Here is a 144,179-nt window from a genome sequence, read left to right as displayed (position 1 = left end):
GTTCGTTTATGTCCTCATAAGTAAGCATCTCAGTTTCTTCGGACAGCATGGATTTTGACCAAACAGATTTAATTGCAAAAAAGGAAGGTAGGCAGGTAGGTCAGCCAGAGAGATTGGTGTGTAGTCCCAAATATCAGGCGGCACAAATACTCCAGTACGGTCTCATACAAACACAAGGATCAGTACAACATCAATAAATTAATTATCTAGGCTAAACTCAAATTAGAGACTAAAGTTAAACCCTTAACTTGTGTAACATGTACTTCTCTCCGTGTTGCTTATATTTCATTGACTTTGTCCTTTATAAAATTTTACATAATTCCCTTTGGAATACCTTTGTACGGATGAGAGAAGTACTTACACTATATAAATGCTAGTATTAAATTAGTATTAAAACACTAACATATACATATGGGAATGATTCCCAATAAAATACTGTTCTTAAACTTAAACCTTAATTTGATAATCCCAATTAATTACTTTAATAGAATTGGAATGCTGAATTCTGTCAAAAATGTTGTGGACCCCGATAAAAATTTTTTTAAAACTGAAACCTTTTATAGATCCCAATGTCCAAAAAGCCACCAGTTCTGTATGTGTGTGATCATGTTTAATACTGTACAGTTATCCCACTTCTGACACCAATTTGCTGGGGATAAAATCAGCCCGGGCCCTTTGTGGATGATGGATACAATACTGCCTGCCAAAGGCTTTCCTCCAACCCAAGGAGTAATAAAGTCTACCAAAGATATTATGCAGTGAAAATCCCCTTTAAAAAAAAATGTTTTTCTTCTTTTTAAATATGCAAAGTGTGGAGAATGAGAAAAGGAAAAGAAAAGGTGTCTGAAAGACACCACTCCTTACCTTCCATCTCCAATTGCACCCAAACTTCTGACACCAATTGCACCCAAACTTCTGACACCATTCAGAGCTCTGGAAATTGGAAATGAATAGCAGAGATGTGTTCAATAACCAATTCCAATTCCTTTATTACGCAAGTTATATTTATACCCCATTTTCATAGCAGGATGGGAGGGGGAAAAATTAGCATATGGGCGTGACAATGATGACAATGACATTGTTTTTCACAAGTTATGAGCAGCTGTTTCTAGTTATAATTCTACGTTATATAACGCATGCATATTTGATAAAAAATCAGATGTTTACAAATACCGAAATCTTGGACAATTAACAAGAACATTTCGAAATCAGTACTTTTCCCGTAACTAGGATTTTAGATAAATTGGATCTCCGAGAATCGGGGATACAATTCCAAATTTATTCTTTGTTCAAATTAACCCTTTTATGAACAGCTAGTATAGATAGTAAAATGGATATTATTATCCTACAAGCAGTTTCTCTGAAACTGCTATGTTTATAGAAAAAAGGGTTAATCCTTAAGCTGAAGTGGTCTGGGTCCCTATAGTGGTCCTTTAATTTTCCAAATGTGATAAAACTGCAAGACAGAAACAAACAATTCCAAATGTCATAGAAACAAGAGGTGAGGGCCCTTTATGAATGAGCTTACAATCCAGAGATGGGATTCTAGAACATCCTTTGTTTAAGAACGGCACTTCTAGAGTTCAGACAGCTAGTTGAAGGCAGAGAATTGGGTTTTAATGCAGCCCTGTCTGTATATTGTGCTAAGAATAAACACGGATTATTAATAGTGATGTACCGAACTGTTCGCCAGCGAATAGTTCCTGGCGAACATAGCGTGTTCGCGTTCGCCACGGCGGGCGAACACATGCGCGGTTCGAACCACCCCCTATTCGTCATCATTGACTAAACTTTGACCCTGTGCCTCACAGTCAGCAGACACATTCCAGCCAATCAGCAGCAGACCCTCCCTTCCAGACCCTCCCACCTCCTGTACAGCATCCATTTTAGATTCATTCTGAAGCTGCATTCTTAGATAGAGGAGGGAAAGTGTAGCTGCTGCTCATTTGATAGGGAAATGTATAGCTAGGCTAGTGTATTCAGTGTCCACTACAGTCCTGAAGGACTCATCTGATCTCTGCTGTAAGGACAGCACCCCAAAAAGCCCTTTTTAGGGCTAGAACATCAGTCTGCTTTTTTTTTTTGTGTAATCTAATTGCAGTTGCCTGCCTGCCTGCCAGCTTCTGTGTCAGGCTCACAGTGGATACTGTGCCAACTTGCCCAGTGCCACCACTCATATCTGGTGTCGCAATAGCTTGCATTTAAAACCAAAAAACGTTTTCCACTGTAATAGATCGAATAGCAGTTAGTTGTCTTCAAGTGGGTGTGTCAGGCCCACAGCGTGTACTCTGCCAACCTCTGCAAGTGCACGTTGCCACTCATATCTGGTGTCACAATAGCGTGCATTTAAAACCAAAAAACGTTTTCCACTGTTATAGATTGAATAGCAGTTAGTTGTCTTCAAGTGGGTGTGTCAGGCCCACAGCGTGTACTCTGCCAACCTCTGCAAGTGCACGTTGCCACTCATATCTGGTGTCACAATAGCGTGCATTTAAAACCAAAAAACCTTTTTCACTGTTATAGATTGAATAGCAGTTAGTTGCCTTCAAGCGGGTGTCAGGCCTACAGCATGTACTCTGCCAACCTCTGCAAGTGCACATTGCCACTCATATCTGGTGTCACAATAGCATGCATTTAAAACCAAAAAACTTTTTTCACTGTTATAGATTGAATAGCAGTTAGTTGTCTTCAAGTGGGTGTGTCAGGCCTACAGCAAGGCCCCAGGGAGAGTGCGCAGCTTAGCGGACAGGGGCACATGTATGAGTGTGGGATGGATAAAGCATGATTGGCTATATGCTACATGTGGGAGTGTGAGATGTGAGGAAGTGGGTGGTGACAGATTAGACTGACCTCAGTGCCACTTAGGAGCCGGGCCAGCAACAAGTTTCCTGCCTCCTCCTGTTGCTGGGCCTGCTGGATTTTCTGCCTGGGGGCCCTGGATGCTGGATCCTGGTTGTTACAGCCATCCTGTCTGCCCTCAGGGCTGGTACTGGTGCTGCTGCAGACGGTGGCCTCCTCCTTCCCCAGCAGCCTGGCGGTGAGGTTCCCCTGCCCAGCGGTCTGGCTCCCCATGGGCACCCTCCATGGGCACCCTCCCTGTGTCTCCCTCCCTGGGCTCCCTCCCTTTGTCTCCCTCCCTGGGCTCCCTCCCTTTGTCTCCCTCCCTGGACTCCCTCCCTGTGTCTCCCTCCCTGGACTCCCTCCCTGTATCTCCCTCCCTGGACTCCCTCCCTGTGTCTCCCTCCATGGGCACCCTGCCTGTGTCTCCCTCCCTGTGGCTCCCTCCCTGGACTCCCTCCCAGTGGCTCCCTGCCTGTGGCTCCCACCCTGGGTCTCCCTCTCTGGGCTCCCTCCCAGTGGCTCCCTCCATGGGCTCTGTGTGCCCCAACTCTCCTCCTCGGGCAGGATCTGCAGCCCGAGTCTTAAACTGGGCCGCGGGCCTGGACCACGTGGCGCGCGGCCTGCTCCGCGCCCGGTCCTTCCGCTGCCCCCGCTGCCCCTGCTGCCCGGGCGGCGGCATCTGAAGTGGACCGCGCCCCCCCTGGAGGTAATGGGGGGCGGAAGCACGGCAATCGACCCGGGCGGCGTGTGGGATGCCGCCCGGGGTCCTCCCCTCTCGGCCGGCATTGGTACGTGGGCCCCCTGTGGGGCACGCGGGGTGGCTCTCAGCCACTGCCGCCGGGTGGGGAGGGGTCATTGAGTATAGGGGCTATACTTGCTCCCTCCCCCTCCCTCCCCTCTATTATTATTGTGTCCCCCTTTATTGATGTGTCTCCCTTTATTCTGTGTCCCCCTTTATTGCTGTGTCCCCCTTTATTGCTGTGTCCCCCCTTTATTCCCGTGTCCACCTTTATTCTGCCCCCCCCTTTATTTCTGTGTCCCCCCTTTTTTTTTTTCATTGTTGTTCCCCCCCATTATTGTCCCCCCCCTCCTCCTTGCTGTCCTTCTTTGCCCCCCACCCCTCTCTCCTTCCCCCCACCCCCCCTCTCCTTACCTGTCTCGGCAGCCTCCTGTCCTGGAGCGTTGGCTTCATCTCTCCACTGCTGCTTCAGGCTTTGGGTGCAGTTGCCGGATCCGTCCAGCAGGTGGTGTCTGAAGCTCCAGTTGCCATGGGAACTGCGCTGCAGGTGATGGACTCCTTTTTTCATGCTGCTGTCTCTTCTATGGTGCCGCCAGCGGTTCCTGGGGTGCCGTCAGGTGAGTAATGTTTTCCTGCGCTGGCTGGGGCGCCTGCGCTATGCTGGTTCATGTTGGGTTTATTAAAAAAAAATCAAAGAGTAGCGGTCAGCCGCGCTCAGTGTAGTACTCTACTGGCGCAACGGTGCGTCCACCAGTGGGTGGGGGGCAGTGCACTTGGTCCTCAGCACGGCAATTGGAGGGGAGTTGGGCCTCTTCCTCATTGGGGGCTGCGCCACCTCTCCCCTCCGCACTCGCACAAGGTATTCCCCTTTGGCCCTTGGGGGGGGATGCTAGTTCCGTTATGGGAAATTCCTAATACATTGGGAATTGGGTTTGGGGTTCACTATTTTGGAGAGCGTGGTTGGGGAGCGGGCTGCGCAGCGTGGCGCTGTTTTGTTACCAGGACACCACTTGGGCTGCATGTCATACTTATTGTGGCCTGGGTTGGTGGCGCTATGAAAAACATTTTTTCAGCACCTTGCGGTTTTGCCCTCTGTAGCGTGGGATCAGATGGACTTAGGCCCCTGGCTCTCCATCGTAAGCCGCCCAGCGGCGCGTAAAGGGGGTTTGTCCTCCTTTCCTGGGGGGCGGCTCCACACCAGCGGCCTTGCAGCAACGGCCAGGTTGTTGCAGGGAGTTGAACGTCAGTCGATGTAAGTGGGGTGGGTCATGCTGTCTTAAGCTCAGGGCCGTCTTTAACGCGGGGCAAACGGGGCAGCTGCCCCGGGCCCAGTTAGTCCTGGGGGGCCCAAAGCAGCTGCCCCGTGGCCCCGCCGCCCATAGCCTGCATAAGAAAAATTCCCTCCCTACCCATGGGCCCGCGGTGCTTGTATTGCGGCTGCACCGGGGCCCATACTCTAAGGGTGCTCACCGGGTGGCCAATACACTTAGGGCCACCCGGTGAGCACTTTTCAGCACGGGCCCGGTCGGATGCTGTGGCCGTTTAACAGCACGACCGGGCCTCCTGCTTTACGGCAGCCTGGGAGGAAGTGACGTCCGGGAGTCACTTCCTCCCTCAGAGATGATGACCCGCGCGGGAGGGAGGCTGAGCCAGGAGGCAGCGAGGAGGGGGACTGAGCAAAGAGAGCCAGTCCCCAACTCCCAACCACCCAAGGCAGCACACTGAACCCCAGGGAAGGTAGGAAACTGGAGGGGGGCTTTACAGTTTGCCCATGTGTATTTACAGTTTGCCCATCAGTATGTGTGTGTTTATGTCTGTCAGTAGGACTGTGTGTGTCAGTCTGTCTGTCACTAGGTCTGTGTTTGTGTCTGTCAATAGGTGTGTGTGTGTGTGTGTGTCTTGTCTGTCACTAGGTCTGTGTTTCTGTCTGTCACTAGGTCTGTGTTTCTGTCTGTCACTAGGTCTGTGTTTCTGTCTGTCACTAGGTCTGTGTTTCTGTCTGTCACTAGGTATGTGTGTGTGTCTGTCACTGGGTATGTGTTTGTGTCTGTCAATAGGTCTGTGTGTGTGTCAGTAGGTATGTGTATGTGTGTCAGTTTGTCTGTGTGCCTGTCAGTAGGTCTGTGTGTGTCTGTCAGTAGGTCTGTCTGTGTGTGTGTGTGTCAGTGTGCCAGTATGTCTGCCTGGGTATTAGTATGTCTGTGTGTGTGTGCCACTATGTCTGTCTGTGTGTGTGTCTGTGAATGTATGTCAGTATGTCTCAGTATGTGTCTGTGTGTGTGTCAGCATGTCTGTCAGTGTATGTGTCGGTATCCATATGTCAGTATGTATGTGTCAGTTTGTCTGTCTATATGTGTCTGTATATCTGTGTGTCTGTATGTGTATCAGTGTGTATCTGTATGCTGTCTTTGTGTGTTTCGGTGTATCTGTGTGTGTGTCTGTGTATCTGCATGTGTGTATATGTGTCTGTATATCTACATGTGTGCCAGTGTGTATATCGGTGTGTCTGCATGTTTTTCAGTGTGTGTGTGTGTGTGTATAAATATCTATGTGTGTGAGTGTGTGAATGCGGAGATGTATGCACATATACAAACACTACATACAAATGCACCCCGGCATTCAAACTCCAACACTACGTACAAACACACACCAAAATTATATGTAAACACACCCCTGCATTCAAAAACCAACACTACACATAAATACATGCATGCAAGTACGCCAACACCACATACATTCCATACAAAAACCTGTTTACATTCAAACACATAAAAACCGCTTAGTGCTAAATACAAACCTTCAAACATGGGTAAATGGTAGAGCCCCAGCTGTCAATGCATTGCTGGAGTTGCACGACAGATGGGGAACTACCTTTTAATCACCCGTGCGATAGGGAGGCTCAAAAAAATTCTTGCACCTCTCTACATTAGGACTGCCACTGCGTTGGGGTGGAGGACGGGATTGCACACCTGGCGAGAGGGTACCAGGGGGCCCAAGCAAATGCTTTGCCCAGGGTCCAATCAATATTAAAGACGGCCCTGCTTAAGCTCAAATGCTACCATCGTGGTGGGGGTTCACTCTGCCTCCTGCTGTTTCAAGAGGGGTAAGTACGGGGAAACAGGGGACATGGGGGCGCAGGGCAGCGACGCCAGTGCTCATAAGCGCGATGTGCCCATGGCTCAACCGCTACTGGAATTGGCAGGCCATGGGGCTCCTGCTGGAGGGGGTCACCCGAGGCTTCGGGATCCCTTTCTCGGAGCGCCCGGCTTCAGGGCGGTGTGGACCTTGAAGGAAAGGTTAAAGATCTTCGTATGTATAGATTGGTGAAAGTCGAGACGGGGATATGATAGACAGTTTAAATACTTAAGGGGAATCAATACAGTAGGGAGGAGACTATGTTTAAAAGAAGTAAAACTTCCACAATAAGAATACATAGTCTTAAATTAGAGGGGCGAAGATTTCACAATCATGCCCGGATGTATTACATTAACGGAAGGGTAGTGGATGCGTGGACTAGCCTTCCTGCTGAAGTAGTAGAGGAGTCTAAGTGGGTGTGGGATATGCGTAAGGCTGTCCTACCTATAAGATAAGGCCAGGGACTAATGTCAGTGGTTAGGAAATTGGGCTGACTGGATGGGCCTAATGGTCCTTATCTGCCGTCACATTCTATGTTATGTTTCTAAGTCTGTGCTCGACTTCCCGCAGATGGTGCTGGATAAGCTCCTGCGGGAGGTAGCTTTGGGGTGGTTTGCGGGGTCAGTTGAGGCCCTGTCGCTCCCCAAGTTGCAGGTCCCTTTGGGCCTGGTGCCCAAGTGGGAGGCAGGGGATTTTCATCTGTTCATCGTTTGCCCTGCCCTCAAGGGGTATTGGTGAAAGATGTCGGGCGTCCTAGGCATCCTTCGATGCTGCGGTACGCATGGTCGTGGCAGTGGGCCCTGGGGCTTTGCTAACGAAGGCCGACGTCGGAGCCACGTTTCGCTTGTTGCCAGTTCATATGGATTGTCATCAACTCCTGGGTGGTGGGTTTATGGTCGGTATTATGTGGATACGTGCTTCCCGATGGGTTGTTCGTTACCTGCTTTTACGAAGAGTGCGTCGGCGCTTTCCTGGAGTGAGTGGTGCGGCAGGAGGCAAGGATTGGCTCGTTGCTGCGTTACCTTGATGGCTTTTGTGTGTGGGCCTTCGCTGACTTGTTGACTCTTGCTTGACTCGGTGGAGCTTTGGGGTCCTCTTGGAGCATGATAAGACAGTGGGGCCCAGTGACGTGCCTTAGCTCCTTGGGTATCGAAATTGACTCTGTGGCCATGGAGTGCTGGCTGCCGCGGGATGAGGTTGAGAGGGTGTGGCGATGGCCAGGGGTCTGGGGAGGATGCAGCTGTGCAAGCTGCAGTCCCTGTTAGGGAGGTTTATCTTCCGCTGCCAGATCAGGCCCATGGGGCAATTGTCCTGCAGGCGCCTGGTGGCTGCTACTGCCGGGACTGCAGTATTTTATCCGGCTCTGGAGGTCTGGGTTTTCTTCCTGACCGAGTATATTGGAAGGTCACCTTGGCAGGCGCCGGAGGTGTCCAGTTCGGACTTGCCCCTCTAAATGGACGTGGCTGGCTCTGTCTGGTTGGGGCGATTCTGGGATCGCGCTGGTGTGCTGACATGGTTGGCGGCGTGGTCCGCCTCCGACTTGACCAGGAATTCTTGCCTTCCTGGAGCTTTTCCATTGTGGTGGCATTGGATTAGTGGGGTCGGGAGCTACAGGACCGTCGGGTCATTATTCACTGTGCCAACCTCGGGGTTGTCCAGGTGATTAGCCAGCTGTCGCCCCCCCCCCTTTCTCTTTTGGCACTTCCGCTGCTCCAGCGTCTGGTGCTCCGGTGCCCGTGTCTTCATGTGTCATGTAGGTCCGGTTCCTCTTGGGCCAAAGTACTCCAGGGTATGGGTGAAATGGCAGGCGTGGGAGTCAGAGGTGGGTGTATTTGCGGGTTCGCCTGTTCGTTACAAGGTCTGTTGTGACTGCTGGAGCGTTTGGGTTTCGGCGGATATGTCGTCCTCCGGGGTGTCCTTACGCGTGTCCAGTTTAGTTTTCTGGTTAAGTCCCAGGGTTGGGTGGCTGTCGCCACGGAGTTTCTGGTATGGCATGCGGTGTAGGGCCCGTGCAGGGGTCGGTTTTGTGGATCCAAAGAGGACGGTTTTGGGGGCACTGCGACGGAGGCTTCTCGGCTGGGTATGCTGAATCGGGATGTGCGGAGGATAGGAAGGTGGGACTCTAGGAGATTTGTTCCGGTGTGTGGGACGCTGTTTTGCTCCGTTGATTGCTTTTTCCTTCTCGGGGCGGATGATTGAGCACTCGACGAGGAACTATTGGCGGCAAGCATACATCTGGAGTGCGTTAGAGTGCTGCCGCGAAGGGTTCATCCGTTGGGTTTCACGGTTCGTTATAGGGGTTTTGGGGGATGCCCATTTCATCAGGTTTTGAGAAGGAGGCGGCAGATTGGTTGCGGACGGATGGGGTTCATTTGTCTGGGGTCGGGCTCGACCGTTTTAATCTGGCCATTCGAGAGACGGTGGAACAGGCCATGGTTGGTTTGTTTGGGGTCCCCCGCTGATTTTAGGCTTAAAACAGCGGGGTTGTGGCGGGGTGTGTCCTTGCCAAATAAGGGATGGTTTGGTAGATTAGATGAAAAAGGGGGATAATGGCCGGGTCTCATCCTCCCCCTGTCTCTTATGGTGAACCTGGAGGAGGTACCAGGTTGGACGTGTCCCCACTGGGTTGTAAGTCGACCAGTGGGGAGCATTATGGTTGGGCCCCACCGAGTGGGTGGAGAGCCCTGAAAAGGAAGATGTTTTTATTATGCCGAGGGGGGGAGGTGAGAGCCTTGGGGAAGTTAGATTGGCAAGGACGGTTTCTTTGGTTACTGTATGACTATATGCAAATTGTTTATGTTAATTTATGATAATTTATGATTATTATTTCGTTATATGTTAAAAGGAGTTATACAGTATTTGGTTGTGTTAATAAATGCTGTGGCCTGTTTTCTCCAAGAAGTTGTCTGTCGTTATTTGAAGGGGTAAGTTATGGTTTTATGGGGGATGAAGGGAATGCTATCCAATGCCCACTACGTACATACAAGGCCCCAGGGAGAGTGCGCAGCTTAGCGGACAGGGGCACATGTATGAGTGTGGGATGGATAAAGCATGATTGGCTTTATGCTACATGTGGGAGTGTGAGATGTGAGGAAGTGGGTGGTGACAGATTAGACTGACCTCAGTGCCACTTAGGAGCCGGGCCAGCAACAAGTTTCCCGCCCACCCTCCCTTTGCTGTTTTGGGCCCGGGGGGTTGTCACAGCAAGGCGGGGGGGTGACCTTGCCAAATAAGGGATGGTTTGGTAGATTAGATGAAAAAGGGGGATAATGGCCGGGTCTCATCCTCCCCCTGTCTCTTATGGTGAATCTGGAGGAGGACGTGTCTCCACTGGGTTGTAAGTCGACCAGTGGGGAGCATTATGGTTGGGCCCCACCGAGTGGGTGGGGAGCCCTGAAAAGGAAGATGTTTTTATTATGCCGAGGGGGGGAGGTGAGAGCCTTGGGGAAGTTAGATTGGCAAGGACGGTTTCTTTGGTTACTGTATGACTATATGCAAATTGTTTATGTTAATTTATGATAATTTATGATAATTATTATTTCGTTATATGTTAAAAGGAGTTATACAGTATTTGGTTGTGTTAATAAATGCTGTGGCCTGTTTTCTCCAAAAAGTTGTCTGTCGTTATTTGAAGGGGTAAGTTATGGTTTTATGGGGGATGAAGGGAATGCTATCCAATGCCCACTACGTCAGGGGCGTATTAGCCGCAAGGCAAACAAGGCATTTGCCTTGGGCGGCATTTTACAGGGGGCGGCAAAAAACGCCGCCCCCAAATGCCCAGGGCAAATGCCTTGTTAGCCTTGCGGCTAACTGGGCTGCCGGTCGGGCTGATGGGCTGGGCGGGCGGGCTGATGGGCTGTGCGCTGGCGGGTAGGCGGCTGGCGAGGGAGCTCTTCCTCTGAGCTCTCTGCTCAGCTCCCTCGCGCGCTGCAGAGTGAGGCTGGGAGCCGGAATATGACGTCATCTTCCGGCTCCCTGCCTCACTCTGCGGCGCACGAGGGAGCTGAGCAGAGAGCTCAGAGGAAGAGCTCCCTCGCCAGCCGCCTACCCGCCAGCGCACAGCAGCCAAAACGCATTTTGCAGCGCACAGCAGCTAAAACGCAGTCCAACTGAGGAAGCCTGATTAATAGGCGAAATGCGTTTTGGACAATTCTAACAAAGAATACTTTTTTTATCAAGGACATTCTCAGAGACTTTTTCTTCACTTGATTGGTCTCCTACACATTGCACTTTAAACCAGTTGTTCCTGGTAAAGTATATATATATTTTTTAAGAATAAAGCTATTTCTTGAGAGAATATTTGGCTACCTCACTACTTCTTTTTGGAATACAATATAAAGAAGTTAACCGAGATCCTGGCTGCATAAAGGTCTGGACAACCGCTGAATGGTCCAAAGGAACATACCACAAGAGTCATATGATGGTATGACTCCAACCTTGTGAGTGTAACGACCATTTATTTTCTATACTATATACTGCTGTATAGATATACTACGCTATTTTGTATATACCATTGTGTTTTACAGATCATCAAAGGTTCAAGCGGTTCCACCTATTGTTTTGTATGTATGTTCAAATAGAACCATCAAATACTGTGGTTACAGCGCAGTTTTAAAAAATCAAATAGTTTTGGTGCTAAATAGTACATTTGGGGTGTGCACTTAATATCTGGTGTATGTGTGCAATACTGGCTAGTTACCGCTTCTCAAGAAAGCCTAAAGACAAATAAATGTTGCTTATGGTGCAGGTAGTATAGAAGGCAAGACTGAGACAAATCATTCGGGTTATGTTTGCCTGTTGACATGTTAATTATCTTAGACCATTAAAATTCAATAAACAATGAAAAAAAAACACTAATTGTCATACAGAAATATGTATTATAGACAAGTTAAAAACAAGAATACAAGGGGGCGGGGCCTGACCGCAATGGAGGATAGACGTGTCTCGGACGAGCTCCTCCACACTCTCACTAAAAAAAGCATTTTAACAGCCCGATTGCCCTAGACAGGGGAAGGACCAAGCGAGGTCTAGGCTGCCTGACCCACCTGAGATGTGGCGAGATGGTCGGCGGCTCCCTGAAAATCTGCAAGCCCCATCGGGGCAAAATCGGCTTACTACATGCCGGACAGAGACAGCAGCCAATATGCTGAACCAGCGTTGCACACAAAGCCTTCCCTCTATGCAGGTGCCCCATTACCCCCCCTACCCCCCCTTGGGACCGGCGGGAGTGATCCCGGTCGATCTTTGAAAAGCAATCCAAACTGGACAGGTCAGCGAGCTGAAGCTGCAAGCTTAAGACAGGTCGACCGAGGCCTAGCCAAAATGGCGGCGGCCACGCGGCCCCCAAGCCCCGACGCCTGGCTGGATCAGCACTTTCAAGACTTCTGGATAAAACTCGAGCGCATGATGTACCAACAAACCCCACCACAGCCATGTACTCACCCACACAGGGGTGGCCTACAACAGTCCGCAACTCCAGAGGCTCCCACAAGGCGGCGGATCAGAGGGCACACCTCCCCAAAGCACAGAAAAGTGAGACCACAGCCACAGAGGCGCCTAACCTGTCAACCCCGCCGGGAAACCGCGCGGAATCCCACAACCGGAATGCGTCCACAAGGACAAAAATCACCCAGGAGACAGAACATCTCAGCAGTGAAGGGCTCCCATGCAAAGCCCAGGCCCTCAAGACGGACCAGCACGCACCAGCAGACTCCAACTACACGGTATCAGTCGCCGGACAGGTCACTGGCAGCCCTGCATGAACTGTCCCCACATGGAAGCTCACAGCCCAGCAGGGGTATAGGCTGACTGACCACTTGACTATGCTGGCACACGAGGCTGGCTGCCAGGACAGACCACCCCACCATTACCAATGATGCATGGCTGAGTTGCATATTTCTTAGTTTTATCAGTTGATGTTTAACTGTTTCTGCTAACTCAAGCGATTGCTCCCTTCTCACCACTCAATCTCACATAACTTACATCTCCCCAGCACTATCTTAGCTGGACATTGAGCTTCCCAAGCCAGGCCTTGCTATAACTCATAAATGCAAACCCAGCAATGTGACTATCTATGCATAAACGAGGCTTCACCAGGGCCGGACTGGCCCACCGGGATACCGGGAAATTTACCGGTGGGCCGTCGGCACCTGGGGCCGGGCAGACACCTGGGTCTGCTGGCGGAGGTCTTCTGGCGGCCGCTGGGGGAGGTCTGCTGGCGGCCGCTGGGGGAGGTCTGCTGGCAGCCGCTGGGGGAGGTCTGCTGGCGGCTGCTGGGGGAGCTGTTCTGGCTCTGCTCCCCAGCGCGCAGCTTAATGAGACCGCAGCCAGAATAAGATGTCATATTCCGGCCGCGGTCTCATGCAGCAGCGCGCGAGGGCGGGAGAGCAGAGCCAGCATAGCACAGCTTCCCATGCGGCCGCCAGCAGACCTCCCCCAGCGGCTGCCAGAAGACCTCCCCCAGCGGCCGCCAGACTCCAGCACAAGTCCCCCGGCGGCCGCCAGCACAGACAGCAGTCTGCACTGCATGACCCCCTGGCAGGTAGGAGTAATGTGTGTTATGGTCTGTCTGTCTGTTATGGTCTGTCTGTGTCATGGTGTCTGTCTGTATGGTGTGTGTCTGTCTGTCATGGTGTGTGTGTCTGTCTGTGTCATGGTGTGTGTGTATGGTGTGTGTGTGTGTGTCTGTCTGTGTCATGGTGTGTGTGTGTGTGTGTCTGTCTGTGTCATGGTGCGTGTGTGTCTGTGTCATGCTGTATGTGTGTCTGTCTGTGTTATGGTGTGTGTGTATGTCTGTGTCATGGTATGTGTGTGTGTGTGTGTCTGTCTGTCATGGTGTGTGTGTCTGTCTGCCCGTCATGGGGTGTGTGTCTGTCCGTGGCATGGTGTGTTTGTCATGGTATATTGGTATATGTGTGTGTGTCATGGTGTGTGTGTCTGTCTGTGTCATGGTGTGTGTGTTGTTATGTCTGTGTCATGGTGTGTGTGTGTCATGGTATATGTGTATTTCTGTGTCTGTCATGGTGTATATGTGTGTTTTAAAAATAGTGTTTTTGCTCACCTTTTTTTCCCCCATGCAGCGTGCTGGTCTCCCCTCGACTGGCCCTGCCTCTATGGCTAAGATCATCAAGCTTGATGATCTCAGCCAATCCAATGCTTTGCCATAGGATTGGCTGCAAAACGCTACACCAATCAGCATCTCCTCATAGAGATGCATTGAATCAATGTATCTCTATGGGGAACGTTCAGCTCCTACAGAGTGTGGAGGCCCTGAATGTAGGTGCACTGACACAGGAAGCACCTCTAGTGACCGTCTGAGTGACTGTCACTAGCGGTGTCACTTTGAAGCAATGTAAACACTGCCTTTTCTCTGAAAAGTTAGTGTTTACGTTGAAAAGCCTGTAGAGACATGCTATAGACACCATTACCACTACATTAAGCTGTGTATGTGTGTGCGTCTGCTAGTGAGTGAGCTTGCTTGCATGTGTGTGCCTGCTAGTGAGTGAGCTTGTGTTTTTATGTCAATGAGCTGATGTATATCAGTGAGATTGTTTGTCTATGAGGCTGTGTATCAATGAGCTTGCGTGTGTCATTGAGATTGTCAGTGTCTGCATGTGAGTATGCTTACTGTATAATTAAACGTTTTACTCTGAAAGGACCAATATTTTATATTAGAAAAAGCAATATATATATATATATATATATATATATATATATATATATTACTCAATCATCTGTCATCTGGGGTGGTAAGATATAGCCTTACATATGGCAATATATGGCGCAATGACTTATGGGGCTGGCATAACATTATTTTCCAGGGCTGCTTTGTATCCCCAGTCCGGCCCTGGGCTTCACTGTTAAAATGTTTAACATTAATGCTAATGTTAAGAAGGCAATGGGCCACGCAGAACTCTCTCACAACAAGTCAGATAATGAACGCAGCTAACCCCTTCTGTATATGCTCTGACTACCACTACACTGCTAATTAACCTCCTCTATCTATAAAACAGAAGTAATGTTAAACTGCAGTACCTTATAGCAACGCAGTGATTTATCGTGTACGTTCTAGCGGTCATTATTTAGTTTGCCTATGTTTAGTTTATGTCTCAGCCTGTAATACAACTGACTTTACCAGTATTATCTTTCCGCACCATAAGCATAATTTATAGCCTATCTGATACTCATTAGGTTTAGCTTGTTCATTTATATAAAAAATGTGCAAAAATACATGCCACTACCTAACCTGCATGCAACTGTATGATTACGCTGTTGTGGCGTCTTGACAAAGCTATGTACACACCTGCACAATAAAAATAAAGAATTTAAAAAAAAAAACAAGACTACAAGTCATGCTATTACAAAATTAAACAGGTTTTAAAATGTGTATGGGTCAACCAGTGGCTGTAAAAACAAAGTTTTACTGCTTACATTCATGACTACACAGGACCTTCATGTAGTGTGTTCTTTTCTTTTAAATCATACAGCATCCTTTTGTGTGCTTTTCAGATGTCATATTGTTAATTACCAATTTTCGTTTAGCCTGATTTTTTTTTTAAAAGTGAAAAATAAGTGTTATTGTGATCGCTTCATATACAGAAGCATTAATATACATTTCTATATTGTGTAAAGACACAACTACAATGTTAGAAACCAAACACCAAAACAACGTGCCAGACAATCTACCTGTGCATGGCTAGTGTGATACAATAAGTCTACATCTTAAAAATGCAATAACCCACAGAAGATGGGCGAGAATTATTTTTGCAAATGGGTGCAAAAGCGGAGCGTCCGTCCCTTAGCGCTCGTCGGCATGTATTAGCTGTAGAATTACCACAGTTATCCAAGTAACAGATGGAGTGATCAAAGGAACCATAACTGATTTAATGAGCCATTTGCAGTTTCACTGTAGCGTCTGTGCGTGCTTTCGGTGTTCTCACCCTGCTGCTGCTCGCCTGTCTGCGCTGCAGCGTAACTTCGGCCTTCCCGCTTACCGCCTCATATGCGACATGCCCACAAGGTGGAACTCCACCTTGCACATGCTGGAGAGACTGTGCGAGCAGCAGCAGGCGATAGTGGAGTTTCAGCTGAAGCATGCACGGGTCAGTCGCTCTGCACCAGACTTGCCCTCCAATAGATCCTCGTTAAAGGATTTAAAGTGTACGCATTCCAATTACAGGGCCTCGAAAGATTCCTGTATTGTTATTTTTCATCACTACCTCCCTGCGTCGGGAGTGGGTAATTTGCGCGCCTGCTGCCTTCCTTGGATGTGGTAGCCGTTTTCTCAGGCTCCCTCTCCAGAATCGAACCCTGATTCCCCGTTACCTGTGGTCACCATGGTAGGCGCAGAAAGTAACATCGAAAGTTGATAGGGCAGAGATCCGAATGCGTTGTCGCCGTCACGGGGACGTGCGATCGGCCCGAGGTTATCTAGAGTCACCAAATTGCCTGCGCAACGACTGCCGAGTTGCCCACATTCTAACTTGTGCTGATTACTGGGTGGCCACCCTGCTGAATCCCCATTACAAGGACAATGTGCCGTCCTTAATTCCCTCACTGGAGGGTGATCGGAAGATGCGCGACTACAAGCTCAGCCGCCTATCCACAGCCAACGTGGATAAGCTCACGTTTATTAAAATGAACCAGGCATGGATCCCACCAGACTTGTCTGTACCTTGTGCAGAACAAACATTTATACCGGCCTCACCCAGCCATTGTTATACTCAAGTGCGCTTATTCTTTGTTTTCTTTTTTATATGTCCCAATATTTTGGGGGCTACCCCAATTAAAAAACAAAACAAAAAAAACAAATAAAAAACAGTGTCGGCTACCTCCTCCCCCGCCGCTTCCACCTACACTGCCACGGTCACCGCCTCCTCAACCTCCTACTCCACATCCACCTCCTCCTCCTAGAGCAGGGTGCAAAAGCGGAGCGGCCGTCCCCTAGACAGTATGCCTGCTACTGCCCACAGCACCCAGGGACCGAGCACACCAAAGCCAGCTCCAAGGAGTTCGCTGGCGTGGCAGTTCTTCAGACAATGTGCTGACGACAAGACACGAGTGGTTTGTACGCTGTGCAATCAGAGCCTGAAGCGAGGCATAAATGTTCTAAACCTGAGCACAACCTGCATGACCAGGCACCTACATGCAAAGCACGAGCTGCAGTGGAGTAAGCTTCCTCTTCTGCTGATGTCTCGGCCTCTTCCTCCACCTCTGGAGTGACAGTGGCACCTTCCACCCAGCAAACAGAGGATGTGGCAGCAACGACACCATGTCCGCCACCGTCCCCAAGCATCTCCACACTGTCCCATGGAAGCGTTCAGCTGTCCATCTCCCAAACACTGGAGAGAAAGAGGAAATACCCTCCTACCCACCCGCGATCCCTGGCCCTGAATGCCAGCATTTCAAAATTCCTTGCCTTTGAAATGTTGTCATTCTGTCTGCTGGAGACGGAAAGTTTTAAAAACCTGATGGCGTTATTGGACTGCAAGAAATACACCGCAGGCCGCAAATGTTTCTTTTTTTATATGTCCCAATATTTTGGGGGCTACCCCAATTAAAAAACAAACAAAAAAAAACAGTGTTGGCTGCCTCCTCCACCGCCGCTTCCACCTACACTGCCACGGTCACCGCCTCCTCAACCTCCTACTCCAGATCCACCTCCTCCTCCTAGTTCAAGATTATTATTTTTTAATTATTATGTATTTTATGTTGTTTTAAGTTATTTCCCTATCCACATTTGTTTGCAGGGCACTTGTCCTACTCTTACCCCCATTTTACTTCCTTTTGCAGCCCTCTAGCCCTTTCCAGGATTTTTTTAGAGGCATTTTAGTGCCCAAAAGTTCAGATCCCCATTGACTTCAATGGGGTTCGGGTTCGTGGTCAAGTTCGGGTCAAGTTCGAACCCGGCAAACCCGAACATCCAGGTGTCCGCTCATCTCTAATCTTTACCCATCACAAGTTTGTTTGTTATGTCTGGCTTCAGCCAATTACTATTCATCCATTAGTGGAGATGAGCAAGATACTTATTGATGGTTTCTGCTGGAACCTTTCAGTTTGATCTGAAGGGGATGTGTATGTTTGTATCCACAGCATAGCAGCGGTAGTTGTGATCATGTTGCCTTCTGATATCCCCATTGAAAGCATTTACACTGTAAATAACATGGGGGGTAAGATGAAACCCTGTAGGACTCCACATACCAGGGGGTAGAGGTGTGTATTCTCTGGGTTCTATTAGATTAAAATTATTTGAGCCATCTTAGAACTGCTCCACACAGCCCACAGATGTTATGCCGTGGTGTAATAAAATGTCATGGTCCGCAGTGTCGAATACAGCAGAGAGTTCAAGGAGAATTCATATTTTTTTTCTTTTCAGCTATGTAACTATGTAACTATGTAACTATGTAATATTGAGCACTTCTCCCCTCTATCTTTTGCCCTCTGTAGATCATTTAGTACATGTAAAAGGGCAGTGTCATTGCTATGCTTTGCCCTAAAACCTAATTGGAATGATTTGTAAACATTGTTTATTGACAGCCATGTTTCTAGTTTGGTTGCAACAAATTTCTTTTTTTTTTTTTTTTTCATATCTTGTTTTTATTGTGAGTTTACATAATACAATAGAACAATAAACAGAGAATTGTGCATGAATTGTACAACAGTCAGTGTTTACAGAAGGAATCGGTACATCTTGGTTAATGTTAAACGTACAACATTATAAATTTGCTACAGGTCTAGTGTATTGATCGCAAATTGCAAGGATTTATACAGTGTTGCCGTACCAGCCCAGATTCTGGAAGTGTGTGTTTGTGGATGTAGTGTATTCTGGCTGTATTGGGCTGTTGTGTTTGGTGAGCTCGATATACGTCCTGATCAAGGTCCTTCTGTTAGGGGGGATAAATGTACCAACAACTAAGGAACAATGAGATTGTTACAGAAAGTAGAAAGCATAAAGGGGGTAGACAAAGAGCCCAACCAGGGAGGGGCCAGGGTATGGGGAGGGCGGGTGGTGTGTGTATGTTTGCTTGGTAGATGTTTGGGAGTTAATGTGGCGCATTCTTGGTCCTTTATTCCCTCCGAGCGGGACATCATCTGACATTCATTTGTATAATTTGTATAATTATTTGATTTGTTTATTTGCGTTGTCCTATCCAGCTTTCCCATGCCTTTGTGTGAGCATCAGTTTCCCCCTGCAGCCTGGAGCCTATCTCCTCATAGGAGGATGTAGCATCCATTTTTTTGTATGACTTCTTGAATAGATGGAGGATGCAGGCTTTTCCCAATGCCTTGCTAAGCTAATTTTTGCAACCAACAGTATCTGGATGATAATGTATTTGTGAGGATAGTGTCAGGGTACCTGTGGTCTCTACCTCCGAAAGAGGTAGAGACTTAGCTGTTCCTCCATCCAGACGGCCTGATGGCTCCCTTCCCCAAGGTCTATCCGTTCATGCAAGGCCGGCCGCGAGGGAGTGACTGCCTTTTACAGCATCTAGGCAGGAAGTTGTCATCAGGACACTCCTCCGGAACGACCTGTCACTCAATTGCTGCAGGACCAATCAGGACGCCTCGGAGGCGTGGTTACTGCTCTGAACAGGGTATTTAACAGAGCTTCTTTCATTAGCTCATTGCCCTGTCGTGGTTCTAGCTTGTTCTAGTCACTCAGTGCTTGTGTATTCTATTATCCCTTTTGGTTTTGACCCGGCTTGTTTACCTTACTCTGCTTATCTCTGTTACCCTTGATTCGGCTTGTCTCTCGCTTACCTGTCTTCTGTTACCCTCGACCTCGGCTTGTCTTTGACCATTCTATACTGTACTACTTACGTTAGTCCGGCCATTCTAAGGTCCGGTATACGTATCTGGCTACTGTTTGTACTCTGCGTGTTGGATCCCTGTCCCGATCCTGACATTACGACAGGGCCAATGGATCCTGCAAGTACAAACAGTCAGCTGGCTTCTCCTGATCCTAGGTTTGAAGCCATGGATCACAGAATGGATCAGATGGCGCTTGCGCTACAGGCTCTATTATCTCGTGCCAATAACCCACCAGAGGAGATACGTAATACCCCTGTTTCTCCTGTCGGTTCAGGTCTAGAGGTAGCCACAGTGGGTGCTTCTTCTCGCATTACCCCCCCAGTACGCTATGGTGGGGCTCCTGAGAAGTGTTGTGGTTTCTTAAACCAAATTAGTATCCACTTTGAATTGCAACCTCGCTCTTATCCTACAGATAGGGCAAAGGTAGGATTTATTATCACCCTACTTATTGAGAAAGCTCTGAGATGGGCCGACCCATTATGGGAGAACGATAACCCATTAGTTTATAACTATAACGCCTTTGTAGCTGCTTTTAGAAGAACATTTGACCCTCCAGGTAGAAAGGTTAATGCAGCCAGATTGCTGTTGCGTCTGAAACAGGAGAACCGAACACTGGTGGATTATGCACTAGAGTTCAGGTCTCTGGCGTCAGAGGTCAAGTGGAATGAGCAGGCGTATATGGATGTATTTTTGAATGGCTTATCTGAAGTAATTCTTGATGAGGTTGCTACCAGAGAACTCCCTGAGAATTTAGAGGATTTAATTTCGTTCATCTCTCATATAGATGAACGTTTAAGAGAAAGACAGAACACTCGAGAGAGGAACCGGAGACCTTCTTTTAGGTTAGCCCCCGCTTTTCCAAGTCCTGACTCCACGGTATCTTTGCTTCCGGAACCTATGCAGATAGGGTATACCCGCCTCTCTGAGGAGGAAAGACAGTACAGGAGAAGAGAGGGTTTGTGTATGTATTGTGGAGCTAAGGGTCATTTACTCTCGAACTGTTCTAACCGCCCGGGAAACGCTCGCACCTAAGTCTCTCTAGAGGACAGGCCTTGGGTGTTTCTATTTTGTCCTCTACTCCTAATTATAAAGATCACAGGCTTCTGCTACCAGTTTCCTTAACTTGCGGGAGGGAAGTAGTAAGGGCTATGGCTTTGATAGATTCCGGTGCTGCTGAGAATTTTATCGACCAAGCCTTTGCTAGTAAAAACAATTTCCCATCCCAGCTAAGGGAGACACCCTTGGCCGTTGAGGCCATAGATGGTAGACCACTACTAGACCCTGTTATCTTTCGTGAGACCATACCCATTGATTTAAATGTTGGTATCCTACACGTGGAGAATTTATCTCTTCTGCTCATTTCATCTCCTTCCGTTCCCATAGTTCTGGGGTACCCATGGTTGAGAGAACATAACCCTATTATCGATTGGGAGTTAGGGGAGATACTCTCGTGGGGCCAGGGCTGCCAGGATCGGTGTTTGTGCAAGGTTTCTCCATTAGCTAATATTAACATACAGGAGAATCCTACTCAGTCCACAGAAAGACAAATACCAGACCTGTACCTAGACCTAAGGGCAGTGTTTGACAAGAAGAATGCCGATTCTTTGCCGCCACACAGGTCATTTGACTGTAAAATTAAGCTTCTACCCGGGACTATGCCTCCGAGGGGCCATGTATATCCTTTGTCTGTTCAGGAAAACTCGGTTCTAGAGGAGTATATTCAGGAGAACTTAGAAAAGGGATTCATCAGGAGGTCTTCTTCTCCGGCCGGGGTTCTTTTTCATTAAGAAGAAGGATGGCACGCTGAGACCTTGTATCGATTACCGAGGCTTGAATAAAATAACTGTCAGAAATGCCTATCCTATCCCACTGATTACCGAGTTATTTGATCGTCTTAAGGGCTCCAAAATCTTCACCAAGTTAGATCTCAGAGGGGCTTACAATTTGGTGAGAATCCAGCAAGGTCACGAGTGGATGACGGCATTCAATACCCGGTATGGCCATTACGAATACACTGTTATGCCATTTGGACTATGCAATGCTCCTGCAGTATTTCAAGATTTGATTAATGAGGTACTTAGGGAGTTTCAGCATGATTGTGTTATTGTTTACCTGGACGACATACTAATACACTCTAAGGAGATTGAGACTCACCATAGACAGGTCAGAAAGGTGTTACACAAACTTCTGCAACATGGTCTATACTGCAAATTGGAGAAGTGCAGTTTTGATCAGTCTCAGGTAGACTTTCTTGGGTACGTGATTTCTGGGGAAGGTTTTAAAATGGATCCTGGTAAACTCCAATCTATTTTAGACTGGCCTTTGCCCAAAGGACTCAAGGCTATCCAAAGGTTTATTGGTTTTTCCAACTACTATAGGCGCTTCATTAAGGGTTACTCCTCTATCATTGCGCCTATTACCAATATGACCAAACAAGGGGCTGATACTAAGTTCTGGTCTGAGGAAGCTCTTGGTGCTTTTAAGACTCTCAAGGAACTTTTTGCCTCAGCTCCCATTCTAGTTCATCCTGATACGACTCTGCCTTTCTTGCTCGAGGTCGATGCTTCTGAGACAGGTGTTGGGGCTGTTCTGTCTCAAAGGTTAGGGGTGGATAAACCGTTACACCCTTGTGGTTTCTTCTCTAAAAAATTTTCTGGGCCTGAGAGCAGATATGACATCGGGGAGAGGGAACTGTTAGCGGTCATTAAGGCTTTAAAGGAGTGGAGACATTTACTGGAAGGGACACTACACCCTGTTACTATTCTGACGGATCATAAGAACTTGTCTTATATTGGGGAGGCAAAGCGCTTGTCCGCCAGGCAGGCTCGCTGGGCCTTGTTCCTCACTCACTTTAATTATGTACTTATGTATAGACCTGGTTCTAAGAACTCTAAAGCCGATGCTTTGTCTCGTCAATATGAACCATCCACTATAACTGAACCTCTTCTGTCCTCCATAGTTCCTAAGGGGAATATCATCGCGAACACAAATCTCAGGATTCACTCTCCATTGCTTTCTGAGATCATGAAGTTTCAGCATTTGGCACCCAAACAGACTCCTGGGGATCGACACTTCGTTCCCGCCGCTCTCCAACTGGAGGTGCTACGCTGTCTCCATAACAGCAAGGTGGCTGGGCATCCTGGCATCCGCAAGACTTATGCGCTGGTCTCTAAAGATTTTTGGTGGCCTGACTTACGCAAGGATATTAAAGAATTCATCGGGGCATGTGAAGTTTGTACCAAGACCAAGCTACCCCATTCGCTTCCATGCGGATTTCTGCACCCTTTAGAGGTTCCTGAGAAGCCTTGGTCCTGCCTGGCAATGGACTTCATTGTTGATTTGCCTATCTCTAAAAAGCAGACTGTCATCCTCACTGTGGTAGACAGATTTACTAAAATGGCTCACTTCATTCCCTTACCTAAACTCCCATCTTTAGATATTCGCCAGGGAGATATTCGCCAGGGAGATTTTCCGTTTGCATAGGATACCTTCCCAAATTGTCTCTGACAGAGGCTCCCAATTTGTTTCCCGTTTTTGGAGATCATTCTGCTCCCAACTAGGCATCAAATTGAATTTCTCCTCTGCCTATCATCCTCAGTCCAATGGAGCTGCTGAACGCACTAACCAAAAAGTTGAACAATATTTACGTTGTTTCGTTTCAGAACACCAGGACGATTGGGTCGGTTTGATTCCTTGGGCGGAGTTTGCACATAACAATCTCATTTGTGATTCTACGCATTCTAGCCCTTTTTTCTTGAATTATGGCTTTCATCCTTCCATCCTTCCTTCGGAGTCTTCTTCTCAAGGGATACCGTCGGTGGATGTTCATGTTGCCAATTTAAGAAAGTTGTGGGATCAAACTCGACAAATCCTTCTGCACAATTCTACGCTGGTTAAAAAACACGCTGACAAACGTAGAAGGGCAGCACCGGTGTTTGTTCCAGGCGATAGAGTATGGTTAAGTACTAGAAACATTCGGTTAAAAGTGCCGTCCATGAAGTTTGCTCCTCGATATATTGGACCTTACAGGGTACTGTCTCAAATTAACCCAGTTGCGTATCGTTTAGCGTTGCCTAATGCCTTACGCATTCCCAATTCATTTCATGTTTCCTTGCTAAAACCATTAATATGTAACAGGTTCTCCTCCACGATCGCCCCTCCCCGCTCAGTTCAGGTGGAGGGTCAGGAGGAGTATGAGGTCAATTCCATCGTTGATTCTCGAATCTCCCGGGGGAAACTGCAATATCTGGTCGATTGGAAGGGTTATGGTCCTGAGGAGAGAAGTTGGATACCTCAGGAGGAGGTGCATGCTCCCCGTCTCCGCAGGGCGTTTCACTCTCGATTCCCTTCTCGCCCTGGTGTATTCCGCCCGGTGGGCGTATCTGAGAGGGGGGGTACTGTCAGGGTACCTGTGGTCTCTACCTCCGAAAGAGGTAGAGACTTAGCTGTTCCTCCATCCAGACGGCCTGATGGCTCCCTTCCCCAAGGTCTATCCGGTCATGCAAGGCCGGCCGCGAGGGAGTGACTGCCTTTTACAGCATCTAGGCAGGAAGTTGTCATCAGGACACTCCTCCGGAACGACCTGTCACTCAATTGCTGCAGGACCAATCAGGACGCCTCGGAGGCGTGGTTACTGCTCTGAACAGGGTATTTAACAGAGCTTCTTTCATTAGCTCATTGCCCTGTCGTGGTTCTAGCTTGTTCTAGTTACTCAGTGCTTGTGTATTCTATTATCCCTTTTGGTTTTGACCCGGCTTGTTTACCTTACTCTGCTTATCTCTGTTACCCTTGATTCGGCTTGTCTCTCGCTTACCTGTCTTCTGTTACCCTCGACCTCGGCTTGTCTTTGACCATTCTATACTGTACTACTTACGTTAGTCCGGCCATTCTAAGGTCCGGTATACGTATCTGGCTACTGTTTGTACTCTGCGTGTTGGATCCCTGTCCCGATCCTGACAGATAGGTGTGAATGCATGGTGCATTATGTAATAAATAACCTGCAGGATCAAAGGGGACTACCACTGTCGTCATATGTATTAGAGTCTCCACTTGGTGCCAGAATTGTGTAATTTTTTAAACAGTCCCAGAAAACGTGTTTCATGGTGCCTATGGATTGATCACATCTCCAGCACTGTGGGGATACTGTGTTGTAGAGCTTGGATAATTTATAAGGGACCAGATATCATCTGAGGTATGGGAAAAGTTTTCTGGAGGGGAGTCCAAATTCTTTTTGTAGGTCAGGAAAAGTCTTCAGACCTCTGGGGGAGTAAAGAAAGTTAATAAATGTTACTCCTGTTTCCGACCAAGAGTCGAGGGCGAGGTTTTCTGATGCTGCGTTGCATGCTTGAATGGGAGCAAAAAAGCAGAGTCTTGCCGGACCAGACATGTCCGCTGCCCAACATCTCCACATGTTTATCGTAACAGATGTACTGTGAAGCAATTGGGTCTTGGCCCGTACAGGGAGTATGGAAAACCACAGCAGGTGATCTTGTTTGTACGGTTGTATACATAGTTACATAGTTAGATAGCTGAAAAGAGACTTGCGTCCATCAAGTTCAGCCTTCCTCACATTTGTTTTTTGCTGTTGATCCAAAAGGCAAAAAAAAAAAACACCCCAGTTTGAAGCACAATTTTGCAACAAGCTAGGACAAAAAAAATCCTTCTTGACCCCAGAATGGCAGTCAGATTTATCCTTGAATCAAGCAGTTATTACCCTACATTGAAAGATTATATCCTTGAATATTCTGTCTTTGCAAGTATGCATCTAGTAGCTGTTTGAACATCTGTATGGACTCTGATAAAACCACTTCTTCAGGCAGAGAATTCCACATCCTGATTGTTCTTACAGTAAAAAAACCTTTCCTTTGCCTTAGACGAAATCTTCTTTCTTCCAGTCTAAACGCATGGCCTCGTGTCCTATGTAAAGTCCGGTTTGTGAATAGATTTCCACACAATGGTTTGTATTGGCCCCGAATATATTTGTATAATGTTATCATATCCCTTCTCAGGCGACGTTTTTCTAAACTAAATAGGTTTAAATTTGTTAACCTTTCTTCATAGCTGATATGTTCCATTCCTTTTATTAATTTTGTAGCCCGCCTCTGCACTTTTTCTAGTGCCATGATATCCTTCTTTAGAACAGGTGCCCAAAATTGCACAGCATATTCAATATGTGGTCTTACCAGTGATTTATAGAGAGGCAAAATGATATTCTCGTCCCGAGAATGAATGCCCTTTTTCATGCATGACAATACCTTACTGGCCTTGGCCACTGCTGATTGACATTGCACATTGTTGCATAGTTTGTTGTCTATAACAATTCCCAAGTCCTTTTCGTGTGTTGTTATCCCTAATTCACTTCCATTAAGGGTATACGTTGCTTGTGTATTCTTTACGCCGAAGTGCATAACTTTGCATTTTTCAACATTAAATTTCATCTGCCATTTGAGTGCCCAGTCCTCCAGTCTATCTAAATCCTTCTGCAGCAAAGTAATATCTTGCTCACATTGTATTATTTTACAAAGTTTTGTGTCATCTGCAAACACTGAAACATGACTTTCAATGCTGTCTTCAAGATCATTTATAAAAATGTTAAATAGAAGGGGTCCCAGAACAGACCCCTGAGGGACACCACTTGCCACCTCTGTCCAGCTTGAAAATTTACCATTAACGACAACTACATGCATTTTCTATGGGTAACCATAGGGGGGTTTTGGAGCGAGACAGGGCGTCCAGATCCTGTGCCAATACTGAAGCGTTGTAGTATGTCTTGATATTTGGTATGCCCATCCTTACTAGGAGGGAGCCAGGTCAAGTGTTTTGGTATCCTGGGGGGCTTCTTCTTCCAGATGTAGGAGTTAAAAGTGGATTGATGTTTCGACAGTATTTTATTGGGTAGTTCTATCAGTATTGTGCGAAACAGATATAATACTTGTGGTAGCAACATCATTTTGCTTGCATTTATGCGCCCAAACCAAGATAATTCTAAACTGCACCATTTGCTCGTCTGCATGTTTAGTTTATGAATGAGTGCTATGTGGTTGTTGCTGGTTAAATGGATGCGAGATTTAGTTAAGTTGACACCTAAGTATTCTCCAGTCGCCTGGGAAGGTAGTCTTCAGATTTTGAGTTGTAGCATTAGAAAGACCTATAGGTAGCATTTGCGCTTTCCTGCTATTATTCTTATAGTGATAGTATAGCCATAAAGCTGGAGAAGGTCAATTAGGTTTGGGATGGAACAAATTGGTTTTGTTAAACAGAGTAGGACATTATCGTCAAAATATTCCAGTTTTTGTTCCTCTGCTGGTGTGGGGAGGCCTGAGATATCTGGGTTATGTTTGATTTTCCTTACCAGTGGTTCTAGACATAGGATGAAAGTGAGTGGGGAAAAGGGGCATCCCTGACGGGTGCCATTCATTATGGTGAATGATTTACATAAGAAACCGGAGTTGACTTTAGCTGTAGGATATAGGTACAGTGCCATGATGCTCAAGAGGAAAGCGGGCAATGTACCCATTTTGATCAGTGTGGCTTTCATGTAGTCCCAATTAAGGCAGTCGAATGCCATTTCCGCGTTGAGCGCTACAACTACCCCCTTCTGGCCTCGGTAGTTCGCCCAGTCAATAAAGTTGATAAGGTGTCTTGTGTTGTCTCCTGCTTGCCTGTCAGGGAGGAAGCCTGCCTGTTCTAGAGATACTAGGTCAGTCAGGAGGGGTTTCAGACGGTTTGCTAAAAGTTTGACATAAAGCTTAATGTCTGAGTTCAGCAGAGATATAGGCCTTAAGTTTGCACACTCCATTGGGGGTTTGCCCGGGTTTGGGTAACATCACTACATGGGCCTCCAACATTTCTTGGAGAACTAATCCTGATGATTTGATGGTATTGAAGAGGTTGGTAAAGTGTGAGGTACGGTATGGTTCAAATTGAATATAATAATAATTTGAAAGACCATCCAGGCCTGGGACCTAGTGTTTTGGTAGTGAGAGAATGGTTCTATGAACCTCCTCTTCTGTGAAGGGGCTATCTAACGACTCTCTTTGCTGTCGTGTTCTGCATGGCAAGTACACAGAGTCTAGAAATTAGCTAATTGACTCAGATGTAGGTTGATGTACTGATGGGTCTGACTTCAAGTTGTATAATGTGGTGTAGTATTTTGCTAATTCGTTAACTATGTCATTAGGGTCATATAGTTTTGATTGTGAGGGTGTGGTGATATAGGGAATTTTGGATTGTGTGTAAGTGTTTTTGAGCTTGGAGCTAATAATTGGTCCACCCTATTCCCTTGCGTATAAAATTTCAGCTTGAGAGTTCTCATAATTTTTTCAGTCATCACTAACGAAAGAGACGTTAATTAATTTCTAATGTTCTCTATGCGTTCGGTTAAACTCATGGTAGGGTTTCGCTTGTTGCGAGCTTCCAGCTCAGTGTGTTCCTTGGTGAGATCGAGTAATGTTACACTGTGTTTATGTTTTTTGAGGGACCCGAGTTGAATGAATACTCCCCTCATGACTGCTTTATGAGCTAACCAATGATTAAACTGAGAGGATTCTTCGGGCTTGTTCTCCGCAAAGTAGTTAGAGACTGCCTGGACAATGTTGGCAAGTGCTAGTTTGTTCTCAAAAAGCATTTCATTCAGTCTCCACTTCCCTCTCCCTGTTGTGGGAAAAAGCAAGTGAAATGTGTCATTTGTGCATGGTCTGACCAGGATCTAGAACCTATGGATATCTTGACTAGATTGGTTAGTGACATAGGTCAATGTGGGAATAAGTCAGATGTACATGTGAAAAAAATGTAAAATCTTTCTCGGACCGGTATTTGCTTTGCGAGCTGTCAAAAAGATCATATGTGGATAATAGGTTTGAGAGAGATTGGCTGTTCACATAAGCTTTCGGAGTAGGTTTCCTATCGCTTTCACGTTTGATATCTAGTTCCAGGGCTATAGTACAATTAAAATCTTTGCATAGGATTACATGGCCTTGTTTGAGGGAAGCAATTTTTGAGTGCTCTTTTTATAAAGAAGATTTGAAAGTTGTTCGGTGCATAGAGAGATACCAAAGTAACTTAAAAAAACGTTCAAATTGCCTACTAGATCACCTATGTATTGGTTGCTTGGTTGGAATACCCAATCTGAGTGAAAGAGGATGGAGACTCCTCTCGTCTTGTGGGGCGAGTAATCATGATAAGCCTGTGGGTAAAGTTTTGTGTGGAGGCTGGGCGGTCTATTGACATAGAAATGGGTTTCCTGGAGACAAACCACTGCAGCCCAGAAATTGTTAGTTTCTTGAGCAGTAAGCCTACGTTTGTGTGGGCTGTTTACCCCATGGACATTTAAGGAGAGAATATCAAAAGTAAAATCTGTTATACGTGTGGATAGGTGTTGTTTGCTTTACAAAGATCCCTTCATTGGAGTCTTCAGTTTCCCATCTGGACGTAGGGATTAAAATGGTTGGACCAGAGTGAGCGAGATATGAGGAAGTGGTTGTCCATTGAGCTAAGTCAGGTGTCATCTGCGTGTGAGTTTGGATTGGGGAGGTTATTTGCCACTTAGTGAAGAGACACAACACTGAAAGTAGGAATGGTATGAGCAACAGGCTCGGGGGAGGGAGAAGTGAGGGAGAATACTATTAAAAAAGGACAAGAAAGTATATACAATTTGATCTGCATGACTTGCAATCTGCTTTCCCGAAGGGGAGACAAAAGTGAGAGTTTCCCATGGATTCAGTTTGGGGGATAAAGGCAGAATGTTTCTACCAGACATGAAAGTAAAAATAATCTAGCTAAACGTCTACAACGTATTACTAACAAAAGGAAATACCTGGTGAGAGTCATAAAATAGCCTAAGATACCGCCGTACACAGTTATAAAGACATATTATGGACATGTCGCAGACTTCCTACATAAGTAGTAACCAATAAAACTTTTCATCTGGAATGTGCTGATGCAGATTAAGAGAGGGAATCAAAGGTAGGTAAATTAAAGAGACCGATAAAACTGGAGAGAGCATGTTATGATAAGAGTCAGCAAACGGAGGTATAACATGTTACAGGAGGCTCAACACGGCGGTCAGCCTGTCCCTATTATTGGAAAGTTGTTTTCCCTCTTAGCACGGAACTGCAGGCGCAGAGTCGAAGGTGACAGCTTTTGGACTTGTGACCACTGTTGCCTGTGGTGAAAGTAACCTCGCCACTGGTTTTTGGAGGGGCCTGTTTGCGAGCCTCCTACCCTGTGACTATGACCCCATGTTAAACCCTGATTAAAACCACTGTGTGTGCCTTTTTGGACCTGTATGGCCACACTTCGAACTTTCGAAGCGGCACTCCGAATTACCGAACAACCGCACGAACCAGAGGCCACCCAGGAGCTTGTTAACGCCTATTAACAACTTGGAACGTTTCTCACTGCAGTGTTCTAATTGCTCGTCTGGGTGGCCGCAATTCCTATGGACAACCACAAAGTGGCGGCCATCTTGTTCGCATGATGCAGACAGCGATGTTTGGGCATGAATCTCATGGAACCAAATTGGATACAGAAACTCCTGAACACCGCTGGACTTCCATCATGACCTGCGCTCGATTCTACTCAACGTAGAAGGACACTGTTCGGTGAGATCCTTCATCTGGATAAGGGGAAGAAGCTCCAGGGTAAGACTATTGACTCTGTTCGGTAGTTTGTTTGTTTTCAAACTACCGAACTAGATCGACCACAAGCCCTGATTCTCTGGAACTGTTTTGGGCATGGGACCATGCCTGCGGTCGGTAAAATAAATTACTTCCATAGAATTCCTGAACACCTGAACTGATCTGGGTGATTTTTGGATATGTTGGTCACCCAGATCGGGGCTATCAGGGGATGTAGTGGATATTATGTGTTTTGCGGTACTTTTGGGACTTTATAGAAATGTGTTTTTTTCTGACTGGAGATAATTGGGTTAATACAGTATATGACTAAATTATCTCCCAGGCAGAGGGGAGGGATGGTTTGCTATGTGTGGAAGTGTCGTGTGTTGGAATACTGTTCTTATTGGTCTGTGAATATTGTAACTCAGTTCCCCACAAGGTCCATGTGGGCGTACCTCTTGCATGGGGATTGTCATATAAGGCCAAGTGTGGCACCATTAAAATCAGTTCCTCTTCACCCTCAACATAGAGCATCGTATCATGTGTGGAGGGGACAGCTATATTCACTCTGGGGATTGCTGTACTCATTATACTCCCCTGGGTTCTAATCACTAGCTCTTATAAGAGCTGTTACTGCTATACTCTCTGGAGTAGGAGAGGTTCCCCCACTGGAAGCTGGATCCTGGTCTTGGGTCCAGGGTGGGTGGAGAACGGCGAGACCCCAGCCAAGCTGTGGCAGCTAAGGGGCTACAGTGCTGATGGTGTCTGGTGGAGTGCTTGGAGTCCTCTGTGAGCACTAGGGGCCTCGATTGACGGAGGCACCCAGTCGAGGTGCTAGGTGGTCCATCACATTGCCTTCCTCCCATACCTCCTTTTCTCTGCTCGTATCTCAAGCTGGTTACGGAGACAGGCAATTTTGAAGCTTGCTGGTTGACTACTTGCCTTGGTGTGCGCCGCCGCCTCAAGCGGTGAATGCTGCACTTATTTATTTATATTGGATGTGTTCCGATTTGTTTCTAAAAAAGAAAAACATTAAAAAAGCAACTTTTCTTTATTCCAGCACCAAGACAGACTCCATCAACCCTTAATTTTTTTAACCAGTCGGATGCTGCATGTGCAACACTCATTGTGATCTTCTAGTCTAGTGTTGGATTCACACAGTGTCCAATACCAGTATAATCTACATGTTGACATCAAATGTAAAATTATTATTATTAAATAACTGAATCTATTTCACTTCAAAGCTCCAAGTGACCTTTTCTCAGTCTTCATTAAGGCTATCCCTCTAATGATAAAGCCATTGGCATTTCATTGGGCAACCACAAGTTTGTTTTACAGAGAAGACCATTATTGACAACATGCAGAGTAACATCTTGCCATTTCCCATCATTCTGTCATTTTATGGCGCGCATGTGGTCTGAATTGTAAAATGATAGAGCAGCTCTAAAAATATATACATATATAAATGACAACCTAACGTCTTATCAAGAAACAGTTATTTTTATGAAAGACGTGCTTGTCTGCCCATTCAGCTTTCTAACAGACTGCATTGTTTTGCCCCTTCATCCTTTTTACAACAACATTTGGATTTTATAGGCTGAGGCAATTAACATATTTTATAAGTTAGTTTGTCATAAACATTATTGATCATTTCCTTTTTATTGGCAAGTTTTAGAGCAATAAGATAATCCATCCAATAAGATAACTGGCGGCTTCTGAAGGTCACAGACATTATTACACACAGCAGAGTTTGGCATTTTACATCCCTCAATCATACACAGCCCTGCGCAGGAAATGAGGAAGCTGTAATCATTTCATTTCAATCTCAGTCCAGAGATACCCATGCTTTAACAGTGTGCCTCTCTCTGCTTCAGGGGTGCACATGGTTAGTTTACAAATGCAGCCATGTTTTAGGAGTGCATGTTCCAGGTTTTAGAAAAGTGCCACGCCGGAGCTTCGCATTGTGTCCGTTTTAACCCTGTCCACCTACAGAGGTTGAGAGGTTGTGCTTGCATGACACATGTGTGTATCGTCACTGGTCTTGTTACTCTGTGAAAAGACATTGGAAAATAAAGTGGAATTTAGCGAACGGTTAGGGGAACAGAAATGAAGGGATGACGAAATAAGAGAGAACTGGATGAGTTTAGTATGAGGAGACAAGGAGAAGATATGGATGACTGGAAGGATTAGGACCACTATCAGGGGAAGAGTGTAAGGGACTTGGGCAATAAAAACACAGTATTAGACTGGGCTGTACGCTGTGTGTTTTACTAGTATAGTGGATTAGATATTTGGGTCCTAGCTGTTGCATTGTACGTGTATTGTTTTACTATGTTTAGCGACAGAATCAATACATCATGTACCGTCGTCTCCTCATGGACATTGAACGAGAGCAAGTCAAAGAAATGAAGAGACAAAGAGAACACTATAAAAAAAATTAAAGGAAGTATAATTTGATATCCTCTGGTATTAATGAAATAGTTTTGTTTTCTATACATTTTTTAAATGTTTTAAAATGTATTTTGTTGTACTGTCACCACGCGGCATAGATGTATTGGCATCTCATATAGTGAATCCAATATGGTAGCCTTTATTTCATTATTCTCTCTATTCTTTGGCATGGCCTGAACAATTACATTTGAGAGAATACCATTTACTAATTGCTGTATTTATGTTGTTCTAGATAGGACCCAGTTGTTTGTTTGGTTTTGTGGAATTCCTGAAGCGCTACTTTGTTCAGATAGTTTACTTGTCTTACTTGTCTTCAATAGACCCAATGTCCCTCATGAATCTCCCCATTGAGACCCTCTGCCCATTGAGACCCTCTGCCCGGTGAAGCTCTCCATTGAGACCCTCTGCCTATTGAGACACTCTGCCCGGTGAAGCTCTCCATTGAGACCCTCTTCCCATTGATACACTCTGTCCGGTGAATCTCCCCATTGAGACCCTCTGCCCATTGAGACACTCTGCCCGGTGAATCTCCCCATTGAGACCCTCTGCCCATTGAGACCCTCTGCCCAGTGAAGCTCTCCATTGAGACCCTCTTCCTATTGATACACTCTGCCCGGTGAATCTCCCCATTGAGACCCTCAGCCTATTGAGACACTCTGCCTGGTGAATCTCCCCATTGAGACCCTCTGCCCATTGAGACACGCTGCCCAATAAAGCTCCCCATTGAGACCCCCCTGCCTGTTTGGACCTTCTTTCCGGTGAATCTCCCCATCGGAACCTTTAGTGACACTGATAAAGGTATTTAAATATGGGTTACCCTGTGGCTTATGTCACCTTGAAATTGATTGAATTGACACTTACCTTTAATTTGCCAGTTTGCAGGACACAATTATGCATTTATTGGATAAATAATGTTTGCAAAGTAATGTAAAAGATGTGCCCTTCACCCTAAAGCTGACTATCTGCACTTTATAATGTCATTTTGGCAGAGTGCAGAACAATAAAACGTTCAGCTCTAGATATCTCTAAATTCTTATCGAATGCACTGTACTTGAGTATAATGCAGTATTTTATGTAGCACATTATTTCAAAATGTAATAATTAAGACATGTTGGGCTCTTTTTATTAAAGAATTAAGCACGGCAAAGAAGTACAGCGACAATTAGAAGAGCGGAGATTGAGGGACGAAGCAGATCAGGAAGAACTCGATTCCTTTCAAAAAGAATGTGAAAGACTTGCTCTCGAGAGGGAAATTGAAAAAGAAAATCTGGAGAAAACACACAAAACCAAAGAATATGATCGGTAAATGGTTATTGACCCCTTCTAGACACGTTGAGAGTTATGTTATCTATAACTCTATGTACCTCTTTATTAAGTAATGAACGGATTGCACGTGGCTGTCAAGGGTCTGTTATGCTTATGCCATGACTCAAAGACAAATGTACAAATTAAGCATTGTGCCTTGGAAGGAGTTGTTTGATTTGGAGCACAAGTCAGAAAGCATTAACCTTTCAGTGTGTTTGTTTAAAACTTCCGCCCTTAATGCAATGTTTTGATTTATTTCAGCCAAAATAGTATTAGTGACGTTGGGCACTGATATTGGTTGATTAGATCTTGTTCATAGTCTCACGTCACTTTGTGTGTTGTAAAGTTTAAACATCCCTCGATTAGAACTAAGGCACCAACCCAGAGCCATTAAAAATAGCCTCCGATCAATATTCCACCTCCACCAAACATTTCAATTGGCACCTTGCAGTCAGGCAGGAAGTATTCACTTGGCATCTTCCAAACCCACGTGTACAACTACAAAATGGTCAAGGGCATTTTGTGATTCCAAAGAATGCCTCTCCCCAGTCCAGTTGTACATCTGTACGCGTGCGGTCCTGTCGTCTGATCTTTTGTGGCTACAACAGCCCTTAACATTGACCAAGGCAGTTGTAACAAGCCATAAATTAGATGAACTACATTGTTGGGGTGTAGCATCTTATGGTGGTACCATGTGTAACATCAATGAGCTCTGTAGTTGTAGCAGACTTATTGCCTTTTTGTTTGGTTGTTCCGTACCCCACTTGTTCTTTTTCCCAAATGGATGATGTGTGGTCCCCCTTTGATACCTCCCCGAACACTGACCTCCTGTGGCTGTTAACCACAAATTAAGTGATTAACTTGAGTGCTTTCCGTGGGTGGCAGCCATTCAAATAACCGAATGCACGTGGTTCAGTGCCATTATGTCTCCCGAACACAGGAAGCAGTACATGGCCGTTACTGGGGAGGGATAGAGCTATTCTCATTTCAGCACCTTGTTCCAGAGTTCCAGTCTTCACAGATCCAGCGGAGGAAAAGTCCTTGTCAGGACTAGCACTCCGCTACAGTAGTGTGTGCCGCTGCCTGTGTCAGTCTATGGATATTGCATGGGTGTACTGGGTTTTGTAAACCACCTAGCAATGGGTGCAGCTGAAATAGCAAATTCACTGAATACAGGGGAATCTATATCTCCAGTGCAGTACAAGGGCAGGCTCCTATCACTCTGCATTTAGTGAATTCGATATCATTAAAACCTGTATATTTCCTGTGATTCCATGAGCTGACGCTCACCATTCCTTGCAGGTATATAGAGGCTCTGCGAGCACAGATGGAGGAGAAGATGAAGTTGTATAATATTGATCTGCCTCCATTGTGTTGCTGTGGCTCGGATTTCTGGTGTGCACATCCTGACACCCGTGCAAATAAGTGTATATTTTACATATATTTATTTTTCCTTTTTTTCTTTTCATTATTCTCCAACATACAGATTTTTATTCCATTACAAATAGCCTACATTTTTAATGTTGGGGAAGATTTACCCCTCTGTGAAAGAAATGTGTAAGCCATGACACAGGCGCCACTGCCAGTCACACTAGGCCAGACCTTCATTCTGATCACTTGTGGAAACCCTCCGCCACTTCCTGAGCATTTTTATACCCTTTAATTCCTTCTGCCATTTATTCATTAATTTTTAATACTATAAATGATATTTTATTTACATTGATCTTTAAATTGCTCTGAAAAGCGGCCAGCTCTGTCATGGAGCACCCCTTAATTGCATTTTGAGACGGCATTGGCTGTAGCTGGAATTCACCATGTTTACCACTTGCAGTCGGCCTCTCTATACGAACAGGCAGATAATCTGGGATATGAAAAGAGCATAGTCTAAATCCACAGGAATTCCATGCAATTCTCTGACTAACAAGCTCTTTTTATGATAATTCCCTCCTGGTGGCTGCCCTATCCTTCTGATTGTTATACTTATTTCCACATGTGGATTGCAAGCTCATGTGAGTGGATGTCCCATATCCTAAGCTTTTTTCATTGTTATACTGTGTCCTGTTTGCAAGGTTGAATATGATTTCTTGGTGGTTAATTAACAAATATATATATATATATATATATATATATATAATGTGTTTCTTTGTTTTTTTTTTCTAGCCTATACCCGTGCACTGCAGTCTGTCCTTTCTTCGAGGGACATGTGGGACGGAGAAATAAGCGCCAGATTTTTGGCCAGTAACCTCAGCACTTAACCTTGAACCGAAATATTGTTTCTAAAAATCAGAATGAAATGTATTTACACACTTTTTATCAATGAGTTTTGTTGTTGTGAATGACTAAGGATTTCCTTAAACGTTTTGTGACGTGTGAATTGTACATTGCTGTGCCTGCGATGTTTGTGGCCTTCTATGTTTTCTAAGTCAGATATGAGTTATTTCCATTAACATGAGCCCATGAATGCTGAGGTGATTTGCAGAATTTCTTTCTTTGAAATAAACAGAGTACAGTGTGATAATCACTGGAGATATTTGCGTTTCTCTCTCTCCCCCCCTCTTTCTTGTGTTCGTTTAATCCCTTGAGCATGAGAAACCCCTGAAGTTTTCCCAAATAACGGGGTATATCGATGGCCTGGTACAGTTTGTGGCCTCATTGTGATTGATATGTAAATATTTAAAGTGTAACTAAACATTGGCTGTGCTCCTCCAAACCAGTCATTAGTGTGAACATGTGGCTTAGTTGGTTTATCCAAACAGTAAATATTGTTACTCATCATCTCTGCTAGAGGACAGTTGGATCAGACTAATTACTTGACGTCTTGTGAATCCTTCAATGCTTTGTTTGTGGCCGATCATTAAACTCTATGTGAGATTTTACCCTTGGTTTTATTAGCCCGTGGGGTTGGGAGGGCGTCCAGTTGCACTCTTACAGGAGTAAACTATTTAAATAGTCAAATGTTCCTGCCTCCCCAGGGAGGACCTACGAGGGCTGTCTTTCTCTTTGTTCAAGTGGCTCTGTCATTGGAGGGTCTCTTTGCTCCAATAAAAGTTGTTTGTAGCCAAGCTTTGGTTCTGTGGGGTCACGGTGGGCACTCTCTATTGTCACAGCATTCTATTTCCCTTAAGGTGGAATTCTGGGAGCTGCACCACCAGACAGATTCTGATTGGCTGCTGGCAGAATCACATGCTCTGTATGTAGCTGGTCTTGTTTGTAACAGTGACAGAGGAACTGAGAATTCAGAGATGGCCATCTGAGATAAACTTACTGGAAACTTTATTACACCACGGGAAAACTAATCTACTCAGATTGTTTTAATTCAATTTTTGACATATATTTATTTTTAGTTCTGTTTTTTGATAGGAAGGCAGTATAGTTTGGATTGGACAGTCTGAGTCCAGGAGAAGTAATGTACTTACATCTTAGAAATTATGAATACCAGGAGTGATCATTGGCTACCACGCATTTCTGTATTTTATCTCGTGAACAGCCATGAGGTGCCATGTCGCCAAACCTGGGGAGCTCATGTAGATATTAGATCTTGAAGATACAGTCCCATCTGGCAATGGTTCGTCCTTGACATATTGGAACAATCGTTGTCCCTCACTCAGTCCAACTTGGGCCATTTGGTGTCACTATCATAAGTATCTCTTGCTGAGCTGAAAGTTGGGTTTCCATGAGACTGGCCCTATGTAAACTTCCAATTTTATCCACAATACAGGGACTATTTATTAACCCACTTAGTGTTTTAATATTACAGATATAAAATCCATGAGTGACAACTTGCATAGTATCCAAATGTGTACACACTGCTCAAATGTAGGAATTGTGGGACCCTGATAAAAGTTATTTGGGCGTATTAGAGCTGCTGGGTATCTACCTGTTCTCAGTTATCATCTTTGATGAAAAGGAGGGTGGTAGATTCAAGTTAAACATTGTTTAAAACTCTACACGCTGGGGGCGTGGTTTGACCACTGACCGTGATGGGCGCATAGAAGCTCATAAAACCACCCTGTAATCACTTACAACATGCACAAAAGGAACGGAAACCCATCCCTACATAAAGTCAAGCTGAGGAGTACTCTCTGGTACAGATGTCCAGTTGCAAGTCTGCCAAAAAGAGCCACAGAGAAGCTCCATCTGTGGCCGACATGCTCACCTCGCAAAGGCCTACTGTACGTGGTGCGCCAGTGGACTCCAGTCCCAGCGGGACGGACTCACCGGACCCTGCCGGAATGACTGACCACACAGGTAATCCCTCAGAGGCTTTCTCCAGTGCCAGACTACACTCATTGGCGGAAGTGAAGGGGAACCTGGTGGCTGAAAATGTCACGATTCGGGGAACCCAACACGCTAACACACACAAACACACACAGAAAAGGTGCAGTACCGGACCTTAGAGTGGCCGGGCTAAGCACACAAAGAATAGTCAGGAGACAAGCCGAGTAAGGGGAACCAGAAGACAGAATAACGAAAAACAAGCCGAGGTCAAAGGGTAAGAGAAAGTCACAAAGTCAGATTAACAAGCCAGAGAGTACGTAACCAGAAACACAAGTTCAGTAGCAATACTAGCAAGCAAAGACCACAACAGGGCAGGGATAAACAGGAAAGGTAAGTATTTAAACCATAAGGTTAATTCTGATTGGATAATTTCCAATCAGAATTAACAATCACACGTGGTAGATATCTAAACCTCCCACTGTGATTGAGGCACTGTGCCTTTAACGCAGGGTCAGGTGACTGACTCCGGCGTGTAATATATTGGGCGGTCTCCCAGCGTGCAGCGTCATGTATGCTGCCGCTGGGGGACGTGGAGGAAGATGCGGGCGGCATCCGAGACTGGAAGGATGCCGCTCACAGAGCCCACGAGGAGGAGGGGACCGCGGACGGCTGGAGGGTGAGTACTGCGAGCGGAGTGCAGCCTCCCCTCGCAGCCGCCCACGGGATCCCGACATTACCCCCCCTCGAAGACCGCCCGGAGGGCGGGAAGCAGAAGGCTTCAAAGGAAACCGGGCATGAAAGGAGCGGACCAAAGAGAGAGCGTGCAGATCAGAGCTCGAAACCCAAGACCGCTCCTCAGGGCCGTACCCCTTCCAATCCACCAGATATTGCAGCCGACCCCTAGAAACACGAGAGTCGAGAAGGGCAGCCACCTCGTACACGTCACTAGGGACAGCGCAAGGGGAAACGGGCCGCCCGAGGGGACGAGAGAACCGGTTACACAGCATGGGCTTCAAAAGCGAGATGTGAAACGTGTTCGGAATACGCATGGAAGGAGGCAGGTCAAGGGAGTAGGAAACGGGGTTAACCCTACGTAACACCTTGTAGGTACCAAGAAATCTGGGAGCAAATTTAATCGAGGGAACCTTGAGACGGAGGTTCCTGGAGGACAACCATACCCTATCACCCGGAACATAAGAAGGGGCCGCAACCCTATGGCGATCAGCAAACTTCTTCTGAGCAGCTGCTGAACGAGACAGCGCAACATGGACCTGATCCCACATCTTCCGCAAAGAGGCGAGGTGCTGGTCCAAGGCAGGCATTCCCTTGTCGGAGAACGCACCGGGAAGGACAGAAGGCCGAAACCCATAAGCAACCTCAAAAGGACTTAAGCCAGTAGACGAATGAGACACTGTATTCCTGGCAAATTCAGCCCACGGAAGGAGGCGAGACCAGTCGTCCTGCTGCGCATTAGTGCAGCAGCGCAAGAGGGTAGACCTTGCCCCTAGGAGGCATAGTACCCGGTAACAGGTTTATGGCACAGTCATACTCACGATGTGGAGGTAGCTTATCTGCCACCCTTTTTTCGAAAACCAAGGCAAGGTCTGCATATACAGAAGGGACAGAAACCGAAAGTGGTTTAGCCGTGGGCACATTGAGTAAACAAACAGGACGTACATGAGCCTTACAGTCTCGTTGGCAAGATTCCCCCCAGGAGAGAATAGTCAGGAGACAAGCCGAGTAAGGGGAACCAGAAGACAGAATAACGAGAAACAAGCCGAGGTCAAAGGGTAGGAGAAAGTCCCAAAGTCAGATTAACAAGCCAGAGAGTACGTAACCAGAAACACAAGTTCAGTAGCAATACTAGCAAGCAAAGACCACAGGAGGGCAGGGAGAAACAGGAAAGGTAAGCATTTAAACCATAAGGTTAATTCTGATTGGATAATTTCCCATCAGAATTAACAATCACACGTGGGAGATATCTAAACCTCCCACTGTGATTGAGGCACTGTGCCTTTAACGCCAGGTCAGGTGACTGACCCCGGCGTGTAATATATTGGGCGGTCTCCCAGCGTGCAGCGTCATGCATGCTGCCGCTGGGGGATGTGGAGGAAGACGCGGGCGGCATTCGAGACTGGAAGGATGCCGCTCGCCGAGCCCACGAGGAGGAGGGGACCGCGGACGGCTGGAGGGTGAGTACTGCGAGCGGAGTGCAGCCTCCCCTCGCAGCCGCCCGCGGGATCCCGACAGAAATTGCCGGCTCGGCCGTGGAAGTGAAGGCAGAAATCTCTTCCAACGGGGCCCGCACCACAGTGATTGAGCGACGCATGGCGCACGTGGTCTCAGCCCATAATTGAGCAGCAACCCTCACCAACAAACTCCTACACAGAATAACAGATCTGGAGATCGAGCTAGAAGATGTCTCCAACAGTTTAAGGTGCAATAACCTTCGCATTCGCGGCCTACCAGAATCGGTGGGGGAGGTGGAGATAGAAGCTGCCCTTGTAACCTGCTTTCACCAAAGTGGATTTCACCACTGTGGATTTGACATGCTGATAGAAGCACTGTTAATTTGTAAGTGTGATTTATTGTTGCGCATTTGTGAGTGTTTATAATCTACATTTATTGTGTATTTCTACTTTTCCTACATGCCCAAATCTCGTGTGGAGAACCTCATACCACCTTTAACACTGAGACACGCCTACTATCAATATACGCTTGTGAGTGTAACTTTGTAACTCTGGTTTCTAAATGCATATTGGCAATATTACTCTATGAGTTTTATGTTTTTTCTCTGTAGATGTTTCTGTATATTCTGTATATTTTCACCAAAGTCTGCCAGATATCCCAGAACACCAATGGCTAGTATACAGAGTCCACGGAGCCCTCAGAGCCAGAGGCCCGAAGAACAGCCCACCCACAGACGTGAAGTGGCATTATTTCAAAACAAAGGAGGCCATCTTGAGACACAGCAGGATGCAGACCTATACATATGAAGAGACTGACCTACAACTGTACCAAGATGTCGCCCTGGCCACACTCATCCACAGACGGGAATGGAAACCTGTGACTGACCTGCTGCACAAGAAAGGTTTCTGTTTTGCGTGGGGCTACCCGTTCAAGATCCTGGTGTTCAACAGTCCAAAACCAGCAGTGCTGCTGCCATCTATGGACATATCAATATTCCTGAAAGATCTGGATATCGAAGTCCCCGAAGATATGCTCCTTCCGTCTAGTGGTACAGGGACACTTGAACCATTGCCTATAGAATGGGAAGACCGAAGCCTCCGACCAGCCTGAGCTGCAGACCGAAAACTTGACACAGTGGAAAGGCCTGTGGACCATGCCGCACGCAAGCTATCTCATTTCATAATTTTATGGTTTTACAATTTCTGTTTTGGGATTAAGTTGTTGGAAGTTAACCAGGGTTGAGTTACTGACACAGGGGGAGTAATAGTGCAGGACTTGTCTGATGAGACAAAGACGGGGTAACTGCTTGAAGTCCATGGAATGAGGGGTGGGAGACATGCTGAGGGAACCTAGATAATTAAATGGTGTACACTGATAGTTAGCTTGTCACTCATCAACTCCGATACACGCATACTCTTGAGGGAACAAAACAACAAAAATGCATTAAATAAAAATCAGAATATAAAGTAACAAAAGGAAAGGTTTCTTTGTTTTTTTTATTGAAAAACAAAAGGACAAAATAAAGGGGGGGAGAGGAAAAGAGGTTGAACAAATGGCATATGGAATGTTTAGACGCAAGAGTTGGTATTTTGCACAATAGATAATCAATTATTGTTAGAAAGGGTTAAGATTGATAATGTGTTTACATGTCTGGTGTTAAAATGAAACTGCACTGGTTGAGAGCAGAGGATGTTGGGCACGGGAGGTGGGATGGAGGGTGGATACTAGGTGAATGGCCCCAACAGGGGAGAGGATTAGATCTCCCGGAGAATATGCTAAACCAAAGAACCCAAGAGACGTATGTACATTTCACTTAATTTTAAGCACCCTCAAGCCTTCGTAACCTGCTGTCGATCGGAAGCATTGAGGCATACGACATGATTGTGGATGCAGGACTGACTGCCAATAAAGCTAGATCTTGCATGCCCCCCCCCCCCCCCCACATACCACATGCCTAGGCTTACCCACCCCTGCCACTGCATGCTCGGACAGGACTGCTTCGCTCGAGCATGACCTGTTCCTGCCATAGAAATACCCAGATGCAGACCCCTAACTACTCAATCCTAGGAGTGAGACTGACTGTTGTTCCATTATCGGTGTACATATCGAATCATAGGTCACCTTACATTCAGTTGGGTTAGATAGCATGCACCCCACAGTATTGGACAAGTCCACATTAGAAAGGAACACCTATCCCCCCTCCCCCCACCAGGTCAGGACAGGTAGGGTTGTGTTAGATTAATATGAGCTTCACCAGGATGCTAGATGGCTGAGCTTCCCCCCCATTAGAGGTGATACCTTCGACGTGGTGGATGCCCGCCCCCATAGATCCTGGCGACTGCTAAGACCCGGAAACAGAAGACTTACAGAATTGTACATATATTGACGTTACTTTACTGAACTACATAGTCCTTCCCTTCAAAGTCTGCAGCCGGGGTGCACGACGCTAGTCCCAGTCGAAGCGCACTGTGAGTGGAAGGTCAGGCTAAAGCGCTGGGTAAGCCTACTGACACAGTATACAACACCACAGCATGGAGCTCAGACTGACTTCACTCAACGTGAATGGACTGATGTCCCCAATAAATGCAGACTCTTGCTCAGAGAGATTAAATGCCACAAAGCAGACATAACCTTTATTCAAGAATCTCACATCCCACGCAAGAGCATACGCATCTAGAGCACTGTGTAAAAGAAATTGGGTAGAAATCCTGATTCACAAGCTGTGTCATATCCAAATCATGGGAGTTCAGACAAACACTGAAGGATGGTACGTGGTCCTGACAGGTACTCTCAACTCCAACACCTACCACCTACTTAACGTATATGCACTTAATACTCCTAACAAACTGTTCTGGACAGAACTAGAAACCCTGACAAAAACTCTGCCTAGAGGGATCTTAATACTAGGAGGTGACTTGAACGTGACGCCATGCCCAGCGACAGACCGTGGAGGGGGACAATATCTCCTCCGTTCACAAAATAGGGAGGACAAGATAAACTTTCAAATAGGTTCATACACAATACGGGACTGTTGGAGCCTTGGAGGATCCAGCACCATGGTACGAGGCACTATACGCAAATGCCTCCTATTCCCGTATTGACCTTTTCCTCACCAATCAGATGGGTATTCAGTGGATTAAAACATCTGCAATTAATCTTATCTCATGGTCTGACCCTGCGGATATAGAACTCACCATGAGAGTCCCTGGTACCCATACGCCATGGAAGTGGAGAATGAATACCTCCCTTCTCAGAGCCACACAGATAAAGGAAAGAATCCAACAAGTGATTACACAATATTTCCAGACGAATGACACTCCTGACATATCGCCAACAACGCTATGGGCAGCACACAAGACTGTAATACGGAGGCTACTCATAAAAATAGCAACCCAAAAAGAAAAAATATATACGGCAGACTGACCGAACTGCAAAAACAGCTGCGCAAAACAGAAATGCAACATAAACAGACAGCAACCCAAACCACGACCATGGAACTGAGAGAAATTAGGCGACTGATCAGGGACCTGATGATAGATGAAGTGAGCAGAGACATAGTCCGAGCAAAGAGACTTTTCTATGAAACCTCCAATAAAATGGACACACTCCTTGCGAGAGCCCTTAGACCTAAGAACAAAATGTCTTTGATCACTGCCATAAAAACCACCCAGGGGACAATCCTTAACAATCCCCAAGATATAAACACAGAATTCACACGTTTCTTCCCCACAGTATATAGCCACTCTCCCACACTGACAGGCAACAATAGCAGGTATGCAGCAACCATAACTGCTTTCCTAGACAAGGCCCAAATCCCGAGGCTATCAGAGGAACTGACTGCTCCCTGGGTGCACGTATCGAATTGGATGAAGTTGAACAAGCCATAACAGGGCTAAAAGGAAATAAGGCCCGATGGATTTGACGGTGCCTATTACAAGGCTTTTAGGGAAGACCTAATACCCCATCTGGCCAAGATGTATAAACAGTGGATGGAGGGAGAGACGCCAAACCTGACCTCTCAATGGCGGATATAACTCTCATCCCAAAAATGGGTAGAGATAGCACAAATGTCGCCAATTACCGCCCCATACCCTCATAAACTTTGATGTGAAAGTCAAACTACTGGCCACCCGTTTAAATCCCCTCCTCACTAAATGTATTCACGCAGACCAAGTAGGCTTTGTTCCCACAAGACAACTATATGAAAATACATGGCGAGCAGCCGATCTGATATAGTGGGCTAAGAGATCTCGAACACCTTCTCTGGTCCTTTTCCTGGACGCAGAGAAGGCATTCAACAGAGTCCAATGGCACGATATATTCCCGCTCTTGAATAAGATGATTTGCCAGCTGCCTTTGTGACGGCGGTTCGAGCCCTGTACACAAATCCCAGGGCACAAACAATAATACCTGGAGCAACCCCACAACCTTTTGAGCTGAAAAACGGCACGCACCAGGGTTGCCCCTTATCCCCTCTCCTGTTCATACTGGCACTAGTGCCCTTGCTAAACCTAATCAGAACAAACCCACAAATTAAAGGAATTAAAGTGGCATGGGATGAATTTAAAGTATCTGCATATGCGGACGACGTCCTACTCACCCTCACTGACCCAAAAGAGTCAGTTCCTTGTCTCCTTGACCTGTTGGAAACATACAAGCAGGTTTCAGGATATAAAGTTAATATTGTTAAGTCCGTAAGCATGCACCTAAGGATGTTGGAGACGGACATTACATGGTTAGGACAAATGACCGAACGGAAAATCAGCCGACAGCCCATTAAATATCTCAGCATCAAATTGACGCAACTGTCGAATCCCAACAACTAATATGCCAAAAAGCACATGCGAATGATCCACACATTATTAAAAGACTTAGACACATGGCATGAGAAACCTATCTCATGGATAGTAACTAAGCGATACCTGAAAACAATTCAGACAGCGATAGACGACTTCATCTGGGCTAGAAAGCGATAGACGACTTCATCAGGGCTAGAAAGAGGCATAGAATAGCAAGGCAAACCTTATATACCCCCAAGAGTAGAGGGGGACTGGGACTACCTAATCTCCACCTTTACTACTTGTCGGCTCAACTGGCGCAAATAGTGGAAAGGCACTCGCCACCAGAAGCCCATAAATGGGTTTATCTAGAAACGCTACTCATGAGTACAGATCTTCCCCAGTTCTGGATTTGGGTTCCTAGAGCAGATAGACCTGCGCTCTGCCCTAGCTGCCCAGCAATTTTAAATTCAGTCAGGAAATGGCATTACACGCCCCACAAATATTTACTAACAAACACACCATCGCCACTAACTCCGTACCTCTGATATAAAGCATTTGAACCCGGTTGACTGCCAGAGATTTTAGGGGTATTGAAAATACAGGTATACAACGCTACTACCACCTATACCATGCAGACACATTTAGACCATTCAATTATCTAAGGACCCTAGCCCCGTTGACCACTAAGCACCACTTTAGGTACATTCAGCTACGGGCCTTCGCCAGAGGTCCCCAAGTGAGGGCCGCAGCCAGGGCCAAGCCGACCTTTTATGAAAAACTATGCATGTCAGAGGGACCACGTACCGGTCTCATCACACTTCTATACACACAATTAAGCGCACCATACAGCGACGAACAAACACCTACTTACGTCTCACAAAGGGAATCTGAACTACACCAAACTCTAGAGATCGGGGACTGGCAGGACATCTGGGAGGCAGCAGCAAAGGCTTCCATCTGTGTAATACACCAAGATCAATGTTACAAAACACTCATGAGATGGTACACCACACCGGTCAAACAATGTAGAATGGGCAAAACACCCACAGATACATGTTGGGGGGGGGGGAGAAGGGAACATATCTACACATGTCGTGGACATGTCCGAAAGCGGTGCGATTCTGGGACGGGATAGCCTGACTCCTAACAGAGATCCTACACAGACCAATTGGGACAGATCCCTGGACTTTCCTTATAGCAAAACCAATGGACAGACTAACTAACAGAGAACAAAGACTAGTATATGAAATCAATCTAGCAGCTAGGAGAGCAATAGCACAGACATGGCTACAAGTGGACCTGTCACAGATGGATACAGGGTACAGATGGATACAGGGTACAGATACAGGGTAATTCGCGACATTAAAGAGGCACATCTCATGGACAAACTCACAGCACAAGTATGAGACACATATACACTCTTGCTTAAAGTCTGGGGGCCTTGGGAAGACTACATTAACCGCTGAGAGGAGTGGTGACACAGTGATGTAGGCTATTGCTGCCCGGGCTGGAGATGGACACCCCCGCCATTCATCCCCTCTTTTCCCGCTTCCCCCGTCTCCTTTACTCATTCTGATTCTACCTTCTTTTGTGAAAAAAATATAAAATTGTTCGTGCATGCACAGGGTGCACACGAGTGAACTAAGTGCAGTGGAGTGCCACAGGCAGACTCAGAGTAAACTCAATCGCAGCTATACATCGAGGGCTCAGCGCTAAATATCCCTTGATATAGCGCAACTATCACACCTTTGTGCATGAAGAAGTATGTAATATAGACCAGTTCCCTCGGTATATAAAAAGGTTGTGAAGTGTATGTATGAAGCTCTGATGTACCGTGTTACAATTAATGAGAAATCTGTTAAACGTTTATCTCTATGTTCATTCATTGTGCTTTATTGTACAAAATGCTTATTGACTGCCCTGCCTTTTGTCACTGTCACTTGATATGCATGACTTGATAAATAAAGATTTTTTAAAAAAAAAACTCTACACGCTGTATATACTTAATAATATATGTTTAAGTCTGCATTCTGTTTGTACATTATAAGACTTCACATATTCCATTATAAAATTCCACGTTCTGTTTGTACATTATAAGGCTCTACATTCTACATATAAATTATAAGCTTCTACTTTTTAGGCATGTGCATGGAAAAAATATTCGGTGCGGCATTCCGAAATTCAGGACTTTGGAACTTCGGGTAAGTGTTAGGTTAGGGGTATGGTTAGGGTTGGTTTAGGGTTAGGGGTAGGGTTAGAGGTAGGGTTAGGGCAGGGTTATGGTTAGTTTAGGGGTAAGGTTAGAGGTAGGGAAAGGGTAGGGGTAGGGTTAGGAATAGGGTTAGGGTTACCCTACCCGTACCCCAACCCTACTCCAACCACTAACCCTAACCCTACTCTTAAACCTACTCCAACCACTAACCCTAACCATATCTTAACCCTACCCTTAAACATAACCCTACCCCAACCCTCTCCTGTTTTGCCACTTTTAAGAAATCCGAAGCAATTCAGTTCGGTTCGGCACTTCGGAACTTCAGCACTTCGGCAATTCGGTTCAGTTAAACATTCCGGAATTCGGCACTTCAGACATTCGGAAGCATCTGAATGTCCGAATTTCAGAAATTCGGCCGAATTTACATTTGGAAAGAAATGAATTGCACATGTCTGTCACTTTTTATATGTAGATTAAATATCACATTCTCTATATAAATTATTCTATTTATGCATAATATTATATATCATTTGATTGTATACACACATAATTCTAGATCTGTATATTTCACATACATTCCACCCTGGATGCAAAAGGAAACATTCTATGATTCTATGTTCTCTTTATCCATTTCATTCAACACCTTCTATCTATATAATAACATTCTACACTGTGTGTACATTATAAAATGCTTTCACTCATGGTAATTAAGAAAGGTAAATGAGATAAAGTAAAGGTCTGTTTGTCTAGTGCAGGTTATGGAGATCTGATATCTAATGCGGGATTAATAACCTATTAATGAATCAGTAATTGCTTTTAAATCTGTTATTCTATTAATTACAACTACAAATAATTGGTTCACCATAGCCGATGACTGTAACTTATAAATAAAATAGTGAGGGTTTTTTTCTTTGCTCCAGTGATAGCAATCCTGTCCACTGGGGCCTGTAGCCCCCCCTTTAAATTACATATAACATTCCCATTATTTAAAACAATGATTCGCTGTGAACTGCACTTGTCTTCCAAGCCCCCGGTCCTAGAGAGAGTGGGGAGCCATCACAGTCTGGCTGATACCGGTCACTATTCTTTCACGTTACAGCACTGACATTTCATAAAGGTTTTATATGGTGTATTTATATACAGTCAGGATTTGTATACAGAATAGTTTTATACAGCCGACATTTTAACAATCTGGTATTCTGCAGTCAGGATGTGTATAGATTGTAAGGATTTACTTTCTATTTTTTATTGAACTTAATACGCTATCTAATTCGTTCTGCCGCTTTGTACTAGAATGTAATTACTTTACCCACCACTGTGACATGTTAAAAGAGCTAAACTGGTTGTCGCTGGAATCCCAACGCGCTCTTCATCTTTCCAACCTTGTGCATAAGAGCATTTCTGGAAAGCTGTCACCCTACGTGAGCAGAATGCTCTCCCCGGCTGTTCCCACCTGCTATATCCTCCGATCCATTACCACCATAATATTTAGCATACCGCAATACAAAAATAAAGTGGCTCGATCATCCTTTTCCTACAGAGCACCGCAATCATGAAAGAACCTCAGGGACACAGTCAAATCTTCATTCAATCTAAAATCTTTTAAGAGATCTATGGCAATATACCTCGGCACAGAATGCACCTGTCATGGTTGAATATATTTATTAACTATTATGTATTAAATGTATATATGTGTGTATGTGTATATATAAGATAGATAGATAGCTAGATTGTATATTGTATTTTTGTAATATTGTATCCTATTATAACAATGCAATGTTTTGTGGACCCAGGACATACTTGAAAACGAGAGAAATCTCAATGTATCCATCCTGGTAAAATATTTTATAAACAAATAAATAAATAATGTTAGACATTATCTGACTAGTGAAATCAACAGAAAATATTTTTCACAAATTTTAAAATTTGTATGAATTTTGTGTTCATTTAACTTCAAGCAACCAATGTCTTAATGTCCTGGAACATTCAGGTGGAGCTACTAAAACAAGAGTTGTGGCCCTCAGGGCTGGTGGCGAATCCCGTGGCTGTCAGCCAGCACTTGTTTTGGGCAGCAGATAGATTTATTTATCTTTCGTTTATCACTTTCAGATCAATAATTTCTAATTGAAGAATAAACTCTTTATTATTAAACCAATGTACTAATTAAACTGTCCTGTACTCATAACAATTTATTAAAATGATAAAAGCATAACACATTTACTGCTGACGTCTGAGCACTGTGTATATCATTAAATAGAATTCATTTGGAAAGTTAAATCATCTCAATGAAAAACCAGAAGACTTGGATTTAATGTCGGTAAACAGAAAGCAGTGACTCACACAGCTCCACGCAGCCCGCTGATACTGAAATCGCGCCTGCGTCCAATCTTCTTTAACAGTTCTTAAACCTGTGTGGATTAATATATATATATGGTTTTGAGTTTATATTATTATTCATGTGAATTGAATTTAAGCCACCATATTTTTTTATGGCACAGAAAACCAATAATTGTAGAAAAGCGGATGAAATAATAAAATAATTCCTCTGTGCCAACTAATCATGATGATAAAATTCTCCATACTTCGAGAGTGCATGCGATGGGTGTAATATTGTCAATGAATATTGTTAACACTTCACACTAAAAGAAATAAAGTGGAAACGGAGGCAATTAAACACAGGTTGTATAACTCTCTGATTGAATAATGGCTCTAATTCTGCTTCTCAGTGTAAAAATATACTGTAACGGTGAAATATGACGCTACGCCAGCACGCTTATTGACTAAACTGAGAATTGTTGGGAATTGGAGGTGAATGTAAAATTTGATGCCAAATTAGCCAAACTGGAAACTGTCAGGGCTCCGCGGGCGGCTGTGAGGGGAGGCTGCCATCCTCTCGCAGCACTCACCCTCGGTCCATCGCCGCCCGCGGTCCCCCCTCCCCTTACCGGTCAGCGAGCGGCGTCCTCTCCCCTTGACACGCCGCTCGCGTCGTCCTCCCAGCGGCAGCATGTCTAACGCTGCACGCTGGGAGCCGGCACTAATATCAGAACGCCGGGGTCACTCACGTGACCCGGCGTTAAAGCTACAGCGCAACAATCACAGTGGGGGGTATAGATATCCCCCACGTGTGCTTGTTAATACTAATTGGAAGTTATCCAATCAGGATTAAGGCAAGGATTTAAATACTTACCTTTCCTGTCTCTCAGTGCCCTGTTGTGGTCTTTGCTTATTAGTATTGATACTAAACTTGTGTTTCTGGTTACATACTATCTGGCTTGTGAATCTGACTTTGTGACTTTCTCCTACCCTTTGACCTCGGCTTGTTTCTTGTTATTCTGTCTTCTGGTTCCCCTTACTCGGCTTGTCTCCTGACTATTCTGTGTGTGGTTAGCCCGGCCACTCTAAGGTCCGGTACTGCACATTTTCTGTGTGTGTGTGTGTGTGTGTGTTAGCGTGTTGGGTTCCCCGAATCGTGACAGAAACATTCTCAAACTCCGCATTGATTTCGTTTTCGTGCTAAATTTGATATTCACTGCGAATTCACAACAATTCTCACCTGAATAACCCAGTTTATAGTTTGCTTGTATTGTGCTCAGCGTTTCACTATCAGTTACTCACTAACGTAGGGATATAAAGTGAATTTAAAATTGCAGAACCGGAAACATTCCTGTTTCAGTTCAGCTACTATATCCATAAATGTGATTTTTTTATTTTTTTTATTTTAGTAAATAACCCTGTTGGTCTATTATATCTGTATTGTGTGTGACATTACACTTTGTTTTATGTCTGTATCGCTCATGCTGTTACAATCTGTTTTATGTCTGTATTGTGTGTGTGACTTTACACTTTGTTTTATGTCTACATTACACACATCATTACATTGTATGTTTAATGTCTGTATCATGTGTGGCATTATATTGTATGTTTAATGTCTGTATCATGTGTGGCATTACATTGTATGTTTAATGTCTGTATCATGTGTGGCATTACATTGTATGTTTAATGTCTGTATCGGGTGTGGCAATACATTGTATGTTTAATGTCTGTATCGTGTGTGGCATTACATTGTATGTTTAATGTCTGTATCGTGTGTGGCATTATATTGTATGTTTAATGTCTGTATCGGGTGTGGCAATACATTGTATGTTTAATGTCTGTATCGTGTGTGGCATTACATTGTATGTTTAATATCTGTATTGTGAGTGGTGTTACACTGTATGTTTAATGTCTGTATCGTGGGTGGTGTTACACTGTAAGTTTGATGTCTGTATTGTGGGTGGTGTTGCACTGTATGTTTCATGTCTGTATTGTGGGTGGTGTTACACTGTATGTTTGATGTGGTCTGTATCGCGTGTGGTGTTACACCGTACGTTTGTTTGTATCGTGTGTCACGTTATACAGTATGCTTGATGTCTGTATTGCATCTGGTGTTACACTGTATGTTTTATGTCTGTATCATTGGTGACATTACACTGTATGTTTAATGCCTTTATCATGGGTGGCGTTACACTGTACATTTAATGTCTTTATCGTGGGTGGCGCTAACCGTACGTTTGTCTGTATCATTCGTGGCGTTACACTGTACGTTTGATGTTTGTATCGTTTGTCCAGTTACACTATGCATTTTATGTCTGTATCGTGGGTGACATTACACTGTACGTTTAATGTCTGTATCATTTGTGGAGTTACACCGTACATTTGTCTGTATCATTAGTGGCGTTACACTGTACGTTTGATGTCTGTATCATTCGTGGAGTTACACTCTACATTTGATGTCTGTATCATTCGTGGCATTACACTGTACGTTTAATGTCTGTATCATTTGTGGCATTACACTGTACGTTTGTATCAATCGTGGCGTTACACTGTACATTTGATGTTTGTATCGTTTGTCCAGTAACACTATACATTTTATGTCTGTATCGTGGGTGACGTTACACTGTACGTTTTATGTCTGTATCGTTGGTGGCGTTACACTGTACGTTTAATGTCTGTATCATGCATGATGTTACACCGTACGTTTGTATCATTCGTGGCATTACACTGTGCATTTGATGTTTGTATTGTTTGTCCAGTAACACTATACATTTTATGTCTGTATCATGGGTGACGTTACACTGTACGTTTTACATCTGTATCGTGGTTGGGCTTGCTGTAGATGTTATGGTGTCAGGAATCTGCCCTGTATTATGGACACTGTGTCACAAGTTACTAAAAAGACATGATGTCACAGAATGTCAAATAAGTGCAATGTCACAGGCTGCTAAATACATAAACAGGCTGATGAAATTGAAAAGAACAATGCTTTAAACGTAACCTCTTACTGTGTGCCTGCGTTTGTCATATTTTATGTCTAAGACCTGGCACATTACAATTTGGAATAATAAAGAATTAGAAATATTCAGTATCCCAAGGGGAATCTGGAGATTATTTACTGAATTTTCACAAATTAAATTCAAATGGAAAACCTGAGGCAGAAATATCTGGAAAGTCTCCAACTTGCCATAGTCTCAGTTCAGTATTTTTGCCTTCGTTATTCCATTGAGATTTAATCCGAGTTTAGAGAATAACCCTGGGACTGTGTTTGTTGGGAGTGTAGATACAGGATTAAGGAGAGGATCTGAATGGGTGGGGGGCAGGAGACTTGCCAAAAGCTGGAAAATGGCTCAGCTGTTAAAGATTGGGGAGGGGAGGACCTTTATTTAACCCATTAATAAACTGACTGTAAAGATGGGACCTTTATTTAACTCTTTAATAAACTGACTGTAAAGATGGGGTTTGAGTTAACCCTTTAATAGACTGACTGTAAAGATGGGACCTTTATTTAACCCTTTAACAAACTGACTGTAAAGACGGGACCTTTATTTAACCCTTTAACAAACTGACTGTAAAGATGGGACCTTTTATTTAACCCTTAAATAAACTGACTGTAAAGATGGGGTTTGAGTTAACCCTTTAATAAACTGACTGTAAAGATGGGACCTTTATTTAACCCTTTAATAAACTGACTGTAAAGACGGGACCTTTATTTAACCCTTTAACAAACTGACTGTAAAGATGGGACCTTTTATTTAACCCTTAAATAAACTGACTGTAATGATGGGGTTCTAGTTAACCCTTTAATAAACTGACTGTAAAATTAGAGTTGTTACTGGAGATTGTCCTGCTTTAACCCTTTAAACCCTTAACTTGACTTTTCTGCATAACTGAAATTCTTTATAAAAATAAAAAACAGAAGATTATTTAAATTAATTCTAACAGTCTGATTCCATAATAATCAATTACTTTTATATTATTGAAGTATGTTACATTGTGTGTCTCTGTGTGTTACTTTGCATGTTGCATTGTGTGTCTCTGTGTGTTACTTTGCATGTTACATTGTGTGTCTCTGTGTGTTACTTTGCATGTTACATTGTGTGTCTCTGTGTTTTACTTTGCATGTTACATTGAGTGTCTGTGTGTTACTTTGCATGTTACATTGTGTGTCTCTGTGTGTTACTTTGCATGTTACATTGTGTGTCTCTGTGTGTTACTTTGCATGTTACATTGTGTGTCTCTGTGTGTTACTTTGCATGTTACATTGTGTGTCTGTGTGTTACTTTGCATATTACATTGTGTGTCTCTGTGTGTTACTTTGCATGTTACATTGTGTGTCTCTGTGTGTTACTTTGCATGTTACATTGTGTGTCTCTGTGTGTTACTTTGCATGTTACATTGAGTGTCTGTGTGTTACTTTGCATGTTACATTGTGTGTCTCAGTGTGTTACTTTGCATGTTACATTGTGTGTCTCTGTGTGTTACTTTGCATGTTACATTGTGTGTCTCTGTGTGTTACTTTGCATGTTACATTGAGTGTCTGTGTGTTACTTTGCATGTTACATTGTGTGTCTCTGTGTGTTACCGTGCATGTTACATTGTGTGTCTCTGTGTGTTACTTTGCATGTTACATTATGTGTCTGTGTGTTACTTTGCATATTACATTGTGTGTCTCTGTGTGTTACTTTGCATGTTATATTGCATTGTGTGCCTTTGCATTGTGTGTCTGTGTGTTACTTTGCATGTTATATTGTGTGTGCCTCTCAGGGCTATTTACTATAAAGAGAACATTGTGTGTGTTGCATTGTGTCTCTGTGTTGTTACATTGTGTGTATCACAATGTGTTGCATTGTGTCTCTGTGTTGTTACATTGTGTGTATCACAGTGTGTTGTATTGTGTCTCTGTGTTGTTACATTGTGTCAGTGTTGTTACATTGTGTCTGCATTGTTATAGTGTGTCTGCATTGTTACATTGTGTCTCTATGTTGTTACATTGTGTCTGCGTGGTTACAGTGTCTGTGTTGCTACACTGGGGTCCACTAGTAGAGACAATGTATCAGTGGGGTGGGCGGGGTTACCGTCCTGGCTCCGCCCCCGCTGGTCACGTGTTTGATTCCCATTCATTATCAGCAGTTAAATCCCCGGAGCCGGAGAATGAGCTGAAACATCGGGACCGACCGGGACCTTCCCCACACCCACCTACCTACCGGCACCATGACCTCCTCTGTGGCCCCAGCTATCCGCCTGCTCCGATCTGTGCCCAGAGATGCCCGGTGAGTCTGGCCCCCGAGTGGCCCCTGACTGCTTCTACATAGACTGACTATTTATCAATGGGGGGGGAGGGGGGTAATAGGGTGGGGGGAGTCACTGTGCCAGGCTGGGTAATGGTGGGTCACTGTGCCAGGCTGGGTAATAGGGAGGGTCACTGTGCCAGACTGGGTAAAGGGGGGTCACTGTGCCTGACTGGGTAATGGGGGGTCACTGTTCCAGGCTGGGTAATGGGGGGGTCACTATTCCAGGCTGGGTAATGGGGGGTCACTATTCCAGGCTGGGTAATGGGGGGTCACTATTCCAGGCTGGGTAATGGGGGGGTCACAGTGCCAGACTGGGTAATGGGGGGGTCACAGTGCCAGACTGGGTAATGGGGGGGTCACAGTGCCAGACTGGGTAATGGGGAGTCACTGCGCCAGGCTGGGTAAGGGAGGGGGGGGGGGGGGGTTCACTGTGCCAGGCTGGCTAATGGGAGGGGGGGGGGTCACAGTGCCAGACTGTGTAATAGGGGGAGATTGGGGAGTTGTCACTGTGCTAGGCTGGGTAATGGGGAGGGGGGGGTGTCACTGTGCCAGGCTGGGTAATGGAGGCACTGTGCCATGCTGGGTAATATGGGGGTCACTGTGCCAGGCTGGGTAATGGGGGGGTTCACTGTGCCAGGCTGGGTAATTAGGGGTCACTGTCCTAGGCTGGGTAATGAGGTGGCACTGTGCCAGGTTGGGTAATATGGGGGGTCACTGTGCCAGGTTCTGTAATGGGAGACACTGTGCCAGGCTGGGTAATGGGGGCACTGTACCATGCTCGGTAATATGGGGCTTTACTGTGCCAGTCTTGGTAATGGGGATTGTCACTGTGCCAGGTTGGGTAATGGGAGGCATTGTGCAAGGCTGGGTAATGGGGGGTTACTTTGACAGGCTGAGTAATTGTGGGGTCACTGTGCCAGGCTGGGTAATGGTGGTGGTAACTGTGCCAGGTTTAGTAATGGGGTATCACTGTGTCAGGCTGGGAAATGGGGTCACTGTGCCAGGCTGGGTAATAGGGGGAACACTGTGCCAGGCTGGGTAATGGAGGGCTCGCTGTGCCAGGCTGGGTAATGAGGGGACATGTTACTGTGCCAGGCTGGGTAATGGGGGACACACTGTGACAGGCTGGGTAAAGGGGGTTACTGTGCCAGGCTGTGTAACTGGGTGTCTTTGTGCTAGGCTGAGTAATGGGAGGGAGTCACTGTGGCAGGATTGGGCATAAGGTGTCACTGTGACAGACTGGGTAATTAGGGGTCACTGTGCCAGGCTGGGTAAGGAGGGGGGGAGTCACTGTGGCAGGCTGGGTAATTAGGGGTCTCTGAACCAGGCTGGATAATGGGGGGGGGTCACTGTGCCAGGATGAGTAATGGGGGGGTAACTGTGCTAGGCTGGGTATTAGGTTTGTCTCTGTGCAATGCTGGGTGATAGGGGCCACTGTGCCAGGCTGGGTGATGGGGGGGTCACTGTGCCAGGCTGGGTGATGGGGGGGGTCACTGTGCCAGGCTGGGTAATAAGTGTGGAGTCACTGTGCCAGGCTGCATAATGAGTGGGAAGTCACTGTGCCATGTTGGGTAATTAGGGGTCTCTGTGCCAGACTGGGTAATTAGGGGTCTCTGTGCCAGGCTGAGTAATTAGGGATACCTTTGCTAGGCTGGGTAATGGGGAGGGTCACTGTGTAATAGGTGGTCAATGTGCCATGCTGGTTAATGAGGGACACTGTGCCAGGTTGGGTAATGAGGAGACATGTCACTGTGCCAAGCTGGATAATGGGGGGTGTCACTGTGCCAGAATGGGTCATTTGGGGTCACTGTGCTAGGTCGGTGATGGGGGTCAGTGTGCCAGGCGGAGTAATTAGGGAGACACTGTGCCAGGCTGGGTAATTAGCGGATGTCATCACTGTTCCAGTTTAAGTAATGGGGGTCACTGTGCCAGGCTGGGTGACTCTCTGTTCTGGACTGGGTAATGAGGGTCACCGTGCTAGGCTGAGTAATGGGTGTGGGACTCTCTGTGCCAGGCTGAGTAATGAGGGAAATAGGAATGACTCTGTGTTAGGCTGGGTAATTTATGACTGTGGCACAGTTGGTGTTGGGCTCACATTACCAGGGTATGTGAACGCATTCCCGCTGTGGCTGGCATGTGTGGCAGTATCCTCACTGTGGAGGGTAAGCGACTAAGCGTTGTCATATTTGCTGTACGTATAGAAAGTAATAGGGATGCAGCCAATCCTATTAGGACACAATGAGAGAAATAAAGTAAATATTGCGCTCTGTCCATAATGCAATAAGATCTCTCCCAGTAGTTTCTGTCCAGATCCCACAGGCACGGAGGGAGCCTCTATGGAAAGTAGAACAGAGTAACAGTGCAAGTATTAAATAAAAAATAAAAGTATTGACACATTTATTGTACAACTTAAAGGCACACTATAGTCACTAAAACAACTTTAGCTTAATAAAGCAATTTTGGTGTACAGACCATATCCCTTCTGTCTCACTGCTCAATTCTCCATTTAGCAGTTAATCACTTTGTTTACGCCCTAGCCACACCTCCCTGCATGTGACACATAGCTTTCCTAAACACTTCCTGTAAAGCGAGATCTAATATTTACACTTCCTTTTTTGAAAATTCTGTTTAATTTAGAATTTCTTATCTCCTACTCTACAACAACTTGCTAGAAAAAATGGAAGCATCCTGTATGTAATTAAAGTTAAATTTACAGAGTAGAAGATAAAAACTGCAAAAGCAAGTTAACATCTGATTGACACAACCTGCATGAAAACAAAATGGTTTTATTTTCAGTCACAGCCAGGGGAGGTGTGGCGAGGCGAGGCAGCATAAACAAAAACAAAAGGTTTGACAAGATATTAGACAGGGGATTTTCATGTTGTGGCTGACCAGTGATTGGTGCCTGTGCTTTGTGTTGTGCAGTGAAGGATCTCACCACTTACACTCTTATTGCAGGAAGTGGTTAATACAGAACTACTGTCTGTTTGGGCTTTAATATTATTATTTAATAACCTATATGGCACCAACATATCGTATTATATGAGGGGGGGAGAGTAAAATGCAAATAAGAGACAAAACGTGCAGTATGCAGGCCTCACCTCGAAATCCTGCTCTTACACCCCACAAATCTTAGGGTGCACCTCTGATAGAATTTGGGCTCCCCTTAATATACCAAAGATCAAAATTAGGATCTATATCACTCCACAAATAGTGAGCTGGTTTGAAGGCAGGATGTCTGAGCGTGCTGTGGGGGATGGTATCTTCTACTCTTTAAGCACAATCTGACCATCTACTAACCGGCTGTTCACTACAGTGAGATTTCAAAGTGAATGACACATCACAGCCAAATTAACCCCACTGGAAGCACAGCAGGCGTTTTCCAATTCAGCTATTTTGACCTTAAAATTCACTATGAATTCTCACTTTAGTAAATAACCATTTAAGATAAATATGAACGTGGATTGAGATCATTGCTGCAATGTTTGGAATTGTGATGGACACCTGAGAGCCAGAACGCAGCCTCTAAGACACTGAGCGGCCGCTGGTCACACAGCGCTCTGTCAGTAATCCCTCTTACGACATACAGAAACTACATGAAAGCAGATCCATTTCTCCTTTTTCACTGCACCCAGACTAAAGTGCTTGTGTAAGCAAAGTGTCCTGAGTCTACATGGGGCAGCCTTCATCTCAGTATCTTCTCAGATCAAGGCTCTATAATATCCTTGGCATTAAAGGAGCACGCCAACCCTTGTGAACTTCATAGCTCAGCGTAGTGGTTATGGTGCAAAGGGGATTTTTCAGAGTAAGTCCTCCTAGTTTTTGTTAAAGGAACACTATAGTCATCTAAATTACTTTAGCTAAATAAAGTAGTTTTAGTGTATAGATCATTCCCCTGCAATGTCACTGCTCAATTCACTGTCATTTAGGAGTTAAATCACTTTGTTTCTGTTTATGCAGCCCTAGCCACACCTCCCCTGGCTATGATTGACAGAGCCTGCATGAAAAAAAAAACTAGTTTCACTTTCAAACAAATGTCATTTACCTTAAATAATTGTATCTCAATCTCCAAATTGAACTTTAAGCACATACAGGAGGCTCTTGCAGGGTCTAGCAAGCTATTAACATAGCAGGGGATAAGAAAATCTTAATTAAACAGAACTTGCAATAAAGAAAGCCTAAATAGGGCTCTCTTTACAGGAAGTGTTTATGGAAGGCTGTGCAAGTCACATGCAGGGAGGTGTGACTAGGGTTCATAAACAAAGGGATTTAACTCCTAAAAGGCAGAGGATTGAGCAGTGAGGCTGCAGGGGCATGTTCTATACACCAAAACTGCTTCATTAAGCTAAAGTTGTTCAGGTGACTATAGTGTCCCTTTAAAGAGTTCTCATGATGTTTAATAAAAACCCAGATTTTGATTATGACAAAGTGGTTGATAAAAACTGGCTGTTCAGTGAAATTGGGATTTTTTTTTTTTTTTTGATTTTTTTTTTAAATGGACGTTTGTCCTGAATTTTGCAATTCAGTGTTTAATTTGCTAAAACTCTCTGTTTTTGTGAATAAGCCCCATATATGTAATTGTGAGTAATCTGGAAAGGTTTGCACAATACTCCGCCTGTGGTTATATTTCATATGGAGGTTTCTACTCGGCTATTGAGTCACCACGATCTCAGTTCTTCTATTTCGCTGTCATGTGTTCAATCTTTCTGTGTTTTTATTGTGGAAATTTGTAATAAGCCAACACACTAAATAATGAAGGAAATGGCATTTTGTCTATTTTAAAACTGGGATTTTGTTTAATCTGTATGTTTCTCTTGTAACAGCATTTATCCAGATTGAAATACAAACAGATTGAGTTAATTACATGGTTTTGCAATTTCATGACAAAAAGTCTTTATTTTTTTTAAAGACACAGAGGTGAGTATTGCTCAACCCTTTCTTTACTGTCCACCAATAGCAGCAAAGAATACAGATAGAAAAACAGAACATAGACAGTGAGACACCAGCCAATCCCCATCCAATTGGCTCATATTGCAAGTTTAAAGCTGACCAATGACCGACGAAAAAACGTGAGGGACAGGACGAAAATAAAATTTGCGAAATGGGGATTCCCGCGACCAGTCTGCTGTTCTCATCAAGTCTTCCAGACGCACACCTGAAGCCACAATAGAAGTGGCTGATGCCCCCTGGGAAGAGTGGGCACCAAAAACGGACGTTTCCACACAATTCACCCAGTGAGCCAAGGTAGTACTGGACACTGGAGAAAATGGATGACAAAGTGAGAGAAAAAGTTTCAGTGACGATATAGAACGATGCGCACTAGTCCGAAGTACATACTTGCGCAAACAAGCAACCGGACTCAAAGCCGGCGAAGCCAGAAAAGCCGGATACATGCATCCGTCAGGAGTTGTCGAGTTGTGTGCGAAATCCCCTGGACATCCCAGGAACCCCAGAAATTCGCAAGAGGGAGCCGTCCAGCAGAAGTGGATGCCGCAGACCCATCGGATCTAGAAGAAGGTCCGGGCAAGATGGCAACAGCAGGATCAATTTGGCCTGTTGGCGGCGAACCTGGAGGAGGTCCCGATCATGGCAAATGGAGGGAAAGCATAGTGGAGCGAGTCGGTCCAGTCCTGCAGGAAAGCTTGCACTGCTTCTGCAGCTAGGTCCGGGCACCAGCTGAAGAACCGTGGCAATTGGGTGTTGAGCCGTGACGCAAAAAGGTCAATTGCAATAGGTCCCCAGAGAGATGAGAGAGTGGAGAACACCTCCACGTCCAATCTCTAGTCGCTGCTCTTCATGAGTGTTGTGGCAGACCCGGAAGGTATTCCACCTGGACCACCAAGTCCCTGGCCAAGCAATCCGCCCAAAAGTTCTTCACTAGGCGATCCATAACCGCCAATTGGGTGCTGTCCATGCGATTGACATATCGGACCGCCGAGACATTGTCTATGCGCAGGTGGATGCACACGCTGGCAGTCCCATTTGCGAAGCTCGGAATCGCAAAGGAACTGTCCAGGAGCTCCAGAGCACTGATGTGGAGACAGGCCCCGTCCTCCGATCAACGTCCGCCTGTGGTCACACTGTTGCAGTGCACACCCCAGCCAGTGAATTATTTTTGGGAACTGAAGATGGCCTTGCCGTTCCAAGCAGAGAGGTTGTGGATCCACCAATTCAATTCGTCCCGTGTCTCGTTGTCCAGAGAAACCATGTCCGCATAGGAAGCACCATCGCGGATATGAGCGATCCTCAGCCTCTGGAGGGCACGATAATGGAGAGAGGCCGGGACACCGCTTGGATTGATGATGCAAGCAGGCCAATAATCCTCGCCAGATGGCGTAGTGTGACCTGCGGGCGTGGCAGCGCCTGACGCAACTCCTTGCGTATTAACCGAATCTTGGAAAATAATAAAGGTATAACAGGTAGAATAAAATATGAAATCACCAAAACAGTTAAAAGGCAATTAAAACAGATAATGTTCTGGGCAAAAAGAGGTACTTAACTGACTGTGGATCAGCAAAGAAAGAGGAAGGTTTAGAGGCGGTGCTTGCTGTTAACGGGAATTGGATGGAGATTGGTGTCTCACTGTCTATGTTCTATTTTTCTGTTTGTATTCTTTGCTGCTATTGGTGGACAGTAAAGAAAGGGTCAAGCAATACTCTCCTCTGTGTCTTGATGTAAAATTAAACTCGAACTGTCCATCTAGCTGGGAATATTAAGACAACTTTAACAATTTACTAAAAGTTGCAAAAATATGTCTAAATATCTTCAGAGTTTTTTAGACATTTCATCTACTTTTTGCGAACAAATGACTGAAAAATGCAAAATGTGCCAATTGGTCATGGAGGGGTTAAAATTATATGTACATAATGTCAAATAAACAAAGTGAGACCCCCTATACACTATAGACCAGTGGAATGGGGCCCTCCTTCCATACACAAAAGGCAGCATAGTGAGGGTTAATAAAAAGACATTTTTGTGGAGGGAGTATCCATTAACTCTTTATGTGCCAGTTGATTCTGTGCTGACATAATTTCTAGGTGATTCCAGTGACCGTTAATGCCCTTTCAATTAATTTCTGATTTAGAAACATAGTCATAGAATGTAACAGCAGATAAGAACCAATCAGCCCAAATTCTCTAAATACTTTCATTAGTCCCTGGCCTTATCTTACAGCTAGGATAGCCTTATGCCTATCCCACACATGCTTAAACTCCCTCACTGTGTTAACCTCTACCACTTCAGCTGGAAGGCTATTCCATGCGTTCACTACCCTCTCAGTAAAGTAATAATTTGGTGACTCTGAATAAATTCTGGAAACGTCCTTAGTCTGTATTGCAATGTCAATAGTTTAATCTGTACATAGTTTTGGGCCAGAGTTTTATGTCCTGGGCAATCCAGCCCCTCATTAAATTATTCTCCAGTATCCATAGAGTCCAAGCCATAGGTAATAAGAGACGTCTGTCCGCTAATCTGGAATTTGTAATTTTAAATGAATTTCTGTTTTTATTTACAGTTATCGTGGCTTTATCTTCGTACTGACCTTCCTGGTTTATACCAGTTATCACCTCTCCAGGAAGCCCATCAGCGTAGTGAAGGTATGCAAGGGTTAATATTCAGTATTTTTATTATATGACTCCCATAATAAACCATGAAATCTGTGTGCTTATTATTATTGCTGTTGCTGTTGCAATAATATTACATATTAAATGTCTGTGTTTGTTATTAATTACATCATTCCTTATTAAAGGACCCCACCTGTATGTTTTATGAAATCAGTTATTAAACACTCTCCGCCTTTCCTTATTAAATCTTTATATTGGTATAGTATAATCATTATTATTATTATTATTACTATATAATTAACACTGTACGATCCCTCTAGAAAGGTAGCTGGTTTGAGCAGGGCCCTGAACACCCTCTGTTCCTGTGCGCTGTGGTGTATTTTGCATATGTGCTGCCCTAGGCATGACGAAACTCGGGCACCCCCTCCTCCATCTAAATTTGCCCCGCCCCTACCTGTTTAAGACGAACACGCAGTTTGACTGACTGACACACCCATTCACTGACAGGCGCACACACACTCTCAGATACACAGTGACATACATTCACTGATATACAGTTACATACATTCACTGAATAGGAAAAATAGAAGAGAAGTCCAGGCACTCTGAGGATACAAAAAGGCAAATTTATTGAACCCACTGCAACGTTTCGACCTACACGGTCTTGGTTCCTGGGACTGGGACTGGTCTGGTGCACCCGGATACATTTCAAATGGGTTTGAGTGCAGTTCCACATTCCTGCTATATTATATACATTCACTAACAGATACGCACTCACTCACAGACATACACTGACAGACACACATAATTACTTACAGACACACTGAAAGAAACACTCACTCGGACACACAGTGACAGACATGCACACATTCACTCACAGACACACTGACAGACACATACATTCACTGACAGATACACAAACATTCCCTCACAGACACATATTCACTGACAGACACACACATATTGTCACGTGCCTGATCGGCACCACAGTGGGGCTGCGCCTGATTGGCGCAGTCGCACTAAAGGAGGCAGAGGTTACTTGCCTCACCACCAGAGCCTCTCCCTCCAGGCAGCTTGTGGATTGGCGGCCGGGTCCAGCGTTGGGAGGGACGCCGGCCGCTGCAAGAAGGTGCTATATAACGCCACCCACAATGATGTCACTAGTGATTCCGATTATTGGTTTTTAATCTTGACTTGACTTACCGTATTTCTGGTATCCCTGTTCCTTTCTGTATTCCTGACCTCAGCTTGTTACTGTTTATTCTATTATGTTAATTCCAGCCATTCTAAGGCCCGGTAATACGTTGTTACTGTTTTCTTACTTGTTATTCTTAATTCTGCGTGTTGGGCCACTGGTTCGTCCTGACACATACTCCATGACACACACACACACACACATTCACTGACACACATTCACTGACATACACCCTGATACTGACACACTCACACACTTACAAAGGATTATATATATTTTTAGAATGTTAATTTTAATCCACCCAGTCTCCCTACCTTTGGGAGAGCTTAAGTGGATTCTTCCCTGGGGTCCAGTGGGGCTTGCAGGGCTGGTGACTGGGCTGGGAGGACGGGCTGCTCCTGCTGGGCTTGGAGGGCTTGTTGCTGGTGGCTGAGCTTGCTGGGCCGCAGGGTGTGCAGGCAGGCAGGCGCACAGGGAGCTATATTCGTCCTGCTCAGCTCCCTCACGCGCCGATCAGTGATACCAGGAGCCGGACTGAAATCTTATCCCGGCTCCCAGCATCACTGTGCTCCCCTCCCCCCAGCCACATGATAATTTGAAAGTCTCGGGGGCAATTTGAAAGCTAACAACGCATCTGCCGGGGCACTTAGATGGTGGCTTTTCTGTCGCCCCTACTAAAAGTGCCACCCAAGGCAAATGCCTTGTTAGCCTCGTTGGAATTACTCCACTGCTTGTGCGTCTGTAATGGACCGTTTTGCACACAAGAGGTTAAGAACTTAAGAACCGTTTAGTCTATATTACCCTTTTCCGATGCACAGACACCTACTGCAATCACCAATCTCCCGAACTGCAAACATATGAATTCACCAATCTCCTGAACTGGAACCTCCCGAACAGGAAACACAAGAATGCTGTAAACAGCCGAACAGGAAAAACCATACGAACAGTTTACACTCCTGGCAGTCGCACTGTAACAGCATACAATCCAATTCCCCCCCAAGAACGAGACAACACTTTGTTTGAGGGTCAAGCAGAACTGATTTACTGGGGCTACCTGTCCAGATTTTATGCAGGTCTCCCACCTGGTGGACACCCCCCCTAGGGGACCAGATGGGAAACTGGGACACAAAGGGTAAAAGGACCAATCACAAGCTTACACATTGAAACAGATCCCACAAAGCATTGAAATCCCTCCTCTATGTCCTGGAGATAATTGTCTGTCCAATTATCTCCAAGGACAGAGGCAAAACTCCATTAGCCACATGTTAGTAAAAAGACATAACATTACACAGTGTTACAATTACTACATAAAACATACACATTCTACCTATCCCCAGATAGCTTAGATCTGAGCGCACATTATTACCGAATGGCGCTCAGATCACATACATACAGTTCAATCGCCATGGAGCCAAATTCTTCCCCATAATCTTTTGGTATACGAATGGGCTCCATGGCATAGCTATCTGGGGTATTACTGCTCATATAGGGAAAATAAAAGGTTTTTAATGCAGGGCCATAGTCCAGCGGCAAGAGGTGGGCAACCGGGCTCCTCCAGTGGCCAGTGGCGAGGTTGGTTCCGCCACAGCGTCCAATTCGTCTTGTTGGAAATTCTTGTCTGCTAGTTCACCTATTGTACAGCGCTGCAGGATTTTATGCTTTATAAATAATAATATGGCATCTAATTAAACAACGCTGTGTATTATTCTGTCACCCTATATTAAAGCTTGATAATGCAATAATAATAATATAATGTATGTTTTTCTGTTCGTCGTCCAGTCATCATTGGAGAACTCTTAGTGTAAAGTGTTCTATTTGAAGCAATTTGCACAAACAATCCTCTGGCTAAACACAGCCACGTCTGTTCTACTGGAGAGGGCCACAGCCATCGGTTAACAGGGAGCTGACCAACTGGGCGTTGGAATTGCTTTGGTTTTGTGTGGTTTTTATTTATTAATATTTTTCAAATGTCCAGGTGGTAGTCGTTACAAATGGGTAGTTGCCAAATCCTCTCACAGGTCCGGGAGAACTGTATTTTTAATTTATATCTGTAATTATTTCTAAATAAAATGTTTGTTTATTTTAAATTATTTCAGAGCCAGCTGCACCAAAACTGCTCTGCCCTCTCCAACCCTCCTGCCAATATTTCAGAAAATGACACGACGTGGTGTGACTGGGCGCCGTTTGGTGAGTGATGCACTCTGGGCGTAATTTATTATTATTATTATTTTTATGAAGGGTTTACTATTTACCCCACCAGAGAGATACCACATGCTCATATCATGTAATGCAGGGCTCAACATTTTTACTCGACCCGTGGCAAGTAAATATTCAGCCCTCATGCCAGCCACACCCCCACCCCACCCCACCACATGTGTAAATCCTCATTGCAGCCTTTTGACAACTGTCTGCAGCCATCAAGGCACACGTTAACTGGTAAAGCGGTGTCCGCGTTAATTAGTAGAGGGGCGACCCCGGGTTGATGGGTGGACTGGCGACCCTGGGTTGATGGGTGGAGGGGCGACCCCGGGTTGATGGGTGGAGGGGCGACCCCGGGTTGATGGGTGGAGGGGCGACCCCGGGTTGATGGGTGGAGGGGCGATCCCGGGTTGATGGGTGGAGGGACACCAACAAAAGAAAACATATTGGAGATTATAGCAATGTGCCCGTCATCCAATACTAACCTGGGCAATGGGACTGCAGTGAATGTTTAGATGGGGCCAATGAGAGCCTTACTAACCCATTTGTCTCCTATCTCAATATTCAAATTAGAGTGCCACATGTGGCAATTAACATTTAGCCCTGGCTAGTAGCACACGATCTGACATTCTGAGCCTTGATAAGGGTCCCAACTACTAAATGGTGCTTTTTAAAGCTGAATTGCCAAATTATCCGAAACTGTAAGAATGACTGCTTTCTGTCTTTTTTTTTATTTTTTTCAGTTGTGATTTATTTTCTTAAAGCTTTTTTCCATTCATGTCGTGTTTGACAGGGTCAGATCTTTATATAGCGAATATTACAGCTTGTGTTTTTTTAATGAATAATATGTCACATTGCATTATATTGCATGAAACATGATGCAGCTAAAAACATTAAAACACTTTTTTGAAATAACCAGACATTCCTAAAGTTTCATTTTTTCCACTGGAAATATTTCCCCGAGGCTATGACTTGTGTCCGTTCACGAGTTTTGGATGAACTTGTTTTACTATTAATAGAATGTCACATGGAATTATAACGATGCATCATCAAATACCCTTATACAGGGGGAGGGGGGGGTTCTTTTAAAACAAACAAAAAAACTAACATTTATTTGATCGAGATTTTTAATAATACAATAACATTACGCTGAATTACAATAAACATTTCTATAAAGCATTGTTACAATAAACCTTGGTATTGGGTGTGACAGTAGATCCAGCCACGGGGGTTGTCGGGATACATAGTTCTGTATAATCAAACCAAAGGCACCAGAACCTGGTTTAACCTCTCACTGCGGTGTTTAATCCAACGCAGTAAGATGTGTGTTTTGGGAGACTTTTATTTAAAAACGACACAAAATGTACACGTCAGTTGAGTCTCCCTTTGCTGTAAATCTAGAATTGTCTACATAGACAATAAATGGCAGATATTTCTCAGCAATTCCTGGTTCTCTTGTTTATTTTCAGGAATGGACTGAATGCACATAAACCCCAGGTGGGTAACTGAGCTGCTTGCTCTCGGAAGACGCAGAATATGCTTTAGACCGGCTGTGTACAAGTAGTTTTGTTCATGGAAAACATTGCATTTATTCATGAAACATGACGTTGTAATAAACTGAAATCCAAACTGCAAGAATTGAGCCTAAATAGCTCATTTGGGATTTTTTTCATTTTTTTACCAATTTCCAGCTTGCTCGTGTGAGCCTGAAATTTGCAATTCAGTGTTTGGTGAATCAATGCTGATATTGGCAGCAGCCAGTCTGCTTATTGTAACATTTTAAGAATTAAACTACTGGCAGCTGTGCTTACATTCTGCTGTCACACATGCATCTCTTATGAAGGAATGAGTGTGCCACATAAGCCTGTGACAATGACCCTGTCAGTTTTTTTTTTTTAGTAGATATTGTGAAACTGACCAATAGGGGATTACTCCTTCTCCTATATCAGCAAAGGTGCGTCCTTAGATTAACGCACGGGGCCGCTATTTTATACACAGGGCCTATCAGCAAATATATTGCACTTAATATTCTGGAACTTAAATGGAACAGGATTTTTAACTGGTTTAATAACTGCTTTTATTGTTTTTAGAAAAGTCAAATTATAAGGAGCTTCTCGGATCCCTGGACACCTCCTTCCTTGTCGCCTATGCCATCGGCATGTTTTTCAGGTAGGTGATTTGTTTTGTGTGTGTTGAACAGAGAAAAATATATAAGAGTCCAAAGGATACTAATCCAATAGACGCAAGAAAGGTTACTTGTAGAATATTTAACTAATATTAGAGAGACATAACAATTAGATACGTTTTATTAAATATTTTGAGAAAAAGACATATATAACCTAGACCCATTAAAAAGAGCCATATAAAAGGCTCTATAATAACAAACGGGGACTGACTCCGAAGTGGGCTGGATGAGATGTGGACTGAGGGTGATGATGGTGGTAGGGATTAGCTACCCTGGCAGGGTTTATATATCAACTGATGGATCATGTTGAATATTCTTTATATTTATAAAACAAGGTGTGTATATAACGACTTCAGACCTCGTGTAGCTAGATTTTAAAGGCAGTCTAAGGCCCTAGAAGAAAAGTGTCACTGTAGTCGATATTCTGAGTCGTATAGTTTGTACTTTTAACCAATTTCTAACTTGTAATAACCCCAGGCTGACACCTAAAGAAGCTTGTCACTCTAGTATAACTATATAAATCATTTACACTAAGTCCCTCGTGGCAATAAAGAAAGGCAATGAAAAGACCTGCGAAAACAAAACCACTATTAAGGGTATACTATAGTGATCACTTGTTAACCATTGGACAGTGTAGCACTTAGAACAGTGCTACAAATAGAGGTTACACAGAATGGGTTGCAATCAACATGCTTTATAACAGCTGGAGACAAAGTGTCAATAACCAGATCACTGACCATAATGAACAATAAACGGCAAAAGAGACTGGTTGCTGCCTATTAAAAAATGTAAATTGCTAGGTTGTTGACTATAGTGAAAAATAGCAGACAGAAGAAACTTGTTGTTGCATATTGAGAAGTATCGATTGCCAGGTCACTGGCTATAATGAAAGTTAGCAGATAAAAGAAACTTCTTCCTGCCAACCTTAAACCTGTATAGAAACGCTGACATTCCATTCAGAACCCCCAGTACGGTCACAGAGTATTCTATAGAACGTCCACTGGCTTACTAGAGTTGGAGTCTGTTTATAATCCTCCATAGTTGCTTAACTAACTAACTACCCATGTGCAACAAAAGAAAAAAGTGCTATGATAATTAAAAAGTAAAGTAAACTGACGCGCGTTTTGGCGCTACTAAAGCGCCTTCGTCCGAGGCAATCAATGGAGCTGCTCACCTGGTCCCCTTATATATGAACAAAAAAGTTGGTCATGTGGTAACCTCAACCAATTGCGGCTCACAGGGGGCATGTGATGAGATCGCTCGTCATCATGGAGCCTACCCCTGTTGTTACGTCCTCCGTATAGGGACACACCCATCTTCATGTGCACCGTTGTACGGAGGAAAATGGGAGGAGTCCTATGTGGTAATCCAGGAAGAATGGAGGGGAAACAAATGTTTATGCCGACCCTTTCATTGTATAGTGGTGGGGATGGAGTCTTTGATATATATCGAGCCCTCAGTACCCACTTCTTATGATTGTTGGCTGGCAGACCTATCCCCTACCAAGGATTAGACGGAATAAAATAAACCAAGGATAATCATACTTTGTCATATACCATTGTAGGCCCATCAGAGACCACCCTTGTACTCAAATACTCAGAACAGATAACAACAGGTATTATGTCTATATTAAGGGACCCCGGATGGAAAATACATTATCTCACTGTCATACATCGATGTATGTGCTCTGTTTATGCAGAATATATACATACTACAAAATATATACTGGTCAGATTCTAGATTATCCTTAGTGTCGCCTCCCCTCTTGCCCATACTGACTCTTTCTATACCCGAGAATTTCATACCCTTGGGAGAACCTCCATGGTATGCCCTCACGTGTCCATGCAACAGGCGTGTCTTTTAAAGAGATCACAGAATGAACATGTTCCATGATCCTTCTTTGAAGTGGGCGTATTGTCTATCCCATGTATTTCAGGCCACACTCACATGTTAAAAGATAAATAACTCCTGAGGTGTTACAATTAATAAATTGTCTAACAGGAATTTTAAGTGTGTTCATGGAATCTGTGATAGTTTTCAGGATATATCTACATGCCACACAGTGACCACACTGATAGGTACCTACTACGGAGATCCAACTTCTCTTGACAGATGTAGTCGATAAATGGCTATGTACCAATAGATCTTTAAGATTTTTCCCTTTTTAGCTGTCAAGGAAGCTTTTGGGGAAATAATTGGGGATAGATGTGAGTATTGCGTCAGGAGTGGCCAGAAGCTGTTCATCATTGTCCTTGCCATTTCCCATACTGAATCAAAATTCGCCACACACCTTATCTGTCTCAGAACCTCTGAACAATTCTTGTCACTGGGAAGCTTATCGCTTTCACTGAGTAAAGCTCTCTGATTGGCTCTTCCATAGAAACACGTGGTCCAGGTATGGCTTTGAAGCCTCTTAAAAGACCACGTATCTTTCCCACCGGCCAAGGTGCAGATTGGCATAGGACGGGGCACAAGATGTCCCCATCGCAATACCCCGCACCTGGTGGTAAAATTGATTGTGGAAGAAAAAAAGTTATGTGTAAGGATGAATTGCAAAAGGGCTAGGACGAAGGATGTGTGTCTCTGATGTTTAGAGCCCCTAGTCTCAAGAAAAAACCTGCAGAGAATGGCATTTTGGGGTACTTTGAGTTCAGATAGACATTTATGATGGTAATTTCTATACAAAAGTACGTAATACCTTGTCAGCATAGATACTGCCTCTATTAGTCAAATTATTAGAGCCTGAGAATATAGGTCTTCCTGTCAGATTGGCATATTGTTTATGGGCTTTAGGGAGGCAGTAAAGTCGACACTGTTGGTTTGTTCATGTAAATGTAGTTATACTCATCTCTATTGATCGTCATTGGCCTTATCAAGGAAAATTTTATATTCTCTGAGAAATTGAAGTGTCGGGTCCCCAGTAAGTGTACTATAGGTTTGTCTATTGTTCAAAATTGTCTATGCAATTTGGACGTAACGTGCCCTATTCATATGTACTATATTTCCGCCCTTGCCCCCGGGTTTGATGATGATGTCCTCATTGTCTCTGCAGATATTTTGACAGGTCTCAGGTGGGCTGGATGAGATGATAAATCAATAACACCCTGGGATTTCTAGGAGCATCCCATCTCCCCGTACTGCACAGCTCTCGGTAAAGCTGGATGTGTTTGGGTAGGGGACGTCTATGGGTCTGGTGTTTGATCACCTCTTCTAATGAGTGAATATGAGCTGGGGATCCTAAAACTATACTCCTCAGTATTCATTCCTTTCCTTGGCTTTCTTGATTTCAAACTCTAGAAGCCTTTGTCAGACTACAATCTATGGCATTTCAGGACCCTGACAACTTAATACACCCATTTCTGGAGTTTACACCAGGTGTATGCATTCTGCCCCATACAGGTATATCATACAGTGACTCACCCACAGGGCCTCGTCACCTTTCTACACATTTTAAGGAGAATTGGCAACCCGCTCCCCCAAAAAGGAAAAACCAAATCCATAGACATGATATAATTTGTGCACTTTGGGTGCTGTTATTGTGTGTTTTTAAAAACGTCTCATATATACTCCCGGCCGCAGCTTTCCATCTGCTACTGAGCTTCCTATGTAAATATTGACATCGTGTGATATTACGGTAGCTCTGTATTGGACTTTCAGAGACCAACATTGTCAAAGCCCTTGTGTTACAGGGAGAGTCTACTTTATTTTATTGAAGTGAGTTTGCGGTGTTGATGGTATCGCTGCAGCCTTGAGAACGAAAACTAGGCAGGATTCACGTTTTCTATTTCCTACCGCTACAAGTGGTTTACACAGATAAATTATTGGTTCTATGCGACATCTGGCATCAACCTGCAAAGAATGCTGAGTTTGAGGGTTATTCACCAACGTGAGAATTCAAAGTGAAGTTCACATTTTAAGGCCAAAATAGACAACGTGAAAAGAATTTTTCAAACTCCTAGAAAAGCATTAAATTTAGGGACGGTCACATGTAATCACAGGCCTCGCATTGGTTATTCTATCACCAATACATTCAAACACAATCAAGTAATACATAAAAAAATACAAAAACTCCTTTCAATGTCTCTCTGCGCACAAACACATTCACCCACGCCGTGCCCCCCCACATCCCCCATGCACCAAGTGACATGAATAAAGTCAAATTAAACAGTGTGTTGCATTTCTTTTCTGAGACTGGACTGTTGCAGGTTTGTTTTTTAATTGAGAATATAAGTGAAATATAACAAAGAGCGGACACTGGGCAGTTACATATTTTACATTTAGTTTAAACATTACCCCAGACATGGTACAAGAAGAGTCTAGTCTCATTGTAATTTTTAACTCTAAACTTAGAATGACTTATTCCTCTTGGCCAAACCCTAACTAGAACAAAGCATCTAGAGAAAGAAAGCAAATCCAAAACCTCCCACAGTTTTCCAAATAAAGTCAAATAAAACTTAAACGGACACTATAGTCACCAAAACAACTTTATCTTAATAAACCAGTTTGGGTGTATATATCCTGCCCCTGCTGTCTCACCGCTCAATTCTCTGCCATTTAGGAGTTAAATCCCTTTGTTTATGCAACCCTAGCCACACCTCCCTGCATGTGACTTGCACAGCCTTCCATAAACACTTCCTGTAAAGAGAGATCTGTGAATAGCTTGTTAGACCCTGCAGGAGCCTCCTGTATGTAGTTAAAGTTCAATTTACAGAGCAGGAGTTAAAAACTTTTCAAGTAAGTTAAATCTGATTGAAAAGGAAATACTTTGTTTTAATGCAGGCTGTGTCAGTCACAGCTAGGGGAGGTGTGGCTAGGGCTGCATAAACAGAAACAAAAGTGATTTAACTCCTGAATGGCAGAGAATTGAGCAGTGAAACATCAGGGGCATGATCTATACACAAAAAAACAGCTTCATTAGGATAAAGTTGTTTTGGTGACCTATAGTGTCCCTTTAAGTGTGTTGTTTTCTGTTAAAGTGAATTCTGTATTTAATGGAATTAACCTTCCTCTCAGAAAATGTGGTGTGTTTTTTTTTTTTTTTTTTATATAATTTTCTATATCAGGGCACCCTGTTATACTAGGCGTAATCTTCCAGAAAGATTTTGAAGGACTGCTTTTCACTTTGGAGATGGTGGGTAACGAACTATTTAAGGAACCATATAGTGTCAGGAAAACAAAGCTTTACTCCTAATATTATAGTGTACCCAGGCCCCTCCTCCCCTCACCCCTCTCCCAACCCACGTGTCGATTAAAGGATCACTATAGGGTCAGGAAAACAAACTCGTTTTCCTGACACTGTCATCCTTGGGGGACCCTCACCCTCAGGGTCCCAGTCCCTTCAGCCACTTACCTTAATCCAGCTCTGGGCTCCCTCGGCGCTGGTAACCTCTCCTCCCCCGTCAGTTCCCAAGTGGAGCGGAATGTGCATGCCTGGCATCGGCCGCGTGCATTCTAACAGTCCATAGAAAAGCATTTCTCAATGCTTTCCTCTGGACGTTCTGCACGCTGGATGCGATTTTTCCCATACAGCGTCGCAGAAGCGCTTCTAGCGGCTGTCAGGAAGACAGCCACTAGAGGTTGGATTAACCCCGAAATGTAAACATAGCAGTTTCTCTGAAATTGCTATCTTTACATCTGAAGGGTTAAAACCTGAGGGACCTGGCACCCAGACCACTCCATTGAGCTGAAGTGGTCTGGGTGACTATAGTGTCCTTTTTAAAAAAAAAAAAAAAAACGTTTTCTCTTACCTGACTCTATCTTTGAGAGCACTGGACGAGCATTAGGCCTTTACCATATGAAAGCTTTTAAACACTGCTTCCCTATAGTGTTTTGCAAGACACTGGATGTTCTTATACGATGAGTGAGGACATTCAGCATTGTTTCACTGAGTTAAACTCCAGGAACTTGCAGAAAGCTCCTCTAGTGGCGGTTTGGTAGTCAGCCACCGGAGGGAATCTTAACTCTGCAATGTAAACCTCTAAAACTGCAATTTTTACAATGCCGGCCTGGGGGAGTGGGGGGCAGCAACACCCAGACTTCAATGAGATATCCTTTTAACAGACGGAGATCGACTGATGAGATCACATCAACAAGGTGTGTTGTTTTTCAAAGGACAAAACCAAATTCCCTAATTATAGTGTTTTTAATATCAAACAGATTGAATGTTCTTCCAGGGTTTTATTAAATAAGACTATCATCCTGGCTCCCAAATGTCAATCAGATAGTTTTCACTGGTGATATTTAGCATTTTGTATTTACATTAAAATATATTGTTTTTTTAAAGAGCTTACTGGGAAAGGGCAGCGGTAATCAAAACCTTTCTTAATTCTAGCAAAGTCGAGTCTGCTGAATGGCATTACTCTTTATAGAATGGGACCCTATTACATGAACAATAGGCACCTTTGGGAGCATAAGAACTTTCCTGGCGTAACATCTGCCTTCTAACGTCTATCTAAACCTGTATTTATCAAGGAATCCTCACCTGTGTTATGGCAGGTAGACATGTGCAATACGTTTTGTTCCGAATGCAAATTTCTGCATTGCTTCCGAATGTCCGAAATGCCGAATATTGGAAGTGCCGAAGTGCTTCAGATTTCTGAAATGTAGCAAAATCCTATTCCTAACACTACCAATAACCATACTCCTAACCCAACCCTAATCCTTATGCTACCATAACACTACCTTTAACCCTACCCCAGCCCTACACTTACCCGAAGTCCTAAAGTGCTGAATTTCGGAGTGCCGAACCATACCGAATATTTTTCCCACGCACATCCCTAATGGCAGGGATTCCCAAATACATGATTATTACAATATTGTAAACTTTCTGAATTTTGGTATCATTATGCTTTAAAGAGTATTTGTATTTTCTATGGAGACATGAGACGGTCAGAATGTTTAATTACTGAGCTACTAAAAGTAATATAATCTAATCCTTTGCTGACTAATACTTTTACACAATGTAGAATTAAACGCATGACATAATAACGTACCATCAGATGTGGAATAGGAAATATCTTTTTAACAATCATTAACAATGTCTATAATTGTGCAGCGTGTGTCGACTCCATCACAATATTAAATAAATGCTAATTTGTGTTGTTAAAGCGTATATTTGTTTTATTTCTAGCGGTATGATTGGGGAGCGCCTGCCCTTGCGATATTATCTCTCCGGTGGAATGGTTCTCTGCGGAATCTTCACGTCTTTCCTCGGCCTGGGCTATTACTGGAATATCCACGCTCTCTGGTATTTTATACTCTTTCAGGTAATCTCCATCTCTCTGTGTATTTGTTAACTTTCTTGGCTACTTGTTGGTGATTGGAAAATACTTTATCACAGTTGTTATGGTATCTTCCCGTTGTGGGACTGCAGGGACTTTCAGTGTTCCGTCTCAGAGTCCTGAAATGATCAAGATGCCCAAACCTGGGATAGCGTAAATTAAAGTAGTAAATGTGAAATACCGTGCCCTGCCTGGACCTGCCGTTATGGTTATGTGATATGATCCACCATGGGACGTCCCTGTGCATCCGTCAACCTACTGTCTAAATTAGACTAATTTACAGCACAATAGGTGTATCACAGGAACTTCAAGTGAAACTAAATTACCATGAAAATTCCATATTTATTTTCTCATCTAAAAACATCTTATTGAGATTTATTTTATTTAAAAAAATATATATTTCTGTCCACAGACCTGATGCATACGCCTGCCATTCTCTCTCTCTTTTTCTCTTCTCTTCTCTGTGTCTCTGTCTTTTCTCTATGTCTGTCTCTTCTCTCTCTCTCTCTGTCTCTACTCTCTCTCTTGTCTCTGTCTGTTCTCTGTCTTTCTTTTCTCTATGTCTCTGTTTCTTTCTTTGTCTCTCTCTGTCTGCTGTTTGTCTATCTTTGTCTCTACTCTCTCTTTTCTCTTGTCTCTGTCTGTTCTCTGTCTTTCTTTTCTCTATGTCTCTCTCTTTCTCTTTCTGTCTCTTCCCTGTGTCTCTGTCTGGAAGATATTTTGTTATATAAATAAATTCTTAAGGCTTTACCATTTTTTTTTTTAGATAATTGCTTTATGTTTGCAAGAAAACCAACTTGGCTGACCTCATTATTGTGAGATTATTGATTTCTAATATGAGATCATTTCACGTATTTGATCTTGACATATAGATGTGTGAATGTTGCACATTTGTTGCAGCTGTTAATCAATGGATCTTGTTCTTGTCTTGACTAACTGTGTGCCGTGTGCTCCCATACAGATATTGAATGGATTGGTCCAGACTACTGGATGGCCGTCTGTGGTGGCTTGTATGGGAAACTGGTTTGGCAAAGGAAAGTAAGTGAACACACCGGTTCTCAATGAGATCTTTAGGGGCCCCTGCAGGGCGCGACAGGAAAAGATACAAAGTGATGTAATTCATTAACCTGTGAGTTTGTTTGAGATGATTTCTCCTTGTTGTTTATTTTTGATAGGAAATCAAGATAAGACTGTGTAAAATCTGGGCAAGACACATATTCTGGGGATTAAAATATAGATTTAGGAGCCTTTGTTTCTGTTATAATTTGTTAGATGTTAATTTGGGTATAATTTAATATCCAGTATTTTTAATTACTGCAAAATGTCAGTCATATGTAATAAGCTCCTAACCACACGCTTCGTGGCTTCCAAAATGGGGCATTTTCACTCTCAAATCCTACCCCGTTAAGATTCCCTAAAATGTCTCATCATCGTGCCCCCTAGGAGCCGTTCTGAGCGGACGCCAGCCCTTATTGATGTTCTCCAATAAGTCCAGGAGTAACTGAAGCCATCATTCCATGTAGCCCCTCAGCTGGAAAGTCTTTCATAAAATAACCTGCATTTTCCCACCTTATTTAAAAAAGAAGATTCTACTGAGATCACTCTGCATATTCAGGTTTACGGAAACCCACAGTGATACAGGAATGACTAAAAGACTTTATCCCTGACCGTTGTAAACAGAATACAGTTTGGAAGCACCTGGTATTGTAATATACACCCTGTTCCAAATTATTATGCAAACTCTATTTAAGTGTCACAAAGATTAAATATTTTGTTTTTCAGTTTAACTCATGGATAGTGACATAAAATTTTCCGTTCGCGAACGTCGAACACGAACTTCCGCAAATGTTCGCGAACGGGCGAACCGCCATAGACTTCAATAGGCAGGCGAATTTTAAAACCCACAGGGACTCTTTCTGGCCACAATAGTGATGAAAAGTTGTTTCAAGGGGACTAACACCTGGACTGTGGCATGCCGGAGGGGGATCCATGGCAAAACTCCCATGGAAAATTACATAGTTGAGTCGGGTTTTAATCCATAAAGGGCATAAATCACCTAACATTCCTAAATTGTTTGGAATAACGTGCTTTAAAACATCCGGTATGATGTTGTATCGATCAGGTAGTGTAAGGGTTACAAAAAGATCTGGTATGCCTAATGCAACACACAGGAATGGGGGAGTCTGACTCTTGGATGGTCGCTCAAAACTGGATGAAAATAGGGTTTCATCTAAAAACCTATCCAAAGATAAAATGAAGGGTAAAACCCTAAGTGCAGTGTATGTGATCCAGGAGCTGACTGGCAAAAAATGGCTAACACATAAAAATAGTGATCTCTTGGTAATGTGGAAATAAAAGTGATAAATGTGAAAAAAAGGTGATAAAAATTCTTTAAGGAGAACGCTATCTCTATAAAGAGACAGTGAGAAACTAAGAGAGTGCAACCAATGTGTATGGTGTGTATACCTTTAAAAACTGCTATAGGCAGAACATATGGAATAAACACCAAGTTATATACTTTTAGTGAAAAGATATAAACCTTGTACGGCAAAAGAAACAGTATTGCAAAAACTGATTCCTGCAGTGCAATATAATTGTTATATCGCTGTAAAAAGCCACTAGAACAATAATTGAAATAATAAAAACTGGGTGAAGATAAAAAACAGTTTATTCACAATTTAAAAATATATATAGATAAAAAATATAAGTCAGGAACGAAATCCAAAATGGTTACCAGCACAGTGGATGTGAGTGATAGGAGTCAGCCTCAAGGACCGGTTCGTATGGCTGCGGATGGTGTAAACACTTTCCTCTTTCCGGCTGCCGGTAAAGACGGCGTGCGTCTCAGACCTCGCTCTGAGAGGTGAATATTGCAGACCTCCCGGTCCGGGACTGTAGAGGCTTCGTAGTCAAGTTGTTACTCCACTGGCTGGAACATAGGTGGAATCTGTAACCTGCTTGTTTAGTCTGACGCGTTTCGTGGGAGTCAGCCCCACTTCTTCAGAGACGGAATACTGTATCGTGTTCGAGTGGCAGTTTAAATACACTTTCAATTGATGGTCAATAAACATACAATTACATACGTTTGAATGGTTATTAAATAATAAAATGATACATCTTCAATAAACAAAGTAATAACGGTAGTAGCAATACAGACATAACTTTCGGTTAAACATAGCAGCAATTCGATATAGCGGACATTAAGTCAAAGTGACATAGTGATTCTTCTATAATTCATTTGGTGAGTGAGATTCGTACAGTAATTAATGAGTTAATTGATATTCATTGAGCATAAGTAGAAGTATAAAGCAGCAGGATTCTATAGTGAAACTTAGAATGGAAAATAAGTGATAAAAATAGATGATGAAAATAGGAGTAAAAATGAATTTAGAAGGAAATCAAATAAAGATAAAAACAAATGATGAAAGAACGGAATAAAACAGAATTGAAAGTTAAAATGAGGAATATTGAATAGTAGTACGAGTAAATACATTGTTCTAATATATAAGGTATAGGATGTGAAAAATAAAATAAAGTATGATATGAAGATAAAGTCGGAATAGAAATCAAACAGATCCCTATATGCATGGAAGTCCCAATTTGGTTGATAGACTGGATTTTGAATAACCATCTGGCAGTCCGAGCAATCTCAAAGAGTAAATGAATAAGTGAATAAATGAATGGATAAATAGACCAGTCATCTGATGTTGTAATATGTGCTACAATTATTCCAAAATAACAGAACTAATGTATAACTGTAGGTGATTGAAGATACTTCACGTATTAATTAAAAGCTTTTCATTAATACGTATAAATTTATAGTGTGTATAGCTTTTAATTAATACAACATCAGATGACTGGTCTATTTATCCATTCATTTATTCACTTATTCATTTACTCTTTGAGATTGCTCGGACTGCCAGATGGTTATTCAAAATCCAGTCTATCAACCAAATTGGGACTTCCATGCATATAGGGATCTGTTTGATTTCTATTCCGACTTTATCTTCATATCATACTTTATTTTATTTTTCACATCCTATATCTTATATATCTTATATGGTTACCAGCACATCCACTGTGCTGGTAACCATTTTGAATTTCGTTCCTGACTTATATTTTTTATCTATTTGTTTAAATTGTGAATAAACTGGTTTTTATCTTCACCCAGTTTTTATTATTTCAATTATTGTTCTAGTGGCTTTTTACAGCGATAGAACAATTATATTGCACTGCAGGAATCAGTTTTTGCAATACTGTTTCTTTTGCCTTACAAGGTTTACCATATATACTCGAGTATAAGTCTAGTTTTTCCGCACATTTTTTGTGCTGAAAAAACCCCACTCGACTTATACTTGAGTCAATATCTGTATTATGGCAACTTACATTGCCATAATACAGACCAGGACCGCCGGGCTCATTACAAGCCCGGCAGGAAGCGTTTACTTACCTTTCCTGCAGCTCCCTTCTCCTGTGTTCTGGTAAGCTCCCCTGTAAATCTCGCAAGAGCCGCGGCATCAGAGCATTGCCACGGGTTACCGTGGCACGCTCCGCGCGGCACGCAAACCGCGAGACTTACAGGTGAGCTGACCCTGTGAGACTTACAGGGGAGCTGAGACTTACAGGGGAGCTCCCCTGTAAATCTCGCAAGAGCCGCGGCATCAGAGCGTTGCCACGGGTTACCGTGGCAACGCTCCGCGCGGCACGCAGACCGCAAGACTTACAGGGGAGCTGACCGGAACGCAGGAGAAGGGAGCTGACAGGAGCTGCAGGAAAGATAAGTAAACGTTTCCTGCCAGCCCCCCTCCTGCACAGTACACACCACTGGACCACCAGGGACAAAAAAATAATAATTAAATAATAAAAGAAAAATAATAAAATAAAATACAAAATTTAATCAAAAAATATTAAAATAAAAAAATTTGAATATTTAAATAAAAAAATTTAAAATAATAAAAATGCCCTCCCCACACACACTACACACACACACACTCTGCAATATATACACACACACAGAGTGTGTTTATATAATGCAGAGTGTGTGTTTGTATGAGTGTGTGTATAATGCAGAGTGTGTGTGTGTGTGTTTGTATGAGTGTGTGTGTATATAATGCAGAGTGTGTGTTTGTATGAGTGTGTGTGTATATAATTATAAAAATCCCAGAATTTCATAGCCCCAAGTTTTACCCTCGACTTATCCATGAGGCATAGCATATTTCACAATTGTTGGTCACAAAACTGCACTCGACTTATACATGAGATCGACTTATACACGAGTATATACGGTATATCTTTTCACTAAAAGTATATAACTTGGTGTTTATTCCATATGTTCTGCCTATAGCAGTTTTTAAAGGTATACACACCATACACATTGGTTGCACTCTATCTTAGTTTCTCACTGTCTCTTTATAGAGATAGCGTTCTCTTTAAAGCATTTTTATCACTTTTTTCATATTTATCACTTTTATTTCCACATTACCAATAGATCACTATTTTTATGTGTTAGCCATTTTTTGCCAGTCAGCTCCTGGATCACGTACACTGCACTTAGGGTGTTACCCTTCAGTGTAAGGGTTACGTGCGCTTCACAGTGACAGACCAAACTCCCCGTTTAACGCACCGCAAACAGTCCATTTGCACAACCGCAAACTCCCCATTTGCACAAGGTTGGATATCGATCGATGGTTCGATATTCTGAGCCCTCTCTGATTTACTGTACATGACTATTCGATATTCCCACAAATTTAATATAACATTTTATGTTTGTTTGAGACCACCTTAAAAATATTGGATATCGCTAAAAATCATGATCACTATATACTTTCTCTACAAACCTCTAAAACGAACCAAACTACTCATCCATCCGCTATACCACTTTATCCCACCTAGAACTAGTGCCCAGTTAAAATACTTGACTCTTACTTACCCACACTCAGTCATGCCACACACATTTCACCACTACTCTCACTGAATCCCTCTGACTACGGCTAAATTCATCTTCTACATTAGAACACCACTCCTAAGATTGGGTTGTATCCATGTCTCGGTCTTTTATTTAGAATAGGGGCAGCTTCGGTCTCCTTCAACACTGACACTCCAGTCCATATTATTAAAAGATTGGGCAGATGGAAATCCTCAGTCTACAACCGATATATTCCTCATCCCGAGAAAGAAATGAGGAAAGCTTTTAAAAGATTTTAAAAGTTTGGCTTTGTAAATTTGATGCAATAAGTGTGTTTTTCTTTAATACCTTTTCACCCTCTTTGCATGAACCCGATTTACATATATTACTAATATGTTTCTGAACATATATATTATATTATTCACTCACTCACTCACTCTCTGGGCTGGCCTAAGACATCATGCTGCCTAGGTCCAACGATAAATGACTATGGAGGATAATGTATAATAAACACAGGTTACTGGCTATGAGAGGATAATGTATTATAAACACAGGTTACTGGCTATGGGAAGGATAATGTATAATAAACACAGGTTACTGGCTATGGGAGGGATAATGTATAATAAACACAGGTTACTGGCTATGGAGGGATAATGTATAATAAACACAGGTTACTGGCTATGAGAGGATAATGTATAATAAACACAGGTTACTGGCTATGGGGGGGGATAATGTATAATAAACACAGGTTACTGGCTATGGAGGATAATGTATAATAAACACATACACAAAAAAAATGCAGCTTCAGAATTAATCTAAATTGTATGCTGTCTAGGGGGAGGGAGGGTCTGCTGCTGATTGGCTGGAATGTGTCTGCTGATTGTGAGGTACAGGGTCAAAGTTTACTCAATGATGACGAATAGGGGGCGGACCGAACATCGCATATGTTCGCCGTCCGTGGCGAACACGAACAAGCTATGTTCGCCAGGAACTATTCGCCAGCGAACCGTTCGGGACATCACTACTCATGGATGCCATTGTGTCTCAGGGCTCTATTGATCACTGAAAACAATCTCGGACACCTGTGATAATTGGATTGCCAGGTGAGCCCAATTTAAGAACAAACTACTAAAGGAGGGTGTTCCACATTATTAAGCAGAGCACCATTTTCATGCAATATGGGGAAGAAAAAGGATCTCTCTGCTGCCGAAAAGAGTGAAATAGTTCAATGCCTTGGACGAGGTATGAAAACATTCAATATTTCACGAAAACTTAAGCGTGATCATCGCACTATTAAGAGATTTGTGGCTGATTCAGAGCACAGACTGGTTTGTGCAGATAAAGGCACATTGAGGAAGATTTCTGCCAGATCCATGCATCGGATAAAGAGAGCAGCTGCTAAAATACCATTACAAAGCAGCAAACAGATATTTGAAGCTGCTGGTGCCTCTGGAGTCCCACGGACATCAAGGTGTAGAGTCCTCCAGAGTCTTGCAACTGCATAAACCTTCTATTCGGCCACCACTAACCAATGTTTACAAGCAGAAACGGCTGCATTGGACAGAAAAATCCATGAAGACTAATTTTCAAACAGTCCTGTTCACTGATGAGTGCCGTGCAACCCTGGATGGTCCAGATGAATGGAGTAGTGGATGGTTGGTGGACGGCCACCCTGTTCCAACAAGGCTGCGACGTCAGCAAGGCGGTGGTGGAATCATGTTTTGGGCCGGAATCATGGGAAGAGAGCTGGTCGGCCTTTAGGGTCCCCGAAGGTGTAAAGATGACCTCTGCAAAGTATGTGGAGTTTCTGACTGACCACTTTCTTCCCTGGTACAGAAGGAAGAACTATGCTTTCCGTAATTAAATCATCTTCATGCATGACAATGCACCATATCATGCTGCAAAGAATACCTCTGCATCAATGGCTGCTATGGGGTTGAAAGGAGAGAAAGTCAAGGTGTGGCCTCCATCCTCCCCTGACCTCAATCCTATTGAGAACCTTTGGAGCATCCTCAGGCAAAAGATCTATGAGGGTGGGAGGCAGTTTACATCCAAACAGCAGCTCTGGGAGGCTATTCTGACATCTTGCAAAAAATTCAAGCAGAAACTGTCCAAAAACTCACAAGCGATCAAATAAGGGGTCCTATGTTAAAATGTAGCGTGACCTGTTAAAATTTTTAAAAAGTTAAAATGTTGTTATAAGTTTGATTGAAATAGCTTTTGATTTCAGTAAATATGCTGCAAACACAACAAATGACAATGTTCAGTTCTTTACAACCTATAAAGTGTTTTGAAACTTACTGTGCGTAATAATTTGGAACAGTGCATTGTACGTTTTTTATGTTTTAAAAAAAAATACTGTTATCATTAGGAGGTTTGTTCAATAAAATTTAAACTGTACTCTTAATAGTTGATAACATGAAAATTATGCTGACTGTTATTTACATCAATTATTTAGGTAAATGAGAAAAAGATCAGGGTGTACTTGGGATTAACCCCTTCAGGACCGCTGACGGTTCAGGACCGTCAGCGGTAAAACGTGCGTTTGGACCGCTGACGGTCCTGAACCGTCATAACGGTTTTGGGCTACTTACCTGATCGCCGTCGGTCCCACGGCGGCGATCAGCTCTCCTCCCGGTCCAGGGGGACTGCCTGTCTGCCCGGGCAGTCCCCCCTCGGCAGATCAGGACCCCACGGCCATGTGATCACTCGATCACATGACCGCAATAGGGGTCTTTGTATCTGCCTGCAGGGGGACTGTCTGTGCTGACAGGCAGTCTCCCTGCAAGTGTAAAATCATAAAATAAAGTTAAAAAAAAAACAATCAGTGTAAAAAAAAATTATAATATGTGTATATATATGATATATATACATGTATTATATCTATATATATATAATATATGTATATGTATCATATATATAATGTCACACTAAGTGTATTTTTATATTTATATATACGTATATTAATATAAAAATACACTTATATTTAAATTACACACGAATATATACAATATATATAATAACTATATATATGGTATATATATATTATTATAAAATACAAATAATATGTTAATAAAAATAAATAACAAAAAATAAAAATAATTTTTAATAATTAAAAAAAAATTATATATATATATTCAATTTTATTCTAACAGTATTTTGATATTGATATATATATATTTATATCAAAATACACTTAGAATGTAATGATATATATATCTATGTATAAATAAATAAATAAAAATAATAAGAAATATACATATGTCCACATACAAAATTACATTATTAATTTCATAAATATACACGTAGACGTCAAATATATAAATATGTATATATATTAAAATTCTACGTGCATATTTATGTAATATTTTTACCTAATTAAGTAATTTTAATGATTGCAATTTGAGGGACCTGCCTGCCAACCCAGGCCAAAAGTCCAGATAATTTAATTTGCTAGCACTGTGCTTAACCCTGTAACTTTCTATGACACCCTAAATCCTGTACATGGGGGTACTGTTTTACTCGGGAGACTTCGCTGAACACAAATATTAGTGTTTCAAAACAGTAAAACATATCACAGCGATGATATTGTCAGTGAAAGTGAAGTTTTTTGCATTTTTCACACACAAACAGCTCTTTCACTGAGGATATTATTGCTGTGATATATTTTACTGTTCTGATACACTAATATTTGTGTTCAGCGAAGTCTCCTGAGTATAACAGTACCCCACATGTAGAGGTTTTATAGTGTTTGTGAAAGTTACAGGGTCAAATATAAGGCTTGATTTTTTTAATTGAAATTTGTCAGATTGGTTAGGTTGCCTTTGACAGCGTATGGTAGCCAAGGAATGAGAATTAGCCCCATGATGGCATACCATTTACAAAAGAAGACAACCCAAGGTATTGCAAATGGGGTATGTTCAGCCTTTTTTAGTAGCCACTTAGTCACAAACACCGGCCAAAGTTAGCGGTTTTTGCATTTTTAACACACAAACAAATATAAATGCTAACTTTGGCCAGTGTTTGTGACTAGGTGGCTACTAAAAAAGACTGGACATACCCCATTGTAAATACCCTGGGTTGTCTACTTTAAAAAAATATGTACATGTTAGGTGTGTTTCGGGGATTTATGACAGATAACGGTGTAACAATGTCACTATTGATACATTTAAAATATATATATATTGAAACAGCAATTTCCTACTTGTATTTATAGGCCTATAACTTGCAAAAAAAAGCAATAAAGCATGTAAACACTGGGTGTTTTTAAACTCGGGACAAAATTTTGAATCTATTTAGCAGTTTTTTTCATTAGCTTTTGTAGATAAGTAAAAGATTTTTCAAGTAAAAGTCCAAAAACATGTTTTTTTTTTTTTTTCACCATATTTCATTATTTTTTTTAAATACAATATATGACATAATATAAATACTGGTATGTAAAGAAAGCCCTTCTTGTCTTGAAAAAAACAATATATAACTTGTATGGGAACCGTAAATGAGAGAGCGGAAAATTACAGCTAAACACAAACACCACAAAAGTGTTAAAACTGCTCTGGTCCTTAACGTACAAACATCGCAAAAACAGGCCGGTCCTGAAGGGGTTAATTAGAAGGGTTTTGGAATATTTACCATTTAACGTTGTTGTTGTTGTTGTTTCCGTGGTTACAGGAGAGGATTTATTATGGGAATCTGGAATTCACACACTGCTGTTGGGAATATTTTGGGATCACTGATTGCTGGAGCTTTTGTCTCCACGTCCTGGGGTCTGTCCTTCATCGTGCCAGGAATAATAATTGCTGCCTTGGGTGTCATCTGTTTCTTCTTCCTGGTAGAATGTGAGTGTAACGTCGATTTATTTATTTATTTTTAATGAAATCCTAACTGTGATTTAGAGGTTTGCAAATGGGAATCGCTGACATTATCAACCTGGTGCCAGAATCTGAGCCATCTCACCCCCGCAATTTCAGCTTCACGTTTCCTATGCCACATGACTCCCGCATTGTGCCATCTGACCCCTGCATTGTGCCGCTTCATGTTCACTGTGCCACCAGACCCCCGCAATGTCCGCCTCAGGTTTCCTGTTCCACCTGACCCCCGCAATGTGACTCATCATGTTTCCTGTGCCCAGGGCCGCCACCAGTTTAGGGTCTCGGCCCCCCAGGGACCCGCCTCCAAGCCTGACCACAGGGTCCGCCTCCAAATCCCGCCCACAGGAATACACACACACACTGATACAAAAGGACACAGATACACACACAGATCCATACAAACATACACACATACTGGAACAGACATACACGCATATAGGCATACATACTGACACACACATACTGAGACATACACACATATACAGACACATACTAACATGCATAAGGACAAACAGAAACATACATACAGACACCGACATACATACACGCATACATACATACATTCATACAGACACTGACATCCATACACACAGACATAGATTCATAATGACATACAGACATACATTCATACTGACATACATTGATACTGGCATACATACTGACATACTGACATACATTCATACAGGCATGCATACTGACAGACATGCATGCATATACTGACATCCATACACACATACATACATTCATAATTACATAAGATTATAATAAGATTAGTTTGGCATGATCTCCCTGAAGTAAACCCATTTTGTCTCTGATCTTGAAATCCATATGATTTTAGATATTCAACAATCCTATCCTTTAACATGGTTTCCATTACTTTCCCCACTACTGAAGTAAGGCTTACTGGCCTATACTTGCCCGACTCCTCCCTACTACGTTTCTTGTGAATGGACACAACATTCGCTAACTTCCAATCTTCTGGGACTACTCCTGTTAACAATGATTGGTGTAATAAATCTGTTAATGGTTTTTCAGGGCTCGAGTCCTGCAGGAACGCGTGGGAACGGCGTTCCTGCACTTTTTCCACAGCAGGAACGCTGTTCCCATTACTAATCCTGCAGGACCCAGGGCTGGCACAAGCGGCTGCCAGAGCAGGGGGAGCACAAATCCGATTCCCCTGCCTCTGACTGGGGACTCGGATTTTTAAACTCACCTCTCCCCCTGCAGTCAGTGGAGTCGTCCGGCCTCTCCTGATGATGTCAGTAGGAGGGGGCGTGACTTCCTCTGCTCTTCTCACAGGACCGCTGGGGAGCAGAGGAAGTCACGCCCCCTCCTCCTGACATCATCAGGAGAGGCCGGCTTACTCTGCAGGCTGCAGGTTCCAGATCCTGTCCCACCCCTCCTGGCCCAAGGTAAGCCTCAGGGAGGGGGGAAGGCACTTTAGTTTTTTTTTTTTTATCCCTTTCCTCAGTCCCTGTCTCCCTCCTCAGTCCCTGTCCCCCTCCCCCCTCCCCAGTCCCTGTCCCCCTCCTCAGTCCCTGCCCCCCTCCTCAGTCCCTGCCCCCCTCCCCAGTCCCTGTCTCCCTATTTAAGGCCCTGTCCCCCTCCTCAGTCCCTGTCTCCCTCCTCAGTTCCTGCCCCCCTCCTTAGTCCCTTTCCCCAGTCCCTGTCCCCCCCCTCAGTCCCTGTCCCCCTCCTCAGGCCTGTCCCCCTATTTAAGGCCCTGTCCCCCTTCCTCAGGCCTGTCCCTGTCCCCCTCCTCAGTCCCTGTCCCCCTATTTAAGGCCCTGTCCCCCCTCCTTAGTCCCTGTCCCCCTTCCTCAGTCCCTGTCCCCCTATTTAAGGCCCTGTCCCCCCTCCTCAGTCCCTGTCCCCCTATCTCAGTTCCTGTACCCCTCCTCAGTCCCTGTCCCCCTCCTAAGTCCCTTTCTCGAGTCCCTGTCCCCCTATTTAAGGCCCTGTCTCCCTCCTCAGTCCCTGTCTCCCTCCTCAGTCCCTGTCTCCCTCCTCAGTCCCTGTCCCTTTCCTCAGTCCATGCCCCCCTCCTCAAGTCATGTCCATGCCCCCCTCCTCAAGTCATGTCCCTGCCCCCCTCCTCAGTCCCTGCCCCCCTCCTCAGTCCCTGCCCCCCTCCTCAGTCCCTGCCCCCCTCCTCAGTCCCTGCCCCCCTCCTCAGTCCCTGCCCCCCTACTCAAGCCCTGTCTCCCTCCTCAGTCCTTGCCCCCCTCCTCAGTCCCTGTCCCTTTCCTCAGTCCCTGCCCCCCTCCTCAAGCCCTGTCCCCTTACTCAGTCCCTGTCTCCCTCCTCAGTCCCTGCCCCCCTCCTCAAGCCCTGTCTCCCTCCTCAGTCTCTGTCCCCTTCCTCAGCCTCTGTCCCCCTCCTCAGCCTCTGTCCCCCTCCTCAGCCTCTGTCCCCCTCCTCAGCCCATGGCCCCTTCCTCAGCCCATGCCCCCCTCCTCCTAAGCTCCTGTCCCTCTTCCTCAACCCATGCCCCCCCCTCCTCCTAAGCTCCTGTCCCTTTTCCACAGCACTGTCACCTTACTTAGCCCCTGTCCCCCTCCTCAGCCCCTGTCCCCCTCCTCAGCCCCTGTCCACCTTACTCAGCCCCTGTCCACCTTACTCAGCCCAGTGCTCTTACTCAGCCCCTGCATACGAGCATCAGCCCCTGTCCCCCTCCTCAGCCCCTGTCCCCCTCCTCAGCCCCTGTCCCCCTCCTCAGCCCCTGCCCCCCTCCTCAGCCCCTGTCCCCCTCCTCAGCCCCTGTCCCCCTCCTCAGCCCCTGTCCCCCTCCTCAGCCCCTGTCCCTCTTCCTCAGCCCCTGTCCCTCTTCCTCAGCCCCTGTCCCTCTTCCTCAGCCCCTGTCCCTTTTCCTCAGCCCCTGTCCCTTTTCCTCAGCCCCTGTCCCTTTTCCTCAGCCCCTGTCCCTTTTCCTCAGCCCCTGTCCCTTTTCCTCAGCCCCTGTCCCTTTTCCTCAGCCCCTGTCCCTTTTCCTCAGCCCCTGTCCCCCTTCCTCAGCCCCTGTCCCCCTTCCTCAGCCCCTGTCCCCCTTCCTCAGCCCCTTTCCCTCTTCTCAGCCCCTGCCCCCCTCCTCAGCCCCTGCCCCCTTCGTCAGCCCCTGTCCCCCTCCTCAGCCCCTCAGTTCCTGTCCCTTTCCTCAGCCCCTCAGTTCCTGTCCCTTTCCTCAGCCCCTCAGTTCCTGTCCCTTTCCTCAGCCCATGTCCCCTTCCTCAGCCCATGCCCCCCACCCCTCCTAAGCTCCTGTCCCTCTGCCTCAGCTCCTGTCCCCCTCCTCAGCCCATGCCCTTACTCAGCCCCTGCATACAAGCGTATCATTTTTTTGTGGTGTGAGGGGGGGGGGGGGGCGGGGGGAAGGGGGCGGGGAGTGGGTCTTGGGTGAGTTCCTGCACTTTTTTACCCAGGACTTGACCCCTGGTTTTGCTAGTACACCACTAAGCTCTTTTAATAACTTTGGGTGTAACCAGGTCCCATTGACTTATTTGTCTTTACTTTTGACAGATAGAACCTCTTCCTCTGTAAACTCACATGTAACAAATAAATTACACCTACACAAGTTACTGTTTGATTACCAAATTCTAACGTAACCCAAACAGACTCTATGTTCGCCTCACTAACTTTTATTAGGCTAGATTTTATGCTATCCTTCACATACAGGGCCACCCCTCCCCCTTTCTTGCCTCCTCTGTCTTTTCTATATAAAGAGTACCCTGGTATTGCTATGTTCCTGACCCCTGCAAAGTGCCACCTGACCCCAGCACTGAGACATGTTATCCATTGTGGAATAGGTCATGAATGGGACTGCACATCACTTACGTTCCCCTTCACCACTATCCTTTCATGTAGGAGATCTCTTCGCTGCAACATGTGAAACGTACCCCCATTCCTTGAAAATGTAAATCTAAAAACCTGTAATTCCGGTGATTAAACCCATCACTATCTTCTTTCCAGACCCAGATCACGTTGGCTGTACCCCTCCGGAGAGCAGTGTCAGTATTCAAGACCTTCATTTACCTTCACAGACAAATGTTCCTCCCAGCAGGAAAACAAAAAACTTATTTAATCTTAAAAATCTATCTCTGACTTGTAGGAGGAGAGCAGCACGGATGACGTGGACGATATCCAAGTGACTAGTACCAGCACGGAGGCCATTTTTAAGAACGAGCCTTTAGACAATGTTGATGATCCTGAGAATCACCCCATTGGGGAACACCCAGAAGCCATCAGCTTTCTGGGGGCTCTGCGAATCCCTGTGCGTGAGACTGGTTATAAATGAAATATTCTTTGTAAAGCTGCATTGAATTATCATTCTGTTTCGCTTTCCATAACGGGCGCGATCTGCTTCTTTCAGGGCGTGGTGGAGTTTTCGCTCTGTCTGCTGTTTGCCAAGTTGGTCAGTTACACCTTCCTGTATTGGCTGCCTCTCTACATCGCCAATGTTGGTAAGGCGCTCTCTGTTACAGGAAAGCTTTGTTACAGCTATTTGGGGAATTCCAGGAGCCTCGATTTCTGCCTATTCAGTACTTTGCCTTGGGTGATCGCTCGTCAGCGGTGTTGAATTTTGTTTCCAAAATGTATACATTTTTTATTTACCTTTTTGATGATAGATTGTACTATATGTATGTTTTGGTGAATACAACAGATCTTGAATTTATAATAAGTTGCTAAATGGTTCTCCTTGTACCTAAAACTCTCTCTATGCACTAGATAGAAAAGTTGGAAAGAGGAACTTGTTTAATAAACCAGATAAGTAGAAGAAAAAATATAATTAAATATTAAAGAAATTAATAATGGACTGAAAGAGCTGCACCAGAAAATGGACTTGTGATCTTAGGGTAATGAGATCTGTAACGGGTTCCCAGAAAACAAGCTAGGAACTTCTTCTCAGAGAAGGATAGAGTATCAGAGGTGGTGGTACTAGTACGAGCTGCTACTGTAGGAAAAGAAATAATAAACGTGAATGAATGGGAATTATACAGAGTGATGTAATTCATTAATCTTTTGAGTTTGAGATTTGAGATGATTTCTCCTTGTTGTTCATGTTTGATAGGAAATCAAGATAAGGCTGTGTAAAATCTGGACAAGACACATATTCTGGGGATTAAAATCTAGATTTAGGAGCCTTTGTTTCTATTATAATTTGTTGGATGTTAATTTGGGTATAATTAATATCCAGTATTTTTAAATACTGCAAAATATCAGTCATATGTAAGAAGCTTCGTGGCTTCCAAAATGGGGCATTTTCACTCTTCAATCCTACCCCGTTAAGATTCCCTAAAATGTCTCATCACCGTGCCACCTAGGAGCCGTTCTAAGCGCACGCCAGCCCTGTTTGTTGTTCTCCAATAAGTCCAGGAGTAACTGAAGCCATCATTCCATGTAGCCACTCAGCTGGAGAGTCTTTCATGAGAAAACCTGCATTTCCCCACCTTATATAAAAAAAAAAGATTCTACCGAGATCACTCAGCATATGCAGGTTTTACGGAAACCCACCGTGATACAGGAATGGCTAAAAAGACTTTATCCCTGACCGTTGTAAACAGAATACAGTTTGGAAGCACACAGTGTCTATAATGGAGTACGGTGACGAGGGCTCCGTGTAATGTAGCGAGCGATGCTCCCTGTAAGAAGCTATGTCTATAATGGAGTATGGTGACGAGGGCTCCGTGTAATGTAGCGAGCGATGCTCTCTGTAAGAAGCTATGTCTATAATGGAGTATGGTGACGAGAGCTCCGTGTAATGTAGCGAGCGATGCTCTCTGTAAGAAGCTATGTCTATAATGGAGTATGGTGACGAGGGCTCTGTGTAATGTAGCGAGCGATGCTCCCTGTAAGAAGCTATGTCTATAATGGAGTATGGTGACGAGGGCTCTGTGTAATGTAGCGAGCGATGCTCCCTGTAAGAAGCTATGTCTATAATGGAGTATGGTGACGAGGGCTCTGTGTAATGTAGCGAGCGATGCTCCCTGTAAGAATCTATGTCTATAATGGAGTACGGTGACGAGGGCTCTGTGTAATGTAGCGAGCGATGCTCTCTGTAAGAAGCTATGTCTATAATGGAGTATGGTGACGAGGGCTCTGTGTAATGTAGCGAGCGATGCTCTCTGTAAGAAGCTATGTCTATAATGGAGTACGGTGACGAGGGCTCTGTGTAATGTAGCGAGCGATGCTCTCTGTAAGAAGCTATGTCTATAATGGAGTATGGTGACGAGGGCTCTGTGTAATGTAGCGAGCGATGCTCCCTGTAAGAAGCTATGTCTATAATGGAGTACGGTGACGAGGGCTCTGTGTAATGTAGCAAGCGATGCTCTCTGTAAGAAGCGATGTCTATAATGGAGTATGGTGACGAGGGCTCCGTGTAATGTAGTGAGCGATGCTCCCTGTAAGAAGCTATGTCTATAATGGAGTATGGTGACGAGGGCTCCGTGTAATGTAGTGAGCGATGCTCTCTGTAAGAAGCGATGTCTATAATGGAGTATGGCGACGAGGGCTCCATGTAATGTAGCGAGCGATGCTCTCTGTAAGAAGCTATGTCTATAATGGAGTACGGTGACACGGGGTCCGTGTAATGTAGTGAGCGATGCTCTCTGTAAGAAGCTATGTCTATAATGGAGTATGGTGACGAGGGCTCCGTGTAATGTAGCGAGCGATGCTCTCTGTAAGAAGCTATTTCTATAATGGAGTACGGTGACGAGGGCTCCATGTAATGTAGTGAGCGATGCTCTCTGCAAGAAGCTATGTCTATAATGGAGTATAGTGACGAGGGCTCCGTGTAATGTAGCGAGCAATGCTCTCTGTAAGAAGCTATGTCTATAATGGAGTACGGTGACGAGGGCTCCGTGTAATGTAGTGAGCGATGCTCTCTGTAAGAAGCTATGTCTATAATGGAATATAGTGACGGGGGCTCTGTGTAATGTAGCGAGCGATGCTCTCAGTAAGAAGCTATGTCTATAATGGAGTACGGTGACGAGGGCTCCGTGTAATGTAGCGAGCAATGCTCTCTGTAAGAAGCTATGTCTATAATGGAGTACGGTGACGAGGGCTCCGTGTAATGTAGCGAGCGATGCTGTCTGTAATAAGCTATGTCTATAATGGAGTAAGGTGACGAGGGCTCCGTGTAATGTAGCGAGCGATGCTCTCTGTAAGAAGCTATGTCTATAATGGAGTAAGGTGACGAGGGCTCCGTGTAATGTAGCGAGCAATGCTCTCTGTAAGAAGCTATGTCTATAATGGAGTACGGTGACGAGGGCTCCATGTAATGTAGCGAGCGATGCTGTCTGTAATAAGCTATGTCTATAATGGAGTAAGGTGACGAGGGCTCCGTGTAATGTAGCGAGCGATGCTGTCTGTAATAAGCTATGTCTATAATGGAGTAAGGTGACGAGGGCTCCGTGTAATGTAGCGAGCGATGCTCTCTGTAAGAAGCTATGTCTATAATGGAGTATGGTGACGAGGGCTCCGTGTAATGTAGCGAGCGATGCTGTCTGTAAGAAGCTATGTCTATAATGGAGTATGGTGACGAGGGCTCCGTGTCATGTAGTGAGTGATGCTGTCTGTAAGAAGCGATGTCTATAATGGAGTACGGTGACGAGGGTTCCGTGTAATGTAGTGAGCGATGCTGTCTGTAAGAAGCTATGTCTATAATTTAGTATGGGGACGAGGGCCCCGTGTAATGTAGCGAGCGATGCTGTCTGTAAGAAGCTATTTCTATAATGGAGTACGGTGACGAGGGCTCCGTGTAATGTAGCGAGCGATGCTCTCTGTAAGAAGCTATGTCTATAATGGAGTACCGTGACGAGGGCTCCGTGTAATGTAGCGAGCGATGCTCTCTGTAAGAAGCTATGTCTATAATGGAGTACCGTGACGAGGGCTCCGTGTAATGTAGCGAGCGATGCTCTCTGTAATAAGCTATGTCTATAATGGAGTACGGTGACAAGGGCTCCGTGTAATGTAGCGAGCGATGCTCTCTGTAAGAAGCTATGTCTATAATGGAGTACGGTGACGAGGGCTCTGTGTAATGTAGCGAGTGATGCTCTATGTAAGAAGCTATGTCTATAATGGAATACGGTGACAAGGGCTCCGTGTAATGTAGCGAGCGATGCTCTCTGTAAGAAGCTATGTCTATAATGGAATACGGTGACAAGGGCTCCGTGTAATGTAGCGAGCGATGCTGTCTGTAAGAAGCTATGTCTATAATGGAGTACGGTGACGAGGGCTCTGTGTAATGTAGCGAGCGATGCTCTCTGTAAGAAGCTATGTCTATAATGGAGTACGGTGACGAGGGCTCCGTGAAATGTAGCGAGCGATGCTCTCTGTAAGAAGCTATGTCTATAATGGAGTATGGTGACGAGGGCTCCGTGTAATGTAGCGAGCGATACTGTCTGTAAGAAGCTATGTCTATAATGGAGTACGGTGACGAGGGCTCCGTGTAATGTAGCGAGCGATGCTCTCTGTAAGAAGCTATGTCTATAATGGAGTATGGTGACGAGGGCTGCGTGTAATGTAGCAAGCGATGCTCTCTGTAAGAAGCTATGTCTATAATGGAGTACGGTGACGAGCGCTCCGTGTAATGTAGCGAGCGATGCTCTCTGTAAGAAGCTATGTCTATAATGGAGTATGGTGACGAGGGCTCTGTGTAATGTAGCAAGCGATGCTCTCTGTAAGAAGCTATGTCTATAATGGAATCACCATGCTGTGGCTAAAACTAAGTGTGCAGAAGGCTCGTATAACAAACTTCTTCGTAAAGCTCTGATCCACCCTATGCAAAGTCCATCAATGCTGATAATATTGATGTTTCCATCAAGTTCTTTTAATGGACATATCTGGAGGTACCTTGGTCTCAGCCAATCTTACCACAATTGCTATTATGGTATTTCCTTCAGCCATTTGTGCGTTTACTTGATGTTCTGTGCATCTTATGACTTTACACGTCTCGGGGTATTGTGTTTCGGGTATACGGGTGGGGTTTTTATAAAAAAAAATTTGTTAAGGTTTCAAATCCCAGTTATTTCCTTTTCTCAGATAAGATAATGAGCTTTTTTCTGCATTTTGGCTGGTTGTTTAAAACGGTACGGGATGTGAAAGAGTTCACAAATAGATCTCTAAATAAAAGATAATCATAAGTAACTTTTGAAATGTAACTTTTGAAATGAAGCTGAATTGCGAAATAATTATTTTTGATGATTTTGTTGCAGTAATGTCTACCAGTCCCCAGTGCAGAATTGATTGGGATCAACTTGTTAATTGTTGGTTTTGTGTGTATTTAGCAATACATATTCTCCTTTAATGTTCTGTATACATCCAACATAGATGCAAAGATTCAAAACATGGTCAAATTGATAATGTTTAGTGTTAGAAGTCTTGTTGTGTGTGGTTTATTTTTTTAGTGTTTTTTTTTATTTTTTATTCCTGGTTTTTACTGATGTTGTTGAGGTATATAGAGCTGTATGTTCACAAGGGTTTATCTATTTATTTATTAATTTATTTTTCTTTCTAGCTCACTTTGACCCCAAAACGGCTGGAGACATGTCTACATTATTTGACGCCGGTGGGATTGTAGGTTAGTCATTTATAAAGTTTGAAAGTTCTGTGAAATATTTCTTCTGCTGCTGATACACAGGTAAATTACATTACCATTCATGACAAAGTGATCACTTCTACCAATCTTGCGTTAATGGAAAAATACCCATACTTTATGTTAAACACTCATGTCTGTGACTCAACCTTGCCAAAGATGAGTCACCGACACAATATCAGGACCATTGGACACTTGGCAAATTCCATGTCTCGCCTCAAAAAACTTTTCTAACAAACAATACTCCAAAGTGGATGAACAAATTCCGCACATTTGTTTTGATAACTGTCATGTTGATTAGCTACCAGTGCCGAATTGTAAAGTACCCCATAACTTTTGGCAACGTGTCCCCAGGAATGTTGTTGGAAGAATCTTCTCCGACCGTAGTGAGGGAATTTTGTCTGTAACAGTACTTTACACATTTAATTTCAGCCCGACAGATTATACATTTACAAATTTCAACCATTGGGAAAAATCTCAAATTTTTTTCTTTTTTAATCCCTTTTAATAAAATTAATGTATGTAGCACTTGACCCTGGGGGTTTGTTTAATTTTTATGTAAACTCTTTTCAGGTGGCATTTTGGCTGGAGCCATATCTGATCTCACAGGGGCGAGTGCCATCACATGTGCGATTATGTTGATTCTGACGGCGCCCATGGTAAGTAAAAGATAAATGGTCCTTGTGTAGGTACAAGGGAGCTGGATGTTGAGCGAGATTGGGTGAAATATACTGTGATATAGAGATGTTACCGAGGAGTAGGGAGTTAAATGGTTCTACTCATTATTCAGACCATAAGGAGAATGTGTATCTTTAATATAAACAAAGGCTTGGTTAGGATGTGACAGCAGGCTTACACTCGGGGTTATATCAGGGCATTGCAGAGAGAGATGTTTGGATGGATAACGGAGATAAATCCTAGATGTAACAATATTTTGGGAGATAGAGGATTCTTTTAGGCAGGGTTCCAGATGATCATAATAATCTGTGTTCTACTTAATAATATATGTCTTATTGTTACTGTAACATAATACTGTAGATAAAGCGGTCCTGTTGTGTATTTTTTTTTTTTGTTCCTTCCATTTTCCACATTTCCCCTGTATCTTAACGATTACCCTCCCACCGTTTCACTTGCCTTTATTTATATTTACTATATTTTCTTCCTTGTGCTGGACTGGTTGTCCTCTGCCCATGATGCCCACTGTTTGCATTCTATGATTGCAGTTACTGATGAATTGTGGGTAAATTTGGTTGACAACCTTGCTTTAAGCCCCGAGATTTGTCAACGTGAATGCTATAAATAAGGAAAACTCGGCACTAATTTCTTCTTGTGTTTTATGAAACATAGACCACTCAGGAAAAAATTAGCTAGTAGATAAAATTAGATTATAGAAAGTTTATTTTAGGCAACAGAGCAGCTTTACCAGTGCACCCCAACATGTCTGACATTGGACCGTATCCACATACCCCCACGATGCAGCTCAGTGACATCAGACTGGGCTCACTGTATGGATCAGAAGATCTAGATAATTTGTGGAATGTATATTTCATGGAATTAAAACTACTATGTATACATTTTCTCAATTTTTTCCAGACCAGGTATTACCCTATTATTCTTTGGAAAATTAAATTTATTGGACTTACAGATCAGGAGACCCCATGTACTGTCTGACTAAATATTAGAAGCTTGGAAATCGTCTGTTAGAAATTTCTATTTAGAGTTAGTAGCGCATTGTATCCTAAACTTCCATTTCCGTGCTTTTCACCACATCATCCTATTGGCTACCTAATTCCGACCCCCCAATCGCTATTGGTTCTTTTTGCCTATGACCACTCCTAGTTTATTATTTGTCACAGTACAGACTATGTTTGTTTTCCTTTTCAGCTTTTTATTTACAATCATTTTGGACAGATGGATGTTTCGATCACAATCGGTAAGGACGATGCCCTTCTCTTTTGTTTTTGTTTTTAATATAATTACATTTTGTTTTATTTATTTTATGTTGGGTTTCCATTTATTCTGAATGTTTTCTTCCTGTTAGTCATGTTGCTGATTTGTGGGATGTTGGTGAATGGGCCGTATTCACTAATTACTACCGCTGTCTCTGCCGATTTGGTAAGATGATAAATCCTTTATTGTATAGAAATCCTGGCCCTAGAATCAGATTGTGGTTATGGTGTCCTAGTCAGACAGGAGAACTGGTACTATAACCAACATTTTACAAGAGACAGATAAAATGGTTATTGCACAAAACTTTACTCCTAAAAAGGCAAAATCATAAATCCTATTAATGTGCAATACGTGGTCTGAAGGTGGAGAGACCTATCAGGCTCGCTGAACCCAAGCTTCATTAAATGCGCTTTTTGTAATTATTCTCTGTAATTTCGTGAAGAAATAGAAAAATAAAAATCTATATTATCAAAAAAATTGTATTGAAGCCAGTACCTGATTCGACCTGGTTCGTGAGGAATTTGGGGTGCTTTGCTGTTATTTATTTTATTTTGAGGTTAATGTTCAGTAATGTTTATCTCCTAGGGAACCCACGGATCTCTCCATGGAAACGCCAAAGCTCTTTCAACAGTCACTGCTATTATTGATGGCTCTGGATCAATAGGTCTGTTTAATCCTGTCTGATGCGGAACTAATTTTCCATTTATCCGTTATTGTACTGTCCCATGTGTTTGTAAAACCGGCTGATTCCCGGTATCTGCAATTTAACGTTCGTTTAGTAAATGTGGCTTAGAGGTTTTATTCTGCATATTTATTTATCGTTCTAAAACCTTCCTTTGTGATAATGAAAGTGGAGAACATCATTAGTGATAGAACATTGTTTGTTTCATAAATCTTGTCCTTAATTAATTTTTTCATTTAAAGAAGTCCTTTGTTTCCATTTCCTGTGTCCGCAGGAGCTGCGCTGGGGCCAACCCTTGCATCGGTTCTGTCCACCCACGGCTGGAATAGTGTATTTTACATGTTAATTGTGTCGGATCTGCTTGCGTGTCTGGTGAGTTATCTGAAAAAGTAGCGCAAGAAAAAGGAAGCTTAAGGAACGCTTGTATTGGGGTTAACCCAGAGATTAAAGAAGTATATCATAAGAGAGAAGATGAGTGCCCTTAAAATTGAACTTTTATTGGTAATTATAAAATCTGGTCTAAATATCCTAAATGGAAATTATATTCAAAGATCGATGATAAACAAAGTATTTACATTCTAATAGACATAGGTATAGTCATAAACCGTTTATACCATACCCATGTTTATTAGAATGTAAATACTTTGTTTATCATCTATCTTTGAATATAATTTCCATTTAGGATATTTAGACCAGATTTTATAATTACCAATAAAAGTTATTATAGGGACGAATCACAAAAGTAATGAAACAAGGCATGAACAAGCTGTTTTGTTTGTTTGTCGTGTTTCAAAGCTCTGTCTGTGGTTCCAAGAAAACCCAGATGATTGATGGTTAGATGACCGTCCGTAAATGATTTAATTCACAGATCAATTAGTTACTTTTCACTTGATCCAAGGAGAAACCTGATTGCCATTGTGGAGTCAGGAATGATTTTTTCCTATTGGGTTTTTTACCTTCTTTTGGATCAATACAATAAAAGACTGTGTTTTTACTTTTTTTTTTTTTAACCTTGACAACTGTAACTATGTAACTATGAACCAAATGTCACAAAAATGCCCCTGTCAGTGATATGTAAAATAGAATAATTTTCGTGCCATTTTAATTTGCTCGAATAGTATTTTCTTTCCTGTAACGATCACATGGATGAAAGACGTCTGGGTTTTGTCCATATGGCGTTCTGGTTTAAATTGCCATAAACAAATTTTATATATATATATATATATATATATATATATATATATATATATAAACCAAATGTATTGTTATTATTTATTTATGTGGCCGAGCGATTGATAAATTGGTCTTTGAATCTATTTATTGTACTTACTGTGTATTTTCCTGATTAGTCGTGTTTTTTTTCTATCTTCCAGTTGCTGTCTCGTTTGGTTTATAAGGAAGTGATCCGGATCTGCGGGTGCTGCCGGAAATCCACAGGGTACGGTATCTTCAAATCTCCGTGTAAAATACCATCACATCGATGCTGAGACTTTAATATCATTGTTCTGTAGATCTAAGGTATCCTGTATGTTCCTACTACAGGAACAATTAAGGCACCATAACCACTACAGCTCAATGTAGCGCTTATGGTATCAGGAATACCACGCCCCGCCCCATTCTGATTTGTAACAGTTTGATTTCTTACCTTGGGTCTGTCGAGCGCCATTCTCCGCCTTCATTACGAACATCGGAAACCCAGAAATGCGAGACTTAGCGATCAGCTGATATTCTCAGCCAACAGACTAAGCTCTAAACTGCAACAGAACGTCTGTCTCTTCGTTGTGGGGGCAGGGAGCTGCACTCGGCGGACTCCTGGTACAAATTCAAACAGTTTACATATGTGTAATGAAGGCCGTCACCTGGACACGCATGGAACCATAACTACGACAATGAGCTGTAGTGGTCATGGTGCTTGAAATGTTCCTTAAATATAAATTCTGTACTCCCATAATTCACCCTACAATTCTATTCACTTATATCCCCCATTAGGCCTCCCAGACTCTCCAATCACTATTATTACTATTATTATTATTGGTATTGGTATTTATATAGCGCCAGCATATTCCATAGCACTTTACAATATTATCAGAGGGGGAGATTTAACAATAAATGAGACAATTAGAAAAATGTACAGGAACAATAGGTTGAAGAGGACCCTGCTAAAACCAAGCTTACTGTCTGAGGGGATGAGGTATAGAACACAATAGAACAGGAGATGGCATATCACACAGAGTGGTTGTGTTATACACCACTGTGTGTTTCTGAATAAGCAGATACAAAGTAATTCCTGTAAATGTGATTGTTTGTTTGCTTAATTAGTGACTGTATTTACCAAAGAAAGCCCTTCGATATCTTAGATTTTTATTGTATAGAGACCATTAAACTCCCATACCCAACCCCGAGATTCCCGTAGGAGCCATCGATTAAACGAATTGTCTTCAATGTCTTGTAGCGATAGCATGACCTTAAAGCACAATATTTCTGGATGACTGAAATAGTTAAAACTAACCATTTCTCGTGAGTATAACACGCTTTGAACAAGAGAATAAAATCTGGCTTTTTACGGTTTGATTTTGCGCCTCGGATTTCAGATGCAACGCTTTTACTGAGCTTCTAGACGCCAAACATTTAAAGATTATCTCCAGTTTGGAAGTAGAATGAGAATGAATTACCTATGTATCATTAACATCAAAAATCTTGTACTCCAGTAATACACTAACTTTCCAATAATATTCTATTTTATTACCAAATGTATATATTAACATTACTAACCGTAAGCTGAAAAACCTGTAAGCTTCCCAGCAGAACTATAAATAAGAAAATGTTCATTACACTGGGAGGCACAGGAAGCTGATTTTAGGCTAATTTAGCTAAAACGGAATATGTTGCAAAAACGGCAATTTTTCTTAGTGTTTTCTTTTAGCGTAAAAGTTGTGGTTAAGTAAAACGAGACATACTTGAAAACGAGAGAAATCTCAATGTATCTTTCCTGGTAAAATATTTTATAAATAAATAAGGACACAGACGAGCTGATTTAGCATTGCATCTGAGAAACCTTTCAAAGAAGAAAATGTATTCCAATCTGCAAATGGTTTTCAAATGATTTTGCTTTGTATAAAGATTTCTCCTCTGTGATTCAGAGCCGCCTGCTGAACGCACTTAGTGCTTTGCTTTAATGCGCACTTTGCACCAATGAACGCCTGTGCTGGTTACGGGTCCTTGAGAAAGTTTGCGAATATTAGAAATGTTTTAGCGTTTCTTTCTCTCTTATTACTGGCTGCTTTAAATTTGCAGATTTGCATAAAAATACTGCTTTATGTCTATTTATCTGTCAGAACTCTCCTTCCTCCCCTTAAAATGAGTGAAATAAATATTAATAAATGTGTTGGCACTTGCTATTATGTGATAACAAAGACTGAAAGTAGACAGTGTGTTAATTCCCGCCTGCGGTTTATTTAAGAAAATAAAACAAATAAAAAGTTGAAGTGCTTTGAGATTGTATCTAAGAGGGGAGAGGAAATATCCTAATGACTGTCAGATCTCTCACTGCATCTGTTACTTTGATGCAAAGCCTGCACACCATCTTGAATAAAGATTTTGATAGGCATTGATAAAATAACCAGCAGGAAATTCCACACCAATGGAATGGACAGGTTACTAGGATTAGATGCACAGTCCTATGAATGAACAGGTTACTAGGATTAGATGTACAGTCCTATGAATGAACAGGTTACAAGGATTAGATGCACAGTCCTGTGAGTGAACAGGTTACTAGGATTAGATGCACAGTCCTATGAATGAACAGGTTACTAGGATTAGATGTACAGTCCTATGAATGAACAGGTTACAAGGATTAGATGCACAGTCCTGTGAGTGAACAGGTTACTAGGATTAGATGTACAGTCCTGTGAGTGAACAGGTTACTAGGATTAGATGTACAGTCCTGTGAGTGAACAGGTTACTAGGATTAGATGTACAGTCCTGTGAATGAACAGGTTACTAGGATTAGATGTACAGTCCTGTGAATGAACAGGTTACTAGGATTAGATGTACAGTCCTGTGACTGAACAGGTTACTAGGATTAGATGTACAGTCCTGTGACTGAACAGGTTACTAGGATTAGATGTACAGTCCTGTGACTGAACAGGTTACTAGGATTAGATGTACAGTCCTGTGAGTGAACAGGTTACTAGGATTAGATGTACAGTCCTGTGAGTGAACAGGTTACTAGGATTAGATGTACAGTCCTGTGACTGAACAGGTTACTAGGATTAGATGTACAGTCCTGTGACTGAACAGGTTACTAGGATTAGATGTACAGTCCTGTGACTGAACAGGTTACTAGGATTAGATGTACAGTCCTGTGACTGAACAGGTTACTAGGATTAGATGTACAGTCCTGTGACTGAACAGGTTACTAGGATTAGATGTACAGTCCTGTGAATGAACAGGTTACTAGGATTAGATGTACAGTCTTGTGGATGAACATGGGTTGCTAGGATTAGATGTACAGTCTTGTAGCTGAAACAGTTACTCGGATTAAATGTACAGTCCTATGAATAAACGGGTTACAAGGATTAGATGCACAGTCCTGTGAATGAATGTACAGGTTACTAGGATTAAAAGTACAGTCCTGTGAATGAACAGGTAACTAGGATTAGTATATTACAAGGGGTCTTTACGCCAGTGAGGGCAGTTAGTATATAACAGGGGGTCTTTACGCTACCGAGTGCAGTTAGTATATAACAGGGGGTCTTTACTCCAGCGAGCGCAGTTAGTATATTACTTGGGAGAGAAACCTATTGAGGTACAAAGTGCTTTAACTTGTAGACATGCTTTAGGGGGCCACTGCATGTCCTCTCTGGCTTAATAAAATTGTCACTTTTGTAAATCCTCAGGGTAACACCTGGTTGTCTGAAAGGTTTACGGTCTCTCTCGCTGTGAAGTCTAGCTCATCGCTGGACTGAATGCCTCTCATAGCACTATTTCAGTCTTTCTCTATGAGAGCCATCTGATTGAACAAAATTAACCAAAACTTCACAGGAGGTGGAGCTGCAGTGACAAGATGATTTTAGTGCTGGAATAAACAGGAGATTAATTGGTATCAACCCTTTCAGTGCTGGAATAAACAGGAGATTAATTTATATATTTATAGATGGGGTGATCTTGCCCCACCTCCTCTTAATAGGAGGGGGGAAAGGGGTGAGTCTCTATGTGAAGTAGGACCATTCCATAGCGAGTTACTTACCGTAAATGCTTATCCAAGGATTTTATGGAGTTTAACCCTGAGGTGTATAGTTATTATTAGTTAGTTAGTTGTATTCTTTCTTTTAAGCTGTTGCTGGTCAGGGTGTTGGTATCCGTTTTCCTATTCTTTATTAGTTTGCCTTTTATAGCTGCGCTCTCTCTGCTTCCTGTATCACGACATTCCTGCAAAAACTGACACTAAATTCATTTATTTCAGATTCACGCGAATGTAAGCGCTATTTTACCTGGAGGGAGAAACTCCACCCACTGCGCTGTTCCCCGCTGGCAGGATCAGCTCCTACGCTGCTATTTAAAAAATACATAAACGCTGGAAGTTTTCACTGTTTTTGATTTTAGCAAACTATTTTATGGTTTAGTACAGAATAATTAGGAGTGTGTTAAAGAAAGTTTCACCATTGTAAAATGAAAAATATGTTTTGTTTTTGTTGTTTTTTTCGTTTTAATCAGTATTTGCTCTCATGATTTCTTTTATTAAAGAAAGTCTTATTTTACATGTTGTCTTTTTGCGATTTTGTTATTAATAAGAGCTTTGTGCTCTTCTCTTTGGATTAAATGGTTATGGAGAGAAATGAAGGATCGAATTATAGATGCATTTGAATTATTCCAGTATTTTTAGCTGTTAGTTTTTGCACTGGATGTTTTATTGGTTGAGGTGTCAGCAATTGCCATTTGGAGACGCTGCTCCGCATAATATAGCACAAACAATAGAATAAATAAAATCCACTGAAACTGATTAATGTAATAATTAGTGTAATAAATAGCCTCCTTTCCGGACAATACAAATATTGTCTATATATCTTTTGTTCACGACCAGGTTCTCTTTCCAGCTATGATCTGAATATATGAAAGATTGTTCCCAGATTGTTCACACTATCAGATTGATACTTTTTAATTTTTTTTGGTTCAAAGATGATTGCTACCTGCAATTTAGAGGCACAGCAATGGGGACCAGGTTCACTCCCAGTTATGCCAATTTATTTATGGAATACTGGGAACAATCTTTCATATATATTCAGATCATAGCTTGAAAGAGAACCTGGTCCTGTACAAAATATATATAGACAATATTTTTATTGTCTGGAAATGAGACTGTGCCTCTGCTGGTAGTTTTATAGAATTTTTAAATTCGAACACTTGGAACATCAAATTAACACATGAATTTAATAAAGTCCAGATTCAGTTTTTTTAGATTTGAATATTTTATTTTAGAAGGGCAAATAAAAACCTCACACTTTTTTTTCAAACCGGTCGATTGTAAATAGTTATATTCACAGAAGCAGTTGTCACTTTAAACCATGGCTAGCTAACATTCCAAAGGGCCAATTTTTGAGACTTTGTAGAAATTCCACAGCAAAAACGAATACGATAAACAAGTGGAAGTTTTAAATTACCATTTTATTAAAAAAGGATATGCTAAAGAGGTTTTAAAGTGGACATAACAAAATTTTGGAAGTATGACTGGACAACTTTATTAAATTCTAAAACTAAATCAGAGCCTACAAATAATGAACAAATTCCTGTGATTTTAGATTTTAGTACAGATGCCAGCCATATGAAAAAGGAGTTTAATAAATACTGACCCATCTTACAACAAGATGATGATTTTAAAATATTTGTAGAAATAAAACCTAACCTAATATATAGAGGTGCTCAAAATTGAAAACAAATTTTAACCACAGGTAAATAATACGGGTAACGCGAATACTGTGTATAATACAGGTAAATAATACAGGTAACGCGGATACTGTGTATAATACAGGTAAATAATTCAGGTAACACGGATACTGTGTATAATACAGGTAAATAATTCAGGTAACACGGATACTGTGTATAATACAGGTAACGTGGATACTGTGTATAATACAGGTAAATAATACGGGTAACGCGAATACTGTGTATAATACAGGTAAATAATACAGGTAACACGGATACTGTGTATAATACAGGTAAATAATACAGGTAACACGGATACTGTGTATAATACAGGTAACACGGATACTGTGTATAATACAGGTAACACGGATACTGTATATAATACAGGTAACACTGATACTGTGTATAATACAGGTAACGCGGATACTGTATATAATACAGGTAACATTGATACTGTGTATAATTGTCAGGGTCTTACCTGAGTTGGGAGTCTGTAGCGCAGATATGACGCTCACCCTTGCAGATAGCCACAGGCCGAGGTGGTCAGGTAAGAATTCACCTGGCCTGTGGGTCTGTGCACGGGGGCTGTGCAGGATGCAGTACCAAATTCGCAGGACAGGCAAGGACAGAACCAGCAGGATAGTCGAGGGATAGCCGAGGTCAAAGGATGCCAGAGGTAGAATAAACGAGTCACAAGCCGAGGTCAAATACACGAAGCAGAATAAACAGGAACACTGGTACGACACAGGAACAAAGATCAAAGACTTGACAATGAGTGCAGGGCGAGGCTGGGTTTAAATACCCTGCTAATGGAGATCAGAGTCAGGTGAGAAGCAGACAAGTCAAGGTGCAGCCCCCAGTGTAGTAGCCAAGCCAGGGTGAACAAGACCGGAATCAGAAGTCTCAGGTAAAGCCGCTGTGGCTCAGAGGTAGAGAGCAGGACTGGGATAGACAAGTACCCCGGTTCAAGTCCCCTGTTGGGAATTCCAGGAGCGACCACGTCTTGCCGTCTGTCTCACAGGTGAGTACCCTGACAGTACCTCCCCCTTCAAAAACGACCTCTGGGCGTAAGCAGGCTCCTCATCGAAGTAATCCGTCTCACCAGTGTCACTCTCAGAATCCGTCGAGTCCCCATAGTGAAAGTCCTCAGTATGGGATCCCTGATTAGTTCGGGATTTCCCAGTACCAGCTTCTGGTACAGCTGACGATCGGTCTAGGTTCCGGGTAGGGGTGACAAAAACTTCCACCACTTCGGGAGGGACAGTGCTCGCAGCTAGCAGTGCTTTTTCGAACACTTCCAGGTCTTTTTTACAGACTGTAGTGCCATTAGAAGCAATGACACAATCCTTAGGTAAATCCTTTTCAAGTGGGCAGGAAGTAGTGGTGGTAATACAGGAAGCAACTTTGGTAGTAAAGGCAGACGACTCTGGAGCAGGAGGTCTAGGAGGGCGAACAGGACAAAGCGTGATGAAGTGTCCACCTTCTCCGCAGTAAAAACACAGACCATGGCTTCTCCTTCGGTCCCTCTCTCCCGGTGTGACTTTGCAGTGGACACGTCCAATTTGCATAGGTTCCTCAGGATCAAGTTGAACACAGGATACCTCTGGAGTTCTCCTGGGAACTGGATCATAAGAGGGTATCACTGGGGTGTGGTGACGTAGACTCCGCGATTTTTTAGTAGTTGGAGCTGGCTTGGGCTTAGTGATCCTGCACTGTGAGTCCAAAGCAATAATAAAGGACTCCCAGCTGACAAGGACAGGACTCTTCCTCTGCAACATTTGGTAAGACCAAGCTTTAATGCGTCCAGACAACAGGTTGATAGCCGCTCTGACCCTGATGAAATCCGTGGCGTAAGTTCGAGGCTTTAAAGAGAACAATACCTCGCAATCCATCCTGAATGACTGGAAGGACGTGTAGTTACCATCAAATCTGTCGGGCATGATGACAAAGGGTTCCGGAGCTGGATGTACTGCGCCTTTAAGAGATAAAAGTTCCTGCTGCAACTCCGAAACAATCTGGGCCAGGCTGGACACTTGCTGGAGTGAGGGTGAGCACATTTCTGCGGACTCCATATTGGTCAAGTCTTTTGTCAGGGTCTTACCTGAGTTGGGAGTCTGTAGCGCAGATATGACGCTCACCCTTGCAGATAGCCACAGGCCGAGGTGGTCAGGTAAGAATTCACCTGGCCTGTGGGTCTGTGCACGGGGGCTGTGCAGGATGCAGTACCAAATTCGCAGGACAGGCAAGGACAGAACCAGCAGGATAGTCGAGGGATAGCCGAGGTCAAAGGATGCCAGAGGTAGAATAAACGAGTCACAAGCCGAGGTCAAATACACGAAGCAGAATAAACAGGAACACTGGTACGACACAGGAACAAAGATCAAAGACTTGACAATGAGTGCAGGGCGAGGCTGGGTTTAAATACCCTGCTAATGGAGATCAGAGTCAGGTGAGAAGCAGACAAGTCAAGGTGCAGCCCCCAGTGTAGTAGCCAAGCCAGGGTGAACAAGACCGGAATCAGAAGTCTCAGGTAAAGCCGCTGTGGCTCAGAGGTAGAGAGCAGGACTGGGATAGACAAGTACCCCGGTTCAAGTCCCCTGTTGGGAATTCCAGGAGCGACCACGTCTTGCCGTCTGTCTCACAGGTGAGTACCCTGACAATAATACAGGTAACGCGGATACTGTATATAATACAGGTAAATAATACGGGTAACGCGAATACTGTGTATAATACAGATAAATAATACGGGTAACGCGAATACTGTGTAAAATACAGGTAAATAATACAGGTAACGTGGATACTGTGTATAATACAGGTAACGCGGATACTGTATATAATACAGGTAAATAATACGGGTAACGCGAATACTGTGTATAATACAGATAAATAATACGGGTAACGCGAATACTGTGTAAAATACAGGTAAATAATACAGGTAACGTGGATACTGTGTATAATACAGGTAACGCGGATACTGTAAATAATACGGGTAACGCGAATACTGTGTATAATACAGATAAATAATACGGGTAACGTGGATACTGTGTATAATACAGGTAACGCGGATACTGTGTATAATACAGGTAACACGGATACTGTGTATAATACAGATAAATAATACGGGTAACGCGAATACTGTGTAAAATACAGGTAAATAATACGGGTAACGCGAATACTGTGTATAATACAGGTAACGCGGAGACTGTGTATAATACAGGTAACGCGGATACTGTGTATAATACAGGTAACACGGATACTGTGTATAATACAGGTAAATAATACGGGTAACGCGAATACTGTGTATAATACAGGTAAATAATACAGGTAACGTGGATACTGTGTATAATACAGGTAACGCGAATACTGTGTATAATACAGATAAATAATACGGGTAATGCGAATACTATGTATAATACAGGTAACGTGGATACTGTGTGTAATACAGGTAAATAATACATGTAACGTGGATACTGTGTATAATACAGGTAACGTGGATACTGTGTATAATACAGGTAAATAATACGGGTAACGCGAATACTGTGTATAATACAGGTAAATAATACAGGTAACGTGGATACTGTGTATAATACAGGTAACGCGAATACTGTGTATAATACAGATAAATAATACGGGTAATGCGAATACTGTGTATAATACAGGTAACGCGGAGACTGTGTATAATACAGGTAACGCGGATACTGTGTATAATACAGGTAAATAATACAGGTAACGCGAATACTATGTATAATACAGGTAAATAATGCGGGTAACACAGATACTGTATATAATACAGGTAATGCGGATACTGTATATAATACATTCATCCATCCATGACTCCATCTCTACCTCTCTCCCTCCATCTCTCTCTCTTCCCCTCCCTCGTTCCCTCCATCTATTCCATCATCCATCTATCCAGCCGACCAATCATATTTCATCCCTCCATTCCTCCATCCCCACATAACACTTTCCCTCCATCCATCCCTCTCTCCATCCCTCCACCACTCTTTCCCTCAACCCATTACTCTTTTCCTCTCTCCTTCTATCTGTCCGTCCATCACTGATCAATCTGCAGAGGACTGATTACCCTCTTTAACCAGATAAACCTCTTGGTTAGGATGCGTATATATTGATGGGATGACCAGGGATGTGTCTGGGATGGAAGGGATCTGGCTTTACTCAGTTGTCCTGCTGGCTGTTCATTAATGCCGTCTGCTAACACGGCTAGTTCTCTCTAATTAGACAAGTTACAGAGAAGAAGACATTACCTGTCCGGGCAGTCAGGAGACACACAATGAGAAGAAGGGTCGAGGCGCTGATGCCTGTTGTGTGGATTTCTTGTTCTTGCTTCATTTTTAAGTTCAGGTTCCCCTGCAAGCAATTAGCATATTTTCTCCACTCCGGACACGTCCCAAGTCACTGCTTGGAGTGTCTGCCACGAGTCGGCCTTGCCAGCTCTCAGGGAATAGACACAGCGCTGCCCATTGTTCAGGAAACTACGTTGTTTTTTTTTATATCAGGAAGAATCGTTTTTAGGAAAAGCAAAAACAATCATGTTACTTGTGCAAAAAAAGATTGGTGAGGATTTCACTGTTTAATATTTTGACTTGTTAGATATCAGCGTCACTTTAAATATGTGAACATATTTTATTATAAGAAAAGCTGAGGTTTTATTCCTGAATTAATTTCCTTATTAGGACAGCAATTACTCGATCCCAAGCCTTCTAAATCTGTTTTACTGTAACAGTCTTTACCATCTCTGCTGAAAGACTAATTCATGCTTTCACTGTATGAATCTCTACCACCTCTGCTCGAAAGTTATTCCATGTCACCTATGCACACACCTGTGTATTATCTCCCTATTCTCACACCTGAGCATTATCTCCCTATTCTCACACCTGTCTATTATCTCCCTATTCCCACACCTGTCTATTATCTCCCTATTCCAATACCTGTGCATTGTTCCCAAATTCCCACACCTGTGCATTGTCCCCACATTCCCACACCTGTGCATTGTCCCCACATTCCCACACCTGTGCATTGTTCCCCTATTCCCACACCTGTGTATTATCTCCCTATTCCCATACCTGTGTATTATCTCCCTATTCCCATACATGTGCATTGTTCCCAAATTCCCACACCTGTGCATTGTTCCCAAATTCCCACACCTGTGCATTGTCCCCCCATTCCCACACCTGTGCATTGTTCCCCTATTCCCATACCTGTGAATTATCTCCCTTTTCCCATACCTGTGTATTATCTCCCTATTCACATACCTGTGAATTATCTCCCTATTCCCACACCTGTGTATTATCTCCTTATTCCCACACCTGAGCATTATCTCCCTATTCTCACACCTGTGTATTATCTCCCTATTCCCACAACTGTGCACTGTAAATGGGTTAATTGATCAGACAGTGTATTAATTAATCAGACAGCAAATAAAGTATTGATTATAGAGTATATTGATTAATTGATCATACTGTAAATTGATTTAATTGAACAGACCGTAAATTGGTTAATTGATCTGAAAGTAAATAGATTTATTGATCGGACGCTAAATTGATTAGTTGATCGGACAATAAATTGATTACTTGATCAGACAGTACATCGATTTATTGATCAGACAGTACGTCGAAGGATTGATCAGGCAGTACATTGATTTATTGATCAGACAGTCTATTGATTTATTGGCCAGACAGTAAATGTATTAATTGATCAGACAGTATATTGATTTTTTGATCAGACAGTAAATGTATTAATTGATCAGACAGTATATTGATTTATTGATCAGACAGTATATTGATTGAATTATTGATCAGACAGTATATTGCTTTTTTGATCAGACAGTATATTGATTGATTTATTGATCAGACAATAAGTTGATTTATTGATCAGACAGTGCATTGAAGGATTGATGACATTTTCACACAATATGTTTATTGATCAGACAATTTCATGTTATATTTATTATGGATTATTAATTATTGGGGTCCCCCTTCCCTCAGAGCAGTGACCCCATCCTGGCCCCATTCTTTCTGTCAGAGGATCGTGGAATTATCTGAACCCAGGCGGCCATCTTACTCCTCCCAGACACTTGGCTTTCAGCCAATCAGCATTCAGGATTTTCCCGTGAGGCCGTGAGCTCAGCCAATTAACGTTTGCAGCTTGCTCTGAGTCCGAGCTCTCGACCAATCAGCATTAGCTGCATTTGCAATGAGCCAATCACTTGGCCGCAGTTCCTTTGATATCCAGCCAATCACCGCGGCCCTTGTGTGGCTGGGTTGCCATGGTGATTCTCAAAGCGGCGGTTGGAGGAGGAAGATGGCGCCGCCAGGGTCCAGGCTGGTGGTAAATCAGGCGGTGCTGGCGGAGAGGAACCCGGGGAGGATCGCACCGGTGGCGGCCTGGGTGCAGTGTGAGCGGGAAAGTGAGGGCCAGGCTAGGGTGAGTGAGAACCGGGGGGACACTGTGTGTGTGTGTGTGAGGGATACAATGTGTGTGAGTGTGTGTGTGAGGGGTACAGTGTGTGTGTGTGTGTGTGTGAGGGGTACAGTGTGTGTGTGAGGGGTGGTGTGTGTGTGTGTGTGTGTGTGTGTGTGTGAGGGGTACAGAGTGTGTGTGTGTGTGTGTGTGTGTGTGGGATACAGTGTGTGTGTGTGTGTGTGTGTGTGTGTGTAAGGGATACAGTGTGTGTGTGTGTAAGGGATACAGTGTGTGTGTGAGGGATACTGTGTGTGTGTGTGTGTGTGTGTGAGGGATACTGTGTGTGTGTGGGGGGTACACTGTGTGTGTGTGTGTGTGTGTGTGTGTGTGAGGGGTACAGTGTGTGTGTGTGTGTGAGGGGTGGTGTGTGTGTGAGGGATACAGTGTGTGTGTGTGTGTGTGTGTGAGGGATACAGTGTGTGTGTGTGTGTGGGGGGTACTGTGTGTGTGTGTGTCTGAGGGATACAGTGTGTGTGTGTGGGGGGGGGTACTGTGTGTGTGTGTGTGTGTGGGATACAGTGTGTGTGTGTGTGTGTGTGTGTGTGTGTGAGGGATACAGTGTGTGTGTGTGTGTGTGTGAGGGATACAGTGTGAGGGGTGGTGTGTGTGTGGGGTACACTGTGTGTGTGTGTGTGAGGGGTGGTGTGTGTGTGGGGTACACTGTGTGTGTGTGTGTGTGAGGGGTGGTGTGTGTGTGTGAGGGATACAGTGTGTGTGTGTGTGTGTGTGTGTGTGTGTGAGGGGTGGTGTGTGTGTGAGGGATACAGTGTGTGTGTGTGTGAGGGGTACAGTGTGTGTGTGTGTGTGTGTGAGGGGTGGTGTGTGTGTGAGGGGTACAGTGTGTGTGTGTGTGAGGGATACAGTGTGTGTGGGGGGGGATACAGTGTGTGTGTGTGTGTGGGGGGGATACAGTGTGTGTGTGAGGGATACAGTGTGTGTGTGTGTGTGTGTGTGTGTGTGAGGGGTACAGAGTGTGTGTGTGTGTGAGGGATACAATGTGTGTGTGTGTGTGTGTGTGAGGGATACAGTGTGTGTGAGGGGTGGTGTGTGTGTGTGTGTGTGTGTGTGTGAGAGGGGTGGTGTGTGTGTGTGAGGGATACAGTGTGTGTGTGTGTGAGGGGTGGTGTGTGTGTGAGGGATACAGTGTGTGTGTGTGTGTGTGTGTGTGAGGGGTACAGTGTGTGTGTGAGGGGTGGTGTGTGTGTGTGTGTGAGGGATACAGTGTGTGTGTGTGTGTGTGAGGGGTACAGTGTGTGTGTGAGGGGTACAGTGTGTGTGTGAGGGGTACAGTGTGTGTGAGGGGTACAGTGTGTGTGTGTGTGTGAGGGGTGGTGTGTGTGTGTGAGGGATACAGTGTGTGTGTGTGTGTGTGTGAGGGGTACAGTGTGTGTGTGTGTGAGGGCTACAGTGTGTGTGTGTGAGGGCTACAGTGTGTGTGTGTGAGGGGTACAGTGTGTGTGTGTGTGATACAGTGTGTGAGGGATACAGTGTGTGTGTGTGTGTGTGTGTGTGAGGGGTACAGTGTGTGTGTGTGAGGGGTACAGTGTGTGTGTGTGAGGGGTACAGTGTGTGTGGGATACAGTGTGTGTGTGAGGGATACAGTGTGTGTGTGAGGGATACAGTGTGTGTGTGAGGGCTACAGTGTGTGTGTGTGAGGGCTACAGTGTGTGTGTGTGTGTGTGAGGGCTACTGTGTGTGTGTGTGTGAGGGGTACAGTGCGTGTGTGAGAAGTAGTGTGTGTGGGTGTGTGTGTGTGTGTGAGGGATACAGTGTCTGTGTGAGAGGTGTGTGGGTGTGTGTGTGAGGGGTACAGTGTGTGTGTGTGTGAGGGGTACAGTGTGTGTGTGTGTGAGGGATACAGTGTATGTGTGTGTGAGGGGTACAGTGTGTGTGGGATACAGTGTGTGTGTGTGTGGGGGGGGGATACAGTGTGTGTGTGTGGGGGGGTACAGTGTGTGTGTGTGTGTGGGGGGGTACAGTGTGTGTGTGTGGGGGGGGGGGGAGGGGATACAGTGTGTGTGTGTGAGGGGGACAGTGTGTGGGGGGTACAGTGTGTGTGTGTGGGGGGGGGATGCAGTGTGTTTGTGAGAGAGGTGTACAGTGTGTGTTATGTTTCTGGTTTCATCATTGTTAGATGTCTGAATATTTATGATTGGGAAGTGGGTGCATGTCACTTGGCTGTCACATACAGTCTGCATCTTCAACAGAAAACAAAAGATGTTGATGTAGTGCTGGCTCTGTTATTCAGTGCTCAGACAACAGTTTTAAAATGCCCTGTCCGCCCTGTGACCTACCAGCCTCTACATGTCTCAAGGGGGATTGAACTCTCAGGAAGTTTTCAGCTGCAGCGATGAAACAGACATATTATAATTAAATGGACACTATGTTGTGTGTGTATATATAGGTTGTGTGGTGGACTGCTCAGGTCATTATGATAACTGACGCGGGACTCCAGGGTTATTCCTCCTTAAAAGAGTCAAAATCACTTTGCACCCTGATCAAAGAGGACACACTCTTCAAACATAAAGCATCCTAAGAGATTTCAGGCCAATAAAGAGCTGCCTACATATGAATTAAACGAATTGTCCCTGCCAGCCACTCTGTCATCAATTTTAGTATTGTGAATGGGGCCTTGTTACATATTATCAGTACTTTCCATGTACACCATCAACAATGCCAAATGAAGCCATTAAAATCAACCTTCAACAAATGCCTATAATAAAGTTTTTGTAAGAGTTATTTAAATGGATTTCCCTTGCATGATTTCTTTTATGCCCAATTTTTGATCAGTATGTACTGATTATCTTTCTTCAGTGTATTTAGAATTACAACACTCTCTAAGAAGAATATTGTAAAGCGCTACAGAATATGCTGGCCCTATATAAATACCAATAATAATAATAATTATCAGAATATTAGAGAAGCTGCCGTATATCTCAGCGCTGTAAATAAATCCGCTGTCACCGAAGTGTCTGTTATGCTGTGATGTCATTGATGATGCGCTATTTTGTATATAATGTTTCCCGTCCATCTGAGAAATTACTGTCCTGTTCATTCTTTCCACTCAAGGAATCTGCTGCCCGGGTTGAAGAAGAGTTGATCCAGTTTCAGAGAGAAAAGCAAGAAAAACTTCGGCACTTTCGAGGAGCAGTGATACAGCGAGTGAATCAGCACGCCAAGCTGCGCAAAAAGCATCAGATCCAGAAGTCTTGTGATGCTGTAAGCTTGTTTCAGACATTTTCCAACACTCTGTGTTTCCAATTCAGTGAATATCTGTTTCTGTTTATCAATGAAATTACAATGTGTAACACTGTGATCATACCTGTAGATGGCGGTAATGTGCTCTGATAGTATGGCATTCTTGTTCTTACATTACATTGACACATATTTATCACTCTAATGTCATTAGTCACAATCTTCACAGAGGGGACTAGGTGTGATTTCTAATCTCTTGTGATTAGTTAAAATGCTTCACGTTCTGGGCTCCATCTTGTATTCGAATACCAAATATTTAGTCTGGAGTGTACGTCCATGGCCACAGGGCTACGTAAATTCTAACAAGGTAATAGTGGGTGTAGAGAGAGTACAGGGCAACTCACATTCGTTATAAGCAATCTCCCCACAAAAGTTTGTTTTTATTAATATTTATTTTAACATTCACGCTGTGCCGTGAGGTTGTTTTAATCCACTCAGATATTATGCAGACCATGGCAGCTTTTAGGGATCACGGTCACACATTCATCCTGAATACGATATTCTAATGATCCCCACAGCATCTTTACTTTAATCAGAAACACATGCGTTTAGACCGGTAGACCGTTAATTATTGTCTTTTTTTTTTTATTATTGTTATTATAATACATTTTTCATTAGATGGGTGATTTACACTGTACTTACAAATACAGCTAATAGGAAAAAATACATTTTGAAATGTTATATATATATATATATATATATATATATATATATATGTGTGTGTGTGTAATTTCAGAATGTATTATTTTACATATATACAAAAAAAAATCAAGTACCGGTAACTAATTCACAATTTTTTTACGCCTCTTCTAATTCCCCAGACACCTAGAAATGTGATATTCCTGCATGCAGTTTAATACGGTGTTTCCTGCAAGTACCGTATATACTCGAGTATAAGTTGAGTTTTTCAGCACATTTTTTGTGCTGAAAAACCCTCACTCGACTTATACTCGAGTTAATGTCTGTATTATGGCAACTTACATTGCCATAATACAGACAAGGACCGCCGGGCTCATTACAAGCCCGGCGGTCCTGTTGGGGGGCTGGCAGAGAGCATTAACTTACCTTCCTGCAGCTCCTGTCAGCTCCCTTCTCCTCCGTGCAGCTCCTCTGTCAGCTCCCACTGTAAGTCTCGCGAGAGCCGCGGGGTCACCGCGGCTCTCGCGAGACTTACAGTGGGAGCTGACAGAGGAGCTGCACGGAGGAGAAGGGAGCTGACAGGAGCTGCAGGAAGGTAAGTAACCGCTCACTGTCAGCCCCCCCTCCTACACAGCCCATACACTGGACCACCAGGGAGTGAGAGCCCCCCTCCCTGGCAAGCTAACAAGCAGGGAGGGGGGACGAAAATTAAATCAAATATTAAAAAAATACAATAAAAAATATTAAAATAAAAAAACTTAAAATATTAAAATAAAATAAAAAACTTAAAATATTAAAAATAAAAAATGTATAATAAAAATGCCCTCCTCCCACCCAGTACACACACACACACACACACACACACACACACACACACACACACACTCTGCATTCTACACACACTCTGCATTATATACACACACACACTCATACAAACAATCTGCATTCTACACACACTCATACAAACACACACTCTGCATTATATACACACACACTCATACAAACAATCTGCATTCTACACACACATACAAACACACACTCTGCATTATATACACACACACTCATACAAACAATCTGCATTCTACACACACACTCTGCATTATATACACACACACTCATACAAACAATCTGCATTCTACACACACTCATACAAACACACACTCTGCATTATATACACACACACTCATACAAACAATCTGCATTCTACACACACACATACAAACACACACTGCATTATATACACACACACTCATACAAACAATCTGCATTCTACACACACTCATACAAACACACACACTCTGCATTATATACACACACACTCATACAAACAATCTGCATTCTACACACACTCATACAAACACACACTGCATTATATACACACAGTGTGTGCGTATATAATGCAGAGTGTGTGTGTGTTTGTATAAGTGTGTGTGTAGAATGCAGATTGTTTGTATGATTGTGTGTGTGTATGATGCAGAGTGTGTTTGTATGAGTGTGTATATAGTTCTAAAAATCACAGAATTTCATAGCCCCAAGTTTTACCCTCGACTTATCCACGAGGCATAGCATATTTCACAATTGTTGGTCACAAAACTGCCCTCGACTTATACATGAGATCGACTTATACACGAGTATATACGGTAGTTTATCAAACTGACTTGCACTCTAATCTACCAATAATCTAGTTTTCGTGGAAGCGCATTGCAATCTCATTAAACATTTTGTTGGTCTTTTAAAATTAAAGGGACACTTCACTGCCCAAACACTAAATTAATACAAACCACTGCTTAGTAGATATACCCCAAATTAAAACATGCATGCATTTAATTATGTATTTTTTTCATTGAGAGTATATCTAAAAATAGCTTGTAATACTGTCAGTTCTGTTGTTTGCTGTCTTTGCAAGCCCTCCTCTTCTAACCCGGCCCAAACTTTCTGTGGCTGTCCAATCACAGACTTCCCAATGCAGCTACAATGGGAAATCTTTGTAAGGTAGGTGCTCTGGGCAATTGCTGCCTCTTGAGTTTTGCTCCAATGAGCTAACCAAACCAGGAAGTAACATGACGGGTATTATGTTTGACAACCAGAGTTTTTTAAAAGTGTAAATTTGTATTGAAATCTGTAGTTTTTGCAAAATGAAATAAATAGGACATGGTCTTCACACATAAAGCTTTCTAGCAAGGTAAATTGATTTAGGGGTCTGCGGTGTCCCTTTAATTCCATCTTGCAAGTTATTATCGGAAAACTATTAGATCATAACTTGCTATATTTTTCCATATATTTAGCCTTAGCATATTTTTCCACATATTTATTCTTCTCCCACAAATGTTTGTTCCAAAATGAAACTCTTTAGTCCCTAAAACGAATGCATCTTTATTACAGTTGTAAAATAGATCCACACTCATTCTAAATCAAAAATGTAGAAATAATTTAAACCCTTCACGACTGGCCAAATGACTTTGAAGGACTGTCCTACTACAAAGAGGTTATGAATAAGTAAAATCTCAGCAACAACATAAAACAACCTGTCTTGCTGAAAACAACAGGAGTAAGCCATGAAACTTTCCATGTTATTGTCTTTTATTTATTTTTTTTGTATTCTTTATTTTTGCATTTTCTGTTGTGCATAGTATTACAATAACAATAGGCCTGCTCAGCCCCAATAGCAGTCGCAAGCAGTATGATAACAGGCATATTTCTACATATTGTGGCATGTAGGTATATAGCACAATTTTGTTTTTGAAAAAAAATATAAACAGTGGATAAACATATATATATAATTAGTAAGCGTTACATGTCGTCTGTGATAGTCGTGTAAGAAAAGGTTATATGCTATGGTGCTTGGTAGACAGGTTATGAGGCCTACGTTCATATACATGAGCATTCTCAGCTAATTCGACATTTATATAGTGTGCTATGTAGATTAACAGTTGTTCATCCATGTGTGTTGCATGCGGAACCATGTGTGTCATTTTTATTTTTTGATAACAGATTCTCCGTTAATGTACAGTGGGAATACAAAGTAATAAATAAAAAAAAACGGAAAATGTAAAAGAGCAGAGCTCACAATCTAGAACAGGTGAACAAGTACAGTGCCTGCCAGCATGGTTTACAGCTTTCTGGCAACTGAAATGAAGTCTGTTCTGCTGAATCCTTCCTCATTCTGCAGATATTTACAGTGCATTCAATAATGTATTTTTTTATTTTTAGGTGGCACGAGAGGGGTGTGTATTCAAGCAGTCTCTGGATGCCGCTAAGCACCTTACCCCAAAGAGAAACACTTGTGTTTACCGAAATACACCAGTTGCCATTTGTAGCCCTCGTTCCCGATGGGTTTCAGCAAAGAAAATCTGTGAAAACCTCAATGAGGAGAATGAAGGGGGTGAAAATAATAGGTTATTTAAACAACATGCAAAAACTGTAAGTATGTGTTCCAGGACTGACACCATCTTCAAACCTGGCTGGTGGGTGTCTGATAAGAGGATGTTTTTACAGAGTTGATTTGATATGAAGAAAACCTCATTGTAAAACCAAACAGTAAATATATATAAATATCACTATCATTAATGTGGTGTAAAATTACTCCCAATGGAAAGTGATGTTTGTAATATATAATATGTATAAAATTGTGAAAAAACTGAAGCTATTTTGTCACTCAGACATTTTTTCTGTTTGAATTCAATCACAGCTCCTCTTCTTGGCACAGTCTAGGCAATCTATTCTGCAACTTTCAGATCCAGTTATGATTATGGTAATATCCATTATAAGATTGCTTATTAAAGTGTCTGCTCAATTGCCAGCAAGATACTTACATGGAGATCAGTTCTTCCTGCAAGATGGCTTCCAAAGTGGATCTGACTTATCTCCAGTCTTTCTCTCTCTCTTTTTGGTTTCACAATTTTTTAGATTTTTGCGATACGGAAAGAAGGAGGAGGTGACGAGAGATATTGTAATCAATAATGCAGTTTATACAAAATTACAGTCTTGATAGTCAACATCCAAGCCCCTTTCTTTATAACACCTTTTGTTCTCCCTCTAGTTGCCTATCTAGGTGGGTATGCTTGGTGCATCTTCTGGCTTCCACTGGCTTCCTTCTCTCTCCCTTGGGGTGGTATCCAGTCTCTCTTTTATCACTCTGCGAAGTGTGAGAGAAGATACCTTGGATCTGCATTTAGGAAATCAAAGTCCAAAGCAAGCTGACCTTTTATTGTGGAATTTGTTTTAAAGCCCAGTGTTTTATGATCACATGGTTCTAGTATTCGTCTTCCGTTCCCCTTATTATTATTATTATTATTGCCATTTATATAGCGCCAACAGATTCTGTAGTGCTTTACAATATTATGAGAGTGGGGATTTAATTATAAATAGGACAATTACAAGAAAAAGTCACTTGGCTGAGATTAACGGTAACACAGCGTCACTGGCCTGTCCTTAAAGTTCCTCTGGATCTATCTTTCCATACGTGAATTTATTGACTATTATTATTATTATTATTATTATTAGCATTTCCTCATTTGGAATAGTTATGAAAAGTCTGAAGGAAGTATATGAAGACTGGGTTGGGGATTACTTTGGAAATTACAGGTCCATAGTTAAAGGGACACTATAGGCATTAAAACCATTTCATGTAATTGATCTCCTGGCGCTTTCCATCCATTCAGTGTTAAATCATTGAAGTGGTTATAGTGCCCGGAATCCAATTGTGCTGTTCCTCCATTCAGTGTTAAACAATTTTGAGTCGTTTAACACTGAATGATGGTCCATGGTTTCCTATAGCCAAGCCCCTAGTAGGGGTGTGGCTAAGACATTCCATGTAGCAATACCGATTCATACCTGAATGGGCAATGATGGGCTAAAAGCGCTCAGCCAATCACAGCTGCCCATTGCTGCTCAGACTAATGCTTCTTCATTAGCCCAAGCAGTACATGAAAATATTTTAATCCTCAGACCCCTGTGGTTCCCCTTTATGTAGATCTATTGATGTTCTCGTTCTCCCCACGCATTCTCTGAAATTAGTCGATAAAATCACTTTAGCTGCAGGCAGAGCCCTGGCTGCAGAAAGATTCCATGTTGTACCCTTTCTGGTCAGGAGTTTCAGGTCAAGATAGAGAACAATCCATGGATACATTTACAGCCATGTTGCTCAACACACTCGAGTCATTCACTAAGGTGTGGGCATTCTGGAAGCCTAGGGCGATGAATTGGATATCCTCTGTTATATCTTGCAGAAGGTCCCCACTTTTGATTTTTAGTTTTATTTTCTTGTGCCTCTTTTTGCTCTGTGCGCTGGTTAAATTCTTGTTGTGCCTTTTACTGTATATATTTTCTTTAAAAATTCTTGGGCACATCACTGTCCTGTTTTGCAGATTGAACATGTATTTACAATTCCTGCTTAACTATCAATAAGAATTTTAAACCGTTTAGCACCAAATGGAAGGACAGCGCCATGGACCTCCAGACACTATAACCACTTCAATAAGATGAAGCTGTAATAGTGCCTATAGTGTACATTTAAGGGCAGCCACCCAAAAGAAAAACGTATTTATTTATGTTTTTCTTTCTGTAGTGACATTTCATTGAAATGTCATGACATTTTCAGCAAGTGAGAAAACAATGTCCCTTTAGATCAGATTGGAAGCAAACAAAGAAACATTAGAACAATACAAATATCTGGACTAAAACAATCAGGGAATAATAAATAAAAGTTTTTTTTAAGGCTACATATAACTGTATCTACATGGAGGACACATTGTAACCGCTAAGCACATAGTAGCATCATCTTCTGTTATCAGATTGTCCCACAATTTTATAAAGTGTTTTATGGGTAAACTCATGGTGTTTATGGCTTGGCTGTTTTGAAGATAATTTTAGTTAAATCATTTTAAAATCTGAATGAGTAGGATTCATTCAGGGAGAGCACGGCCAGTGCATGCTGGGACATCATGTGTTCTAAGCATTAGATCCTGGAATGTATGGGAATGGGAGTTTTACTTTCAAGAGGCATGTTTTTCTCGTGACCAAAAAAGAAAAATGAGACTCTATTGTCTGTAAATATCTCAGGAATCGTATTCTAAATAATATAGTTGTGTCATTTCTATCTCAAATTTCTGGTTAGCTTAGCAAAACCATGAAGCAAGTACGTCACCGATTGGCAGCCCTGCAGACCGTGCAGAGGGAAGAGTTAATGCTTCCAGGAGGTGTTTGGAAGGTCTCCCCCACGCGGGATGTAAGTATGGCGAAACAGAGCCATTTATTATTCAGTGACCGTTATACAGAGCACAGGATCCAAAGGGCAAAGAATCCAGTACCAACCCAGCTTTGTGACCGTGCCAGACGTTACTCTGCTTAATGGTAACACCCAACATTATAGAGTAATAACACAGTAATAAATGTTTATTCCTTTATTGGGTTTGGGCTGATGAGGGGTCAGAATGTGGGTTGCAGAGCATTTCTGCAAATTAAGCAAGAATAAGATCATTGCTATAATATTTATTGGAAATACATTTTCACAAGTCTTAAACACGCGATATGGTTTGAAGAAGGGGTTATGGGGAATGCGCCACAAGCTGGGGAATATTCTCCAAGCTACCAATGTCCTCTTATTTACCGGTGTGATATATTTCCTCAGAATCCTGTGTCTCGGAGATCTCCCGTACCGTGCGCTCTTGAAGATGACGGTGAGGAATTGTTCCTGAACGGATTCCATGATTTGCCAGTGGAGATGTTGCCACAAAGTTCAGTTGACCCTTTCCCTGGAAAGCAGCCGTTAAATACGGTTTGTGTAAATCATTCTGCCTTTATTTGGTTTTTATTTTACTTTCCCTGAGTTTACATTCTTGTAATTCTGTTTTCCTGTGATATTAGCTAATGGCAAACACATGTTACAGAGAGCATTTACTGACACAATTATCATTAAAAGCGTCCTACATGTCGCTAGGTGAAATATCGTCCTTTTCCCAAGGTGTGGGCTTTGTATGTCTGGAAAAGACAGAACGAGCATAGCTAGATGGGTAGCCTCCTGGTCGACTATGGATATAACTGCATCCTCTTGTGCATCTAGCAATAAACACCATTGGCACCTCTATCTTTGTCTGTGCTGCAGCATGAGAGGACATCAGAGGTCTGAGACTGCATTACTGCATAGTGCAGTCTCCCAAACCCCCGTCTTGCACCCCAATTCTGTCCAGGCCATGGAAACATATTACCTCGGGCACAACGTGGGGGTAAATTAACATTGTCTGCTTTAGGTTGAAACTTTGCCTTTTTTTCCACCTATTGTGGTAATAAAACAATATTTAATTTGTACATTTGCAGACAAAAATTTTAGAAAGTGGATTTTCAAGCGGCAGGTTGCAGAGATCACTGTTTGTTACTTGTTACCGATATTGGATAACATTTGAATTTATTTTTTTTCCCAATCATTTCCAGACGTGTAGTCGGTTGACGAAGGAACCTTACCCTGCTGGCTCTGCTCCAGCATTTAGCACAGATTTCCGTGCTACTCTCGTACTTCGACCAGGCGTTGATGAAGAAGAAGACCGAAAACAAGTGTGTGAATGTTTTATGTATTATTTATATAGCGCTAACTTCTTCTGTAATGTTTTTTCATTTTCCAAATGTGATAAAACTGCAAAACAGAAACAAACAATTCCAAATGTCATAGAAACGAGAGGTGAGGGCCCTTTTATGAATGAGCTTACAACCCAGAGATGGGATTCTAGAACATCCTCTGTTTAAGAACGGCACTTCTAGAGTTCAGACAGCTAGTTGAATGCAGCCCTGTGCTAAGAATAAACATGGATTAACATTTCAAGTCCTTCATCAGTACCCATGTCTTAAAGGTACTAGCCGCTTAATGCTTAACTTATGGACATAATTCTTGGAAACCAATGAAGGTTTAAGCTTTATGCAAAATAGATTTCTAAAATAATTTTAGTTGACGAATTTGAACAAAGGGGAATTAGCATTGAAAGACTAAGGGAGGCTGTTTTTGGTTAAACAGATACAATTACTAGTAACAGCAACTTATATAGCGCTTTTCTCTGCATTGGGCTCAAATAGCTTTAGACAAGATACAATCACATATTTAGAAGTTACAGATTCTATTCCTGAAAAGCTGTATATGTCACGTTCTGTTCCTGGTTGCGGATCATTCTGGTAATGGCTTCTGGTATCCAGTACTCCTTTTGCTATTCTTGTTTAATATTTCTTGGTTTTTGGTTTTCTATTCTGTGTCTGGTTTTCTTTATGCTGGGATTTCTGGGTTCATTCCTATAGTTCGTCCCTGGATTTCCCAGTCTCCAGGTTTCCTTTAAATGTTTGTTTTATGTGCCACACCCTTATGTTTCCAGCTTTCATTATGTGTTGGAGTTCCTGCAGGCAGCGGCTCAAAGCTTCTGTCTTTTCTTGCAGGTAAGTGCTATATATGTGTTCTTAATCTGTGGTTGTTTTAGCATACATTAGGCAGTGTAGGACCTGCCAGATATGGGGTACATTGGCGTTGTTGGCAGGCTTATGCAATGTATGATCATATAGTGTGACTAAACCCCCATGATTTCCATATGTAGTACTTAGTTATTTCTCCTCTTGTTTTGCCTATGTTTTCTTGTCGTGTCTTAGTTTGTATATACCTGTCCATGTTTAGTCATGTCCAGTCATGCCCATGTTTAGTTAATGTTCCCTTATGTATTGTGTCATGTTCTGGGTTTAGCTTCCTATCCTTCTCTGGTTCTGGGTTCTACTAGTTATGTCTTGTTTTCATGTTTGGTGCCTGTTCTAGCTTTGTCTTGTTTCTAGTACTGGATACACCCTTGCTGCAGAGCCTCCCTATACAGCTCCTGGGAGGTCTGCTTATTTCCTAGCTCCTAGTTCCTTGGATCCGCAAAAGCTGAATCAGGGTTCTGGTTGTGGCTGCACAAACGCTGGTGCTCAACACCAGGGGGCGTGCGGTTACCCTGCACCAGACCCTGCTAATCCACCTCCACGCTGAAGACTCCCACTTCATCAGGCATTATGGGTCCCGGTTCATGCCCCGCCACCTGGACACTGTGTCTGGGTTCCGGGCACCGGACTACCATCCTGACAGTATAAACAGGAAGATGTTGTGTCTTTGTTTAAATATGTCCAGGGAGGTAACTTCTTTCACTGTGCTAAGGAGAGTGTTCCGTAGAGATGGGGTGGCATTGCTGAAAAGATTGTAAACCACATTTTTGTTGATTCTTTGGCACAGTTAGTTTCCGTGCATGCGCTAAATTAAGTGTGTGAGTTGGGACATAGAGCACCAATAATTATTTTAGATATCTCCTTGCTCATGTAGAGCTTTATAGGATAGCAGGCCTATCTTTTTTTTTTTAAATTCTTTATTTTGGTTGTGCAGGTGGTTACAGATTTTTAACGAACGCCACAACAGTGTATTTCAAGGTTACAGTAGTTATGCAGTGGCATAAACATTTTTTATATTGTGTAATGTATATCTTGCTTAACGAAGCGGTTACGTTGTCAAAAAATGATTAGCGTAAAGTAAAACAAAATAATTAATGCTTGTCGTTGAATACATCCGCCATTTATCCAGGGGGGACTGGGATGACCCCCACCGGTCCATGGGGGGGGAGCGGGGGGTTGTGCTACAAGCTTACTGTTAGCCGTGTGCGTCTGGCGGGAAAGTGGACGCCTTTCTCCACCACCTCCCTCTGTAGGCCCCGCGGTGCCCGTTTTTTTTATTTTTTTGCTAGATTTGAGATTTGATCTTTACACATCACAAGTTAATTTGTTCTGTCTGGCTTCAGCCAATTACTATTCATCCATTAGTGGAGATGAGCAAGATACTTATTGATGGTTTCTGCTGGAACCTTTCAGTTTGATCTGAAGGGGATGTGTATGTTTGTATCCACAGCATAGCAGCGGTAGTTGTGATCATGTTGCCTTCTGATATCCCCATTGAAAGCATTCACACTGTAAATAACATGGGGGATAAGATGAAACCCTGTGGGACTCCACATACCAGGGCGTAGAGGTGTGTATTCTCTGGGTTCTATTAGATTAAAATTATTTGAGCCATCTTAGAACTGCTCCACACAGCCCACAGATGTTATGCGGTGGTGTAATAAAATGTCATGGTCCGCAGTGTGGAATACAGCAGAGAGTTCAAGGAGAATTAATATTGAGCACCCCCTTCTGTCTTTTGCCCTCAGTAGATCATTTAGTACACGTAAAAGGGCAGTTTCAATTCTATTCCTTGCCCTAAAACCCAACTGGAATGATTTATAAATATTGTTTCTTTTCAGCCATGTTTCTAGTTCTTGGCCTATAATTTTCAGTGCATTATTTAAAATAGGACAGAGAACAGTTTTCTTTTTAATGATGTTGGGAAGGACCTTGTCTATAGAGAACACTGACAAGTTTTGGTGAAAACTAGTGCCATAAGGTTCATGCATCCAATTAAAAGGCATTTTATTCCTGGATCCAGATTACAAATTGTGGCGCACACACACACACACACACACACACATTTTGTTAGTTTGAATGAGGTTATTTCCCTCAGCATAATCAAAGCTTGTTCAGTGAGATGGGAAGTTGTTTTGAGCGTGTTCTTTGATGATGATATGTCACAGCGAATAGTTGACACTTTGTTGGTAAAGGAGGCAAACTCAGACATATAATACCTAGATGCCGCATCGACCGCTACTTCCTATTGGCGCTAATGAGCCGCCGGGCCGCCATCTTGGACCGGTCACCCGCTTGAATACAGGACACAAGGAAGGAGCTGTGTAAGTAACAGTAGTCCAAGGTTTTACTTAGTTACATAGTTACATAGTTACATAGTTAGATAGCTGAAAAGAGACTTGCGTCCATCAAGTTCAGCCTTCCTCACACCTGTTTTTTGCTGTTGATCCAAAAGGCAAAAAAAAACAAAAAACAAAAAAAAAAACCCAGTTTGAAGCACAATTTTACAACAAGCTAGGACAAAAAATTCCTTCTTGACCCCAGAATGGCAGTCAGATTTATCCTTGAATCAAGCAGTTATTACCCTACATTGAAAGATTATATCCTTGAATATTCTGTCTTTGCAAGTATGCATCTAGTAGCTGTTTGAACATCTGTATGGACTCTGATAAAACCACTTCTTCAGGCAGAGAATTCCACATCCTGATTGTTCTTACAGTAAAAAAACCTTTCCTTTGCCTTAGACGAAATCTTCTTTCTTCCAGTCTAAACGCATGGCCTCGTGTCCTATGTAAAGTCCGGTTTGTGAATAGATTTCCACACAATGGTTTGTATTGGCCCCGAATATATTTGTATAATGTTATCATATCCCCTCTCAGGCGACGTTTTTCTAAACTAAATAGGTTTAAATTTGTTAACCTTTCTTCATAGCTGATATGTTCCATTCCTTTTATTAATTTTGTAGCCCGCCTCTGCACTTTTTCTAGTGCCATGATGTCCTTCTTTAGAACAGGTGACCAAAATTGCACAGCATATTCAATATGTGGTCTTACCAGTGATTTATAGAGAGGCAAAATGATATTCTCGTCCCGAGAATGAATGCCCTTTTTCATGCATGACAATACCTTACTGGCCTTGGCCACTGCTGATTGACATTGCACATTGTTGCATAGTTTGTTGTCTATAACAATTCCCAAGTCCTTTTCGTGTGTTGTTATCCCTAATTCACTTCCATTAAGGGTATACGTTGCTTGTGTATTCTTTACGCCGAAGTGCATAACTTTGCATTTTTCAACATTAAATTTCATCTGCCATTTGAGTGCCCAGTCCTCCAGTCTATCTAAATCCTTCTGCAGCAAAGTAATATCTTGCTCACATTGTATTATTTTACAAAGTTTTGTGTCATCTGCAAACACTGAAACATGACTTTCAATGCTGTCTTCAAGATCATTTATAAAAATGTTAAATAGAAGGGGTCCCAGAACAGACCCCTGAGGGACACCACTTGCCACCTCTGTCCAGCTTGAAAATTTACCATTAACGACAACTCTTTGTATTCTGTTTTTAAGCCAATGTTCTACCCTAGAACAAGCATTTTCATCGAGACCGATTTCCTTGAGTTTGAACACTAATCTTTTGTGTGGAACTGTATCAAATGCCTTGGCAAAATCCAAATAGATCACATCCACTGCAACACCCTGATCTATACTTCTACTTACTTCTTCGTAGAACGCAATCAAGTTAGTTTGACATGACCTGTGCTTCATAAAACCATGCTGATTTTTGCTGATAACCATATTCTTCTCAAGGAAGAAGAATATTAATCACCAGTGCTGTACATGACCTTACCAACAGTGTGCAGTGTGGCGTGCCATACCCGAGTACTTTCTATTGATACGTGCTTAGAGGATAAATGTAGCTGAGATGCTAATGAAACTGTAAAGAGAACAGTTTTGGACGTTTTCCAAGCTTTAATACTTCACATTGCCTTGTAAATCCTAATTTTATTCCCATGTTTTAAAATATGGAACAGTGATGTGCAAAGATGTTTATGCAATTAATTTTTCTCAAAAGTGGGTGCTTTAGACTGTGTTTCGAATAGTGCCAGTCCCAGCATATACAGCCTTGTATGCCATGATTCATTTATACAGTATGCGATCTTGTCTACTGTATTTAACCCTTTCAGGACCACCAGGGTATTAGAAGGTGTGCTCTCCTCGAGAATCCAAAGGGTTACATTAAGAACATCACGTACCGTTTTTGAACTGAATAGGGCAAGCTATATCTCTTCTATCCTTGTCAGACTAGATTTCCCATTATCTCTAGCTGTGTGGTTGGTTGCTGTATGATGGGAATGATAGTCCAATGGCTGCAGCTTTTTTTTAGCCCTGTTTTATAAAATAAACAGTATTTAAAATCTGCCTTAGTATGAAGATACAAGAAATATTCTCATAGCACTTGGATTAGAAATATTTCCTCTACTTGATAAACCGTTTGCCACAAAGCTGTTGTCAAAAAGTAATTGTATATAGACAAATAAAAGCAAGTGGTTTATTTTTATATGAGAAGTTTGAATAGGAAGAGAAAATATCGAATTACCACATTAACATCAGCATTCTCTTCTTAACAATTGAAAATATTTGCTTATTGTAAAATATATATTTGTTAATAAAGTATTGTATTTAACTTGAAAAAAGTGAAATCATTAACATTCTGCATTTACAGCAAAATACTACAGGACAACTAGAAGTACCATAGACATATATATATGTCCATGGAAGTACGACCGGCCCAAAATGGCGCCCGCATTTCTCGACCACCAGAGGTCAGTGCGGCGTCTAGGTATTATATGTCTATGAGCAAACTCCTCACATTTTCACTGGGTTAAAGTTGAGATGCTATTTAGGTAAACTGGATTGCATCATTTTTCAACTGTGCTAGAATAGCTTGGCTTGTCTATTTTTTGCTTTTGTCATTTTTTAAAAATGAATTTAAACAAAAAAATTGTTTTAGTGAATCTTTTTTTTTTGTACTTGTTGCATAGGAAGATATATTGTGTACAATACAAAGACAAATAAAGGGAAGGACCTTAGCGTTTTCTTCTTATAGGTATAATTACATTAGTCAATAGCACTTTAACATACAATAAGAACCTAGATAAAAAATTTCAGTTTCCAGAGGGAAGCAATAAACAATACAATTTTTTACAGATTTAGCTAATAATCGTTGCATAAGGATGCTTGGTTGCATATTGCCATAAGGTCATTGAAGACATTGCATCTGTCCGCCATGTCATATTATTTAACATACTGGATAGCAGAGGAGATACATTAGTATGAAAGAAAAACACAGAACGAAGTAGAACCAAAAAGAAAGAAAGGTAACCGGATATTGTTCCATCAACTTCAATATGCCCTTTTGCGAGGAATGCAGCTTTCTTCTATGAGTAATGGAGACAATACAGGGGCAGTCGGTGTGAGAGACATTTTGGTTTTCTGTACCCTTTCTTTAACTAATGTGAGCGGGGGAGGGCTTTTGTTCATCCAGTGTGGAGCTATGGCACATTTGGCAGCCGAGAGAATGTGTATTATGATATCCCTTTCCGCACTCGTCAATGAGGTTGGTAAAATGTGCAGTAGATGTGTCAGCTTGTAGGGTCATAGTGACTTTTTGTGTCCAACAGATAGGAGAGGTTTCTCTATATTTGTGGGCTAGTTTACTTGGAGTGAGAGACCACCTCATCCACATTTTATATGATGTTTCTAAATGGTCAAGGCAGTGTGTTGCTTTTTTGTTGCCTTACGCCATTGATCCATGGTATGGTGTGTATGGAGGTCATCCTCCCATTTGGTCATGTATAAAAACTTTGTGGATGTTGCGTTATCTTGTAACTCATCATAACATTCTGATAGCGATTTTAATTTACTCGCTTTACCCCAAAATAGGCAACCAAAGTTGTTTATCTTGTCTGTTTAAATGGGGGTTATGTTAAACTTGTGTGTTATGTGTTTCCCTCTTAAATAGTGGAAAAGGTAGGAATATTATACTTATTTTGTAGAGTTGGAAATGTGTGCAGTGCCATAACATCGAACAGGTGTGTGATCTGTTATTCCAGCTGCCTTCCAGTGCTGAAGTGGGAGATCTGACATGTAGTATTGTAGGTTTTCTATGGGGGACATGTGGAACAGGAGGTGGAATTTTAATTTTAAAAATGGAATTTTAGTTAGCGCATATTTTTGTTACAGTTTCATGGCTAATATTTTACCTGCTTTACTACCTTGTGCATATAAACGTTGGTTGAGTTTTAACATGTAGCTTTCTATCAATTGTAATGTTTATTCAGCGCATCTCTAAGTTGTTTAAGTTGTGTTTCCACTGGTCGTGTGGGATTAGCCTTATGTTTGGCTTCCAAATCTGTAAGCTGTTGTGTTTGGTCCTTTTGGGTTTTATTAAATTTCTTTTTCAAAGTGGCTCCCAACTGGATGCATGGATCCCAACAAGTACCACCTCATGGGCGAACCATACTAAAGCAAGGGAAGAATTTCCAATGGTGTCCTATGCAACCTTTTTTTTTTTTTTTTTTTTTTTTTTTTTTTTTACTGTGATTGCTTTTTGGTAAGCATATTCTTCTGCCATTCTCTGCTGTCTGAGATTTCTTCCATCTCCATTCAAGAGAGCATCCATTCTTTTTCATCTCTCTGATGGTACAGTCAAACTATGGAATCCTATGATGAGTGGTATGGTGTAAAGTGCTTATTGGGGCAATAGAGCAGTTTTCACATTCATATTGTAGTATTGTACCAGAGAGCTTACATCATCACAGCTCTTTAATATATGGGTAAACTCAAGATAAGACCAGAGTATCTGAGGGGATATGTTCTTTAGTGGTCAAAAACTAGTCATCTTTACAAGAGCAGGGTTATGTGAGGGGCTACTAAGAGAAAATTTAATGGAGTAATGCTCCGAGCACATGGCTGGGGGTTTATTATTAAGTTTCAGTAGTAAATGCAAGATCTACAATGTGGCCACTCTTATGGATAGCAGAAGAAATAGCTTGGTAGAAGTAGGTCATGTTCAAACTGTAAAGACTTCTCATCCACCCATGCATTGAAATCCCCTTGTATAAACTATGGTGGCCTAAAATGAATCCGGATACCAGCTATATGAATTCATGCAGGACTTGATTTCCATTTACACGTGGGCGATTCGAGATCAGGAGAATTTTATAACCCATACCTGCTGCATTTCTGGCAGCCACACATTCAAATGTTGTTGCTGTATTTCCCACTGAAAAGGCCGTATGTTTAAACTTGTTTTAAAACAGATTGATACACCTCTTTCTTTTCTATGTTTAATTGGACAGTGGAATGTTGAATAATTTAGAGGTATTGCTGCTTCTAGAATTGGGCCTGCATTTCCATCAAGCCAGGGTTCTGTAATACACCCTATATCTGCTGATTTAATAAGGTCATAGATAAATGCAGTTGTATTTTTCTAGATCTTGTATTACAGAGTACAGGGGGCGAGCAGGTTTGTTCTTTGTAATTAGTGCTGGGTTGTTGATGGGGGTTGGAATTAAGGTTAATATGTTCGCTTTTGTATTTGGAATCATATCACAGTGTCTTTTATTTTTCCCATAGTGGGTCTTGCAGTCTGAGGTGTGGGACATTTGCTTAGTTTCTTCTTTGTTGTGTTTTCTTAAGAATGCCGAGATCTTTTAAAATAGATATTTGGGATGGTGTGCGAGCCAGAAAAGCTTTTGGTTTGCTTGGGGCACGTGTGAAAGAGTTCATTTTGCTTTGAGGTTCAGAGTTAGGTGTGACTGAGGTGAGAGGGTTCTTTGAGTTGTAGATTTCCTAGACCCAGTCCACATCAGTGTGTTTGTCAGAAGAGCTCTTTAGAAAATCAGTTTGTTTTACTGAATAAATGAGTAGATTCAAGATAATGAAAGCAGATATAGATTTATTTCCCAGGAATTAATCATAGTTGTTGGATTTCCTTCCTAGTGTAGAGGTATTGGATGTTTAGCAATTACTATTGAAGCAGAGTATATCCAGGTGATGATTAGCAATTTCCATTGCAGTAAGATGTATCCAGTTGTATCCGAAGAATTGTTGGAGTTTATCTGCTACAGAAAGGATGTGGCCAGAAGATCCAGTATGTATCTCAAGAGTTAATTTTGGAAAGAGATTTGTAGCAAGCAGACAAATAAAAAGACCCACTGAGGTGGTATTTGGTGTCTTTTGCCAGATTTCCTGTTATTTTAGAATTCTTCCTTTTTTGCTGTGCGTAGAAGTGCATACTTGCTTGTCTTGCCCCAAAAGCAGACGACAAACCGTTCACGATACATAGGTGACATGTGTGAAGCATTCAGAAAATCATGCACAATTTTATAAATTATACGACTTACTAAAGGCCAGCCTAAAGACACACGTCTAGATCAAGATTAAAATATGAGCTTGCATAAACTTTCCAGACATGAAAGTAAAAATAATCTAGCTAAACGTGCATGTCAGTGCAGGCAATTTTGAAGCTTGCTGGTTGACTACTTGCCTCGCTGTGCGCCACCGTCTCAAGCGGGGAACGCTGCATTTATTTATTTATATTGGATGTGTTCTAAATTGTGTATAGAAAAAGAAAAGCATTAAAAAGGCAACTTTCCTTTATTCCAGCACCAAGACAGAATGCTCACGGTCCCAATCTCTCCTAGTGCTGTCATCAACCCTCAATTTTAACCAGTCTGATGCTGCATGTGCAACACTCACATTGTGATCTTCTAGTCTAGTGTTGGATTCACACAGTGTCCAATATCAGTATAATCTACATGTTGGCATCAGATGTCAAATTCTTATTCTTATTAAATAACTGAATCTATTTTGGTTCAAAGCTTCAAGTGACCGTTTCTCAGTCTTCATTAAGGCTATCCCTCTAATGATAAAGCCATTGGCATTTCATTGGGCAACCACTAGTTTGTTTTACAGAGAAGACCATTATTGACAACCTGCAGAGTAACATCTTGCCATTTCCCATCATTCTGTCATTGTGAGGATCACATGTGGTCTGAATTGTAAAATGATTGAGCAGCTCTAATATACAGGGGAACAAAAGTGAAGGGTGGATAAAATACGAGAGAGTTAGATGAGTTTAGTATGAGGAGACAAGGAGAGGATATGGATGACCGGAAGGACGAGAACCACAATAAGGAGCTTGGGCAATAAAAACAAAGTATTAGACTGGGCTGTACACTGTGTTTCTTATACAGCGGTTTAGTTTTCAGAGTCCCAGCTGTTGCATTGTACTTATATCATTTTACTCTGTTTAGCGACAGAACCAATACATCATGTACCGCCGTCTATTCATGGACATTGAACGAGAGCAAGTCAAAGAAATGAAGAGACAAAAAGAACACTATAAAAAAATGTTGAAGTAAGTATTATTTGATACCCTCTGATTTTAATGAAATTGTTTTGTTTTCTTTAAACAAAAAAAATAATAATAATTTTAAACAAATGTATTTTATTGTACTGTCCACCATGTGGCATGCAGGGCCAGACTGGGAATACAAAGCAGCCCTGGAAAAAATAATTCCAGTCCCATAATTCAGTGTGTGTATGTGTATGTGTGTATAAAACCAAAGATGGCTAGGGCTGCACTCACCTGAACATGCATACATTATAGGGAGCTGCTGGGGCCAATATATACTCGCTTATTAACTAAACAATGATTTCAAATCTCATAGATTGTAATAGTTTTATTTAAAAACACCTCACCTAGGCAGAAAATAATGGGGGTTTAGTTACATTATATGATCATATATTGCATAAGCCTGCCACAACGTCAATGTACCCCATTCTTGGCAGTTACGTTGTGGCAGGCTTTCTCAAGATCTACTGTATTTATGTCATCCTGGATAGGACGAAGTTGTTAATTTGGTAACTGAAGTAACTATGAAAAGTGCTACTTTGTTTCGATAGTTTACTAGTCTCCTTCAATAGACCTAATGTCCCATGTGAATCTCCCCGTTGAGACCCTCTGCCCAGTGAATCTCCCCATTGAGACACTGTACCCTGTGAATCTCCCCATTGAGAATCTCTGCCCGATGAATCCCCCCCATTGAGGCCCTCTGCCCATTGAGGCGCTCCTCCGATTGAGACACTGTACCCTGTGAATCTCCCCATTGAGAATATCTGCCCGGTGAATCTCCCCATTGAGAATCTCTGCCCGGTGAATCTCCCCATTGAGAATCTCTGCCCGGTGAATCTCCCCATTGAGAATCTCTGCCCGGTGAATCTCCCCATTGAGAATCTCTGCCCGGTGAATCTCCCCATTGAGAATCTCTGCCCGATGAATCCCCCCCATTGAGGCTCTCTGCCCATTGAGGCGCTCCTCCGATTGAGACACTGTACCCTGTGAATCTCCCCATTGAGAATATCTGCCCGGTGAATCTCCCCATTGAGACCCTCTGCCCAGTGAATCTCCCCATTGAGGCCCTCTGCCCATTGAGGCGCTCCTCACTGTACCCTGTGAATCTCCCCATTGAGACCCTCTGCCCAGTGAATCTCCCCATTGAGGCCCTCTGCCCATTGAGGCGCTCCTCCCATTGAGACACTGTACCCTGTGAATCTCCCCATTGAGAATCTCTGCCCGGTGAATCTCCCCATTGAGAATCTCTGCCCGGTGAATCTCCCCATTGAGAATCTCTGCCCGGTGAATCTCCCCATTGAGAATCTCTGCCCGGTGAATCTCCCCATTGAGAATCTCTGCCCGGTGAATCTCCCCATTGAGAATCTCTGCCCGGTGAATCTCCCCATTGAGAATCTCTGCCCGGTGAATCTCCCCATTGAGAATCTCTGCCCGGTGAATCTCCCCATTGAGAATCTCTGCCCGGTGAACCTCCCCATTGAGAATCTTTGCCCGGTGAACCCCCCCATTGAAACACTCTACCCGGTGAATCTCCCCATTAAGACCCGCTGCCTTGTGAATCTCCCCATTAAGACCCGCTGCCTTGTGAATCTCCCAATTGAGACCCTCTGCTCATTGAGACTGGTGAATCTCCTCATTAAAACCTTTAGTGTCACTGATAACAGTATTTAAATACTGGTTACCCTGTGGCTCTGAACTCATGTCACCTTGAAATTGTTTGAATTGCCACTTACCTTTAACTTGCGGGTTTGCAGGCCACCGAATGCACTGCACTTGTGTGTAATGCAATATTTTGTGTAGTACATTATTTTAAAATTGAATAATCAAGACATTTGGGGATTTATTTATGTTTTATTAAAGAATTAAGCACGGCAAAGAAGTACAGCGACAATTAGAAGAGCAGAGATTGAGGGACGAAGCAGATCAGGAAGAACTCCATTCCTTTCAAAGAGAATGTGAAAGACTTGCTCTCGAGAGGGAAATTGAAAAAGAAAATTTGGAGAAAACACAGAAAACCAAAGAATATGTTCGGTAAATGGTTATTGACCCCCTTCTAGACACGTTGAGTTATGTTTTTTCTATAACTCAATTTACCTCATAATTTGGCTGTCAAGAGTCTGTTATGCGTATGTCGTGACTCCAAGCCAAAGTTGTTTGATTTGGAGGACAAGTCAGAAAGCATTAACCTTTCAGTGTGTTTGTTTAAAACTTCTGCCCTTAATGCAATGTTTTGATTTATTTCAGCCAAAATAGTACTAGTGACATTGGGCCACTTAAAAAATAGCCTCCGATCAATATTCCACCAAACATTTCAGTTGGCACCTTGCAGTCAGGCAGGAAGTATTCACTTTGCGGTCGTCTGAGCTTTTGTGGCTACAACAATTTTAAAATAACAGCCCTTAACCATGACTAGGGCAGTTGTAACAAGCCATAAATTGGATGAGGTGTAGTATCTTATGGTGGTACCATATTTCACGTCAATCAGGTCTGTAGTCTGTGCTGCTGCTCGTGTCAGTCTATGGATATTGCATGGGTGTACTGGGTTTTGTAAACCACCTAGCAATGGGTGCAGCTGAGATAGATAAATTCACTGAATACAGGTAAATCTATATCTCCAGTGGTGTGCCACGGGTTGACTCCTATCACTCTGCATTTAGTGAATTCGATAGCATTAAAACATGTATATTTCCTGTGATTCCATGAACTGACGCTCACCATTCCTTGCAGGTATATAGAGGCTCTGCGAGCACAGATGAAGGAGAAGATGAAGTTGTATAATATTGATCTGCCTCCATTGTGCTGCTGTGGCTCGGATTTCTGGGGTTCACATCCTGACACCTGCGCAAATAACTGTATCTTTTACAAAAACCCAAAAGGTACATTGCAAATTTATATACTCTTATATGGGAGTTCTGCGTGTACAGTCCTGTAACATTGCCACATTATATTCATGATGTTTATTATCTAATTTTATTTCTTTCAGTTTTTCTTTTTTGTTATTCTCCCACATACAGGTTTTTTGTTTGTTTTTTTGTCTCCAATAGTTTACATGTTTAATGTTGGGAATGATTTACCCCTCTGTGAAAGAAATGTGACGCAGGCGCCCCTGCCAATCACACTACTCCATACCTTAATTCTGATCGCTTGTGGAAACCCTTCGCCACTTCCTGAGCAAATTTATACCCTTTTATTCCTTTTTCCATATATTTATTCATTTATTTTTAATATTATAAATGGTATTTTATTTACACTGACCTCCAAATTGCTCTGAAAAGCGGCCAGCTCTGTCATGGAGCACCCCTTAATTGCATTTTGAGACGGCATTGGCTGTAGCTGGAATTCACCATGTTTACCGCTTGTAGTCGGCCTCTCTATACGAACAGGCAGATAATCTGGGATATGAAAAGAGCATAGTCTAAATCCACAGGAATTCCCTGCAATTCTCTGACTAACAAGCTCCTTTTTTTTTTTTTTTGAATTCCCTGCTGGTGGCTGCCCTATGCTTCTGATTCTTATACTTATTTCCACATGTGGATTGCAAGCTCCTGTGAGTGGATGACCCATATCCTAAGCTTTTTTCATTGTTATTTTATGTCCTGTTGGCAAGCTTGAATATAATTTCTTGTTGGTTAATTAACAACTATATATATATATATATAATGTTTATTTGCTTTTTTTTCTAGCCTATACCCGTGCACTGCAGTCTGTCCTTTCTTCGAGGGACATGTGGGACGGAGGAATAAGCGCCAGATTTTCGGCCTGTAACCTCAGCACTTAACCTTGAACCGAAATATTGTTTCTAACAATCAGACGGAAGATGACTCTGTCACAAATGAATTTGCACACTTTTTATCAATGAGTTTTGTTGTTGTGAATGACTAAGGATTTTGTTGCACACACAATAATCAAAAATAATCCCTGGTCAGATATATTTTGATGATACTAGCCTGTATCGGTACAAATGACTTTGTAAATCATCGTTGACGCTGTGCGTTAATCTATCTTGTGAAATTACCGTAATACTAACTATTTAAGAAATTCTGTCCAATATTAAAGCAGACTCCAGCGGCATGGAAAGGAGATGTGTTATCCCTCCAGATTACATCGCACACATGGATTTCCTTAAACGTTTTGTGACATGTGAATTGTGCATTGCTGTGCCTGCGATGTTTGTTGCTTTGTTCTATGTTTTCTAAGTCAGATATGAGTTATTTCAAAAAACAGGAGCCCATGAATGCTGGGGTGATTTGCAGAATTTCTTTCTTTGAAATAAAGTGCAGTGTGATAATCACTGGAGATATTTGCGTTTCTCTCTCTCTCTCCCCCCTCCCCCCCTTTCTTGTGTTCGTTTAACCCCTTAAGGACACATGACATGTCTGACACGTCACAATTCCCTTTTATTCCAGAAGTTTGGTCCTTAAGGGGTTAATCCCTAGAGCACAAGAAACACCTGAAGTTTTCCCTAATAACGGCCTGGTACAGTTTGTGACCTCATTGTGATTGATATGTAAATATTTAAAGTGTAACTAAACATTGTCTGTGTTCCTCCAAACCAGTCATTAGTGTGAACATGCGGCTTAGTTGGTTTATCCAAATAGTGAATATTGTTTCTCATCATCTCTGCTAGAGGACAGTTGGATCAGACTAATTACTTGACTTCTTGTGAATCCTTCAAAGCTTTGTTTGTGGCCGATAATTAAACTCTATGTGAAAAAAATGTCTTGGTTTTATTAGCCCGTGGGGTTAGGAAGGGCGTCCAGTTGCACTCTTGAAGGAATAAACTATTTAAATAGTCAAATGTTCCTGCCTCCCCAGGGAGAACCTACGAGGGCCGGCCTTCTCTTTGTTGAAGTGGCTCTGTCATTGGAGGGTCTCTTTGCTCCAATAAAAGCTGTTTGTAGCCAAGCTTTGTTTCTGCCGGGCCACTGAGGGCACTCTGCATTGTCACAGCGTATTTTTTCCCTTAGAGTGGATTTCTGAGAGCTGCACCACCAGACCGATTCTGATTGGCTCCTGCGGAATCTCATGCTCTTTAGCTTTTGTTTAGTTTTTAATCGTGACAGAGGATCTGACAATACAGAGATGGCTATCTGAGCTAAACTTACTGGAAACTTTATTACACAACCGTAAAACTAAGCTTCTGAGATTGTTTTAATTCCATAGATTTATTTTTTGTAAGTGGACAGTCTGAGTCCAGGAGAAGTAATATTTTATAAATCATGAATACCGGAAGTGATTATTGGCTACCACACACTTTATGCGGCTGTATTTTATCTTGTGGGCAGCCATGATGGGCCATGTCCCCAAAGCTCGGGAGCTCATGGAGACATATGATCTTGAAGATACAGTCCCATCTTGCAACAGTTCTTCCTTGACATTTTGGAACAATCATTACAAATTACAACCATTACAAATATAAAATCCATGAGAGACCGCATGCATGGTATCCCATATGGTATTGCACATCCTAGGAATGTTGGGACCCTGATTAAAGTAATTTGGGCATATGAGAGCTGCTGGCTACCTACCTGTTCCCATTAAAGATGAGGTTGGTAAATTCAGGTTAAACATTGTTTAAAACTCTACACTTTGTATATACTTAATAATAATATATGTTTACGTCTGCAGTCTGTTTGTACATTATTCATTTATTTGTTACTGGTATTTATAAAGAGCTAAACATATTCTGCAGCGCTGTACAATTGGGAAAGACAACACAATAAGAAAAGACCGATACAACAGGTAGAGGTCCCTGCCCGTGAGCTTACAATCTAAAGCATTATAAAACTCCTCGTATTGCATTATGAATTCCACGTTCTGTTTATCCATTATAAGGCTCCACACTCTATGTAAAAATTACAAGATTCTATATCGTTACATTAAATACCACAATTCTCTATCTAAATTAATATTAATATTACATACCCTTTAGTTGTATACACACATTCTATATCTGTATATTTCACATACATTCCACCCTGGATACAAAAGGGAACATGTTCTCTTTATCCATTTCATTCAACACCTTCTATCTATATAATAACATTATACAATGTGTGTGTGTGTACATTATAAAATGCTTTCACTCCTGGTAATTAAGAAAGGTAAATGAGATAAAGTAAAGGTCTGTTTGTGTAGGGCGGGTTACGGAGATCTGAAATATAATGCGGGATTAATAACCTATTAATGAATCAGTAATTGCTTTTAAATCTGTTATTCTATTAATTACAACTACAAATAATTGGTTCATCATAGCCGATGACTGTAACTAATAAATAAAATAGTGAGGGGTTTTCTTTGTTTCAGTGATAGCAATCCTGTCCACTGGGGGCCTGTAGCACCCCTTTAACCCCTTAAGGACACATGACATGTGTGACATGTCATGATTCCCCTTTATTCCAGAAGTTTGGTCCTTAAGGGGTTAAATTACATATAACATTCCCAGCATTGAAAACAATGATTCGCTGTGAACTGCACTTGTCTTCCAAGCCCCACATCCTAGAGTCACAGTGGGGCTGTTAACTATCCTTTCACGTTACAGCACTGACATTTCATAAAGGTTTTTTATGGTGTATTTATATTCAGTCAGGATTTGTATACAGACTAGTTTAATACAGCCAACATTTTTAACAATCTGGTATTCTGCAGTCAGGATGTATATATATTGTAAGGATTTACTTTCTATGTTTATTGAAAATAGAAGGCTGAGTCTGGTGGGGATGGAAGCTGTGAGATCAATGGATGGACGGATTGACGATAGCACTTTGTTCACAGCTTTTCCTGCAGGTAGTTCAGCAGGTTATAGACAGAATGGCTAAAATAATACTTTATGTAATTCTTGGAAAACATAAGGAAATGGAAGTAATGTTAGATGTAGCGGAACCCCTTTTTGGCTGTCCCCTTATATTGTTTTACTTATGGTTTTGTGTATTGGCACTGCAGAGACTTTCCATGCCTGGGATATACGAATTGACATTGCACCGTATATGGACGTACTGTGTTCGGTATACGAATAAAGTACCGAACACCCGGACCACTATGAAGTATATTAATCATCTAATTCATCTCCCTGATCGCTCTCTCATTCCCTGTATTCATACGAACTGGCTGTTATAATCTACGGGTGGCCGCCATTTCGGTAGCCGAACACGTGGCGGCGGCGGCGGCCATCTTACGCACGAACTTCAGCGGTGTTTGGTCGTCGAGTGTTTGGAACTCAAAACGGACACTCAACTAACCGAACACCGCTGAGACCTCCAGGACGGCAGAAAGTACCGAAAGAAACACACGAATGGCCCGTCGTTCGGTAGGATGAATCCCACGAATTAGGGGATTCATCCGGTTACCGAACCCATTAGGTTTAACATAGCAATTTGGGAGTTTTAGGGCACGAACGGAGACCGACCGCAGGGCCAGATTTCATGGAACTATTTTCGGCATCTTTGCCCATACGGTCGGTCAAAACTTTACCTTCCCATAACTCCCGAACCCCTGGTCTGATCTGGGTGATCTTTGGATATGTTTCTCACCCAGATCAGGGCTACCAGGGGGTACCATATTTAAAGGTATAGCACACATATTTGGGGTACATCCAGAAAGTGGGGAAAAATATGTACAGGATAATTATATCATCTATTAAGCTAAGGGGAGGAGATGTGTGGGAGGTAACGATGACATGATTGGTGCAATGTATAATTAATGTGAATCCCTCCCTTGCATGGGAGAATCTCATAAAAGCAGGAATGTTGCAAGTAAAGCTCAGTTCTACGCCTGATACTGTGTGTCGTCCAGTTATTGGGACAGGTGATGGGATATACTTGGATTATATTGCTGATTGTGCTGGTTACCCTGTTGGATTTATTACTTGTTCCTGCATCCTCTGGATATACTGGTGGAGTTAAGCTGTGAGAAATCAGCTCTCCGCTACATTAGACATTAGCTGAGAAGTGAAATTAACAGAAAATATATTTTTTAAATGTGTGAATTTAGTGTTCATTTAACTTTAAGAAATGTCTTAATGTCCTGGATCAGGTGGAGTTACTAAAACAAGTGTTATGGCCTTCAGGGCTGGTGGTGTTTCCCGTGGCTGTCAGCAGATAGCTTTATTTATCTTTTGTTTATCACTTTCAATAATTTCTAATTGAAGAATAAACTCTTTATTATTAAACCAATGTACTAATGAAACTGTCCTGTACTCATAACAATGTATTAAAATGATAAAAGCTTAACACATTTACTGCTGAGTCTGAGCACTGTGTATATCATTAAATAGAATTCATTTGGAAAGTTAAATCATCTAAAAAAAAAAATCAGAAGATTTTAATGTCGGTAAACAGAAAGCAGTGACTCACACAGCTCCACGCAGCCCGCTGATACTGAAATTGCGCCTGCGTCCAATCTTCTTTAACAGTTCTTAAACCTGTGTGGATTAATATATATATATGGTTTTGAGTTTATATTATTATTCATGTGAATTGAATTTAAGCCGCCATATTTTTTTATGGCACAGAATACCAATAATTGCAGAAAAGCGGATGAAATAATAAAATAATTCCTCTGTGCCAGCTAATCATGGTGATAAAATTCTCCATACTTTGAGAGTGCATGCGATGGGTTGAATATTGTTAACACTTCAAACTACAAGAAATAAAGTGGAAACGGAGGTAATTAAACACAAGTTGTTTAACTCTTTGATTGAATAATGGCTCTAATTCTGCTTCTCAGTGTAAAAATATACTGTAACGGTGAAATATGGCGCTACGCCAGCACGCTTATTGACTAAACTGAGAATTGTTGGGAATTGGAGGTGAATATAAAATTTGAGGCCAAATTAGCCAAACTGGAAACATTCTCTAACTCTGCATTGATTTAGTTTTGGTGCTAAATTTGATATTCACTGCGAATTCCCAACAATTCTCACCTGAATAACCCAGTTTATAGTTTGTCTGTATTGTGCTCAGCGTTTCACTATCAGTTACTCACTAACGTGGGGATATAAAGTGATTTTTTAAATTGCAGAACCAGAAACATTCCTGTTTCAGTTCAGCTACTATATCCATAAATGTGATTTTATTTAATTTTAGTAAATAACCCTGTTGGTGTATTACATCTGTATTGTGTATGACATTACACTTTGTTTTATGTCTGTCTACGTTACACACATCACTACACTGTCTGTATCGTGCGTGGCATTACATTGTATGTTTAATGTCTGTATCATTCGAGGCATTACACTGTACGTTTAATGTCTATATTTTGTGGCATTACACTGTACCTTTGATGTCTGTATCCTTCGTGGAGTTACACTGTACGTTTGATGTCTGTATCATTCGTGGAGTTACACTGTACGTTTGATGTCTGTATCATTCGTGGGGGTTACACTGTACGTTTGATGTCTGTATCATTCGTTGAGTTACACTGTACGTTTGATGTCTGTATCATTCGTGGAGTTACACTGTACGTTTGATGTCTGTATCATTCGTGGAGTTACACTGTACGTTTGATGTCTGTATCATTCGTGGAGTTACACTGTACGTTTGATGTCTGTATCATTCGTGGAGTTACACTGTACGTTTGATGTCTGTATCATTCGTGGAGTTACACTGTACGTTTGATGTCTGTATCATTCGTGGAGTTACACTGTACGTTTGATGTCTGTATCATTCGTGGAGTTACACTGTACGTTTGATGTCTGTATCATTCGTGGAGTTACACTGTACGTTTGATGTCTGTATCATTCGTGGAGTTACACTGTACGTTTGATGTCTGTATCATTCGTGGAGTTACACTGTACGTTTGATGTCTGTATCATTCGTGGCGTTACACTGTACGTTTTATGTCTGTATCGTTGGTGGCGTTACACTGTACGTTTAATGTCTGTATCATGCATGATGTTACACCGTACGTTTGTAGCATTCGTGGCATTACACTGTACGTTTGATGGTTGTATCGTTTGTCCAGTAACACTATACATTTTATGTCTGTATCATGGGTGACGTTGCACTGTACGTTTTACATCTGTATGATGGTTGAACTTGCTGTAGATGTTATGATGTCAGGATTTACCTGGTGTAAGGAATCTGCCCTGTATTATGGACACTGTGTCACAAGTTACTAAAAAGACATGATGTCACAGAATGTCAAATAAGAGCAATGTCACAGGCTGCTAAATACATAAACAGGCTGATGACATTGAAAAGAACAATGCGTTAAACGTAACCTCTTACTGTGTGCCTGCGTTTGTCACATTTTATGTTTGTCTTAGTCCTGGCGCTTTACAATTTGGAATAATAAAGAATTAGAAATATTCAGTATCACAAGGGGAATCTGGAGATTATTTACTGAATTTTCACAAATTAAATCCAAATGGAAAACCTGAGGCAGAAATATCTGGAAAGTCTCCAACGTGCCATAGTCTCAGTTCAGTATTTTTGCCTTTGTTATTCCATTGAGATTTAATCCGAGTTTAGTGAATAACCCTGGGACTGTGTTTGTTGGGAGTATACTATAGATACAGGATTAAGGAGAGGATCTGAATGGGGGTGAGGGGCAGGAGACTTGCCAAAAGCTGGAAAATGGCTCTGCTGTTAAAGATTGGTGGAGGGGAGGACCTTTATTTAACCCTTTAATAAGCTGACTGTAAAGATTGGACCTTTATTTAACCCTTTAATAAACTGACTGTAAAGATGGGACC

At 42.7% G+C, this 144,179-nt stretch overlaps 2 protein-coding genes across 3 annotated transcripts; both read left to right on the top strand.

Moving 5' to 3' along the window:
* Positions 1 to 54,761: 54,761 nt before the first annotated feature.
* On the top strand, positions 54,762 to 103,977 carry LOC134577990 (glucose-6-phosphate exchanger SLC37A2-like). 2 transcript variants are annotated; one of them, XM_063436950.1, is made up of 19 exons: positions 54,762 to 54,887; positions 62,422 to 62,503; positions 65,762 to 65,852; positions 67,955 to 68,033; positions 75,179 to 75,314; positions 76,291 to 76,367; positions 85,903 to 86,069; positions 90,069 to 90,106; positions 90,208 to 90,369; positions 90,469 to 90,559; positions 95,614 to 95,676; positions 96,265 to 96,350; positions 97,576 to 97,624; positions 97,733 to 97,806; positions 98,227 to 98,305; positions 98,598 to 98,695; positions 99,697 to 99,761; positions 100,776 to 100,840; positions 103,788 to 103,977. In XM_063436950.1, the coding sequence occupies exons 1-18, from the start codon at positions 54,829 to 54,831 to the stop codon at positions 100,810 to 100,812; spliced, it is 1,533 nt and encodes a 510-aa protein (XP_063293020.1). In that variant the 5' UTR covers positions 54,762 to 54,828; the 3' UTR covers positions 100,813 to 100,840; positions 103,788 to 103,977. The 2 variants fall into 2 exon arrangements, with proteins under 2 accessions (XP_063293020.1, XP_063293021.1); XM_063436951.1 differs by lacking the exon at positions 100,776 to 100,840.
* Positions 103,978 to 111,539: 7,562 nt separating this feature from the next.
* LOC134577081 (coiled-coil domain-containing protein 15-like) lies at positions 111,540 to 137,802 on the top strand. Its single transcript, XM_063435724.1, has 10 exons — positions 111,540 to 111,688; positions 114,797 to 114,946; positions 118,832 to 119,041; positions 121,737 to 121,847; positions 122,250 to 122,396; positions 123,050 to 123,169; positions 133,386 to 133,489; positions 135,347 to 135,517; positions 136,214 to 136,362; positions 137,170 to 137,802. Exons 1-10 carry the CDS (start codon positions 111,566 to 111,568, stop codon positions 137,262 to 137,264), a joined length of 1,380 nt encoding a protein of 459 aa, XP_063291794.1. The 5' UTR covers positions 111,540 to 111,565; the 3' UTR covers positions 137,265 to 137,802.
* Positions 137,803 to 144,179: the final 6,377 nt, after the last annotated feature.

The sequence above is a fragment of the Pelobates fuscus genome, chromosome 11, assembly GCF_036172605.1.
Source record: "Pelobates fuscus isolate aPelFus1 chromosome 11, aPelFus1.pri, whole genome shotgun sequence".
Lineage (NCBI taxonomy): Eukaryota > Metazoa > Chordata > Amphibia > Anura > Pelobatidae > Pelobates > Pelobates fuscus.
This window is presented reverse-complemented; position numbering and strand designations above follow the sequence as displayed.

Coding starts and splice junctions, on each gene's coding strand:
- LOC134577990 (XM_063436950.1), top strand. CDS start 54,829: ATGACCTCCTCTGTGGCCCCAGCTATCCGCCTGCTCCGATCTGTGCCC. Junction 54,888..62,421: donor TCTGTGCCCAGAGATGCCCG/GTGAGTCTGGCC, acceptor TTTTATTTACAG/TTATCGTGGCTTTATCTTCG. Junction 97,807..98,226: donor CCGCTGTCTCTGCCGATTTG/GTAAGATGATAA, acceptor TTTATCTCCTAG/GGAACCCACGGATCTCTCCA.
- LOC134577081 (XM_063435724.1), top strand. CDS start 111,566: ATGGCGCCGCCAGGGTCCAGGCTGGTGGTAAATCAGGCGGTGCTGGCG. Junction 111,689..114,796: donor AAAGTGAGGGCCAGGCTAGG/GTGAGTGAGAAC, acceptor TTTCCACTCAAG/GAATCTGCTGCCCGGGTTGA. Junction 122,397..123,049: donor GAAAGCAGCCGTTAAATACG/GTTTGTGTAAAT, acceptor AATCATTTCCAG/ACGTGTAGTCGGTTGACGAA.